We start from the raw sequence: 139329 nt of genomic DNA, 5'->3' as shown, positions 1-139329 counted from the left end.
TGATTGTGCAGGCAAACTTGTCGAAGAATTTTGTCCATATGTTTTTAGGAAATGACAAGTTTTTTTAAAGCTTTGCCTCTGCCACAGTGGAGTTTGAATCAAATTGTCAATATGCAATTGAAGTTCACATTTTCAGCTTTAATTTGGGACGGTTTACAAAAAGTTTTGCAGTGATTGTGAAGGAATTTAAAGCCATTTGGACAAACTATCCTTCCATCCATTCATTCTATTCCACTCGTCCTTATTAGGGTTACAGGAGGGCTGGAGCCTATCCCAGCTGCCATAAATTGAGAGGCGGGGTAAACCCTTGACAGGTCACTAACACAGAGAGACAGACAATTATTTGCATTCAAATTTACATCTACAGACCATTTAACCCAAAACCTCTAACTGCATGTGTGCGAACAGTGAGAGGAAGCTGGAGCACCCGGAGAGAACCCATGTAGACTCCACACAAAGATCAAACTTGGGAAGCTCTTCCAGTGAGGTTGCAAGTGCTAACCACTGCACCACAGCACTGCCTTAAAGAAACTAACATCATTTTAAATATAAGCACTAAATTTAACACTGGGATGGGATTTCCTTTGCAATTTGCAGCAACACAGCTCAGCTTATCACAGCATCCACACCAGGAATCTATTGGAGTTCAGACTTCTTTACTCGTGCTGCACTGCTACAGCCAATCTTAGGGTTCCCACATCTGCCAAATCCCACTTTAATTCTTGCTTACACTTTTTCTGTTACGGAGGCAAAATCACCTATCTTTTTTTTTTTTTTTTTTTTTTTTTGCCTGTCCCGTTTGGCTCTTTTGCCATCAGAATTATTGTCTAAAGGCGAAGAAAGATGCCCAACGGATTTTCTTTACCAAATGGACCATCCCAGCCTTGCCGTAATGGTCCATTTGATTCACCTTTTATTGTTTATTTTATTTTCACTTACTGAATACGGGACAGACTTGACTGGGGAAAAGAAGGGGAAAAAGAAAGAGGGAAAGAAAAACAGCTGAGAAGAGGGACGGGGGAGAAGGGCAAAAAACAAAAAACAACAGAATAAGCAGAGAAAAAAAATGCATATATCGATCACCTGGATCACCTGTTGAGAAAGAAAAAAGAAAACAAGCAGAAGAGAACAAGAGTAATAGAATAAACAACATCACAATGATATATGGGAATATGACAGTAAATACTAAATATTAAACATTATTGTGCAGCACGTAAGATCGACAGCACACAGTGTGCTTTGAGGTAGGAGCCAAAAAGGGTGTGGTTTGTGTGTGTGAGCTCCCGTGTGTACACCTGTGAGCATGGACGCGCTTGTTTTTTTAAAAGGTTCCTTCATGTAATGATCTGCTAGAGGGTGTGGGGGAGCCACAGCCCTGTCCTCCAGGGCATGAAGCAGGTATGGAGGAGATCAAAACTCCAGACATCCAGAGGCCCCCAGAACACAAGAGACCAAGGAAGACTAACAGAGGGGCAGCCGCGCCACTGTCCCAGAAAGAGCTGAGGAGAGTCCCAGATGAGGGGTCACTCAGCAGCCGCGGAGCAGAAGCCAGGGGGGGTTGCAGTGACGCGCCCGTGAGCTCCGCCGGCAGCCAGCTGTGCCTGAGTGACCGAGCCCCAGGCTGAGAGGCCGGGGGCACCCCACCTCCGAAGTGGCCCGAGCGAGCCCCAGGCTCCAGGCCCCGATAAGCAGCCGCCAAGGAGTGAGCAGGTGTGTACCTGGACGCCCATCCCCAGACACAAAGAACCACCAACGCACCGATGTCTGAGGGAGTCCGCCACCGGCAGAGGAAGTGGTGGTAGGGGGAGATAGGCCTCCAAACCTTGGAGGGCCTGAGATGTCCCCAGAGAGGTGGCGTCTGACACCCAACCTGACATATAGACACAGACATACAGGCACACACAGATACAAACATCCATTCCCACCCTCATGCTCTCATATGCACTTACTCCACACTCAACCAACGTGGAGACAGACATAAAGAGACGCTGTACACACGATCACACTCCCCAAGCGTACTCTATGAACCGGGTCTAGGTACCCTTGCCCCTGGAGGGGGGAACTGCACCCAGACCCAGGTGGTGTTACCCTTTTTCCCTGCGGTGGGGAGAAGCAGACCGCCCTGACTCCGCAAAATCACCTATCTAAGACTTAGGCAACTGCAAATAGAGCTGTTTATGTTCTACACAAAAGATGTTCAAGGTTGACACCTTCACTGGACTTACAATTTAGGTTAAAATTGTAAGTCCAGTGAAGTTTTTTTTTCGCATATATAAATATTATTTCATTAGGATATGAATATGACATGAGCTGCAGTTAGCGGGTAGAACTGTCCTCTGCTTTTTTGCTTCTATGAATGCATGTCAGAGCCTGTGCTTATTCACTTTTACTTGAGTAAAGAATTTGAAACCATCGTTGTTTTTTAACACAAGTATCTGTATTTCTGTTCTGTACTTTTTCCATCCGTGCTGATCAAATATTTTGCTGTCATTTCAGCAGATAAAAAGAAAATCTATTACACTTGGCTAGTTAAGACTGAAGAAATTCAAACAGTATGGGTTTGTGTCAGCACGCAGCAATTTTTGTGCAGTAAGCACCCATGACCTCATTTATTTCTTCTTTGTTAAAGGGATTATTGTTGCTCGGTTAAAAGACCTCTTTTTAAATATTAGATCATAAATACTTGCTGTGGTTGAGCCAAGATTAGCTGACACTGCTGACAGTTTTTTTTATCCTAAAAGCTGGCCTCTTCCTCTGCTAGAGAAAAGGCCTTCCAAAACTGCAGTGAACATGACATAGAAAAAGGAAACATGGCCTTTTTGTCATGAGAGTTCTGAATGAAGTCGATGTTAAACTTTAAAGGATTTGTACTGCGAATAGACAGTCTAATCACTTTCATATTAGCCATGCAAAACGAGAAAGAAAAGAAAAGAAACACTAATCCGATTAGCAGCAGAGAAACAGCCAAATTCCTGACCTTCTCTGACCAAAACCTAAGTTTGTCAGCAGCCACTTGCAAGTATTGATATGGTCTCAAATGGCAAAAAGAAGTGGGAAAAGGAAGAAAGAGTTTCCAGGCTCATGGGACAAAAGACCTGGATCCCTGCTTTAGCAGGTCGCTCACAACACCCTGTGAATGCATGTGCGTCAGAGCGTGCACTCTATAAAACCCCATTCAGCCTGCTCCTCTCGGCCATCTGAACGCAGCTGGTGAGCAGATATGTGGGGACAGAGAGGAGAGAGAGAGGGGTTGACAGCAGGGATAAAGGTAATTCAGGGTGATACAGACTGAATTTATATAGAGAAACAAAAAGGAGACGTGAGGCAGGGTTCAAGTGACATCTGGAAATGGATACAGCTGCGTTTGAGACTTCGGCTTCCTGTCTAGTGTTTATGAAAGCTGTATTAGCATTGTGCATATCATTTAGCCTTATCGCTTAAAGAAAAACATGTTCTTCTCATCCTCAGGGGGGAGTAGATGTTGGAGAGTTGTCTATTAATACACAACATGAAAACTATAATGCTTTTTTATATAATGTATTTTTCCATTCCTCGCTCTGTTTATGCACATGTCATTTTATTTGGAGGAGAGAGAGTGTAACTGACATGACTGTGGCCTAATCCCTCAACAACAGTTCTCAAAGATACTGCAGAGCAAGAGATTTGACCAACAGCAAGCATTTCCTTTAAGGTCCAACAAAAACCCAACAAGGAATTAATTTCATAATGACATCACAAAACACACATAAATAAAAGTGAGCAAGTGAGGTGCTGCCAGCTGTAACCAGCTGTTTTGTGTGTGTGGGGGGGAGGGGGGGAGGGGGGGGGGGCACTGCTGTTGAAAATTTACCAAAAAAAGTTTGAAAGAGATTATGAGTTCCTGCCTCTTAAGCTAAATGAATGAGATCACCGGAGAGGGGTGAAGGAGGGAGAGATGAGGGCGGCATTTATCAGAGAAATGAGATAATTTCGGGGATGATTCATCAATTAAAAAAACTGGTGCTGAAATCGTTGCTAAACCACTTTTCTCTTACAAAGACAGAAAAACATCACACCACCTCAGAAAAAAGCAGACATTTATGGTGTTATTAGAATTTACAGTACTACAATATGTTTGCTGGTTTTTTGTTTTTGGGGAGGGGTTTTGTACATCTTGTGTAAAGTGATTTACTGTTATCTGGTGAGAGTTTTAAACCTACCAAAGTGGTTCTTAAACATACAGCTTCGGCCACAAAAATTCAGATAAATATATAAATCCTTGAAGACATTTTTATTTTAGTGCAGCTTTTCTGGAAAGTAATTTTTCACGTTTTGTTGCTTTAGTTTTCCCTGAATGGTCATTAAACTCTTTTACATGTTTAACATGTTTAGCAGGTTTAATGTTTCACTGGCAGGATTTAGAGCTATTAAAATAAAAGCCTGTGCTTTAAAAACAAGCATTTTCCAACTGAAATATGGAAAATAGCCGTACATAAAAACGCACATCCTGGCTCTCAGTTTTCATACAGTATGTATTATACATTCATGGGTGTCTTGCCTGACAAGAACATAGTGAAAGTTTTCTAATATAAAAAGCATTTATGTCATTTTTGAAGATTTAAACACACATGGCCTTATGTGTTCAAATGCTCATTAACATACAATCACATGTCAGCAACTCAATTTATTTAGATGTTTAGACATGGCCAAGACCACCAACTAACTAAGTTTAAACCAAGCATCAGAACGGGGAAGAAAGGTGATTTAAGTCACTCTGAACATGGCGCGGTTGTTGGTGCAAGACTGGCTGGTATTTCAAAAAATGCTGATCTGCTGGGATTTTCTAAAATAATCATATCGATGGTTCACAGAGAACGGTCAAAAAAGAGAAAACATCCGGTGAACGGCAGTTCTGTGGGAGAAAATCCTATAGTTGATGCCAGTTGCCAAAGAGTGCTTCAAATAGAAAACGGCATCCATCCATTTTCTTCCCAATTTTAGGGTTTAAGGAGCCTATCCACTAACTAACCACTAATTACAACTAAGTTATGTAGAAGAGCATCTCTGAATGTATAACACGTCAAACCTTGATAGGCTACAGCGAGAGAAGACCACATCTAGTGACACTCCTGTCAGCTAAGAACAGGAAACTATGGCTACCTTTCAACCAGGCTCACACAAATTGGACAGTAGAGAATTGGAAAATCGTTGCCTGGTCTGATGAGTCTCATTTTCTGCTGCAGCATTTGATCGACAGGGTCAAAACTTGGTATAAAAAAATTCAAAGGATGAATCCATCCTGCCTTGTATCAACAGTTCAGGCTGGTGGTGGTGTTGTAATGATGTGGAGGATATTTTCTTATCACACTTTGGACCCCTTGAGTATTGCTACAGCCTACCTGAGTGTTGTTGGTGACCATGAACTGCAGGATAATGCACCATGTTACAAAGCTCAGAACATCTTAAAAAGAGTTTGGCTTTCTTGCACAAAACTTCCCTTTTCTTTAAATTATTTAGAGTTTCCAGTGGTAGCCACCAAAACAATTATTTGAAGCATACGAACAGATCAAGATCATAGTTTGGGCTAAAATAAAAAACACTGAATTGCTGAACAGATTTTAAAAGGAAGTCTTGAACCAGGTATCGGTTACATAGTATCCCATATCCGTTTAACTTTTTCCCCCTAGATAGTAAGTCAGATTAGCAGATGGCTTCTAAGACTGGTCTCAGATACAGAGCCTATTAGATAGCCTGTTAGGGCTGTGCACTTATGCATTATGGATCCAAGACATGGACCTTACTCAAAACTGACATGTGCAAACTGCAGGTAATCCAAAAAGTTGCCTTGGAAAAAATTTCGGGGTGTCCTTTCTAAACCACCTATGAAATAAGGTGGTATACTTGCAATGTGACAAGCAGTCACCTGCTGAAGATCAAATACAATGACTTTGATTGTTGGGTAACTTGTGCTGAATGAATGCAAATCGATGACCGTTCAAGATCCTATGGCGCAAAAGAAAAAATGGAGAAACCGCATCGAGGATAATATAAAACATCAACGAATGACCATTGAGGTGATACCGTAACCACTGATCACAGGAAACAGAAGGAAATCATAAACAACTCTGAGAATGCCCTCCTCTTCCAACTGCTAGGTAAAGGACAAAAAGATGCAACTAACATTTTGAATGCATAGCCTTGCTTTCTGTTTAAATCCCCCATTTCTCTTCTTTTGTTTCAAGTCATTAAGCAAAATTATTCTCAAAAGAAAAGTAAGACGAAGAATAAGAATAAAAGTAATAAAACTAACCTTAATATTTACTGCAGTATTCTTGACAGCAAAGCTCAACATCTGCAGTAAATATGGTTGCAGATATTTTCTTTACATGAAAACCTGTTCACATCCTCTGAGCAATTTCCACATTTTAATTTACTACAGGTCATTCCGTTTCTGCTTCCAAAGTTAAAATATACATCATTTACCAAAGAATTTCTCCTATGTGCCGCTTACTGACAGAATAATAAATTACACTATAATAGCTGATGTGAAAAGTCATAAAACGACAAGAGTAATTCCCCTCTTCTCCCAAAATTACAGCCTTCTACCTTCTTTCAGCACATGGTCACAATTTGTGCTGTCATCTGTCAGTATAACACACATCATTTATTGCTCCGGAGAAGTCTCTTCCTTTATTCCTTGCTATGATGGCAAACAAGACAGGTATCTGTGAACTAGAAGACTGAGGGCAAAAGAGGGGGGAAACACACTTTAACCACTGGTTTTACACTTTTGAAGCTCAGGAGCTACATTTTTCTAGTCCTATATTCTGCCAGTTGAGTAAACTGAACCTAAAATGAGTAGACCAAACACAAAGGACCACCTCAATTCTAAAACTTTGGGCTATTTTGGCAAGCCATTGTGCAAAAACACAAAGACATATCTGATGTTACAGAATGTTTTACTCATTCAGCGCCTCATCTGGATCCCATTAAATGATTGATGTGGCTCAACGTGAGTTCCGATGTTGTGCCACTTTGTGACGTTTGATCATTTAGTAAGCTTCACAGAGCTTCTGACAGAGGTACTATGGCATAGTCTGACCAGTGTTAGAATATTACTTTGACTAGGTTGCAGATCACGAGTTATCCTGTTAACATGATGAACAATGTTGCTATTTTAAATGACCCAAAGTAAATTGAAACGTTTGAATTTTGATTATGGTTAGAGATCGCAAGTTGTCCTGTCAACTTGTTGAGCAATGTTGCTATTTTAAATGATCCAAAATAACTTAAAATGCTTGAATTTTGATTATTTTGCCAAAGAATGTTTTAAATAGGGCAATAAAGAAGAAAGGTCCCGAATGGGCTGCAGATGCTTCCTCAGTTCTGGCACTCAGCACTTTCATCTTAATATATTTTTTACGGATGCGAAACAAGGTTTACACTTTAACTGTAATGTTAGAGCCCGTTCAGATTTTGGAAGTTAGGGAATGAATGAATTATAGCACTGAAAGGTTTTCTAGACTGACATCATGGCCACATGTCTGGAGTGGCAGGCAGGTCATAGGCACGGCAGCTCAGGTTGTATATAGGAATGGACATGGGGCTCTTTGTAAGTTGTCCAGTCGTTGATGATGTTGTTGGAAATATGCAAAAAGAAGGTAAGCCTGAATGGCAGAAAGACACAAAGCAACTGATTAAATGTTACAACTTTATAAAAACCTTTATAAAGAAGGAAAGAAGCACTCCGAGACCAGTATTTAACATGTAGTTTAAACAGTTTTTTTATATGTCCATTTTTGTTATCTTTCTCCTTTTTAATAATAATTTGCAAAGTTTGTAGTTCAGTAAAAATCAGATAAAGGTAGCATAGAGACTTTGTTTACTTTGATTACACAAACATGTAGTAGTAGGTAATGGAAAACAGGTACTGACCTTTTAATAACTGGACACAATTAACTTGATCTTATTATATAATATTATACTACACTATATATTTATAACTAACTAGGGAGCATTTTGTTTCGCTTGACAGTACTTTCTTTAAAGACTTAACATATTTTGGGAACAACTTGAACAAATGGCAGATGTGAAATATAAAAGTGAGGCCAGAGGCCCAAGGTGACGTGATATTTAGAATATCCATATATCATTGTTGATATACCTATACGTTGTCAATGCAAACAATAGCTGTAAGAAACCTAGTTTTAAATAGCTCTATAGAGCATTATATAGAACTCTGATCTTCAGAACAATGTATTGTCCTTGAAGGAGAGGTCAGAGGTCAAATGTGACATGATATTTTACATCTCTATATAGTGCTTTCTACATGTTGACAATACACGCCACACTTATAAAAATTATAGTTTCTAAATTATAAGGCTTTTGGTCGATTTTCGACCAATAAATGGTTAACCTTGAAAACCTTGGTGGATCTAAGCCAAATTGTAATGCATTGTAAGCATGACCCCAGTCTGCACCTCTATAACATTTTATCAGAATTCATTCAAAACTTTATCGTGGTATTGTGTTTTAACACAGAATGACATGCATACGAATGATACCCAAAACATAACCTCTGTAGCAGAGGGGATTATGTTTGGATGTAATTGTTAAGTAAAGATAAGCATTGTCATTAGTAGCTTTAATCGAATGATTAACTGTAACCAGCAATCACTGCAGAAAGCAAAATGCAGAAACCTGAAAAACTCCACAGTCCCGTGAGGGGCAGAGGATATGAGGTCAAAAGGAATTTCTATTTGATGTAGAAGAGCTTAATCTTCAAACATATTATAATTATTGTAATTTATTTTCATGTTATGCTCATTGAAGATGACTGCAAAACTTCCTTTCTGTTTGTGACTGATCTGTTTTGCAAAAGATACTAAATTACCCTGTGGCCACATGCTCCGCTGATTGATCAGATAGAAAGGCCTATCTCTGGTTACGATCATTACTGGGTTTTGAAAATGGACATTTGACCGTAACACAACTTTTCTCTTTTTCTATGGTGGCCATTTAGAAGTCGGCCATCTTGGATACAACTTTTGTTTTTTCAATAGGAAGAGGACCATGTGACACATCAAACTTATTGGTAATGTCAAAAGAAAAACAATGGTGTGCTTGGTTTCAACGTAACTTTATTCTTTCATGAGTTATTTATAAGTTTCTGACCACTTATAAAATGTGTTCAATGTGCTGCCCATTGTGTTGGATTGTCAATGCAACCCTCACACACTTCACAACACCGCCGGAGAAATGCCAGCACATGCATCCAGTACCCGTAGTTTCAGGTGCTGCACATCTCGTATCTTCACACCATAGACAATTGCCTTCAGATGACCCCAAAGATAAAAGTCAAAGGGGGTCAGATCGGGAGACCTTGGGGGCCATTCAACTGGCCCATGACGACCAATCCACTTTCCAGGAAACTGTTCATCTAGGAATGCTCAGACCTGGCACCCATAATGTGGTGGTGCACCATCTTGCTGGAAAAACTCAGGGACCATGCCAGCTTCAGTGCATACAGAGGGAAACACATCACCATGTAGCAATTTCAAATATCCAGTGGCCTTGAGGTTTCCATTGATGAAGAATGGAGCCACTATTGTTGTACCCCATGTACCACACCAAACCCTCACTTTTGTTGTTCCAACAGTCTTGGAGGGATCCATCCAATGTGGGTTAGTGTCAGACCAATAGCGGTGGTTTTGTTTGTTAACTTCACCATTCACATAAAAGTTTGCCTCATCACTGAACAAAATCTTCTGCGTGAACTGAGGGTCCTGTTCCAATTTTTGTTTTGCCCATTCTGCAAATTCTGTGCACCAATCTGGGTCATCCTCATTGAGATGCTGCAGTAGCTGGAGTTTGTAAGGGTTCATTTGTGAGTAGCTAATATCCGCCGAAGGGATGTTCGACTAATGCCACTCTCCAGTGACATGCGGCAAGCACTACGCTGTGGGCTCTTGCTGAATGAAGCTGATGTTTCTTCATTAGTGACAGTTTTCTTGCATCCACATTTTGGCAAATCCAACACTGAACCAGTTTCACGAAACTTAGCAAGCAGTTTGCTAACTGTAGCATGGGAGATGGGTGGTCTCGTAGGGTGTCTTGCATTGAAATCTGCTGCAATGACCCGGTTACTGCGTTCACCAGATATCAACACAATTTCGATCCACTCCTCACGTGTTAACTTCTTTGACATGTCAATGGCTGTGAACAAAGAGAAGCTTGTAAATAACTCGTGAAAGAATAAAGTTATGTTGAAACCAAGCACACCATTGTTTTTCTTGTGACATTACCAATAAGTTTGATGTGTCACATGGCCCTCTTCCTATTGAAAAAACAAAAGTTGTATCCAAGATGGCCGACTTCTAAATGGCCACCATGGTCACCACCCATGTTGAGGAGTTTGCCCCCTCACATATACTAATGTGCCACAAGCAGGACTTTAATATCACCAACCATTCCCATGTTATTACGGTGTATCCATATAAATGGCCCACCCTGTATATATATATATATATATATATATATATATATATATATACATATATAAAAAAAAAAACACCCAGCACGCCCCTGCAGGCGGTTTATCCTTCAAGCTCGGGTCCTCTACCAGAGGCCTGGGAGCTTGAGGGTCCTGCGCAGTATCTTAGCTGTTCCCAGGACTGCGCTCTTCTGGACAGGGATCTCCGATGTTGTTCCCGGGATCTGCTGGAGCCACTCGCCTATCTTGGGAGTCACCGCACCTAGTGCTCCAATTACCACGGGGACCACCATTACCTTCACCCTCCACATCCTCTCGAGCTCTTCTCTGAGCCCTTGGTATTTCTCCAGCTTCTCGTGTTCCTTCTTCCTGATATTGCTGTCATTCGGAACCGCTACATCGATCACTACGGCCGTCTTCTTCTGTTTGTCTACCACCACTATGTCCGGTTGGTTAGCCACCACCATTTTGTCCGTCTGTATCTGGAAGTCCCACAGGATCTTAGCTCAGTCATTCTCCACCACCCTTGGGGGCATCTCCCATTTTGACCTCGGGACTTCCAGGTTATACTCCGCACAGATGTTCCTGTACACTATGCCGGCCACTTGGTTATGGCGTTCCATGTATGCCTTGCCTGCTAGCATCTTGCACCCTGCTGTTATGTGCTGGACTGTCTCTGGGGCATCTTTACACAGCCTGCACCTGGGGTCTTGCCTGGTGTGATAGACCCCAGCCTCTATGGATCTTGTGCTCAGAGCTTGTTCTTGTGCTGCCATGATTAGTGCCTCTGTGCTGTCTTTCAGTCCAGCTTTGTCCAGCCACTGGTAGGATTTCTGGATATCAGCCACCTCCTCTATCTGCCGGTGGTACATACCGTGCAGGGGCCTGTCCTTCCATGATGGTTCCTCGTCTCCCTCCTCTTTCTTGGGTTTCTGCTGCCTGAGGTATTCACTGAGCACTCGGTCAGTTGGGGCCATCTTCCTAATGTATTCTTGGATGTTCGTTGTCTCATCCTGGACTGTGGTGCTGACACTCACCAGTCCCCGGCCCCCTTCCTTCCGCTTAGCGTACAGCCTCAGGGTGCTGGATTTGGGGTGAAACCCTCCATACATGGTAAGGAGCTTTCTTGTCTTTATGTCAGTGGCTTCTATCTCCTCCTTTGGCCAGCCTATTACCCCAGCAGGGTACCTGATCACGGGCAGGGCGTACGTGTTGATGGCCCGGATCTTGTTCTTACCATTCAGCTGACTCCTCAGGACTTGCCTGACCCTCTGCAGGTACTTGGTGGTTGCAGCTTTTCTAGCGGCCTCTTCATGGTTCCCATTCGCCTGTGGGATCCCCAAGTACTTGTAACTGTCCTCTATGTCTGCAATGTTGCCTTCTGGTAGTTCAATCCCCTCAGTTCTGACTACCTTCCCTCTCTTTGTTACCATCCGACTACACTTCTCCAGTCCAAACGACATTCCAATGTCATTTCTGTATAGCCTGGTAGTGTGGATCAGTGAATCGATGTCTCGTTCACTCTTGGCATACAGCTTGATGTCATCCATGTACAGGAGGTGGCTGACAACTGCTCCGTTCTGTAGTCGGTATCCGTAGCCAGTCTTGTTAATGATCTCACTGAGGGGGTTCAGGCCTATGCAGAACAGCAGTGGGGACAGAGCATCTCCTTGGTAGATCCCGCACTTGATGGTGACTTGTGCTATGGGCTTGGAGTTGGCCTCTAGTGTTGTACGCCACATCCCCATTGAGTTCCTGATGAAGGCTCTTAGGGTCCCATTGATCTTGTACAATTCTAGGCATTCCAGTATCCAGCTGTGGGGCATTGAGTCATAGGCCTTCTTGTAATCAATCCAGGCAGTGCACAGGTTGGTCAGTCTGGTCTTGCAGTCTCGGCTGATTGTTCTGTCTACCAGTAGCTGGTGTTTTGCGCCTCTGGTATTCTTGCCAATTCCTTTCTGTGTCCCGCTCATGTATTGACCCATGTGCCTGTTCATCTTAGCCAATATGATGCCTGACAGGAGCTTCCATGTAGTACTGAGGCAGGTTATTGGTCGGTAGTTGGAGGGGACCGGTCCCTTCTTGGGGTCCTTGGGGATCAGGACCGTCCGGCCTTCAGTTAGCCATTCCGGGTGTCTCTCGTTAACTAGCAGCTGGTTCATTTGTGCTGCCAGACGCTCGTGGAGTGCAGTCAGCTTCTTCAGCCAGTAGGCGTGAACCATGTCGGGCCCTGGTGCTGTCCAACTCTTCATACTGGAGACCCTTTCTTGGATATCTGCCACTGTGATGGTTACTGGACCCTGTTCAGGGAGGTCGCTGTGGTCAGCCCTCAGATCCTCTAGCCACTGAGCATTGCCGTTATGGGTTGCATCCTTCTCCCATATGCTCTTCCAGTATTGCTCCGTCTCCAGCCTTGGTGGTGCTGTTCTCTTATTGTTCCCTTGCCACTGAGAGTACACCTTTGCTGGTTCTGTGGAGAACAGCTGGTTTATTCTCCTGCCTTCTATCTCTCTGGTGTACCTCCTCAAGCGGCTGGCCAAGGCTGTGAGTCTTTGCTTGGCAGTTTCCAAGGCCTCAGGTATGGACAGCTTGCTGTATTTCTTAGGCACCTTATTTGTCGCACCTTTCTGCAACTCCGTTAGTTGGCTAACCTCCCTCCGTGCTACTTTGATCTTGCCCTCTAGCCTCCTTCTCCATGGAGGGTACTGCCCCTTGTCGCTGTTCAACTTGTAGCCAAGCATCTCACTGATCACTGTTGCCGTATTGTAGATCAGCTTGTTAGTGTCGGTAATCGTGGTTGTAGGTATTGTCCGTAGTGCTGCATTAACATCATCTAGCAGACCTTCTGAGGGAACTTCACGTAATCTTGGTAACCGGCTACGCGGGATCCAGGTTTCAAGCTTGGCCATGATCCTATTTTTCAGGTCAGTTCCTCTCGCACTCAACGATCCTTCTCCTATCGCACTTGGGGCTATGTACCCAATCTCGGGTGGGGGTGATGATATCTCCCCCCTGACCTGGCGTCCTGACTCCTCCTTGCCGTAGCATTTGTGTTGTACCTCGTCAATCTCTAGCTGTGAGAGCAGTCCCTTCTTTCGAATGTTGGAACACTGAGCTACTAGTTGTTTCGCCGTCATTGTGGATGTTGGGTATCGAAGAATCCATAGGTCCCTCATCCTATTCATGTAGCCCCTTCCGCCGGGGTTACTTGCATAGTAGCATTCCAACAACGCCCTGTTTTCGTCTCTTGCCCACCGATGCCTTCTTGTTCCAGTAGCCCACTTTTCGTCAGGGTGCCCTGGTTCCTCAACACCTGACGCGGACCTTGTTGATCCGGGCGACGTCCGAGCCGGCATGCCTTCATATTTATCTGTCTCGCTCATGTCTGCGGTAGGCTTGCTTAGCATAGGGGGTGTAGCCTTAGGACCCTTACTGGATACAGACGCCCCAGACAGGAATCAAACTTGCGATCCTCTGTTCCAAAGGCGTGTAGTCTAACCACTACGCTATCCAGCTGCTATATATATATATATATATATATATTTCCAGAGTTTCCAGATTTTCTCTTTTCACTTAAATTGGCATGGATTTTCACTGCAAACAACACATATTTGAATTTTTTTTATTTCATAAAAGTTACATCTGATGCTGAAACTGTCAAGATCTGCTGTCTGGAGTGTGGACTGCCTTAATCAAGACGCAAACACAAGAAACAGAAGTAACCATAAGATGAGCAAGTCAAAGTCAAGCCAAATAGTCCAGAGATGTCAGAAACAATGTCCAAAAGTACATTGTTTCTGACATGGAACGTAAAACCAATCAATGTAAAAGTACCGAAGACACTAGGAGTGGCAGGGAAACTAGAGGTAGGAAATATAAAGCAACCTAACAAAAAGGCAAAGGAAGAATGAGACAATATATGAACTGGGGGTTAGGGTTATGGGGTAGTGAGAATAGTATGGTAGTGACACAGAGGAGGACAAACGAAATGATGAGTTGGGGAAAGTGAAACTGAACAAAAGACACAGGGAACAGTCACTAAATTAAAACAGGAAGCAAGATACTAAAGACTAACCTGACACAAGGTAAAGCTGAAAGACAAGGAAATGAGACTGATGGAGGGAACACGAGAGGACAGGGCAAAAATATAAACCTAAAGTCATCAGTAACTTAACAGAGTTTTCAAATAAGAACACTAGAAAATATTCCATAGGGAACAAAATGCAAACATGAATCATACCAAAAGACATAAACTCAAAACCCCTGGGTCCAAGACCCCGGCCACCATGACAGAAACAAAGAGCATGGCAAACTGACTGCATGTAAATGTGTCTGAATTACGCGATGAACATACAATAGCATATTGCAATATTTGGAGACATTTGCAACATTTGTGAGTGTAGACAGTGTAAAATGTGGACATAGCTTCTGGGTCGTAAAAATGCATCAACCTGCATTCTATCTGAATGCCATTTATGGGTTTGGTCACTCAATTTGGGTCATACTGAAGAAAAAAATTAAGAAGTTTTATAAATCTTGGTCATGCTATGTTTCAAAACAACGTCTAACTGGTAAGTCTTTTGCCAATGAATGTGCAGTTTCACAGTCAGGCCCACCCTCTGATTTCACAGGCTTTTTGCTCATCTTGAGACATCAAAATGGAACTTCAGAAACCAGCGACTTACGTCACAGTAGCTAGCGCCATCTTTTATACTCTATGATTTTGATCAGGCGTTTAGCTATTTTCCATTGTTGAAAACAATGATCCTGCTTCACACAGACCTTCTCAAAGAAGCAGATTATTTTGTAACCTCAAGTTTGGTAATTTGACTGTTGCCAAAATGTGACTATGTTTAGATGAGAGGGTAGAGCTAGAGAAGAGCAAAGGGGAGTGGGGGTGAGGAGCTTAGCCTCTTTTATTTTCCATTTAACTCTAAATAGGACCATAATTTACAAAATTACTATCATGTTGTGCTTTAAACTGTGATCCAAGGCAAAAAACTTCAAGGTCGTCTAATTATCAGCTTTAATGCAATCAGACTTGGATAACATTTTTTAATACAGCTAAAGCTGCAATTCCTCTGTAATTAAAAGGAATTTCAGTATATTATATTTGAAATTACAACGTAGTTATATTTACCTACAAATATTTAAAGGTAGGCACACTAAAATAAGGTGGTAAAATACCTGAAGTTATGCAATACAGTGGTCTCTCGCTTTATCACGGTTCACCTTTCACGGCCAATTTTGCGATTTTTCTATTTTTTTTTTGTACAATTTTGCATGCTTTTATTTTTTTACAATGCATTGTGTTCTGTGTCCTGATTGGCTGTAGACCATTGTCAATCAATCTTGTGCCGTGTCTCCTGTACAGTACAGAATGCATTCAGCTTGTCAAATTTACATAAATCAAAATCACTAGCAGTGTGACTCTGAAGTGTTTTCTCCCCAACAAACACAACAATGTCGGTAAAACTTTTTGCACCATCAAAGGCAACTGCAGGTTTTTTCATTCTCTAATACTGGACTTATTTTTCTACGAAGGTTTGAACTTTGCGTTTAAACAAGAGAGAAAAGTATGAAAATGTTCGTGCCTGTCTGAGAAAAATGTATAAAATGTGTAGTGAGGGATTTTACAGCCTTAAAACATCTATAATAATTGTAAAAAATAAAGTTGGGTACTTCGCGGATTTCACCTATTGCGGGTTATTTTTACAACGTAACTCCCGCGATAAACGAGGGACCATTGTACTTAAAATTACTCATGCATTGCATAAATTATTTGCATATCATTTAAAATTACTACTTAAATTTACTCTCATCATAATGACTTCTTTGTTTTCTGTAACAAAAATATTTTCACATGTCTACATGTACAATGTCAAATAAAAGCCATCCATTTCATGACATGGGACTATGCCCTTAGTCACATATTAGAAAGTGTTACCCAGACTTCCTTTGGAGTCTCCCCCTGCTGGACAATAGATCAAATCCACTATCAAGGTGCGTTAGCTTCACTTTTTAGCCTAGCAGTTTGGCATTACAATGAGAGCTACTAGAATACAATTCTGAATCAGTGGAGTACTTCCATATGATATTTACCTAGTAAATGGCTGTAACCGGAAATCTATTCTAAATTTACATGTGATACGAAGAATTGTAACTATTGTTCCCGCAGAGAAACATTGCTTCATTCATTTAGTCAGCAACATCAGGAAAAATCGTGGGAATGAAGAAAACTTGCTGATCGTCCCATGTGGCTGTGAGGGCGGAATCTGAACAAACACAGAAACACTGGTCATTGTTAACCACATCAGACCGCAGATGAATCATCTGTGAAGAAGCTCAAAGGGGTGTCTGGATGGGTTGCATGTGCGTCTGCGTGTGTGTAGGCATGTGGGGATGTGGTTTCTGTAACCACATTTGCAATGGAAAGCTCTGTGTTCTTGTCATTTTGACTGAAGAATTGATTAGCATTTTGTGTGTCTGGCTATGTTTTTGTAAAGGTTGTTCTGACCTTTTATACATCCAATTAGAAAACAAAGAAACTCAGTATTTCTCACCTTTAAAACTTTTTAAGAGAGAATGCTTTAGGGGGCTAAGGTGAGAAAATTAATTCAAAAAAGCAGCCAGGTCTTTGAGCCACTGGCGTATCTGTGCAAGCAACCCTGTTTGTTTCTCAGCAACACCGACCTCTCTAATGAACCGTTCTGCCTGCTGTTTCTGCCAGAGGTCTCGTAATTATCCAATAATTCTTGAGGAACTGTTCTGGCTGATGTTGTAATGACCTGACTGAGTGTTTTTAACAAAGAATGCTTGAATATCAGCATGCACATGTTTCCAATTCAGACTGACAGCAGTTTATTTACATGTTTATTATGCTAAAAATGCTACTAATGATATCATCTCTTTTAGTATTATATATATATCATTTAGTGCGGTTTTGTAAAACTCGTGAAGAAAATGAAACACTTTTGAATGAAAGGACCGTTTCTGCTGTGAAAATCTGGGATGTTTATACATAAACTATTGTGTGTCATTCTGGGGGGAAAAAAAGATCTTAGCAGGCAAATTGAAGTCAGCCCTTTTCCCAAGGAAGCATTACTTTCTTCTCAGTGAGAGCCTAGCAAGTACTTTGTGTTTTCCTGTAGTACACTCACAGTGACACTGCTGCATTCATGTGGTTTTTTAAAACATGTTTCATCATTCTCACATCAGCACACTGAGCATGAGCAGCACTAAACACTGGGGACCAGCCTTACTCTGACCATAATACATTTGACTTTCAGCACCTCTGAAGCTCACTAATTACTTTAAAGACTAATTCAATGTGCTAAATTCCTCAATGATAAATGTTTTAAAATGTCAAACTATACAGTATATGACCGTGGGTTATGTATGGCACTATTTCTTGATTGTGTGTATTAACTTCCTGGAGTCTCCAAGAAAAGTAAAGTTTATTTTTTTAGCATTATTCAACAGCAAAGCAACTCAGTACTTTACTCAACTGGAAAAACTCATTTTAAGAGAATATACGGCATATACAAAAGCTAAAGAACAACAAAAAGAAAACAAGAAATGTGGAAAAGGGAAGCTTTAAGAGGCTTAAAATATATCTCAGAGATTCTCATCCACATTGGCATGAGATTTGTCAGCCGCACATCCATGATATGAATTTCCTGTTCCACCACATCCCAAAGGTGCTCCACTGGACTGAGAGCTGATGACTGTGAAGGCAATTTGAGGACGGTGAACTCACTGTAATGTTTAAGAAAACAGTTTGAGATTATCTGAGTTTGTGCAAGCGCTTGGGCGACAGTGGGAAGGAAAAACTCCCTTATAACAAGAAGGATCCTCCAGCACAGCCATGACTGTTTGGGTGGTGAGGGGAGGAAGAGAGAATAAAGACACGCTGTGGAAGAGACCCAGAGATTAATAGTAAATAATTATTAAATGTAGAGAGGTATATATATCTTTCATCGCTAGAGACATTAAAGAAACAGGCCTTAAATCATTTAGTGATGTAGGTTTTGTGGTCTTTGCAACTGGAGCAAAAATTGACTTTTTCCACACCTCTGGAACCTTCTGTTGCTGAAGTGATTAGAGAAAGGTGTAAGAAAAGATGCTGCATAATTGCTCAGCACATGTATTTAGCACCTGGCCACATATGTCATCAGTCCCTGGACTCTTATTAGTCTTGGTAAATTTAAAAAGATTGTTGATGTTTTCCTTTAAAAAGCAGCTGAACAGTTGTACAAAGTGACCAGTGAGTGTTATTTGTTAACTATTGTGCTATGTCAAGCTATAGTGCTAGTTGTAACTGGCTAAAATAAAGACACAGAGACAGTAATAATGTCTTCTCTTTTAATTACGACAATAAACCCAATAAGTGCTTTTCACTAAGTGACTAGCCCTTTTATGTTGCTTTTTAGGGCCAACTCTCTCATGTAGATACAAATTTTTTGCTGAATAAAGCACATGGGATTCAAAAGGATGCTAATCATATCTTTCCCAGCCACAATCACTCAACCATAACAGAAGTTTTGGTTGCTGGTCAGGAAAGGATCAACATATCTAGTGTAATTAAAATGAGCTATTAGTGGTACATAGTCTCTCATTAAATATTATGAGACAGATTTACTGTATGTAGGTAAAGTGTATGGTTAGTCAAGCAGCTGGCAATGAGCTTGAAAATATGAGCACGCACAAATAAAAGGCATGCACAAATAAGCATGCAAACATTCCTTGTGTGTGTTTGCACTTTATTCCTTTCTTCTTAAACTGTAACTGCAAGAACAACATAATGGCAGTCATCAAATTTACAATGTAAATGTGTTTGTGGGACATCTAAATAGTCTTTAGGACAACTGGAAAATAACTAGACAAAACAAAAACTACAAAGCGTGGTTGGTGGATAAACAAATTAAAGTCACTTTTTTAAAGACAAAGACAAAAACTCTAATGATGTCTGCTCAAACTTTTAAATTACATCACGACCACAGACAACAAAGACTTTCTTTAGAGTGACTCACAAAAGAAGCCAGCTTATGCTGATCTAAAAGGGAGATGCATTTTTGTATAAAAGCCCACTTCTTTTTAAATGTCTGTTAAAACATAGTTTCTGAGTCAGACTTAATAGTGAAATATACTAATACACTTAATGACTGTGCAGACACCATTATATCAAAATTGTATATGACAACTCTTTATTGACTCCATTGCTCCTTTGTATTTTTTCTTCAGTCGACTCATTTTTGTTTTTTTATTAGACTCTCACATCAGTCTCACTGTAGTGTAGGCTGGTTTTGTAGTTTATAGAGCTAGAGGTGTCATATGAGTGGATAATGTGGATGCAAAAATGCAGACTTAAAGACTGAGTGACTAAACAAAAGACAAATCTTTATTTAGATGAAGCTGAAAATCCAAAGGGTAAACAAAAAATGGATCCAAAAATCCTGCCAGGGAAACCACTCAGGCAACCAGTATGACGCAACAAGGAACTGAGACAAACTGGGGCCTTAAATAAACACATGATGTAAACAAAGGAAGTGGATACCAGAGCGTGACGAAACAAAGCTGAACTAATTAAACAAAAAAAGGAAATAAAACTGAAAATAAGGCACAAGAGACAAAGACTGCCAAAGTAAAACTGGAATGAACTAAAACATGAGAACACCTACCACAGAGAACAGTATAACAATAAATCTGCAGATGTGGTTCGTAAAGGACCCAGCCACACTCAAGCACGTCTTGGTTGGTTGTAGGACTAGCCTTACTCAGGGCAGATACACATGGAGACACAACTAGGTTCTCAGGTGTCTAGCCGAGAAAGTTGAGCGCAAAAGAAAATCCATCAACGCTCAACTTTCCACGAACCAAGAGGAGCGTCAGTTTTCATTAGTATTTGTCCAGGAGGGAGACAAGCCGAGGATGAGATCCTCAACCCTGGACCTGGGCCCGCTGAAGGTTGCCAGGGATTGGCAGATGCAAGTGGACTTGGACCAGAGGATAATTTTTCCCACAGAGATCGTAACAGCTACTCTGCGACCAGACCTTGTCCTTTGGTCTAACTCCCAAAAACTTGCGTATGTCATTGAGCTGGCGGTACCATGGGAGGAAGCAATTGAAGAGGCATTTGAGCCTTGGCAGCTGAGGCAGAGGACAGAGGCTGAAAGATCAAGGTGCGCCCGGTGGAAGTGGGGTGCAGGGGCTTTGTTGCCAAGACAACAGCCAAACTGCTTAGAGAGATTGGGATCAGAGGACAGGCACAACGGCAGGCTATAAGAGAACTGGCTAACACTGCTGAGAGGACCAGTCACTGGCTATGGCTAAAAAAGGGCTGACATCATTTGGGCAGCTAAGGCAGTCAGCTAACCGCGATACACATGCCAAGGATTGATCGACCCGTGGTGGGCCTGCCTCAGCAGTGGGCAGCCACTGGGCACCCGGGAAGCAGTGTGTTGGGACGGTACCTTGCTCAGGGGTACCCATTCAGTGGATTCGAACCTCAGACCTTCCAATCATAGGGCCACTTCTCTACCTACTGAGCTATCCCTGCTCCTGAATGAGGCTCCATAAATGTTAAAGAGGTAAGTATTTCTCAGTTGCATTGAATAAATAGAATAAACTGTAGAAAGACAAAGGTAGATAGCAAAATGAAATCTAAGAATAGGATGTAAACCAAAAACCCAACCATGAATGCTATAGATAACTAGTGCTATAGGTAACACTAGAAAACTTGAAACTAGGACCAAAAACTGAAACTGATAACTCCAGGTCAAAAAACCCAGCACCATGATACTAGGTAAATAATTGGTTGGACAAAGACACACTTTTCAAAGTTTTGCTTACACCACCACAGTCGATTTTACATGAAACAATAAATGGTTGATCGTAATGTAAGCTTTAAGCTTTATTTCAGCGGGTTTTACAAAAAAAATGCTTTAACTGTTTAGGAATTACAAGCATTTTTGCACATATTACCCAACTTCCTCAAGCTCAAAATCAACTGGACTAATTGACTGGCAGACCTGAAAGACCACAGAAGACAACTGAAGTGCATAATGGGAAAATTATTGCTATGGTTAAGAAAAACAACTTCACAAACAAGTCAAGAACACTCTGGAGGACAGAAGTGTATCACTGTTGAAATCTAAATCAAGAGATGCTTTCATGAATGGAAATACAGAGGGTTTACAATATGATGCGAACTGCTGGTTACGCTCAAGAAAAAGAAAGCCAGATTAGACTTTTCCAGAAAACATCTAAAATAGGCTGCACAGTTCTGAAATTGAGAAATAAATAAATCTTCGGAGAAATCAAGATGAACTTGTACCAGAATGATGTGGAAAAAAAGTATGGAGGAGGAGAGAGACGGCTCATGATCAGAAACATACTACATTATCTGCCAAACATGGTGGAGGCAATGTTTTGGCATGGGCATGTATGACGGCTAGTGGAACTGAGTCACTAATGTTTATTGATTATGTGACTGCTGACAGAAGTAGCAGGATGAGTACAGGGCTACTTTCTCTCTTCAGATTTAGCCGAATGTTGCAAAACGGATCACACAGCACTTCACAATGCAAATTGATAATAATCCAAAGCAAACTACAAAACCAACCCAAGAGTTTCTCAAGGCAAGAGAAAAAAAAATATTGGATTGTTCTTCAATGATCATGTCAATCACACGATTTTAACACAACAGTGCATGTTAAGACTGAAGATAAAACTTTGTCGTTTTGTTTTAACTCAATTAAAAAACAAAATATAAAGAGATTATTTTCACAAAGTACAGGGATTTAGAGGTTCTGGGTCCTTTTGACCCAGTATTTTTGGGTTTTGGGGACATTTTGTATTATGGTTTATGATTTTTAGGTTCACTGGGTAGTCCTGAGTTTATTTTGTACATTTAGGCTCCACTTGTGTCTTTGCCTTTTGTGTCCCCCTCTGTGTGTATGTGTTTAGGTGTGTTAGTCCTTGTGCCTTATTTCCCTCTCCTCTGCCTTTCCCCCACTCCTGTGTCACATTCCACCCTTTCCTGTTTTATTGTGAAAGTCTCGTGTTTCCATGTTCATTGTGCTTCCCCTGTGGCATCATGTTAATTCATGTCAGCTGTGTTCCCTGCATGTTCTGACTTCCCTCATTATCCTTCTGTGTATTTATGTCCGCGTTTCCCTTGGTCCTGTATTGTGATCTCCCTCGTGGTTGTGTGTTTATTGTGTGTTTCCCCGTGTGTTTTGCTCTTATAATTTGCCAGTATAGTTTCGTGTTATTTTCCTTCTACCTAATAAAGCTATGAGTTTTATGAGTTCTAAGTCCCGTCTCCACGAGTCTACATTTGGGTCCTTTCCTGCCTGCCGCACACAGCCGTTTCATGACAACATAACATTAAAGTTGTTAATTCTGTTTAAGAATTTAAATAGCATTAACACCCTTATATAGAGTTATATACCACAACTTGATGGACAGGGGGGTTACCTGTGTTTACTTTCTGCTGACAATATAGTTTGTTGTTACTTTATTAGTAGTATTTACATGTTTGAAATAAAACAGTCAGTCAGTCATAAATGCAGAGAGACCCACAGCCCCAGTGGCAATTCAAAGGAGGAAACACATCATTTGATGATATCCAGAGGACTTTGCATCTCAGTACTTTTAATATAAATATATATATATATATATATATATATATATATATATATATATATATATATATATATATATATATACAAATGCAAAAGTACAGGTCTATGTCCAACACACAGACATGGTTATGGATCTAACTATAGCCCTAGATACAGTGAATTATAGTTCCTCAAATATAAAGTTCAATTCTTGAGAAATTTGGAGATTTCTTTCTTCTGTTCTTCTCCTCTTTTAAACCAAACTCTCTCTCTCCCTTTAGAGGAAAGTATCTGAGTTCAACATAATTAGAGATTTAACATTACTCTGGCGCTCTTATCAAGCCAGAACAGTAAACACATAAACATCTAGCTCAGCAACTGACTCACTAAATTGCTGATGAAACTTTTTGTCATTTTTTAACACAAACAAACAAAAATGAACATTTAATACAGTTTAAGTTGTGCAAAATTTACTGAGCAGATTCAAACATGTAGAGAGAGCAACAGATTTTTTAAAAAGTCAGAGATTTACAAATGTTATTACTTTCTAACGTGAATAAAATATTCATGTTTTTGATTTCTATGCATCCATCCAGTAGCTACTAAGTGATTTTACAAAAACATAAACGGATCTCATAAGAGAAAACGGATGTGACAAAGTTATTAACATACACTATCTATAAATCTGTAAATTGTGTACACCAGTTTTTGAAGAAATCCAGTAGTTATTTAAGTAAAAACCGTAGCCTGGAATTAAAAATTCACCAAGAATCAACTCCTTGGATAGATACACAATTCACGGATCAACCTTACAACAGTCCACACAATCTTCCTTAAAGCCACACTAATCATGCTAAAGAAAAGTGTGGTCTGATAAATATAGGAGCCATTACCTTTTAGCAGCACATCAAGAAAAACAAACCCACATATCTGACTTATTCTGCTGAAATACAGGGTATTTATTTAGCTTAGACATGTCTGAGTGACTGAGTCTGAGTAAGTTGTTGACTTGAACACAGTCTTGAACAAGTTGGTACAAAGTCTGATGGTGGTTGTGGTTTCTAAATGTTATCAAAGGTCATGGGCATGTTAAATCCAGGCTATTGGCAGTAATTATCAAAGGGCACTCCAGCCTCTTCTAGTGACGTAAGACACTGACCTCAGTAAGGCTGCAGGCAGTGGGTCAGCCCCTTGGCAGTGGATCCACTTCAGATTAACATTAAGAGAACGTGACAGCGCTGAGAGACTTTGAGCTCGGTCGGGCAGAGGATTAACTACCTCTATACCTGCAGTGCCTACCTAGAGCTAGTGCGTCCCAATTCCATACTACGTACTAACATAAGCAGGGATAAAATATGTAATGCATTCACACTGGAAGAGGTACTAAAGGTATACTAATAGATTTGTAAGTCACAGCTCCAAATTGCAATTTCTGACAGTGGTAATCTAAACCCATTTCAGGTCAGCTTACTTATGAAGGAGTGTTAATCAGTGAAAGCTGTTGCATAAAGTCTTCTGTACCTTCTGTGGTCTATTAAACATTATATAACCTCTGGAGCTGTGAAACAAAGCTAACATTAGCTAACATGGAAACAAGCTAGACTTTAGCAACTGAATTAACATGCATGAAGAAGGGGTATTATTGTAAGAATAAATAACAATATTAAAAAGCTTTCTCTTGACTGTTTGTAATTTACATCTGTGAAATACATTATGTATTTGATGCTGATTGTGCACCAGACTGATAGAAAAAGTAAACATTTGCTTAAAGAAAGTTGCTGTTTTGGAATAAGGATCTTGCACGTCTACCAAAATAATAAGTTTTCACATATTTCAGTACTATGTGTGTGATATTTTAAGCTATCTAAGCCAGTCTGGGTTTTGAAGGGTTTTTTTCAACAGATAAAACTATCATTCCATTAAATATCACAGTGAATCATACTGTAGATGCACTCTGCTAACTGAGCTAGCTAGCCGGGGCTCGATTTAGCTGATGGCAGCGCAACCCTCTCGTCCGAATATGATTTAAACTACCCAATGCCATCATGGTGTTCATCTGTCACGTACAGCTTATGGTAAGTTTAGTTTGATGCAGTCTGTAAAGAAAAACACAGCATGATTCACAGCTTTAGTGCATGTTTTTGTGTCATTTCACCCCTAAACATAGTTAAATATGCACATTAATTAGTTGCTTTAAAACTGTGGAAGAAGAATATAGCATATATGGTACTTCTTATTTGTTCAATGATTTAGTGGTAGGTTTGCTGGAAAGAAAACTCAGAGTAGACAGCAGATCTCAAACAAACTTAAAGCCTGTTAGCCTGCCTGCCCATTAACCACATCCCCATTATGGGCTTATTGGCAGAGCTGGTCCTGAACCAGCTGTAAATATAATTAGTGACCATACTGTGCTGGAAGTGCCTCGTGTTGACTCTTGCTTTCCACCCCACAGTTGCAGGCCCTCTCTCTGCTGGCTTTGCTTCTTAAAACTGATCCAATAACTCCTGTTTTGAGTGGCAATACTTGTTTTTATGGATTTACATCACACCAGCCACCATGCACTATGACACATTTCGCTCTGCCCAGTCAAAATATCGGTAGACTTGGTGGCAATGAGGCAAAATCCTGGGAATCAGATTTCCTGTAGTAAGGCCAAGTCAGTGAACCACGTGTAACTGCTTCCAGCTAGCTTTAGTCTACAGAGAAAATATTTTTCCTCAAAATATTGTCATGTGTTACAGCTGTAGAGAAGAATACTGTTCACTTTGTGAACACACATTCATGAAATGTGACTGTATATATGCATACAAAGTAAGTGTAGTAGCTTTCACAGGATGTAATCGCGCTGTCAGTATAATGTAAAGACTTCAATAAGGCAGTGGGGTATGGCTGAAGCAATAAGTGGGGTTTCTTGCTGTATACTATTGAAACTTCCAGCAGTTCTTTAATCAAAAGAACAGGTCTAGATTTCATTAAGTAAATGAAATAGAAGGTTTCTTTTAAGATCACTGCACAGGTGTTCATTATTATAAGAAGTTGCAGTGCAGAGCCAAGTTTTCATCAAAGGCAAAAATGAAGGGAGCAAGCCAACCAGCCCGGCCCCCTCCCACAGAGCACCTTGAGACAACTCCTGTATTATGTCTGTGGTTTCTCACTCAGCAGTGACTGACAGGCTGTAGTATAGGTAACGAAAATATTATAACAGACCATATAGTGTGTTTTCACAATGCTATCAGGAGCAATGATCTTACAAGCTGCTCACATTGCTTGCAGGGAATCTGTTTAATTTATCTGGCTGCCAGTTTCCTAGATGTGATAGCAGCAACAGCCCACTGATATCTGTCTTTCAATAAGAACCGAGCATTTTCTGCATGTCTCCTGTCTCCGAGCGTGTGGAAGTTTCTCAGGGTTTTGCAATTACTGAGACACATTTTTAACAAGTCACTTTTAATGCAACATTTAAACTTTATGTTTTTAACGTGAACTTTACGTTCTGCTCCACAAAAGTAAGAACCGAATGTGATTTCATTAACTCTCTGGGTCTTATCCCGTAAGAGGATTGCTGAAGCAGTCAGTTCTACCTCTATACTTAAACTGGTCTGGTCTTAGAATCAGTGCTGGAGATAATTACAATACTTGGCATTTTAAATTATATGGGGTTGGTCCTCTCTAAATGAGACGTGTAATATATAAGTTTTTCTTTTCTTTTTTTTAATTCTAAATAACTCAGAAAAACCACATCTTACACATTCTAACCACATTCTATAGTGTAAGTATAAATAACATTTAACTTTCCTTAATGAAAGTAATTTAATAGAGGTTATTATAAATTCTAAATGACCCCACTTGTCACTCTAATAATAAAAACATTTTCTTTTTTTAATTATTGAGTCCTGCTTGTGTCTCTTTACAATGTTAACTGCGTCCTTAGCCTCTAAGAATAACTTTGTGTGGATGGCCAAGTGCTGCGCAAGTCAACATGAAGAAAAACAGAAGAGAAACTCTGTCTTTGAAAGATGATGATGAATGAAAATGGCTTGGGTTTCAGAGAAGGGAAACTGAGAAAGAAAGAAAGAAAGAAAGAAAGAAAGAAAGAAAGAAAGAAAGAAAGAAAGAAAGAAAGAAAGAAAAAGAAAAACAGGAGAAATGTTGTTCTATCATCGTCATCGATATGTTTCTGCATGTGGGTTCCCTTAAAGGCCAAATGAGGACAAGTGTGTGTGTGTGTGTGTGTGTGTGTGTGTGTGTGTGTGTGTGTGTGTGTGTGTGTGTGTGTGTGTGTGTGTGTGTGTGTGTGTGTGTGTGTGTGTGTGTGTGTGTGTGCACGCAGCTGTAGAGAACATATATAAGTGTGCAGCTCAATTCCTGTTTTTATGAGAAGCAGTAAAAAAAGCCCTGTTATCCCCAAAGTGGCACAAGCTGTGACCTAATGCCACATCTAGTGAGCCACTACACACAGAGAGGGATCAGCTACTGAATGAAGCCATTTAAATCTCAGCCTGATGGATATGCCGTCCTAAATTAAAACCATATGAAAGACTCTGATGGAAGATTATCCCGATCCAGATTATACAGAAACAGAGGAAGAAAACGATTCAATGCAATTAGATGTAATTGGAGAAACTGGAGCTAGGGTAGGAGAGCTAATTAAAGGAGCACGAACCTGCGTTGTTTATGGGAAACTGTTGCACTTTGCGCCATGTGAAAAGTTGCTGCACGTGTTTAACCTGAAACAAAAGCACTGGCCTATATGAAATGTGGTGATTTAATCCTGCTTAAGAATGCAGTGACCGCACACCTACAGAAAGAACACACACAGAAACCACTGAGAAAAGTAATATGCACATTCATCTATGAGCTAAATCTCCCTAGGCCTGTAATTTCCTGGCCGCACGTGCTGAAAAAGAGACTCAAAAATACATCTTGACTGAGTTACAGTCTTATTCCTATCTGCCCTCCTCGTCTCACACATTATCATAATTAACTCTGTCAACGTGAGGATGACATTGTGCTTACAGTTAGGGTCTTCCAGTTTTTACTTTTTTCCCAGCAAATAAACGCAAACAGCTACTTCATGCTGGCAGGTTTGACATCAACCTATCCCAGTTACAAGAGCCTCAAGGATGTGAAACTCCCCCTTTATTTAGAGAACGCTTTGGAAAAGCGGTATTCCCAAAAGACTTTTTTTAAAAGCCGCTCCAGAGGTATGTGGAAAATAGTTTATCCCAGGTTGCTGGCTGTGACTGTGCCCTACAGAAGGAAATTTCCCTTCCAGAGAGTTCGGTGGTTTGTGCACAGTGTGTTCCAGCATAAATCATAGACTAATATATCTCTGAGAGAGATGGCTGTGCTCTGGCATTTGCTCAGTTTGGAAACGGTGGAATATTTACCCTTTTGAAAATGGCACTGCCAGATGTTACATGAAATATGAAGCCCATAAAGTGCGATAAAAGCGTGTGAGATCAACAGATGGTAACTTTACAAGCTGCGAAAGCACAATATGATATACAGCTGGCCATGCGTGAAGTGAGATGACACTATAGAAAATAGGAAGAGTGAAAACAGGAAGTCTAGTCAGCATATATTCTCTTTAACCCCTACTACGTCACACACTCAGAACCTCAGAGCACTTCACTTCACTTTCTGAATAGGAAGTCTGCAACAGGATATGCTCCTCTGTATGATTATAACATTAGATTGTAATTATGGGATAAATTTACTTAAACGTTTATGGAGTATAAAATGTACATTTTTAAACCCCACAAAGCAAAGCAACCACAGTTTAGTTAGACTTAGCAGGACATTTGGGAATGTCAAATGATAATATTAAATGCATTAGCTTGCATTATTAAAAGCCTAACTTCCAAGTTGCCCTGATGTGCCTCCACACTGGTAGTCATTTCTGATTACGGTCGAGCCCAATTGCCTCCTTCACGTTGTGCATGTGCACAGAAAATGTCAGTGTCAACCAAACTGGAATGCAAATGTGTGTGCAGGATGGTATCTGTGTGCGTTTTCACAACTGAGGTTAAACCCACGGTAAACATCCTGACCTGTGAATTTCAAAAACTGCTTCCTGAATCTTGCGTTTTAATATCGTATGAAACACTTCATACGAGCTACATTGTAACACATACAATTAGCGTCCAGCATGTTGCACAACCTAAAAGATGAAAAAGAAGAAAAAAACAGCAGTTTGGCTGCAGATGCACTATCGATTGCAAATGCTAAAATGTCTAAAGGAAGGAAGAATATGAGCAACTTCCTATATTTCTTTCTTGCAACACTCAAAGAATAAGTATGCAAAAAAAAAAGGGTGGGGGGGCAACTTTGTCCTTTTTGCAATCACAAACACACACTGAAACTATTAGAAAGCACACAAAAACAGTTATTCATCTCATCCGAGGGAGCGTGGGGGAAGGCAGGCCTGCAAAGAATGTCAATTTTAGAAATTATAGATCTCCTGTTAACGAAGCAAATAACTGCAAGCACCATAATTACAGTGCAACTGGAGCCATGCAAATAAACCATCAAGGCAAATTTGAATAAATTGCACCAGAGGAAGCACACTGTTTCATGCATTGTTTAGACATAATCTACTGTTCAGTTTATTTTGTATATAGTTCAATCGATCAATGCCAAATTCAGACAGCAGTCAAAACTATTTAAATATTAAGGTGTCTATTAGTGACACAGCATCTTGCAGATGTAGACATGATTACCTTCACAGACCTGTGAATGTATATGCAGTTTTTATTTACAGGGTATCATACAGGACTTAACTGTACTGCAGCAATATCAAAACAAATGGACAGAGGACGTCAGTTTACAAGTTGTATTTGGAGAGAAAGGCATTAATCTGAGCCATTACACCTGTTCCTTGTAGCTTGGTTTAAACACAAACAGACACAGGATACGTTCACATCCTTCACTGTTCTGGATGCCTACAGCCTTTTGGTGGTTGGGCCAGGTTAGTGCAGTCCAGCTGGATCTGTCACCCTTCCTCACAGAAAAGCCTATAAATGGCTCTGGCACAGCAATAGAGCCTTTTCAAATGTACTGGATTCTCCAAAACAGCACAGCCTGACACACTAGTCAAAACTAATTTTCACTTGTAGGTTATGCTGTGACAACTAACCTAACAAACGCAGACAGTGACATATAGCCATAATAATTCGATGACTAATGTTGTGACTTGGCAATACATTTTTGATAAAGGAAATGGGAAATTTCGCTCCACCAAAATACAGAAACCAGCTTTCCTTCTGAGGAAACCCTCCTAAAGGAGTCTTGAGCCGGTGACAGTGAATTGAAAACTTAAAGATAGCCTAACAGCACCATCTAGTGGAGAAATCCGACAGGGACGCTTTTACGAGTAAGGCAACCTGCAGAGCCAAACCTCTAGGATGTATATAGTTGTTTTAGGCTGTGAATAGAAAGTTATTATCATTTATCTATTTTTATTAAGATATATGAATAGCAACGAAGCTAGTTTGCTTCTTAATTATCTAACTGTTTATATGTACGGTTAGTAAATGCCGAGGTTTATCACAAGTGCGACAACGCGAGCACGGCCACGAGGTGAGCTGCCATCGCCTGATGCGCGTGAGACGGTAGAGTCGATTCCCGCATGCGCAATGCGCTCTGGCTTCCCTGCTTCCAGGAGATTGGGAGAAGAAGATGCGGCTGAGCGGCCGGCACGGACCGACTGCTTAACGGGCAAACCTTAGTCATAGGTTTCCACTTGCCTTTTCTTTTGTTAGTTTCTTGCCAAATTTGCTGCTTGATGTCGAATTTGAACAGGAGCAGCGAATGAACTGATAAGCTGTAAGGGCAGAAGAAGAAGAGGGGGAGCGAAACAGTTACTGACAGGAGTTGGGCATCATATTGCCACCGGATGTCATTATACGCTTTTAAATATCGAGGACGTAAGTAAATGCATCTTTAAAAACTATTGCATGAGTTTTAAGTGTTATTGTAATGCGGTTTTGAGTATACTTTGTTCTTGTGAGTTTATTATACATGAAAATTAAACATTTGAGCTTTAATTTTGGAGTTACTTAGAGAGGGGACGAGCCTTTTGTACACCAGAAATAATGTATTTAACGCTGGCGGATGAAGAATCACATTTCTATGGCTTGCAAGCTACAAAGAACTATAGTATCAGCCCTCAGTGCCTTTCAGCTACCACCTGTTACCACCATCCGAATAAAGCTGACTGGAGTAAATCACTTGTTGGACCCCTTTTAAAATAAAAAGGGCGATGTGTTTATTCTTTTAAATCCCCATCATTGCAAAAATGACAGTATCACTGCTGTGCAGTGTGCAGGTTGTATTGTCTGTTTTCCTTTCTTTCTTTATTTTTATTTTTTGCGTATGTCATAGCACATATAGGCAGATAACCATCCGGCAGGCTGTCAAATGGTTGGGCATTTGTTCTTAGGCCTACATCTAAGCTCGTTGATCAATTGAATGTAAGCCTCTTGAGCGGTCAGGGCGAAACCTGCTGACACATGCGCCCCAGTCTTTTTGTTCTTGCACAGACCCGGTTAACCCTCTCTTATCTGATCTCCCTCCGCGGCCCTCTGCTGCTCAACTAAACCCTGGACCCTGGATTGGATGTGATGCATCCTGCAAATAAAGTTATCCTGATAAAGCTATGAGCAACTCTGTGCTCAACACTCAACACTTTCCTTCCACTGAGCGCTCACTGGTGGGCAGTAGTTACTGTACACTTAGCAATTAATTATTTAAAGGGCAGCTGATCTGACGCATAGGATTAATTATAGATTAATATAGAGACACCTGCTCCCAGCTCTCAAGTGGATAAAAAGGGTTTGTTATGTAATGCTGCCTTATCAATGGGGTGCAAATCGCCCTCTGCATTATTACTGTCTCATATGTGTGCGTTTTTTGTTTGTGTGCCCATTATTACTCAGTATCCTCCATCCATTTTCCTGTAGTTATCTGTAACTGATGGGAGTGCCCAGCAATCATAATAATCAACTTCCTGTGGAGGTTTGGGGTGAATAGGTGACTAATGTGCACTTTCAATGGAGAAAAAAGTGAAAAGAAAAAACTTCATCATGCATTTATCATAACATGCATTTAACATATTATTTGAGCTGTTGAAATGTTTGACTTTAGTCCAGACATCGTTTACCAATACAGTGTAAGTCTAGCTGATTTTGATATTCTGCTCTTCTCTCTCTCTCTCCACCACAGTGTAATCTAGACCAAAGGCAGAGCCATGGAGGTTGTAACGCATCTTGTGAATGACACTGTAGAGTTTTACAAATGGAGCCTTACTATAGCAGGTAAGCTAGGATCTCTTGCTTGGAAACAACACGCAATAGGAGCTTTCACTACATACGCACATCTGTGGGGTGGCAACATGGTTTGTTCAACAGTGGCTGCATAATCATAATAATGGATTATTATAACTTCACCAAAAGTGATCGATGTCTCTTGTTTTCATCATCATGCAGTCGTGTGTATGTGTAGATGTGCTTGCTGATGGTATATGGAGTGAACAGAAAACTGCAAAAGTAAACATACTTGATGCTTTGCAAGTGTGTTTACAGCTACGTGCGTGTATCAAGTGAAAGAGGAACTGCAAAACTAAACTTGTCAGCTTATTTTTGAGCCGGGAAGAGTATTTTCACCTTCAACTTACATCCTCTGTACTGTTTTTATAGAGCTAATAAATGAATGCCAAACTATAACTTCTGTAGCTTGTGTTCTTAGTAAAAAATAAATAATAAAATTAATAAAGATTATGAGGGTTTGTGGATCAACTTTACAACATATGTTTATTAATGCTTCAGTTGAATCTATCCTGATATTTACAGCTGTAACTTGTGTTTTTCTTCCCCACCCTTAAAATTAACTGTAACCCCTTTACCATCAGACAAGAGGGTTCAGCACTGGCCCATGATGTCCTCTCCCTTCCCTACTCTGGCTATCAGCTGCCTGTACTTGATCTTCCTGTGGGCAGGACCTAAATACATGCAAGATCGCCAGCCCTACACACTCAGGAAGACCCTCATAGTCTACAACTTCAGCATGGTGGTCCTCAACTTCTACATCGCCAAAGAGGTGAGTGCCATTGTAGCCTTTGAAGGACCAATCATAGCTTAAAGTGGAGGTACTAGATGCTTAAAAGAGCCACGATATGGTGCTTGGCAGATTCTGGGCAGAATCTAAATTGAAAATACATTTTTTGTCCATCAAACTTACAAACAAACATAAAAAAATACTTTACAAAGCACTATATATTTTGTATATACATGAAATATACCTTAGAGCTTATTAAAGGAAATGGATGTATGACACAGATTCTGCAGGTCTGTGAATTCAGTTTCCAGCTTTAAAGATTGTGGATCTAATCAAATGAACATTTTATTTCTTTCCCTAATAAAGAGAAAATATTTCAACTTAATCTTACTGTCAAATAACCATTATTTGCACAAGTCAGAAGCGGCTGCAGTATTTTGTGGCTACCTTTTTGATGTTAGCAATAATGCTCATATAACATGTTTGCAGTGAAGCCCACAGCATGAACATCTGTCACTGAATGCACCAAATAACAGCATTTCAGTCCGCTCAGAGTTTTCAAAACTCTTACCTGAGGGGGTTTAATGTAGCTTCCTTGATCACCCATTTTCTCTGGTAACTCCATTACGTGGATGGAACTGCCTTTACTCCCTACTAGAAGAACCTGGAGGGCAGCCAGTAAGATTAGTGTGGAAACCTTTGTATTGAATAAATAAAGACATTTTTAATTTGGTGCGTCATATATCCAGTCAACTAGAAGCATAAGACGTAGGAGAAATTCGATTTTTGGATATACATATTTTTTAACTGTCTATGTGACTTTAAATGAGTAGGCATCATATTTAGTGATTTACATTACCAAAGTCTTGTATTGCATACATGGCAATGCATCTGCAAAACATGTTCAATTCTACAAGAAAAGAAAGTGGGGAGATTCACGTGAATTATAGGAGCACATAGGCTCTTTCACTAATTTGATCTTTTTGAGTCAAATTTGTGTCTGCTTACATTCTTCATGTATTTTTGGATAAACTGAAGGTCCTATCTGCACAGAATCTCATGTTCAGTCCTGCTCTCTGTGTGCTGTTAATGTTTTAGCAGTGCTTACGTGAAAAAGGGTAATTGAACAGGAGTGACTTGCAGTAGTTGTCGGTCTCTCCAGATCACAGGCAGGATCTGTTGTTCTGCTCTCATCCTTGTTCCGACTTTGTGTCCTCTCATCAGCTCCTACTAGCCTCCAGAGCAGCCGGGTACAGCTACCTCTGTCAGCCTGTAAACTACTCGAATGATGTCAATGAAGTCAGGGTAGGTTCCCTCGCACGCACAGACATCTAAAAAGCAATCTGTGAACATCCTTCGCACACAGTTTACCTCTGCACTGGACATAGTTAGGGTAAAATAACATTAATATGACACTTTTTAGTATGACAATTTTTTTACTACTTTTACTAATCTTTTGTAAAGCAGTGGGGCTGCAGTATTGACACAGGAAAGAAGAGCCACATTTCTTGACTGTACATATATCACTATAAGCATGAAGGAGAGCGAGGGCTGAGAGATACTGTATATTTCTAATGATTTCAGCACAAAGAGGGTTTGGCTCAACACTCAGAGGGGCGGGACCAGTCAGTCTCACCACCCTTAAGCTCCGCCCCATCTCCACCTTTAGGCTTCACGCTTTCATGATGGCCTTAAGGATAAGAGATGCCAGAGCAAGATGGCTTAGAGAGCAACCTTGTGTGCTGTGTGTCACAAGGGGAGTAATTTGTACTGCGACAGAGTTGAATAGGATAACAGAGAGAGAGATTTTGACATGCTGTGTTAGTATAAAGGAGTTACTAAAAATATTTGATTTGCTGATCTCTCCAAAGATCCTCAGTTGCTACATTTTTCTGTCATCTAAAGATTTTCTATTAGTACAAAGGAAACTCAGGCAAAGAATCTGCTTCATTATTTGTGTACTAGGAAGAATACCACGCTAGAGATCACCACTAAAGAAATATTAATATATATTGTACCAATAACTATGTAAATATATAATTTACATAGTTTACAATAATGTTATTTTATGTGGGATTCTGATGTTGTCTACAGTTGCCATTGGCTTTGTTTACAGTGATCTTAACTCCATGTAATCATTATTTGCAGAACATTTGTTACCAGCAATGTTTCACTGAAGAAACCTTCAGAAAAGGAATCAGAAACAGGCTGTAAATAGTTAAATATGACCTACATAGGACCTTAACCTCCTCCGGAGGTCTTGTTTAGGATGCAAGGGATGTAACAGGTCTGTGTTGAGAAGAGTGAAATATAAGATGCAAAAAAGTCAGAGAAGTCAAATGTAACGTCCCATGCATTGTCTCAAAAGGTTTATTGACTTATGTGACGGATTCACCTCGGTGTGCTGTGATAATTCACCTTGCCTCATTTTATATCTTTAGATAGCCTCGGCTCTTTGGTGGTACTACATCTCCAAAGGAGTGGAGTTCCTGGACACTGTCTTTTTCATACTGAGGAAGAAGTTCAACCAAGTCAGCTTCCTCCACGTCTACCATCACTGCACCATGTTCATCCTCTGGTGGATTGGAATCAAATGGGTTCCCGGTGGACAATGTGAGTCAAAGAATCAGACTAGAGCTTGTCTTTGTACTTGGAGCTGGAAAATAGGCACATTACGGCTGTTTAGTAATAACACAGCCACCATCACCTCTGATATAAATGTAACTGTTTCCACAGCATTTTTTGGTGCAACCATCAACTCTTCCATCCACGTCCTCATGTACGGGTACTATGGCTTGGCTGCCTTGGGACCTCAGATGCAGAAGTACCTCTGGTGGAAGAAATACCTCACCATTATCCAGATGGTAAGTGGCACCTTTAGGGATGCATCATATATCAAATAACTTGACGTTATTGATTGCGAAAGTTTAGCCAACAGTTTTTTATGCTAACATGGTGTGATTGGTGTTTTTTGCCTCTCCGAATTACCTGAGCTAATTGTGAGGACAATGAAACACACTTTGGGTTTCACTTGCCTCAGAGTGATTATTAGTGACAATGGTTATCATCTAAAGATCCACTGATCTGCTAATATGTGAAGCCCCTAGATATAGTTTGCACCTTCATCCAGTTATAATAAAGTTTACGCAGAAACGCAGAGCTTATGAAGCTAATAATGAATTGCTATAAATGTGCTACAAATGAGCGCTTAATTAATTTTTTGCTTGTATTTAATTAACTATATCTGAATTTGTTGAACTCTTACAGACTTAATTAGACCTTTCCATCAGCAATGAGTCTTTTGAAGTCTGCCACATTTATGACTGAAAATTGGTTGACAGTGTATTCTTTATTCCACACATAGGGAATATTAATAAGATAGGATAAGACAAGATGACCTTTATTAGTCCCACGTGTGGGAAATTTGTTTTGTTACAGCAGTGGACAGTGCAAAGTTGCATAGAAAAATTAGAGAAAAAACACTGGAATAATATATCTATGAGATACTGTACACAATAATAAAATACTATATACAATCGAATAAAATAGAATACAAATGCTAGATACAATTGATTATAATACAACGATGCCAGAAAAGAGTATTGCACTTAGTGTTATTGCTATTGCACATGTGTGGATGTGTGTGTTTGATCAGTTGAAGTCTTTGTTGTGGAGTCTGACAGCAGTAGGGAGGAAAGACCTGCGAAATCTCTCCGTCCCACATCGTGGGTGCCACAGCCTGCCACTGAAGGAGGCAGGCAGGTTTTAATATAATGTTATATTAAAAAATCAACTTTTAAATCTGTAACTATATTTTCCTCTTAGATCTTCACATTTTAAAGATTAATACAATTGGGTATCATATCAGTATGAAACATTATTTAATTGTTATAAACTTTTAATATAGTGATAATAGGCTTTTAGGAAATGTTATTAGCATTGATTCTAGAGGTTCCATGGTGTAGTAGCGAACACATTAGTCTAGCACAAGGTGGATCCCTGGTTTGATACTGCGAAGAGATGCAATCTCAGGGGATCACAGGCTAGTCCCAGGTCCCAAGACTGGATAAATTGGAGGGTTGCATCAGGAAAAGCATCCGATGTAGAATTTGTGCCAAATCAGATATGCTGATTCATCCACCGTGGTGAACCACTGGGATTAAACTTGGGAACAGGAGTGAAGTCAGCCCTCTGAAACAGCTGTATGCATGAGAAACACAAATATGTAGGCTTTAGTGTTAAGAAGTTAATCTGACAGATCTTCGTTTGTTACTGATTTCTGCCTGTTTCAGTGATAGCTCTGATTTTAGTTGGTAGTTGTATATTCAAAAATTCAGACTGCTTCTTCTGTGTCTTTTTAATCTTTTTTTCTTACATACTCACCAGATCCAGTTCCACGTAACCATCGGCCACGCTGGCCACTCCCTCTACACCGGCTGTCCGTTCCCCTGCTGGATGCAGTGGGCTCTGATTGGCTACGCCGTCACCTTTATCATCCTCTTCGCCAACTTCTACTACCACGCTTATCGACGCAAGCCTGCCTTTTCTCGGAAAGGAGGGAAGCCCATAACAAACGGCTCCTCTGTGGTGGCTAACGGTCATAGCAAAGTGGAGGAAGAGGAGGAGGACGATGAGGAGGACAACGGAAAGAGGCAAAAGAAAGGAAGAGCGAAAAGGGAGTAAAGCAGGAAACGGGGCTTGCTTTGCGAAAAGCAGACAGTTATTTTATAGGCCAGAGAAAGAGGGAGGGGAGGGGAGGGATAAACAGAGTTCAAACCAGACGATCATCCCTGCAAATAAAGTGGATGGATGTGATTAGGGACCAACTTGATGAAGTGAATGGTTAGCAGTGTGTGTTCACTGGGTGTGTCTGTAAATGGTTCTGGTTTTGAGGGGACGAGAGTGTCGGTTGTCTCCATGACAGCTTTCTTTTGTAATTAAATCCAGATAAGAAAAGAAAATTGCTGTTCGTGTAGGCCCACCCCCCCGTTCCTCTGTCCAGCTCTGTTTTGGACCATAGTAGGACCAAAATATTAAAGGAACCGCATCCTGCTCAGCATCCACTTACTTTCAACCGGAATCCACCTCCAACTTTTGTACTCTGGATTCCAGTACTGTTTAAAAGCTTAATAGTGTTTAATAAGCTAAATTAATTTATTTTCTAGTGCTTTCAATGAGTATCAATTCATTTAAACTGTTAACAAGGGGAAAAAACATTCAAAACTCTGATCTTTCTTTTTTTTTCTTTTTTGGTTTGGGGGGTAATCATTGTTTACAAATACTTAGTTTACCTTAACATGGCTAGCAAAGAAACAAAAAAACATGTCTCTACATTATCTGCCATCAACTCTTTGCAGTCAGCTGCACCATCTACCAGACTTCAAATTTCACTGTCTTCTCTGATTTTATTTACCTGTGCTGCACTTACAGAGTGATACACTATTTTCTTTATGTGCTTTGTGGATTAAAAACCTGGTTTTAAATACTTTTGAGGGGGGCGGTGAAATTGTAGGTTTTTTTTTATAGAGTCACGCTAATTTATGATTATCTTTGTTATAATACACATTTCTGTGGGTCGTTCTTTCTTTTTGCTGTGCAATGTAGCTGAGGTGCAAGAATAAGAGATTGATGTACAGCTCAGTATTGTCTCACTGCCACGTAGAACGGACGGGGAAAGTCGTCTTGAGAAGAGCTTCGTCTTTTTTTTTTTAAGGAAAAGGATTGTCTTATTAAAACAGAAGTGACACAGCTTTCCCTGGCTGCACATATAACTGAAATAAAGACAATGTCAGCACCCCATAGGTTGCGTTTGTGTGTCTTTGTGCTAGTTTTGGCATTAGCGTCTGTGCATTCAGCTGCAAATAATCTGCTAAACTACCAGAAGCTAGTCTTCCCATCCTCCAACTTTCTCCCTTTGTCCTACTTACTTCATCTCTCCTATTTCCATCTGTACAATGGAAAGAGCTCTTATAGGTGAGTGTGTGTGACAGAGAGAGAGAGATAGGCAGAGGTAGGATGTATGTTTGGCCTGCTCAGACAGATCTGCCCTAATCTTTGGGGGCAAATTGGCTTTAGCTCCAAAAGAGCTTATTTCCACGTCACTCCATAGGTTACTCAGGAAAGCGGGTCACTGAAAGAGAAGCCTTCACTAATCTGCCACCAGGTTGCTACTGCAACTCTCAAACTGCGTGGATTAGTTCATATTTGGCCTTGAAAATAGTTTATTTACAATGTGAACCATGTGTATTTAACAACTTCAAGATATTTGAAAAGAAATAGTAAATTCATCAGCCTGAATTATAACTCTGTCATTCTTGTGACACTGCATGATCTTTCCACACACTCACATTAATTTTTTTCATCATCCTGTAACAAGCAAACTACAGCCCACTCTTCTTTCGCCACACCATGAGTCACTAATGGCATCTATTCAATTATTTAGCCCCTATCATTTTCCTCGTCCATGCCTTTTCCTGTGTCCCGCAGCCTCTGCTCATTCTCAGGCCGTCATTTGTGGCTGCATGTCTGGAAAGTCAATTGCAATTCTTTTGCATCATTTGTTGTATTTTTGCAAGTTCTCTTTATTTCCTCACATAATTTTCCCACATTCTTATCCCTCCTTCCTAGCATACATGCCCTACTCCTAAACTCCTACTTTCTTATAATGGTATACCTGTGGCTATTTTTATCTTTTTTTTTTCCACTGATGTCGTTAGCAAGGAGGTGGAAGGTTGTAGATGTGAATGATAGATTGGGTGAGATGATTGAGAGGAAGTAAATTTGTCCTCCTTGGGGACACAGAAGGATCTAAGCCAGCGACTAATAGGATTGCAGAATTGCCAAGGCTTTTCTATCAAAGGCATTTAGCACAGGACACTATAACCTGCATGCTTGCTGCTGTTGCTGCAGGAAGCAGAAAAAACATGTATGCACATGCATAAAATTGACCACTATTGCTACAGTTTGATGTGGAACTTACAACATATGCATTCATAAAAACACACTGCTGCTTCCTGAATGTCTTCTTTCCTTTTGTGGCACACACAAACCTTTACACAAAGACAATAGAAGTTGTAGCTGGGAGACCCAAGTGGGCCAGTTTGCTGGAAGGGTGAAGGGTCAGTTTTCCGGAGGGGGTTAAATCCTTGCAAACCTGACCTGGGTCTTACTCATCTCATTAGCAATTATATTACTAAGGAGCTCATTCTAGCTGAACAGAGAGTGGAAATAGTCAGCGTTTTACTGGCTCTCTCTCTCTATCTGTGAGGCAGATTACCCTCTGGGCTTCTGCATAGGCAGTTTTGTGTATGTAGAGCACCCTCTGTTGGGCCACGGTTATATTTCTTGATTATTTAGAGGTGAGAGGATGAGCCCAATGATACAAACCTGTTAAAAATGTAAATATAAACCAAATAAAATGCTGTGCAAGGAAGTTAAACTTCAATTCAGAACAGTTTAAAACCAGTGAGAGAGTAAAATGCACAGCCAGTGTGGTTAATTTTCAGCAATTCAGGAATTCAGCTCATGTTTGAGCATTTTCTCCTTGTTTCCTTCCCTTAAAAATGGCTTCTTGGCAGTCACACTTTCACTGAGACCATTTCTGATTAACCTTAAGTGAACAGTCAGGTCTTTACTGGATTGTTTCTTATTTCTTAAGTACATGACCTTCAGATATTGTTCATCTTCTGCTGTTATTTTTAGGCCTGCCACTTTTTCTTTTTAACTCCTGACTTTAATCAGTTTCTTGAAAATTTTCAAGCACAACTGCGCACCATGAAGAGATATAGCAAGTGTTTGCCAAATAGTTCTTTGGGAATCACTTTGTTGGTGCAAAAGTATAATTTTATGTCTGTTAAATGTGGTTATCATTGGCACTTTTCACAGATTCAGCTAAGCAAATGGGAACAACTTCTGTGTTTTTGCAATGGGCTGCTAGCAATAAGTGCCTAAAGATACAATTTTAGCTTTTTGGAGGCAAAATAAAAGGAAATTATGGGTTGACTGAGACTTTTACACAATACTGCAAGTAAAAAGGAGTAATAAATAACAGCAGGACTGGATGTGTCAGGAATCTGACAGTTCACCTTTGCAGCTGGACCCACTGGAGGATTACACCAGCCCTTTCAGCAAACTGGAGCCCCAGAAATCGATGCCTGTTTCAGTATCAGTGAAGTGGACTGTATTCAAACCAACCAAGAGTAGTCTATTTCTTACATTCTTGTTAACATTGTGCAACATATTGTAGTACAACAATATAATGCTCTGAATATGAGACAGAGGAAGAGAGTGGGATATGTCTATAAGCACGAGGCTGTCGGGAGAGGCTGTTTTACTTCCTGTTCTGACGTCCACCATAACGTTTACGCCCCCGTGCCCCTGCCCTGCAGTGCCTGGTGGTACCCCGTGTCAGCGTCTCCTCTCTCAGAGGTCCGCGGTAAGGATTCAGCCACTATGTAAAATTCTAAATAAATGTTAAAACGCATTTGTTTTATTATTTTTTTTAATACTTTTACAGAGTCGTGGCACCGCTCATGTGTTCCCCGCCCTCACTGGCTGTGCGTAAAGCTTTCGGGTCATATGCATATGGTTTGGGATGAGAGGATAGGGGCGCTGACAGCAGCGGCACAATAGCGACATCTAGTGGCTCACTGGAGGCAACTTTGAACTTTTAGAGTTTTTATGAATGTTTTGCTCATGTTTCAGTCAGGCTAAGATTTTCAGAAAATCCTTCTGTAGGGCTGCTTCGTTTTTCATCTATAAAAGCACGCAAATGCAGCGTGTGCGTGGAGTTTACTTGAGGTGGAAAAAATGAAGCCGACCGTGAGCGGCGCTGCAGATCCTTCTTCCACAGCACCGGCAGACAACAACGCAGGCAGGAGGAGGAGGCAGCACCGGGCTCCCTCGCCGGCTACAGCCCAGGAGGGGGCATTAAAGATTGTTCCCAGACACCCGGGCAGCTCCAGGCCTCCTGATCGTGCACGGAGAAGCGGGGATCTTGGGTTGAGGGACAGCCTGAGCACCGCAGACAGAAGGGAGAGGGAGCCCGAGAGCCGCGGAGGGGCAGCTGTTCACCCGGATGGTGCTGAAGCTGAGCTTGTCAGACCAAACAGGGCGGATGCTGTCGAGGAAGATCCGGCAGATTTCCCTGTACCGACTCTAGGCTCTGCCTTAACCCGCTTTAAAGGTGACTCCACACAGCCTTTGTTTTCCGGCAGAGCTTATTCGCTGAAAGAAAAGGAGAGGAAGCCAGCTGAGAGAAGCGGACACGGGAAGAGAACCGACGTGTCCGCGGCCTGTGGAGCGGGCCTCGGTTTGGGTCTGTGGAAAGGGCGATGCTTACAGGCTGAGCTGATTCACTTCCACCTGCAGAAGAGACTCAAGAGGAGGGGAGCCAAGATGCAAGCCAAAGCGGACAGCACTGGGACGTCGGAGACCGCCGTGGAAGAGCCGGAGCGGGCTGCAGAGGCGACAGAGGCGGGGTCCGTGACACAGCAGGACCAGGCCCTGGAGGAGGAGATGGAGAGGCTGCTGGAGGAAAACGAAGATCTCAAGGTTTGATAGACTTTAACAAAAACATTTTTTTAAATAAAATTAAAATACTTTAAAATACATAATCTCACCTAACCTGAATTGTAGGCCAATGCTAAAGAGGTGAAATCATATTAGAATGACACAATTCAGAAACGTCTTAATTGTCATGAAATGACAGATAGCATATGGGGTCGATTATGTTTGTAGGACAGGCTCTCTGTCTTCAGTGAAAACGCATTCGCTATTGTAACTGTATATCGATCCTGATGCTATTGATTAATACGGATCGATTATATCTTGTGTTTAGAAGGGACTACCCACAATGCCACAGCTGGAATTCATATGTTTGCAATGTTGCATTTATATATCCCTGAAATGAACTGTGGAGTAATAAAGATGATCAGACTCACATCTGGAAAATGATTTTTTTTCAGGTTGTATATTTTAACCTGAACCTGAAAATCTGTAATACGTCTGGAGCTACTAGTCAGACTCTGAACCAATAAAATCTCCTGTTTTCGAAGTATATACACCTCCTGCTGTCAGTGTGACACATGTAGCAATCACATCTTCTGTCTGCTATGATTCTGCTAGTGTGAGATTGAAGAAATGAGGGCTGAGATGGACGAGATGCGAGACACTTTCTATGAAGAAGACACTTGCCAGCTCCAGGAAATGAGGCGTGAGCTAGAGAGAGCCAATAAAAACTGCAGAATCCTGCAGTATCGTCTGCGGAAGGCTGAGAGGAAGAGGCTGCGCTACGCCCAGACAGGAGAGATCGATGAAGAGTTGCTCAGGAGTCTGGAGCAGGACCTAAAGGTAGGGGAGGGGAGGAGATGACTCTGTGTGTTAAGGTTAATATGTTATGTATGGGAGGTTTTAATGTAGGCTAATACGAACCATCACGTTAGTTCAATTATTATGCATTTTACAGCAGCAAAAATCAAGTATAACAGATTATTAGTTATTTCTCCAAAACAGCAGGTTCAGGTTATGATTATTACAGGTAGCAAAGGATGTGTCTGTGAGGCTCCACCATGAGCTGGAAAAAGTGGAGGAGAAACGCACTAAGACGGAGGAGGAGAACGAAAAGCTGAGACAGAAGCTCATAGAGGTGGAAGTGACCAAACAAGCCCTGCAGAATGAACTAGAAAAAACCAAAGAGGTGTGTAAACGCTTCCCCACATCCATCACCATACATCAGAGGAGCATTAAATGTAATGTGTCATAAATGTCCACATATATGAATATTAAATGATCGACCAGCAACTTCATTAGGTAATACCTGAGTTGAACTTCAGCAGGTCGCATTGATCATTCACCGAGTTACTCCCACGTGATTGGCTGAACAGATATTTGCTTTAATCAGCAGTTGAGTGGGTATACTTAACAAAGTGGCCAGTAAGTGTACGCATACAAGTATACTCATAAATACATTAAGAAGTCATAATTTAATTTCAATTGCAATGTCCTCTTATAGTCTCAAAAGAGAAGAGGAAGCAAGGACGTCCAGAAGAGTGACAAGAAAGCAGCACAGACTCCCACTGAGGTGAGATGCTGTTATGATTAAAAATAATTATTTTATTTTGTGTATATTTATACATTTTTGGCATAAATGCTTACCTTGCCTAAACTGATGCAGATAATTGTTAGGAGGTAGTTCTCTTAGGAAAATGTGCAGTCTCATGTGAACTGATGTGTGAATATTTAGTCCTGTATCAGCTATTTTTAAACATGCACTTCAGCCTGGAGACAGCCTGCCCATGTATTGAGCAGTCAGGCCAAAGAATAAACAGCTTTTACCCTGCAAACTCTCAGGGTCCAACCTGAGATTTTGCGTATGAGCTTCTGTGATATCCTGTTGTGTCAAATGTTTGGCTTTTCACTTCCAGCTACAAAGTTTTAGTGAAAGCTGAGGGTTTGCAGAGCTGGAGCAATTTTGTTAGACTTATTACATGCCAAGAATCCGCTGAGTCCGACGAGAGATAACCGTCTGGCTCAGAAAGACTGTGGCTAAAAAATCTGCTCTTCACTTTAATCTTAAGTCTTAGGTCTCAATGCAGAAACCAGCCTTCTTAACAATTTAACAAATTCAATGCACTTGAGTGTATACAGTTTGTGTTTTAGGAGGACAATGAGGACCTGAAGTGCCAACTAGCTTTCATCAAAGAGGAGGCTGTGCTTATGAGGAAGAAAACAGCCAAGATTGACAAGGAGAAGGACCGGCTAGAGCAAGAGCTGCAGAAATACCGCTCGTTCTATGGAGAACTTGACAGTACCCACCCAAAAGGGGAGGCTGGGGGGCCACCCACCACGCGTGAGTCAGAGCTGAAGCTACGCCTTCGGCTGGTGGAGGAGGAAGCCAACATCCTCGGGAGAAAGATAGTTGAGTTAGAGGTAAGAGCAGACTGTGTGAAATTTCTGAATGAAAGATCATGTGATTTTTGCACCCGTCTCCCTTTTTCCTTACAGGTTGAGAACCGTGGCTTGAGGGCTGAGCTTGATGACCTCCGTGGAGAAGGAGAGAGCGGTGGAGGCTCGGGTTGTGGAGCGACAGGTGGGCCGGGCGCAGGCCGAGGCCTGGGGGATGATCTGACAGAGCTCAGACAACAGCTACAGCTGGTGGAGGACGAGGCAGAGCTCCTGAGGAGAAACCTGGCTGATGCTGAGGAACAGAACAAGAGGGTGACAGCTGAGCTGAACAAGTTACGCTTTAAAGCTGGCACTCATGAAGGAGGTGCCAGGCATGGAGGAGGAGGAGGAGTTACAGGAGGAGCAGGCATTGATGGACCAAAGGCAGAAGCCCTCCAGGAGGAGCTGAAAGCTGCAAGACTGCAGATTAATGATCTAAGTGGCAAGGTAAGAAAGGCGTTAAACACTGACATAATATAAGATGCTGATCCATGTAATTCATTTAATGCTTTTATAATTAGTGTAAATATATGCATTTAGGTATTAATTAGTAACTCATTCCCAAGACTGAGAGTCCACAAACACAATTCCCTAACAGTCTGTGGTTCCAAATACGTGTGTTGCCATCGGGGAAGGTACTCTAAGAGTACCCTCTCATCTCTTCTTTCCTCTCTTTTTTAGCTTTCATTTATTGGCTACTATAAATATTGATGCTGATAGATCTGCAAACATTTAAAATCAGTCGATAGTATCAGCCTGCTTGGTAAATCAGTTGGGTTTTTGTTATGATCTGCAGCAGCAGATTTTGTGGAGCAGAGAGTGAGGACCTATTTGCAGACAATGTAAGCAGGAACAGAACTATAACAAAAGGCGAGCAGATTATTCGGGCTGATTGGCAAAACAGTACAAAATAAGGAAACTGAACTGAAATCTAAACTGGGAAAGACACTAGAACATGGGAAGCACTGGAAACATAAGCTGTGTCTCAATTTAGGGGCTACTTTAGCCGCGCTCCTAATCCATTGCCGCACATGAAAACTATTTTTATATTATTATAAAAATATTTGAAATACTAATTTAATTAATACAGTATTGCAAAGAGTAATAAAAATAATATTACAACAAACAAAGTAGCTGTCGCCATTGTTGGAAACTGGAATTGGCTGGGCCGCGCTATGAATTCTGGGATAGGTTGGGCCACGAAGGATAGTCCCGACCTATCCTTCAAATTCAGGGAAATGAACGACGCATTTGTCGGCCGCATTTGGAGCAGCCTTCGAATTGGGACAGCCTTCATTGCATTGCTGTGACGTAATTGGCCTTCAAATGCGGCCTCCGAAGGATGCAGCCCCTGAATTGAGACTCAGCCATAGAACCTGAGAGACACAGGGGAAGACAGACAGACACTCAGACAAAGGACTGAGACAATACGTACACTGAGAGGTGATCAGGGAAGTGGAAACACATGGGAACACAGCAGGAACAAATTAGACATAACGAGATAGGGAAAGCAAAACTGACACAATGAACATGAGACAAGGACTATCAAAATAAGACAGGAAGTAGCACGAACACAAAAACTCAAGAGACTCAAGACGTACAGAGAGATGTAGGGTGAGAGATACAGAGCGAGGGAAAGACAAGACAGTTTTACATGCACCTTTCACAGTTCTGCATAACTTTAAGTGGGTAAAATAACTGAACAGTTTTTACAACAGGGGAAAATTGCCCATAAAGTCCCAAATCATTTTTTGTACCAGGGTGTAACATGTTCGATCCTGCTGCAAAGCCTGGTATTTTAACATTGCAGCCTATGAGGATTGACTTGCTTTTGGAACCAGCCTGCAATTTATAGTTTTATCTGTCCACCCCAGAGGTCACTGCTTCGCCAAAACATCTTAAAACAGTTCATCTCTCTCCGCCTCTTCCCATCAGGTTATGCAGCTGCAGTATGAGAACCGAGTGCTCCTCTCCAACATGCAACGCTACGATCTGGCTTCTCATCTCTCCCTGCGGCCGAGCCCACGGGACAGCGATGCAGAGAGCGATGCCGGTGGCACGACGAGTGGTCGCCGAGAGAGCGACGAGGACTCCACCTCATCCCGCCTGCTCCCTCCTCACCGCAAACGCGAGGGTCCTGTTGGTGGGGAAAGTGACTCAGATGAGGTGAGAAACAATAACGGCAGCAGTCGCTGCTTGACGCCCACCCGGGGCCTCTACACCCCTACTGGGCCAGAGGGCGCCGCCTCCTCCGCCTTATCCCGCTTCCTGCCTGGTGGCCGGTGCACCCTGCGTGAGCGGCAGCAGATGATAGACATCCGCGTGGAAGCAGAGAGGCTCGTTCGCACCATTGATAGGCTCATCGCCGATACTGCGGCCATCATCTCGGAGGCGAGGGTCTACGTTTCAAATGGCGACTTAATGTTCGGGAGGTCCGGCGAGGAGGGTGGGGAAGAAGATGGGAGCAGAATCAGGGAACATGAGCTGCTATATCGCATTAACGCCCAGATGAAAGCCTTTCGTAAGGAACTGCAGGCCTTCATAGACAGACTGGAAGTGCCGAAGCTAGAGGACAGGGAGTCAGAGGAGCCGCTGTCGGTGAGAATAGAACTGAAATATCTCATGTGAGCACGTAAAATATCCTCGAGAGTTAACTGTATTTCTTCCTTTTTCTCTCTTTATCCATACTCCCGTGTTTCTTATCTGTCGGTTTGCCGCTCCTCCCTCTCCCAGATGTTCCAGCCAATCATTTTACTCATCCTCATACTCGTGTTATTCTCATCCCTCTCTTACGCCACCATCTTCAAGCTCGTCTTTCTTTTCACTCTTTTCTTTGTTCTGTGATGCACACCTCCCTTTAACACACGTCATCCTTTGGTTTGTTTTCCCTCCGTTGATTTTTTTTCTTTCCATCCCCGCATCATTTGTTGCCAAGGTAACCGACAGCACAGTAAAAGCTCAGCACTTACCGAGGTTGCACTCACATTGGAGGAAGTGTGGCCAGCTTCAGCACTGGAATCTGCATTATCATCACGCATCGCCATCTGCATAAGACGCTCGAGACGGTAAGTTACAGACAGGTTACACATTGCAGATAGCGAGTGGAACTCTAACATAATAATGCTTAATTTTAAGCCTTAGTGATGTTTAAATGGTTAAATTGCAAAAATAATAATAATAATAATTCACGCCCCTAAGTTTTCATAAATAGGAAAATTTGTCTTACAGAGAACAAAATTGTTTTCAACTGGACTGTAAAAATGTCTATTTCTGCTAAATGCAATTAAGCATTTTAATGAAGCAGACAGCGGGGATGTAGTTTCAGTCTCAGATGGCCATCTGAGGAGCTGCAACTCCTCGTAGGCTTCATTTGTAAGCACTGGAAGTGTCCACGGGGTTAAAAACAGCCACCTCAGAGACTTATTGTAGTACAAACTTGCAGCACGACAGACATCATCAAAGAGTCCAGTTATATAATATGTCCTGTGTGTGTGTTTGTGTGTGTGGACATTTTAAGATGTGTGCCTGTTTGAATCATAATAATAAATAGTCCAGTTTTTTTGTAGTTCATTCCTCACTGTGCGGGTAATAGCTGTGGATTTAAAGCCAACGGAGATATGTTGGCATATTTGTGCGGAACTTGTTTAAGCCAAAATGAAAGTTTGGTCATATAGGTTTTATTCTGACTGGATGCAATCTGAACCACTTAGTGCTACTTAGTACATTAGCTGTTGTAACAGGACTTGACGGCAGCGACATCGTCTTTAATTTGTAGAACAACACTTGCTGTGCCGCCCTGCTGTTGTTGTTGCCTCAAAGTAAAGTAAGGTGAAAGTTTGTTTCTGTCCCACCCCTGAATTCCTGAAGGGCTTAATTATTCATTTGGGAACACAACAGGTGGAAGACTAAGGCTGATTTCACACTGGAAGGAATTCTGATCATCACCATAAGAAGGGGTCAAGGACCCCAAAATTCCCAACAGGGTCTTGATTAGGGGTTGCTATTAGTAATTGATGGCGTGGCAGATGAACAGTAGCAACTGTCTTCAGATGTTCACCACAGCAGAATGAGTCACAGCTTTAGGTTACTCCAGGACATGGATGAGAGTGTGCATATTTTACTTCTTTGCACCATTTGAAGCATAAATAATGTGATACCTCTAGTGAGTGTGTGGCTTGATTGTTAGTTTGAAGTATTTTATATATGTATGTATATATATATATATATATATTAAAGCTTTAAATATTAAATTTAAAGATTTAATATTAAATATTAAATCTCTACAAATTAGATGTAAATGCTGTATTATTATTTTTATTATTGTTTGTGTGTTGTTGTTGTTGTGTTTTTGTGACTGTCTCCAATAAAGATATTACTCCGTGTGACACATTATTACTCACAGTGTCACACGCACTCATTTGGCATCCCTTGGAAAAATGATTTGCAAGCTGGGCACGGTCACAAGGCAAAATCTGCCCAAGCGTCCGAAAGCAGAGTAGCAACAGAGAAGCTGATTGGTCGAGAGACCGCAGCAGCTGAAATAGCTATGTAAACACTTTCCCCTCTCTCCGCGAGCCCCGGTAATTATAGCAGGGATGCTGGTGACGACAGTTTGTCCCATCGAGACTTCAAATGCTGGAATAAGTTTGACAATATGATATTTGACCTCCGCCCCACGTAAACACCCGGGAGCGGTATAAAGTGTGGGTACCCCGGCTGGAACAGAAGTTGTTTACCCTTTAGCTCAACGCTCCCCGAGGAGGAGGACAAGGGGATCCTTTAAATTCAACCCCTGAGGTTTTTTTTTTTTTTACGTAACACAGTGGAGGCAAAAGCGAGGGGGACGCAGCGGAGAGAGGGCAGTTGAAAATAATTGGCGAGCAGGAACGGTTGAAAGGACCGAAGAGACCAGGGACTAGACTGAGGAGTTACACCCGAGGGCAGATATAACTTTTACGTAGAGGTAGGTAAGAAAAGCTGTAAATTACTAAAGTGGGAAACTTTTTTATTTTATTTTATTTAGTTTTAATTATCAACATATACAAAATGAAAATTGAAAAAATAATAACATGATTTTTTTGTTTTCTTTAAAGATTTATTCTGAGTCATGTTCAGTTTAATCATTTTTCTTTTGGCTTAGTGTCGGGCATACTTTCTGTTCCCCTGTGCCTCTCCCCTGTCCACAGGACGTGCAGTCACTTTACTATGCATAGTTACAAGATTATTAATATCTCTACTCTTACATCACAGATGGGAGGGAAGTGGCTGGTAAATTCGGGCATTTTCTACCAGGATACTTGTAATATTGAGTGGCGGCATCATCAACAACAACAACATCAGAGAAGCCTTGCTGTCTCAGTTTACCACAGCAGTTAGGCTCTTGCTCTTGGCTGGTTTTAGGGAACTGGCTCGCCGTCTTGGATGCATCTGAGGTGTTCCGCAGTTTAATCTCCAGGAGGACGTTTTTAATGTTAAGCCCCACTTAAGAAGCACTGAGCTCAAGTAGGATTTTAAGTGGTTCTTTAAAGGTCAGATGCAGAAGAGATAATGATTTTTTAAACCTTCTTACTAATAGACTCTGTCACAGTTTTGCAATTTTTGTACATTTATGTTTTTTTTAAATTAGCAAATCTTATTGTAATGATTATCAGTATAAACATGATAGGTGGGTGTAGGATATAGGGTGGATAGAGCAAAATGCCTAACAGGTGACATCATGTGTGCACATGGGCACTCTGATTCATGCGTGAAATGTTTTTTCTTTGAAATGCCCGGTCAGGCTGGAGGTCAAACTGACCAAGAGTTGAAACAGATGGCTGTGGCACTGTCGTGTAATAGTTTTGTCTACACGTGCTGCATTGGTAGTTCTAACATGCCTGCAATTATTGGTGAAGAATTCCAAATGCAGCTGTAAATATCTGACCTTCCCGAGGATAGAAGTATTCAAGCCAAACCCAGATGAAAAAGCCTTGACTGAAAAAGTAGAAATGGGTTGATCAGCCTTTTGATTTCAGTGTCAGAAACAAAACCAGATTTTGGGCTACTTTATATAGAAATACATTGAAACACATTGAAATTAATCAACAACGCTTGTTGTCTGTCTTCTATTTCTTTGACTTTTTAGTGTTTCCAGGCCATTAATCCTTCTGCCCCTTGCTTGCAACCCTTTGGTGACCTTTGACCGAAAAGTGAAAAGGGGGGGGAAGTCATTTGAAAGAGTGTCTGGCTATTAAGCAGCCTGTCATGGCAGCTATAGATCTGGAGCGAGGGCTTGAGCACAGTGGTTGTGGCTGGGGGCAAGAGAGACCAGAGCTGATGGACAACTTCGACTCGGAGATGCAGGAGTGGGAGGACCAGCTGCAGGACATCCAGAGGAAAATCGAAGAGGTGAGACGTTACATAAACAATGCAGGACTTTTAAATGTACAGACTGTATATAAAATATGGCAGTGGCCACTGTGATGTCACCCGTTAGCTTGTGGACATGCATTTTGAAACCTCAGCTTTAGTATTGTGATCATCGCTGTATTGTTGTGGAGCCAAACTGACCTTTGGCGTCACTAACCATGCTTGCTAGCATTACCAAGGTGCATTAATGAATAATGAAAGGCAAATTTGGACATTTCATGTGACTGGTGGGTTGTACTGGGATCGTGTGCAGTTTTCTTGAAGGTGCATATCAGCTTTTGATAAAACATATTTATTTTTGCTCTACAGTTGTGCAGTTCAACATGGGTCTATGGCAGGGGTGTCAAACTCCAGGCCTCGAGGGCCGGTGTCCTGCAGGTTTTAGATCTCACCCAGGGTCAACACACCTGAATCAAATGATTAGTTCATTAACAGGCTTCTGGAGAACTTCAAGACATGTTGAGGAGGTAATTTAGCCATTTAAATCAGCTGTCTTGGATCAAGGACACATCTAAAACCTGCAGGACACCGGCCCTCGAGGCCTGGAGTTCGACACCTGTGGTCTATGGGGATTAACTTTTGGTCGCAGCCTCAAGTGGTCATTTGAGGAACTGCACCAATCTCAGGTTAAATTTAGCCAAAATTGATCCTTAATCACACATTGCATCAGCACAAACAGTCGATGTATCTACGCAGTGTTAACTGAATAGATACGTGCAGATTTCTACAGACTCTGGGTCAGTGGGTGTAAATTGTACTTACTAATACTACAACCTACTGGTGTGGAAGTGCAAAAGTAAAATTCAGTAGATTGATTTTGTGATAAATGATGGTCTCGATGTTTAATTTAAAGTGGAGTTATTTTGTTTTTGTTGTTGTTTTTTCTTCCCAGAAAGATGTATCAGTTATCTCTCAACATGACCACGTGTGGTACATGTTGTGTTTTCAGTGAGGAGCTTTTGTGGCCCCTAGAGTGTGTGTTAATTGGAGTAACATGTGTGTTTGTGCTCCATAATAAACTGTTGGCAGCACACAAACTGACACAACCTCTTGGCTTTGTTGGAGCAGTGATGCAGACAAATGTTAACAAGCTGATTAAACTGTGATGTGCTGACAGATATGCTGGACACACACACACACTGTCTGAAAAAGGATACCAAAGTATTGCACATTACAAAGATGCAAATTGAAACAGGTGCATGTGTGTAATGGTATTATGAGCTTGTCAGAAATCTAAGTTAGATTTTAAAGTAGTTTTGTAATCATTAATATCGCTGCTTTCCAGCTGTACAATGAAGTTCAGGCCCGCAGAGGAGCAAACGATATCGCCGCTGACAACCAGAAAAATGGCACCCCGTTGGAGTGTGGCCTGGGTCACCATGGCAATGGCCTTTTTGTGCCTGACCATCACAGAGAGAGCCACACTAGAGCTATAACTGTGCCACATCACTATAGTAACGGCTGCAGCTCCAGTGGGTACAGCTACCCTGTGTCTCATCAGAACGGCTACGGTTTCTGCCACGCCAACAGCGTCTCAGAGATTGGCGACCTGCTGCAGGATTATTTGGGGGCAGGGAAACAAATGGGCCGGAAGAACAATGGAGCTCGCCACGTGGTAAGTAGAGGAAATAAATTCTCTTATTTCCCTTCCATGTGCCTCATGTCGTTGGCATTTGCACGCCCGAAGGAACCCGATCAGTAAAAGTATAAGTAGGGCTTTGGTCAGGAGCATATTGATTACAGTTCCCTGTAAGTCTGCTTACACAGACAAGCTGCCAGATAGGGGCTAGTTTCACATTCTGTCCCTGTACCTGACAGCAGTGGAGAAGAAAGCCAACTTGCCAAGTGCAACATGAAAGTACAGTAGATAAGAATAGATTGAGCTATGCTATATCGAGTGGTGGGGTTCAGTTTTGGTAAAGATACAGTAAAGGGTACCTTGCCAATGATCTTCCAGCAAATATAACAGCACAGGGTGATACAGGGTTATTTTTATGTCACTTCTGATCTCTTTCAGCGCTTCAGTGACACAATCAAAGTGAGCCAGGACATCGCTGCATGCCAGGGTGAGATTGAAAGAGGATCTGGAGATAAAAGGTAAGAGGCTGTATGTGTTTTTCATCAACTCTTTATAGTCTGAGAGGATTTTTGTGCCTTGTTTTGAGTTATTTTCTCTGTGCCGAACCAGGCTTGGTAAAGAACAGTTTTTCGGCAGTTTCGAGGAGACTGAAAACAGAAAGAACAGAGTGTCTCACATGAGAAACTCCCCCTGCAGAGAGAGTTCCCCCAACAAAGAAAACTCAGCCAAGCCCCCTCTTGGACAAAGGGATGCTCCTGCGCAAGCACGCTCGCAACTCCAAGGGACTGCAGAATCTCCCGCTCTGGACAGGAAGTCCTTCAGTGCAGGTGTCATGGGTGACAGGAAATGCAGCAGCCCCTCTGTTCTCAGGAAGTTTGGAGCCATGCTGCAGGAGAATGAAGGTAAAATGCTGACAGAATCTGGAGTGGTTACCCATCGGGGGCAAGCTCCAGAAGGAAAGTGTCCCACTCCCAGCTGTCAGCGCAGAACTCTGGGAGCCGCTGCAGTCGCCGGCAGGTTGCCCACCCGCGTGCCTACCCAGAAGTGCCAAACGGATTCTGACGTGCTGACAGCAGAGATAGAGCCCAGCCAAGATCGGGGGTTAGCATTAGACCCTGGAAGGCAGAACTACAAGGATCAAAGAGGAGGGTACAGCAGTTCCAAAGGATCCCAGTCTGGTCCCCAGCAGTCTCAGAGGAGATCACAGGTGGCAGGGAGCCCAAAGATTAGACCCAGAGCTCACAGTGGGGCAGACAGAGATGGAGGACTGGCTCGAGAGAAATCAAGAAAGGCTACAGTGGAGCAAGCGGAGCCCAAAATGGAGCACAGGGTTTCAAGTGCTCCCTCTGTAATCCATAGGGGAATGTTATCAGGACAGGAGTCGACTCGTTATGGCCAGTTGAGGGATGAAGGACTCATTGAACTGCTGGACATGCTGGAGATCCAACACGAGTACAGCTCCAATCCCAGAACAGGATACAAACCCTACAGACAGGAGCCACAACAGGTAGGTAAATTTCTGCTTCTTTTTTTACTATAAATTTGATAAACCTGTAAAAAAAAAAAACTGTAGTACACCCTAACACGCGTACCACTGTGTTTGTAACCAGACAAACCAAGCTGAGTTGTCACCAGCCACGCCTAAGAAGAGCTTCTCTCGCCCTGCACGGCCGGCCAACCAGCGACCTCCTTCCAGATGGGCCAGCCGCACCCCTCCTGCCAGAATCACCGCCCCCTCAGGCCCAATCTACCGCCCACCAAGCCCACTCACTCACCCCCCTAGCCCCATGACCAGAACCCCAAGCCCTGCCATGAAGCACCGGCTTCTTATTTCTTACTCTCTTCCTACTGAGACCGTCATTATGTAATAGTTCCATTCGAACTGAGCTTGTTCCCTTCCTCTTTTTTTGTAAATAATTTCTATCAAACAAGAGCGCTTCGTTTTTGTTGTGAGATAAAACACATCCACTACATTCTCCAGTGCTGCTGTGGCTTTTAAATCCTTCTGTGCCTAAACTTTGCCAACACATCACCATATCGGCTTTGTTGTAATCCTGCATCGTATCTATAAACTTCTTTATTTTTTTTTGTATTGAATTTCAGGTGTTTTCTGTGTAACGTGACGAAGCATGCAGCCCTGTTTTGAGGGTGCATGCCCGTGTGTTTGATCCTTACGGCTGCTGTATTATCGACCGTTCTCCGTTCTTCCAGCGGCCACTCCTCTAACTGTCAACAACAGTGTGTTGTACTGTATCACATTGTCAAAATATATTTAAGATGTCGAAATAACAGCTGTGACAAATGACTATAATATGCCTTTAATGTCTTTTTTTCTTGGTAATAAATATGACAGTGCTTTGACATAAAGACTCGTCTCTCTCTGCGTTGAAGGACTGCATTGTCTCACTCCATTAATATTGGCTCATATTGCAGGACGTTGCCCGCTGATGCCTGCTGATATCCAATCACAGCATGCCAGTGAGATGGCAGCTCGTCCAGAGCTAGGCGGCTTTGCAACGTGACATAAGCTATTTGAAACAAGCTATGTGATTACTTCCAGCTTCCAGATTGGCATATGACACAGTTTTGATTTGTTGGGTTTAATCATGTTCTTAAAAAAAAAAAAAAAAGTGAAATGATGATGCTGTTAAGCACATAAACACCGTGCAGCGTCCGTTCAAGGGCAGTTACGTTACCTGCCGTTATCGGGATATTCAGCGTGCGGCACAGGCAGAGATGACGTCGCATGCTTTGTGTTTCTCACCTCATCATTCTCCCATCAACAACCTCTGGGGCACCTGACACCTGCTTTGGAGCAGAGGAAGGAAACACATTGACACACTCACAAGTTTACACACTGGCGCTGAAAGAACATTTGCATTGCATAAAAAAAGCATTCATATCACACAGTTTCTGCACCAACCAACATCATTTTTAGACGTATGCACATATGTTCGTGCCCTGCTATGCCTTTTGCCCCATTTTACAGGGTATTTGAAGTGTGAAATGTCATTTAAAAGCTGCATTGGTGCGTGGAAGACTCTTGGGCCTGTGTTTCATTTCATGCCTGTCACCCAACCTCTCAGTGCTATGTGGCACCTCAGACAGAAATAGCAAGCGTGACGTGTGTTTTGGTGCCAGAAATCTTATCCTGCTGTCTTTAGGAGTATAAATAAAGAGCAGGAAGGGGGTTTTGGCTCCTCTCTCTGTCTCCTTAGCTCTTTATCTTTTAGCTTATTTATCTCCTTTTCTGCCTCCTCAGGTAGAAATGCCTTTAGATTCTGGGTTTCAACTGCTCATCTGGGACATAATTTTGCCCCTCACTCATTTTCTTTTTTAAGTAATTTTATTTAGTGGTTTTTGGGTTCATTTGTGTGTGTCTGTGTGTATTTTGCTTTTTTAGGCACATTACAATAGTTCCCCTTATTATTCCTCTGTCTGGTATCAAAATTACATTTCTCTTCCTGTATCCCTGTTACAGCATTACTCATTGGTCTTCCCGCCTCTGCTTCCAGGTTCTTTGTGTGAGTAAATGACAGCCCGTCTTACAGGTTGGCGCCTCCACATGCTGCAAGATGCTGGCCATCTCTGCTACCCTCATCAGGCCCCCTACTAACTCGACCTCCCACCTGCATAAGCGAGCTTTTAAACAGGAAATCCGCACTAGAAAGTGTGAAAAAGCAGTGTTCTTTGCCATGTACGTCTTCTCCTTCTTCACCCTCCTAGTCCAGCCTGCTCCCCCTTTATCCCTGCCGCCCTGAATGAAAGACACTGCTATCAGACCGACACAGCATGGCAGAGCCTGGCACAACATGCTCTCCACCGGAAAGGCTATTCATGTGAGCAGAAGCAGACACATGCCAGTGGGGAGAAAGGAAGAGAACACAGGAGCAGACAGCTGAAGTGTCGCCTTGGCTTACTTGACGTCAGCAACCAAGTTAACATACCCAAGGGGGTTACGCCCACTAAAAGATACTTTTAGTTTTACATCATCACACCTCGGACAGCCTCTACTTTACGCAACTACTTTACGAGTTATGCAACTTTTATTATATGCTATAAAAGTGCAGTCCTGTCCAAACACATTCATTCATGACACATGTACAATGCTGAACTGCCCTTTTCAATGGTTTGCTATTGTGTACATGCGTGTGTGTGCTGAGATCCTGGGAGCAGCCCAGACAAGGCAGCACTTGTACCCCCTTAGAGAATCGAACCTGTGGCAGTGATTGCCAACATTTACATCTATCCTCACCTCTGTTAAGAGAAAACACGTGTATCAGTCTTTCAGACATTTATCCAGACTTGGACTGAGCGTAATCTTGGACTAAAAAGAAAAGGTAAAAGAAAAAAGGTTTTACAGACCAATTTACAACTGGTATAAATCAATGTCTGGAAAACTGAGTTTATTTTACAGGAGCAACTTATAGTTGTTTCATAGTTAATATTGCTTTATTCAAAAATAAATCCTGCTTGCTTTACAGCATATCACAGTCAGCCACGGTCATGTCATGATGCTCTTTAATGCAAGGTTGAAGACCATACAATAGAGAGAAAACATGAACAATCAGATGACCACATATGAGTAAATGCTTGGTGACAGTGGGAACAAAAAACTCCCTTTTAACAGGAAGAAACCTCCCGTAGCACCAGACTCAGGGAGGTGCAGCCATCTGCCACTACCAGTTGATGGTGAAGGTGTAATTAATAAAATTACAGATGTCTTCCTGATGGAACTGAGGCATCAATATTGTTAAAACACCTCTGTTTATCTTGCAGTCTCCAATCAGAACGTGGTTAAAATGATCTATGATATGCATAATTTGCACACACTCTCATTGCATTATATAGCTGGATTTCTCGTGTTAAAATTTAACAGACAAGAAATGTTTGCATGTCTCAAACAACAGGCATGTCTCTGTCCTCTCATTGGCATCCACCTGCCACTGCACACGTGAGCGCACAGCTGCAGAAACGAGCAGGGTTCGACTGACACCTGTTTTGTTCAGTCTTTTCAGACCTTTTGCGAAATGCTCTTTCAGAGATCTATGCGAACCTGAAATTTCTTGTCACACATTTGTAAATAAAGTTATCTTCTTGTCTCTCAAAGATATTGGGTGATAAGAATTCACACATTTTCAGCAGCTGCTGAACCTGCTCCTCTCGAATCCCTGTATCGGTAACACGTAAAAAATGGATTTCAAAGCTGCTGTACATCTCCCAGGAGTGTTGACAGCCTAAATTATGAATTTGAGGGTCAACTCTGTTAGGCCAGAGGTGTAATTTCAAATTCCACTGCTCCACGCTTCCATTTTGTGCTCCTTTTAACCATATGGCACAAAATGTCCCATTAGACTGGAGGTGGTGTCACAGTTTGTTCTGCTCTATCTTCGTCCACCTGTCCACACTGTCAGTGTGCCTGCATCTGTCCATTGAACCAGCCGTCTCAAATGCTAGATGATGAGTGCAGCAGTACAAGAGGTTGGACCATTAAGGACAGCCAGGGGGGAGCCTAAAGTGTTCTTGAAAATTCCAGAACCCTTCATTAAAATAGAATGGGGCCCAAATATCTCCCCTTTGAAAGATGACCCACGAGGGTCGTCTTTCAAAACAAGAGCGGGGCGCTCTCGTGGGATTAGCTGGTGTTGCTTGGCAGAGGTGACTATAGTGGTCCATTTATCGTGTGACAAATGACCAATTTTAATTTGGTGGTCAGCTGGGAGCGGCAACATGGCTGCAGGACTGGCCTGTGGCCCATTCATGTGCCCATGTTCGCGTCAGATAAATGTTCCTGGACATACACATCACCAAGGAATGTCATCTGTTTTGCAGGTACATGCACCTGGCTGCTGCTGTTGACTGCTGTAATGCATTGGTACAATGTTGTCATGGACTTTTTCCCCTGAAGAAAGATTCTCAACCAAGATTTTATGCTTCATGGCTCTGTCCATTGGCCCCTGATTTTGGTAAAATCGTTCTGTACCATTAGTGGAAAATGACACCAAAGCATGTTTCCAACCCTATGCTTGACTGTGGGGATGGTGATCTTTGGGTCATACTCAGCATTTCTAAAACCAAAGAGCCCAATTTTGATTCCATCTGATCACAGCACTTTCTTTCAAGCTCTTTCTGAATCATTTATTTGCTCACCTAAAAGCAGAGTGACCTTGCAGCCACTGGAAGATTCAGTCTATTGCAGTCTAGTGTATTATTAATGGCATTCTTGGTCACTGTGATCCCGAATGTCATTAGATCATTAACAAGCTACAGGGGAGTTTTAGAGTGTTCTGCCACCTTTCTCGTGATCATTCTCACCCCAGAAGGAACAATCTTGCATGGGAGATGAATTTATTTAAGTTTTATGAACTTTGTTAATGTGGATTTTTGGTTGATATTGTGTTTCTCTCCATTGAAATGAAACTTTTTTCATTTCATTTTTCATTTAATTTATTTAGAAAAGGGCAAACTTACAAATTCATTGGATGACCAAATAATTATTTCCCACACTGTATAAACTAGAGAGCAGCTAGATCTCTAAAGAACATTTCTTCCTGTGCAAAAGCTAATATCAGTACCTTAAACTGTCAGCTCAGTACTAACCTGTCTAGTTCTCCCTTTAGCCTTCATTTGGTAGCAAGTAGACACCAAATGGAAAATACAGTGTGCAATCACATTAAACTGTTTTTAGAAATGGAGAAGACTCATAATATAAACTTTACGATCTTCATAGTAATAATGTGATACGTCACTGTTATAAATGGTTCAGTAGCACTGGGCTTAGTGAGGCATGTTACTTGATAGGCTAATGGTGTTAGGTCGATGAGCGTTACAGTAGAAGTGAAGTCATTTTTGGCTCCTGCATGAGTGAGGTACCTTGTCTGTGAATCTCTGCATTATGGTTAGAAATACTGATGACCTACTGTGCATATATGCATAGACACATCATGCACAGCTGCAAGACAGAGGCCACATGCTAATGGTTCTTGTAACAGTCTAAACAGTGTACTAACATCTTTTATTCTCTTACAAAATAAACATTTTAATATTCAATAGAATTTGTATAAGAAAACCTGAGCCTGTATTTAATGGACTCAACCAATCCACCATGTTCAACAAAATAAGGTTAGAAACAATCCCCACAATAACAATGCTCCACTTTGGGCCTCAGGGTGGCGAGAGTGATGAGACTATTTGTGGATGTATTGGAGACAGGGTATGTATTTTATGTAGTGTGAAAAGTTAGGCTACAGAAGGCATTTGACCAGTATATGAGGTTCACGTGAGATCGTTAGAGGGCAGCTACGTGTCTGAAAACATATAGCAGGCTTGTCTCCCGTCTGTCTGCCTGCACTCAGCAATAGCCATATCATATAGTGCATGCCCAGACCAGAAGTAGCCATGGACTCTCATCATAGATGCAATGAGACTCACAGTCAGGTTTTAAAAAAAATAAATTCAGAAAGACATCTTTGTTTCTATGTCAACATCATGTCTGCTCTTCTTCATTTGTCCTTCATGCTATTTTCACGCTAATGTCACATCTCATCTTCCGCCCCAGCAGATGTTCCATCTAAACACAGTCTCTGTTTCTGTGTAAAAGCAAAAGAGCACAATGTAATATCCACGTTATTATTCATGTGCATCACATTAGTTGTTCAGTGATTATATTTATGATGTTTTGACTGTTGCACAACAACATATACAAAAATATATCAGTCAGAAAAGAATACACTGCTACAGTGGTGAGGTAATGCAAGTTTTTTTTAAGTACTTGACAGAGTTTAGCCTTCATGTGTAAATGAATGGAACACACACAAGACAAGTATCAGCTGTGTTCAGGTATAGATCTCCAAAAAATTGAAAGCTACTGAAATCAATATTTTCATAGAAACAATAGATCAAATTGCATGTAATGTAAATGCAACTGGTTGTGGTGACAAGCACCCATAGATATACTCCTGAGCTTGCGGAGCCTCTCGGTTCCAAGCAGGCGTTGTGTTTCAGTTATGTGGAAAACTGATTTACTGTATTGGTTTGGTTGTCGGCTACAGCTGGAAGGTATTTTTCAGAGAACAAGAAAATCATAAAACTCACCATAAACTACCTTCTCAGCAACACGTGATACTTTGGTGAATACTATTTTTTGCAATACACATAAAAGGGAAAAGAAAAGGAAATATACTGACCTCAGAAGGTGGTAAGGCCCAGTCTACCCATCAATCTGTCAATGTTACGCAGTATTTAAAGCTTTAATTTTGGGGGGTACATCTCTTGGCACCACAGGATTCAGGCACACTTTCTTGATATGCACTCAACTGTAGTGTTGTAGTGAGGCTCACTGCTATATTGATAACTGCACTGTTGCACTCAGGTCATTTCTTTCAGAAACTCTTTAGCTGGATCCCTGCACATTTTGCTGAACTGCACCTCCACAGCTTGAAGATTATTGGTGATGCAACTCCTGGCAAAAATTTGCAGTCACCACAATTGGAGGATGTTCAGTCAAGATAGCGATATTAAAAATTAGTACTTTAGCTCAGGTTGAGCGGTTTGTAGGAATGTTAGAGAGGCATCCTGAGATGGTTTGGACAGTGGATATACTGGGCAAAGGATGATGAAAAGATTCATGGATGCAGTGAAGGAGGACACGCAGAAGGTCGGTGTGACAGAATAGGAAGCTAGGAATGGGGTGACATGGAGGTAGATGATATGTGAACAACTATTATATATAATTATTTTAATTAATGGAATATTTCTGTCCAGATCCAAAGTTAAACCATTATCAACAAAACCAGAAAAACATCAAAGCCTGACATCCCTGGTTGACGTATGGGCTTTACTAATAAAAGCAATTTTCTCAATCAAACCGAGTCCAACTTTCTCAAAGAGCAGTTGATGGATAAACTTGGAGCCAGAATGGATGTTTTTGGGGTTTTTTAATCAGATTAAAATCTTCAGCCAATACGAATTTATGATTAACTTCTGAACATTCACAGGCCATGCTTCATTTTCATTGTTTTCTGGTTTTCATTTGATCACATTTCTTACAGTTCTGTCAAAACGCCAATGTTTCATGAAGTCAGAATGTCCAGCATTTGAATACAAAAATGTTTTTGTCATATTGGCTTTGTTTATTTCATAAAGTCAAACAGCTAAATGAACATCCTCTAAGTGTGGCGATTCCATATTTTTCTTGTATTTCTTTAGTGCTAAGCATTGCCAGAAACAGAATGGAGCCTGCCAACACATATGAATGGCAAGTCATTTGTATTCCAATCAGGGTATCCTCTATCTGGCTTATTTGCCATAAAGGCCCGTATGATGGTGGTTATCTATGAGCAGGTTTTCCTGTCTCTGCAGAGGACTCCTGAAGCCCTTTTAGAGTGACAGCTAGTTCTTGCTCACCTCCTGAAACAAAACACACCTTACATAGTCACTTATCATGGTCAGAAGTTTGTTTTGTTTAACTGTTAACATGACTAAAAACTACAAACTGAGTGTTAAGTTTTTACCCATTTACAACTCGATAAAGTATACAAAATTGTGTTTGAATGCTTTCTAAAACTGCTGAAAGAATGAAGATGTTCTTTTTTCAAAAACAAAACAAAATTGCATTCACTTATTTTCCAGGCTGCAGATGAAAATTATTTTACCCAGGAACAGAAACACGACATCTGGCCACCATCGCCACTGACTAAAGAGTGCACACAGCTTTGTGAAAGCTCTGAAAAGACACAGACAAAGTCTGGCCCACAGAGCCATGTTTCTAATTCAAGTCACAGTCCAACTGCACGCATCAAGCCTGCAGTTTTCTTCACTTGGCAAATGCTGCAGCTCAGCGGCTTTGGTGGGGTTTCAGAGCATCATATAAATAAATCCAAAGGGCAGAAGGGTCCGGAGCCCAGTGTTTAAGTCACAGCCTTTAGTGATGCATACAGACTAATGCGTCAAACCAAAGCAAATGTGAGCAAGACTTTGATGGAGATACAGTGGGAGTGCAGTGGTGTTAACTGTTAGTCTGTTTGTACCTTTTAAAGGCTGTGAATAAGTTGATGTTTTGGATTGGATCAGCTCCATTTTACTGAAAAATGTGCAGAGAACCCAGAATTTATACAAATAAATTTACATGTTGCTCATGGATTATAGAAAAGGCAGTAATGATTTTAAACACACAAACTGAATATTTCTGTCCACTTAAGATTCGTAATCATTTAAGAACAAATAAATGTTAAATAAAAACTCAAGTATTCACTTTGACACAAACTGCAGCTGAATTCAGCAACTTTCCAGTACAATGTATGCTTGAGTTAGTAATTCCAATGTTAAAAATGTTATTATTCACAATAGGCACAAAAATACTCTTAGTTGCATCACGGGCAAGGTTTCAACCACCCAGTCTGTATGGAGCTGCTTAAGGGTTTCAGAAATCTGAGCAACACCTCCATCTTGTGGACTCTTGAAACATTAAATCCAGGACACTCCTTGCAAGCAAGTCCATGGATCAGAGCTTCCAGTCATCCCACAATCCTCTAATGCACTGAATTACATATTCATCCATCATAAATGAAAATCAACACACCCCATTATGTGACTTTAAATCACAGATAAACAATTTTAATAACTTGACAAAAACACCACAAGGGAAACATTCAGACTTCAGTAAGACAGGTACAGCAAAAACTTAAAAGCTGAAGCAAGAACATGGGGAGGGAAGGCGTCGTGAGGGTGACAAAGCTTGTGAGGACAGTGTGAGCTCATTCAAGTACACGTCAATGCCAAAGCTTTGATAGTAGCCCTGTGACAAGAAATAGAAATCCAAATGTGTCTCTCTACATATATAACCCAACACTTTCCAGTGGTTCTGCCAATAGCTTTTCAACACCCAACAGTGCTCACAACAAAAAAAAAAAAAACACATCATTATTAAATAAGACTATCACACCAAACCAGGGGGGGAAATGGCCTCCCTCCTCTAATACACACGCGCGCGCACGCGCACGCGCACACACACACACACACACACACACACACACAATCTCAAATTTAAATAGCTAATAATTAGATCCTGATTAAGCTTTAAAAATAAAAAAACCTAATCATCACAGCAAGGAAGCAGTTTCAATCCTCTGTAACTTTTGCTACATTTTAGGCTTGATTTTTAAACCATCACTCTAAAAATGGAGAAAAGAGGAAAAAACATTTAGATATACATAAATCAGCCACATTAACAATGAGCTCATAAAATTGGTAAATAGAGAATCACTGAATTTCAAAAGGGCTGTATTACACTGTCACATCTTATGATAAGGCAGTGAGCTTATGGTAGTTTATAGACTGGATAGCTTTCTAAAGCACGTCACTTTTTTGTTTTAGGAACAAGCCTGCTGTTGCATAACCACTGAGCCATGAACTGCAAACTGTTTACGACTATAACAACGACCTTAAAAAAAAATTATATTCCTTTCTAAGGTTTTAGTTGTTTCTGCTCATGAGAGAGTACAACAAAGGTAACATGAAACATCAACCTATATCAGAGGTGTTATGATGATGTTAGCTATTACATTATCCCACACGTAGCAATTTCATATAATGTCTATGTAAAAATGTTAATTTGCTTCAGGTGACATGAACTGGGGAAAGTATGCAAGTCTGCAAGCTAAATTACTTGCATTACAACTTCAGTGGAAATTTTGCTAAGAGTCATAAAATGGATTCTCTAAACTCTCTCAAAACTGGAGGACCTGATTCCAGCTACTGCCTGTAATCCTTCTTCTCGCTTTTACTACTCTCTATATTTTCATGAATTTGGTCTGAACACAGCTCAACAGACACAGGGCCACCGACAGAATGAAGTTTACATTAAAGTGGAGGGAGAATTTTAATTATTCCAACAATAATTTCAGGATAATGTTTGGCACATCAGTCAACAGGTTAATCACCCAGTGACACAGGCAACAACACATTCAAAAGGTATTGCTCTATCCATGGGATCTTTTAAAGATGCATACTGGTTTTTAAACTTTTTTGCTGAACTGATGAGAGTTTGAGAACTTTTCAAATGTTCCAGTCACACTTCTGTCACAGTGCACTGCCCATCAGGACTACGTGAACGGAGACTGAGTGTAGAACTAGAAGGCCTGCCCCTTGGAGGGACTCTGGTTGGCTGGATCTCTCTTAGCGGCCTCTGCCTATGTCTTCTTCGTGCCACTGATTCTTCTCGATCTCTCTCGCACTTCTTCTCGTCCTCACTCTCACTGTTGCCAGATGCAGATTCATACATCTGAAGCTCGTCATCTCCTTCCACCTCTTCACCCTCAGGCTGGCTGATTAGAAGCTGAGAAAAAGATGCCTCCAGGGTCGAAGGTGACAGAGGACTGGTGAGATGATGACGCCCCAGGAGTGTTTGAGGTCTAACAGGGGGACAAGACACAATAACCGGAAAGGAAGACTGCGATTGGCCAGCAGAGTCCGATCCATGAGCTGAGCTGACACGCTCTGTTGCTGCCGGAGCAATGACAGGTAAAGCAGGAACAGGGGTAGGTTCAGGGTCTAACCTTAATCCCGCCACCCCCTTTTTAGGAATATCTAGAATGTCCCTCTTTATCTTGCGCCTGCGACCATGCTCATTTCTGCGGTACTGGACCATGTTTTCCAGATCAGCCACATAAAGAAACCCCGCAATCAGCATCTCTGTGCTCTTTCTGCCCTTGGCGAAGGCCTCCTCTAGCTCTCGGCTTGTCCTCTCATCGTACTGCCACCAACCGTTGCGTCCTTCATAGTACCATGCATAGTCTCCGCAGGATTCACCTCCTACTCCCCCGCTTCGGCTCAACCCAGAAGCCGCTGCCTTCAGTTCTTCAGGTGACAGGAGAACAGGCCGCTCCAGGAAGTCCTCAGGGATTTCCTGTCGGCAGAGAGCACAGCGCTTGCTATGCCAGGAGGCACCTTTCACGCACAGGAAGCAGAAGACATGGCAGCACGGGAGGCGTACAGGATGGACGCAGCTCTGCAGGCAGATGGCGCACTCCGGGGTAGTGCTGGTGGAGGCAGCATCCCCCACTTCCTCAATGAGCTTGGAAGGTCGCAGGGCGTTTGCTGAGAGGTCCACTTCTCCACAGCCTGCCATGCTGCAGGGAGAGAGTCACAGCACAGCAAATGGGACATGCATGCTACAAGCTAAACAGATTTAGTGACTCACTGACAAAAACATGGGAATGCAGCCCAAGTTAGCATACACTGCACTGCTCTGCTGACACTTCTGGGAACGCCCTCGTTCGCATATAGCACAAAACTGTTTTCAGGGCAAATATCCCCCTTTGAACATTACTTCCCAAATAACTGTAGCTTTGAAAGCCTAAATATTACAAACAACAGACAGGCCAGCATACTTCTCGTGACTTTATCGGTCTGCAAATAGAACAACAAAGGCCTCTCTGTTTGGCAGAGCTAATGTAGCCACCCAGCTAGGCTACTGTTGTGCTAACGTTAGCTTTTCAGCCCCAAGTTGTATAAACAGATATTAAACTACTTGTCATAATGTTAAACTCTGGCATTGCTTTTGTGGCTGTAACCAATCTACAGTCGAATAAGTTAAATCATTCATTCAGCCAAAGTTGGCCTGCTAGCTCCAGCAGTGCATGTAGCTAGCCTGCTAGCTGTCAGTGTGTCTCCGGGCTGCTAAAGTGGCCTATAAATACACTCACCTGAACTCGGGATACCTCGAGAAGCGTCCTCAGCTGAAGGCCAGGTTGAGATATTTCCACAGCTGCATTTATATTTGGTTATGAAGTTATGTATGACAGGAAACGACTGTGTTGCTACGTTAGTTGAGCTCTGTGCCCTGCCCAGCTAACTTCAGTACTGCTGGATGTGCTGCAAACACTTTCCAGCGGTGATACATATGTTGTGTAGATCTGGTGTGTGTGGCTGCACAAAGTAGGTAAAAAAGGAGTGTATTTCACAGTAAAAGGAGGGCTTCATTAAACCTGTTATGGTTTAGTATGTTGTACACCATAAAAAAGAACTAACTTTATTTAATTTTTTTAAATAACTGCGATTTACTTAAGAAAAACAAATAATAAACCGTAAAAAAACAAACATTTGTCCTACTCAGGTATAATATTTTCACTTTTAATTAGACATTGTAGTTACTGTGTGTTGTGCTTGGCGCAACCCTGTTACCAGAACTCTAAAAAACTGAACCCAGAGTTAAAAAACTATTGTTTGATAAATTCTTACTCATCAAGTTAAAGATATACATGGTCATACTGAATACTCATTCCCTATGGTGTTAACACCCAGCTCAAACACATTTTTAAAGAAATAATCAAAAAAGTAATTTGCATATATGCCTTTAAATTTGCATAATATTTGCTACAGCTTTTGTCTTAAAAATGTCTTTATTTAGGTTTACCAGGCAAAGAAAAAAAATCACACTAATGAAGCCTCAAAAAGTCATGTCTCAAATATAATGCACTTGGCATCAAGGGGTTAAAATATGTTGAAAAAAAAGTTAAAAATAAATATGTTTAGAAAAAGGTTTAATATGGTTCACATTTTGTCTGAGCCCAAATGTCATTTATACAACAAGTGCATGTTTTAATATTTTGTGCAGGGATTAGTTTCACATTTATCAGTGGCACAGAAAATGTCCTGCAGCAGTAGAATGGCAGTGATTCTATAACATTTTCATGCAGTTGCTACATCTGGTGATTATATTTGCTATATTATTTAGCAAATACAATCAAATTATCTGAACTTTATTATCTGTGTTAACAGTTCAGTAGGAAAGCGGTGAAATTTTTGCACAGGAATGAGAGATAGACACACAGGATGACAAAATTACAAACTGTAAATATAAACCAATCAGCAGCAACGTTAGGATTAAAACCACTGGCATAATAGAAGATCCTTAGGGTCATGTTTGAGTCTCTTTTGTTGTCAGGGAGATCCATGGCGGGTGGGAGTTGGTGTTGGTTTTGTGGCTTATCTCAGTGCATGGAGAACCTTGAAGTGTTTAAGGAATCCACAGCACTGGTGCATCTTTTTGTATGCATTAAACATTTTGCATTTCTCAGCCATTTTGAGCTTCTAACAAGCACAAACACAAAGTTTTCATCATTAAATGTGAAAGTATAATTTGCCCCATACTTGCCCCAGGCTCTTGTGTTGATTTTAGTCCCCAAAAGAGTAGTGTTCGAGTGAGGCATAAACTGAAGCACAGATGAACCTTGGAAATTAATAGCTAACATACAAGCATGTCCAGATGAAGATGTACACAAGCACTTTAATAAAGTTAGTCATATCCATCCACTTCAGTCATAACTGTCGGGCTGTATAGAAAAATCTGGCTTCTTTTAGATGAAAGAGTTTCTACTTGTTTTTAAATTAGAAGACATTAGTGCATAAATTCAACAACGGATGCTAAAGATGGAGCTGCAAGGCAGGAGGGGAAAATGTGCACACCTCATGTGCACATCTATGCAGAACATTTAAAAAGGAAATACATTGATGAACTTTCATGGTGCTATCACTTACTTTGTTTTTCTCTACCCTTTCCAGCTTTTGTTTGTTTGTTTATTTACTGTGTGTTATTTATGCTTTAAGGGCTGATTTATAGAACATTTCTATCCCAAAATTGTGGAAAAGTGATTAATTTCTTATTGTATCTTGTAATTGTTTGTTTACTTGCTTGCTTGCTTCTTTATTGGAAATGTATGCACATTTGTGCGTTTTTACACATAAGATACCTCATTTGTAGAGGTAAAAAGAATAGTTAAAATTAAAAGAAAAACAGAAAAACTGTAATATAAAAACAAACAAACAAACCAAACAGATTTTTTTTTGTGACAGGTGAACACACCTATCAGGACATACTTTTCTACATACATTTACAAATGTATGTATAAATATATATCTCCATATCTAGGGTAATATAACAAAGATAATAAAACATGATAAATTAACATGTCTTTTGCCTCATACATGAACAAAGTTGGTTATAATTAAGTTTATGTAAATGAGGCAAAATAAGTAGCCCCATATTTGGAGTATAAATCAGCCCATTCCAACTCATTTTTTCAAAAATGCTTAATTCCCACCCCTGACTCTTGGTTGTTGGGTGTTATGTAGATGACTTTGAACCCCCTCCCCCGCTACATCTGCTGTCAGGGTGCCGGTTGAGCAAACATGACACTCTTTTCATTAGTAACTTAGCAGATACTGTAAAAGAACAATCAGGCACTTTTACGACTTCAACCTTTTGGCTCACTATGAGGAACCCTGTAGTGACGTGGAACCAGTAGGATATCACTTCATCACACTAACACATGTAGTGTGAAGAAGTGAGGAATTTGAAGAATCATGGGATATAATGGGAGAACAAAACAGATTCGAGAGAGCTCATCTGCACACATACAGCTTTTTAAAACCTTATTTTGGGATCAAGTCAGCAAACTTAATCAGGTCTTATCAGGACTGACTGGTGATTATGTATATGCAGGTTTGATGAATCACTGGCCACTGAAATTTAACTACATTTAGGTAGGGAGTGATTTAATTTGGCTTCCAAATGAATGCCCAAATAACTGCCTGCAGGCATTTCAATGTGGACTTTCTAAAAGAATTTGATCCCAAATGTTTTCAGATAAGAATAACAATTATTTTCTATATTTTAAGTTGTCATACATAAATTAGGCAGTGTAAAATTCATGAATGTTTAATACAGAACAATGAAAGGACAGTGTTTACTTGCACGGAAATACAATTTAAAAAAAAAACTCAAAAAAGGAATTTCAGATCAAAACAAGACATTAAAAATATGAAAGAATATTGCCACTGCCTTCCAAAATAATCTTTATGATGCTCTTCACCGTCTTCATCATCCTCTCGCCTTTTTCAATACTTTCTGTAAAGAAAGAACGGAAATATTTTAGAGTGAGCTCAATTTGACACAACACTGAAATTTCTAACTTCTGTACAGTACGTTTAAAATATCTTTAATAATATGAAGAAGAAGTGCCAGCATACTGAGGGAATAAAATTATGTCTGTTTTATGTAGTTTCAATTACAATGATTAAAAGAAAAACTTCGTAATGTAACAAGATGATAGCTGTTATTATTTTACAGTAGCAGAAACTACCTAGCGTGGAGCAATTCTTTAAAAGTCTTTGAAATGTTAACATGTGATTTGATTGTGTGTGCAGAGAAATAATGTTTGTTTGTTTATTTTAATATTAAATAATGTGTATTTTCTGCTGTAAGGGCTGATTTATGTATATAAGTTATTCAATCAAGACCCCTCCAATAAGGGAAAAAAACGTAGTTTACTCTTTTACATTTAGTGCTTTACAGTTATATACAGTGATGGAAATATTGAAAATAATTCAATCTCTAATTTTAAGGTTGTTTAGTTAAACGGAGAGACAGAACCAAACGATTAATCGGGAATCAATAGATTAACTAATGATTTACTAATGAATAGTAAATCTCTAATCACTGGTTGGTTACATGATTGTGTTGTTAATGCAGTTATGTGAACATAAACCGACCTTGGAGACTGCCCTGACGTGCTGAGCTCTGATCGTCGCAGATTTCTCCTCAAACGCTTTGGCCTTCGCCTCTTCAGCCAGGCTGTTCAGGAACAGCAGTGTCAGCAGTTCGATCTGAGCACACAGGAGCAAAAACCAGCTGTTATTTAGCGTCGCTCATCTACCGGTCAGCTGCGGACAAAGCGATAGCCTACCATCGCCTCTGACGCCGGCCTCACGTTTATGTTGCCCTTCGCCTTCGTTTTAATTGTACTTTTCAGTCTGGGCGCTTTGTTCAACATGTCGATGAAGTTTCTCTGTGAAACAAGAAAGGAACACCCCACGAAAAACGTTTGTTTATGTTTTCTAATCTCCCGCTTTGTTGACTTCCGGTGTAGATTCTTCTTCGTGGTCTTATAAGCCGTTTGCCTCCTTGCTTGTTTCATCCGCGCCATCTAGAGTTTTGTACTCATTACTGCGCAAAGCAGTAAATGCTTTCTCACCTTGTATTAACATACCAAAACATAAATAAATAAATAGATAGATAAATAAATAAAAATGCAGAAGATTTAAGGCAAACATGACAAAATATTAGGGTTGAAACTTAGATAAAAGTAAAAGTAACATGCACATGCAGGAAATCTTATAATTTGATGTTCACCTGTCACAATTTTTTTACCTCTACAAATTAGGTATCTTCTGTGTAAAAGCGCACAAATGTGGATACATTCTGAATAAAGAATCGATCAAGCAAGCAAGCAAACAAACAATTAAAAGATATCATAAGAAATGAATCACTTTTCCACCAATTTTGGGATACAAATCAGCCCTTACAGCATAAGTAGCACATTATTTAACAGTAAATAAACAAACAAACAAAAGATGGAAAGGGTAAAGAAAAACAAACTAAGTGATAGCACTTTGAAGGTTCATCAATGTATTTCCTTTTTTAAAATGTTCTGCATAGATGTGCAGATGACATTATATAATATCCATAAATCTGCATAAACTCCTAAAACACAAACTGCAGGATTTTAAAGACCTGAATGTGTATTTTGAGGACAGGAGGAGAGGCAGTGCTTCCTGAATAAACAAGTGTGTCCTTCGACTCGGTATCTTTACGTTGTGTATGCTGCCATCCAGCGGCTGCTTTGCGCTATTACATCAGCAAACTCAGTCTTTCTGTATCCGGGTCGGCGGATCATGATGGCGGCCACCGCGGACAAAACAGCCGGCATGAGTAAAATGCTGCAGTTTATGAAACTTATCGGACAATTGAAAGTGAGTTATTATAGAAAGAGAACCAAGACACCTCTATGTTGTTATTGTAGATGTGTACATGTGATATGTTCCTGCAGCTTCGTGTGTTTTTTGCCACCAAACCTTTAGTGTACAGTATTTCCCCACAACGGAAAGCCAGAAAAATCTATCACCAGAAGCCAGAGATATATTATCTTTTAGGTCTGCTTACCCGCTTTACCTGCAAAAACAAACAAACAAAAAACTTAAAACTATTCCTACTTGCACTCACGACGAGTTATCAAACACAGTGAAGTCAGTATCTGCACACAGAGTGTCCCCCAAAAAACCCCTGATGAACCAGTTATGAGACAGATATCTGCATGTGTGTCACTGATGGCTGATATTACTCGCAGAGGGTGCCGCGGACCGGCTGGGTGTACAGGAATGTGAAGAAGCCGGAGAGTGTGTCCGACCACATGTACCGCATGGCCATGATGTCTCTGACCATCACTGACCCCACAGTGGACAGGGACAGGTGGGTCCCATACACCTGAAAATCAGTTTTTACACCATTATCTAAAAGGAAAGCTGAAAAACATATAAATGTTCCTCTTTTTATGTGCTCTGGGTCTCTTCCTGTTAAAAGGGACTTCTTCCTTTCCGACATGGCGACAGCTGTCGCCATGTACTTGCTCATAGGAGATCACAAGGAATTGCTCTTTCATATTGCAAGGTTTTTAGCTTGCAGTATAAAGGACCTTGACTGTTGTTGTGAACTCTTGTGTCTCCAGGTGCATAAAGCTGGCTCTGGTTCACGACATGGCAGAGTGCATTGTGGGAGACATCGCGCCATCAGATAACATCAGCAAAGCAGAGAAACACAGGAGAGAAGAGGCAAGCGACTTCATCATAAAGGAGGCAAATACTAAACTTGGCTGTAGTTGTAACTTCTCCTTGCCTTTCAGGAAGCGATGAAGCAACTAACGAGTCTTCTTCCGGAGGCTCTCAGACAGGAAATCTACACACTGTGGGAAGTACGTCTCTGCAAACATGGCATTTGTTGCTTCCTGGCCATGTGCTTTATAATCGGGATGCTTTGTCCTTGTGCAGGAATATGAAACTCAGAGCAGCGCAGAGGCCCGGCTGGTGAAACAGTTTGACCAGCTGGAGATGATCCTGCAGGCGCACGAGTATGAGGAGCTGGAGGGAACACCAGGAAGACTGCAGGAGTTCTTTGACTCCACAGCCGGTACGTCTCCAGCACGTCTATCGTAGCATTTACCCATTTTTCTACTCGCTCTGATCTTGCTGGGCTGTCTTTAGGTCGTTTCCACCACCCGGACGTTCTCCAGTTGGTCAGCTCTATGAACAAAGAGCGAGAAAGTCACATGACCAACACAGATGGCAGAAAGACGTCTGAGCCATCGCAGGCTGCTGATTCGGTGCCTGAAAAAGACCACACAACGTCACACGCTTCCTGACTGTAACACGCACACAGTGAACAGGACTTCTCAGGTAGACAGAGATGCTGGATTCAGACAAACAATCTGTACAGGGACGCACAAGCTGTAATATTGTTTTTGTTTTTTTTGTCTAAATCACACCAGTTCATTGTTTTAGTCATTGTTTTATATGTTTTCAGTTTACACACATTATTGCGTATTTTAAACCAAGACAAAGTTAAAGCAAAGACTGAAGATTTGAAGTAGCAAATGACTTTTAAGGAACCGCTACGTTTACATATTATCTAGTAACGCCATTTCTTGATCTTGTATTTGTGACAGCTTGTGTTTTTCAGTTATTTGATATACATGTACATCTTTAGTGTTTGATACTTGAATGTGAATCAGGTATGAATCTAAAAAAGATGCGCTCACACTTGGCTCCTGAAAGTAAACTTAGAGGCTTCAAAACCCAAGTTTGGCATCACATTTATAACTGTGGCGAGGGCTCTCATCTTAACTAATTTGGTGCTTTAAACTTTTCACCTGTGCTGGTGTGATTAGATCTGTGATTGGCTGAACAAATAAGGTGGTGGAGTAGGTCTGATATCAGTTATTGTCAAAGATTCCTTCAGACTGATCTCAGTCGTTCTGCATTTTTAAATTAGACAGAAATTATCTGCAAACCTTCCACAGTCTCTGAGACTGACTGGCGGATGCGACTGTTTGCAGACAGCTTGCCTCCTAAAAGCTGACGTGTGCAATCATCGTGCAATCAAGCAGTTGCGTGTATGCAACACCTTCAAGCTTTGAGCAAGCATTTAATCACCTCAAGCTGCAGCTGGTTTAAGAAAATGAAAAAATCAATACCAGACACTGATTTCTTTATAGATGGAAGGAGGTTGTGGTCTTATTTTTATTCATGACTGAGCTCTTGGCTTGCTCTGAATTAGAAGGTAGCTTTGTCGAGCTATGTGTGTCCAGTGATTTTCTTTTGAGCTGATTTAATATCAGTTTGCTCACCAAACGTTGTCTCGTTACGATTGTGCACAACAACACATGAATTGAGCTGTGGTTTGGGTAAGGCCTTGAAGGGGACTGGCGGCGGCTCCCGGGCCTGGCAGATCCTGGCAGAAGTGAAAGAATTGAAAAATGGCAGGTAGGATGGGGCATGAAAACAGCTTGCAGAACTGGGTGATCATATATAGATAAGAACAGGAAGTGGCGTGTTTAGAGACGTGGTCCTGGTTCTGAAATTCAGATACTTTAATGCAACAGTGTCGCTGCACCATTACATTGTAGTCCATAAATGATAGGTGTGTTTTAGAAACAATGCTGCAGATAAACGATTATTTTAGTATTCTGCAGGTATTAATGTTTGTTCTGTTTTCCTCATGCTTTTCCAGAGTGCTGTTGAAACTGTAGAGTGACATCAGGTTTGGTTCAAACAATCTTTATTATACATACTAAAGTCATAAAAACAGTTATTGATCATTCACATACAGTGTTATTGTACATGATGGTCACAGTTATGTCTTTTTGTGTTTATGCTGTAAAGACATTTATTACATAAAAGGTTTATTGAAATCAATTTTCCAAAGACAGAACAGAACGAGTTATTTTTAGTGAGTCTGTTTCTGTTTATGGATTTTATTGAATGTATTTCAAGGGCCAAGCATCTTCTCATGGGAGAGGACCAAAAACAAAAGTTTAACACATGGAAGAGAAAGTAAAAACTACAAAACACAAACGATTATTTACTGCAAATAATACAAAGACAAAGTAATGAGTTTGCCACACAGAGCAGATTTGAATAGTTGCAAAGATCATTCTCATCGTTTACGGCACCAACATTTTAGTTATAGTGACACTGAATTCAATTTTTCAGCGTTAAAATGTTCGTTAAAATCTGAGCTCATGTAGTTTCACTACATGCGTAACAGCATTCGCTGGATTAATGCGTCACATTTACAGCCAAGAATTGTGCTCCCGATGATACATCATGTCGCACTGATGCTTTTTCACATATACACCACTGCTTCCTGTAGTTGCTCTCACAGTTTGCATTTAGATATTCAAACAGACCCCAGCTGCAACTCCCAGCTGACTGCTGGCTGCGCCTCCCCAACCCCATGTGTATATCAGTACACTGAGTATATATCGTGAAATGCCGACGACAAAATGTTTTTAGATGCCACAGTGAAACCCGAGGAGCTAGATCTTCTGTAGTAGTGTAAAATCCTTTATACAAATGTCACCCAGGATGTTCAGGTTGATCGGTCACATTTTTACAGCATTAAGTAATAAAATTACTTAATTTTTTAAATCACAAACATATTTCTAGTAAAGATGTGAAACAGCAGTTTTCTGCTGTCCTAATAAAGAAAGGTAGCTGTTTTAAAACTCTCATACTGATGCGGTGTTGAACATCTACTGTCACTTTTTCCACTTGTCTTAAATTTACACATCTCACGGAGGAATCGGCCTTTTGTTTTGTGTCTGGGGAAACCCAGCTGTGATCTGACAGCCGAGTGAACTACATGAGCACAAATGTGCCAAATAGAAGAAGAAGAAAGTACCAGCTCGATATGCGGGGTTTAGGTTCAGTCTGTCTCCTGAAGTTGATGTGTAATCAGCTCAGACTCGTTTCATGTCGTGTTTCAGGTCATTTAAGGCCTATCTGCTAGCTGCTCCTCCCCAACCCCATCTCATCAACATCTGTGGTGTAACGTGGTTAGGAAACCTCTGGAGGACAGATGGCATTCATCAAATCCACTAAAAACCCTTCAACACTATAAATAGAAGGAAAACATTATAGGCTCCTTGCTCTCATTAGTCCCCGTATCATATGAGGTTTAGAGTTGATCTTTTAAAATAAAAGAAGACGACTGCAGCCTTAGGGGTCATTTTGGGTAAATGTAATTATTTAGGTTTTAAGACAATCTGTATTCTGCAAAAGCGCCTTGACACTAAGGATCAAAAGGTGTTGTGCACTGTTTCAGTCAGAGCTTTGAGTTAAAGTGCTGCGACACATCGGCAGCGGAGTTCCCGTTTAAGCCCTGGCTCGTGGTCCGGGTGGAGCCTTAACACTGCCTCTCAGAGCTGTCCATCAAGTTGTTGGTGGGCGTGTCCTGTGAGCTGGCGTGCGCTGCGGATGACAGGACGTCCTCAAAGCTGCCCCCACTCCCGGTGCCGCCAACCTTTGTCTGGGACAAGAAACAAAGGCACAAAAGTGTCACTGAAGCTGTCGTTCTTGTTCTGTGGTGCTACAGAGTCGACTCAAGGTGGCAGACTTTTACAAAGACTGAAGCTGTCGGGCATTTGCAGGGCGTGTACATGGAAACAGGAGTCATTTCACCAGCTTTTGTTCCAACTTTGCCGACCACCACAGCAGATTTCAAATCAAATAATCAACATGTAATTAAAGTACAGATATTCAACTTTGATTCAAAATGCCATTAACTGTTTAAGAATTTACATTTTCAGAGGCTCATAAAGTAACTGGACAAACTAACAAATTTGTATAACCCGTGAACATCACCACATCCTGGATAACTTTGAGATGCTCTGGTGGGCCTTTACACTTTGAAACTTCAGCTATTGTGTCTGCTTTGTTTGTCATTAAATAAGGGAACACGAGTCACCTGATTACAGAACCGCTTGTCAGTGAATTTTCCAGTTACTTTTCAGCCACTGTTTGTAATTCATGAACCGTTAATGCAGCTGTTTTGTAAAGCCTCTTGAATTAAAGCTGAAAGTCTGCACTTCAATCACAGCTTTATTGTTTGATTTAAAATCCTCTGTGATGGTGTACAGCGGAAAACATACAAAAATTGTGTCTTAGGCCAAGAAATCATGTACCAAACTGATCATTTACATCACATTTAAAGCATCCATACATGAATGAGTGAAAATGTGCTTTCAGTCAATTTGAAAACCAAAACTCTTAATGTAAACCTCTCTGGTGATCTAGTTGGGTAAAAACAGGGTCAGTTTCACAGCTTACTAACCCATAAATGTTGCTTCCTAGTACACTCCTCTGGACTCTTAGGACTTGTTTTGGTATCACTATAAATGTCAGTAATCAGTGGGTTCCCTGTCAGAGTGTAGGCTCATAATTACACACTAATTATAGTACTTTGTTTTATGCGTCAGTACTTAGAAGCTGCAACCTGACCAGCTTCTTTATGTGCAGCGTTCACATGAAATAGTTTTTAGTTTATCTTGAAAAACATTCAAAAGTGCCCCTAAATGCCTCGGATTAAGTGAGACTACTTTTAAGGCAAACACACTCTGTTTGAGGCTTTTCACATGTTATCACTTTATAATGCTAAATCTCTCTCTCACACACACACATGGTTACCTTGATAGTGGAAACTGTGTTCTCAACTTTCTCTTCAAAAGACCTGAAGCTGGGAGAGTTTCTGTGAAAAAGGGAGGGAAAGATTATTAAAAAATAAACCACATTTTGCTGTCTTATCACATGAGCACACAATTATTTGTGAAATCCTCTTCTGAAATAGAAGAAGCTACTTTTGGCAGCGCCCTTATTCAAAAAGGGGTCATGTTTGATTTGTAAAATATTCTGAAATAACACAATGGGGGTTTTTTGGTACTGCAACACAAAAAAGAAGTGAGCATGTGGAAAAAAACACACCAGGTATTTTTCCAGGTGTGTCAGGGTCAGAGTGCCTTTAACTAAATACAAAGCAGTGCAAGCGTTGCATTAACTCCTAAAGACTGCACAGGATTTTTTTGTGCTAATACACAAAAACTTCAAATTTTAAATGATCATCTCACATATAAACATCTCTCTCTCACTCACACACACACAAAGACACGCACAAAAGCACAGAGTGGTTACCTCATAGCGGGCATGCTCATAGAGTGTTTGATAGAGTAACTGTCCCCGGAGAGCGTGGTGAGAGAAGAGTTAATGATTAACACAGGTTACACGCACTCACCAAACCAGAAACAAAGCCAAGAGTCAGAGCAGTGCTTAGCTGTTCTGTCCTGATGCTGTGCATGTGCAGAGTGTGACAGAGGATTACGTACAGGAAAGCAGTTACATGTCAAAAGATATGCAAGCAAGGAATTAGCAGCAGCCACTCCAGAGTTTCTCGTGTATTTTCATTAATCTCTCTTCAATAGATTTATTAAATAAAGCTATTAATTTAAAACTGAAAAATCCAATGTGGTCCTAAATTTGTTTTTTATTAGCTTAGCTTTAGCACTCTCTGCACAGGGAAGTGCAGCCACTCATGTGACTCAGTCAGGAAGACAGTTTCTCTCCCCGAAAACAAAACTGATGTGATTCTGGGCTCAGACCAGAACCTGACTGAGTCCATACTGTGCTGTCCAGTTAGTGCTATCAGCTGATCTGACTGAGATCTACTCACTGCAACAGACTCCTTACTTTGATAAAATCTACTGTGTGGCTCCTTACCCTATGGAGTTGGATCTTAGGAAGCATGAAAAAAGACGGAAAAACATTTTAGGATACTTGGACAAGCCGATGTCAGCATTACAGTCACACTCTGTCAAATTCACTTTACCAAACATTAATATCAATACAAAACTATTTAACTACAAAAGGCAAACTACCACTACTACACTTATTTTAGGTAACACAAGTAACCAACTCTTTGAAACTTGACTCTTAAAACATGTGTAAACAATCTGTGTTAGAAGAAGAAAACAGAAGAAGAACAAGGGAAACTGTCACAGTGACTGGAAACCCAGCTGTGGAACTCGGTTGACAAACAACAGTGTAAATCATCTTTGTAACTGTGTTACAGACTGACTTGATTTGACAGTTTGTTTCTATTAATCTACCTGTAACGTGATTTTCTGTAGGTTGTGGGTTGCTTTTTTTGGCGTCATTGGTCAGTGTTAATTGCACAGCATTAACACATGTTATACCAGACAGGCAGCTCCTATTCATATTTGCATGAACATTTTGTGGCACATCCAGTATTTATAGTTCATTACTAAATGTTGCAAGTTAAACCTTTCAACATTTTTTTGTTAATGATCATGATAGATAGATAGATAGATAGATAGATAGATAGATAGATAGATAGATAGATAGATAGATAGATAGATAGATAGATAGATAGATAGATAGATAGATAGATATCCACAGCAAAAATATTCGAATAAGTTCATGCCCACACAAACCAAACCTGTGTAGAGTGTGAGAACATACCTCCGTGGGAACAGTAACTCTAGACCAAACATGCTGGAATATACCAAAGATAATAAGTTGTTGCTTTTCTGCAATTGATATCCTCAAAAAAGGATACATTAAATTACACAGGGAAGTACTGAAAGTATAGTATAATTTTAATTGTATAATTAGAATAGTATAAAAAGTATATAAGTACAGTATTGGTATAGAATAATTAAGTGTAATTGTGCTTCCACTTAAAGCCAAAGAAAGCCAAACTGTCTGCAGAAAAGACTTCTGATTGATTTCACCACTATTACATTATTAATATGAACTATTATTATTATGAAGCACTAGCAACATGGGCCTGGTGACATTGTGATGTCCTCACTGGGCTTTTGGTTCCTAACCTTCAAAAGCTTTTTTTGTTTTCACCTGCACATCCTGGAAATACTTTCTGCATCACCATTGCGCTGTCACGCAGTCATCTGTGCACATTTAACACAGGGACACATGCTTTCCTGCAAAACACCCCAACATTGTGTGTGTGTGTGTGTGTGTGTGTGTGTGTGTGTGTGTGTGTGTGTGTGTGTGTGTGTGTGTGTGTATCCGTCTCTCAAACAGAGCAATGCAGACTGTCAGCTCAACAACAACAGAAAGTGACCGAGGGAGACAGCTGCTGCCTCGAGCCCTTTGACTCAGAAAGCAGCTTAGTGCTTCTTACATAATCTGATGCTGCCTTGAACTGTTTAGACCAAGAGTCAAAACTCTGCTGTCTGAGACACAGAGATGGGTAGCACAGATAGAAAGTGTCACCGAGCTGGTTAAAAGTGGAGGCGCACGCGGGGCAGATGGGTTCAACCGGAATGCTTGTGTAAGTTACACAGATGAGCCGATAATGGAGCTTTAAGATGATCAAGTGCCTGCAACGGGCACATTTAAATGGTATCTTTTGTGAGCTACAAGCACACATGAACAACATTTAAAGACTGAATGGTGAAAAAGTTCAAAGACTAAAGCAATTAATGGGATCAATCCATGTGTTTAGACAAAGGAAGCCTGGTTTAATACAAGATGCTCTTGACCTGTCAGCAGAACTACTAGCACAGCTTTTATTAAGATAAAATCCACTTTTAGACAAACAATGACTGAAAACCTTCACAAACAAGGGCTTCGATTCATTAGCACATATTCCTCTGCAGAAGGACGACATTTAGCACACTATTTGGCGAACATGCTTCACTGAAGAGGCAAGATGACTTTAGACATTTGAAACAGTTTATCTAATCTATGTTTAAAACCGTTTGCAGATCGGGTGTCACAGAAGGCAACGCCATGTGTCCACAGAACAACCAAATTCATTGGGTGACTGTGGCCACACGGTTTGCATACAACTACTGTCACTGTTAAAGCTGTTTGGCAAGTGTGAAGCAGGAAATTCAATGAACATGTGACCATCAGTCTGTACCTCATATCTCCAATCTTCCTGGTGATGGTGCTGCCGAGCGTGCTGAAGGCTGCCGAGGTTCTCTGTCCCGCTGTGGAAAGCGTCTCTGATGTCTTCTTGTAGCTGCCAAAAACCCCCAAAACAAAACACACAAAGGTGCGTGCAGTGAAAGATAAAGACGCATACACAACACAGGCTTGTTCGGAGAAAACAAAAGCATGAACATGCTGTAATTAAAACTTGCACTACTGAGGTTTTACAGGAGCAAATGGAATAAGTCACAGTTCATGTTGGGTGATTCCTTTAGCTGATAATTCATATGTGCAATTATTTTTACAAAGCCTCACTTCAATCACTGGTAATAAAAATAACCATCTAGCTTATTTTGAAATTATTTGTTAGCGTTAAGTAAAAAGGCGAACACATCACTTTAAGGCCCTACTTTGCTTTTTTGTATTGTAGAAATTTGACATGAATTTATGTTGGGCCTGTTTGCTTCCAGATCGTCTATCACAGCTTCTCGCATGTCTGTGTTGCCCAGTTTCTCTAACACCACACATTGCTGTGGTCACCCTGGTTCATTATAGATGAGGATGGAGTCTGTGTGTAAGGTGATCTTCGGTGAAAAGTGTAACTGGATAAGAAAGCTGGCCTTCAGAGACTATCCTCTTGCTCTTCTTTGTCTCTTGCTGTCTGGATAAAAGCTCAGTGCTGACCATCTGATCAGAAAATTTGATTGTTTCTCTGGAGACAGAGACACTAAAAGATCTTACAGAAACAACATTTTGGAGATGAGAAGATGGCTCTTTAGCTTAGTATTCCCATCAAGAGACTTACCAAGTATCTTTGGAGCTAACTATTATCACCTGGTCTTGTACAGATAAATGAAAAATTAAAAGGAAAACCCAACACAATAGTATTTGGGTTCCTGCTAAGGTGTTAGGTTAATACATGCTGCCAGAACAGCTTCAGTCTGTCCTAGCATGTCTCTGAAGGTCTAGTGAAGGGATAAAAATAATTCTTATAGAAAACATTCCCGATCACAGTGATAAGGAACGCAGTGTAACAAGCACCGGATTCACATGAGATGTGGTGACTGGGCACGATTCACTACTTTTCATTTTATCCAACCATCTGGATGTTATCTTTGAAAAAAAAAACACTCCTTTTGAGATAGAAATGTAGGATCACTGGGTAAATTTGATCACTTTGCACTTAACTGCTAAACCATCATGTTTTTCCATCCGTTAACTATCCCTGCTTGTCCTACAAGCCTGAGTCGATCGCAGTGCCATGCATGCAGAGCATTACAGAACCACCAGATCTTCTTACTATGGAGGTCGAGGCTTTCTGTTTTCCTTTTAATTTGTCACCCTCTGAGATTTTTTGGAAAGAACAGAAAACCAGCACATTTCCCCAAACTCCAAACTATTCCTATTAATCTTTAAATAAGATCAACTCCTGCAGATCTGCATGAACATCAAAGCCCCGGTAAAATCAAACCTAAAACCTGCAGGGCTGCACGTTTTGTACCATTTCATTCACTATTAGGTTGGTAGATAGTTGTACACTTTTTAAAGCACACAGTTGAAATCAATATTTCTTTAAGGGAATTTTTTTTTCAGAAATACACCGACAACTTCTCTTTAAAAAAAAGAGAAGTACACAAACAATAAATGTTTCCTGTTACAGGTAGGGAAGTGACATTTAAAAGAAAATCATAGTACAGTACAATGACTTCCAGCTGCTAAAGGGAACATGTACTACTAATTGTGCACTGAGGACAACCATAGCCTTCAGCACTGGGTGATGTGTTTTGATCAGGTTTATGGTGTCTGTTACAGTGAGCACAACAAAGATAACAAATCACACACATGCTGTGCAGCCAGGAGCAGAAAATTATGTTTTTTTAATTAGCTTTTTGATATCTGGCACTCGTTTTGGATAGTCAATGCTGGCTGTTAAGAAGAGAGAAACCTGCTCTTTGTGTGATTACTTTGAGTGTGTCCTATGAAGGGCATCAGTGTTTACAGCTAACATAAAAGCCATTCTGCCGTGTACACTTCGAAACACACACCTTATTAAGCACACAAATTCTTTCTTTGTTTCTTAGCTGTGTGATGTAGCCTCTCTCTCTCACACACACACACTGTAACTTACGCTACTGAGCTCTGCATGTCGTGCCAGCCTCTGCTGAAGTTGGTTTTGAGCTCGCTCAGAGGAGTGATGCCCAGTTTCTGTTTGAGCTCCGCATGCTGCTTCTCTTTGGAAGACAAAACCTGCCTCAGTGTGCCGATCTCCTCTTCCAGCTGGACATGCACAGAAAGACACAGCTTCTAAAGTGACTTCATAGACCGAGATAAAAAAGTCATCATCCTAATGCTAAAGATATATTTGTGTTCTTGTGTGTGTTTACTTTAGCTAACTCTTGCTGAATCTCCTCCCTCTCTTCCTCCGTCATGGAGGCGCTCAGGTTGACGTCTGACACAAAGTCTTCATCAGCCTCTCTCAGTGGCTCCGAATCTAGAAAACCTGTGTGAAACACACACAAAGGCACCATAAATGCACTTTAGCGTGTCCATGTGTGACCTTAAAACTGACGACACCCTAATGACAAGGTGTGAATTCAACATTTCAAGGTGAAAATCTGGTCTCTGACCACCAGTAAATCTGTACTTGGCGCCGATTTATTTCCTGGTATTGTTACTTGTTTTGTTGCCATCGTGTATTTTTAAATGAGCCATGTCAGAGACAATCTGGCATCCATGCCTCATTCTGCCTTTTTCTGCTTCATTGTTTTTTTTGACTCTGCTTTTTCCACGTTTTCTGTGTCTGTCTCCATCTCTGATCGTGTCTCTGACAGTTATGTAATCTGAGGCTGCAGCCTGTAGTGCCCTAATCTGGCTTAACTGATGTGGATTATCGTGCTTAAACTCTGCTGACCAACACCACGGGCAAACACAAACACTAACGCACACTCAAACAAGATGGGTTGAGACTTCGGGGAGGAGAGCAAATTTTAAGTTGCAGTGATTGATTTTCAGTTTTGTAGCAAATGAAAAACATGCGCTTGGGGAAAAGCGTTGAATTGAGATTAAAGACATTATGTAAAACCTCCGCTTGCTTACAAGAGCAGCATCGCAGCCGTCTGCCCAACTTACGAGCTATAAGAAATGAAATATGATTAGACAGGACAGAACACACACATAATTCAGATACACAAACAGAATGAAACAACTACAGTAAATGACGCTTTCTGATTAGCAATGTTTATTTACCTTTTAATTCTATTGAAATAATAGTTGCAGAGAGGTGCAAACACCCAAAATAAAGCATGAGCTGAAGGTGAACTCGCTTAGACTATTTTAGTATGATCCGTCTTATACTGTTGCACCATTTGCTTTTATGATATTTGTAAAGGGCTTAACAGCAGCACACAGTACCAGGAAACAGCAGGAGGGCAGTGTACACACAACGCAAGAAAGGTAAATACACGCAAGTCGTGTGTCAATGAACACTTAAAGTTATCCCTTTAAATGCTGACTCAGACGCCATTTCGACAGGATGGAAGTAAAACGTTTTCACGTACCTGCGGTGAGGTGTCCCCTCTCTTGATGTGGCCGCATTATAAGACAGGTGAGGGGACAGTGAGGTTAGTAAAGACTAATGTACTGCACTGTGTCGCCACTCTCCACTGACTGTAGTGGCTACTTTAACATATCAGCAGTTCAGTTCTTTGAAAACTAAGGTTAAAGGGGACACAGCAGCAGCTCATGCAGCAAACTCACACACAAAAACAGCGTACAGCACGAAACTCAAGCACAGCTTGCAGCAGTTCAGTCCGTTGCAGGTCTTTCTACAGTAAAGAGCTTTTTCTGCTAACATTACACAGCAGGAGGACAATGAGATTTTAAACCCCTGCGGTTTCAATAGAAGCTTTTCATGTCTGTCTTAAGTGCACTCAGAAAGCAGTGTCCCTGTTTACACAGCCTTAAAAAGCCAGGCAGAGCCCCGGTTTAGATATTTTCTACCAGAGTTGGTAAAGCTTGGGAAACAAAACACTACACAACACAACACACCACACCACACCATCTCTGCTGAAGTTCGTCTGCAAGGTACAGATTATGTTTTCTTTTCAAAGTGCTTTTGAATATAAAGGTAAAAACCACTGCAAGGTAGCTATGAATGACCACATTTGAGTGCTGTTCTTTACTTGTTAGCTGATGATTTTTGCAATTTTTTGGCTAACCTTGATTTCCTTTTAGCTAACTTTTTTTTAAAGACCTAAGCTATGTCTGTCTGTCCAAAACCTTTGAGGTCCACCAAAATATTGCTTTAGCTAAGAAATACCCTGGTTAAGAGTAGTTATAAGGCATCTTATGCCTTTATTTGACAGTGAAATATAGATAAGAGTGAAAGGGGAATAACCTGCAGAAAGGTTAATGTTCATTGGGTAAAATCAAACAGACAGACATTGAAAACAAGATTCAGTGTAAGATCAGGTACTGACAATCTCAATTTCCCAGGTCTTCACACAGGTCTAGAGACCAGTTGGGGATCCTCAAACAAGCAGTGGTTGCAAAGGAAAAATGTGTATTCTCTGACTGGCTGGCAAGTGGTTGCTGGCAGTCGCTAGCAAGAAACTGGTTTCAAAGAAACGGTGCTACTGCAGTAGAGGTGATGATTGGTCGCCTTCAAAGTAAAAGTTTTGCGATAATACACAGCATTTGATTTCTCCGTGTCTAATTGCTGTCACACTTTTTCAAATGTTGCTGAAGCTCGGTGGTTTGTTAGCAAGTGTTTGCAGGCAAGTCTGTGTCTTCCATGCAAACTACAGTGGACGGTGACAACCTGCTAGTGACAAAAGCAATCACAAGCAAGTTTTAGCTGTGGGACGTTCTCCGCGACTGACTTCACCTGGCAACAGCAACCAGTTCAGAAAAACACGTTTCCCTAGCAACCAGAGGTTGCCAGGTGTCAAAAACTGGTCTCTAGGCCTGTGTGACTGACACTTTTTAATTAAACAGGAGCAGTGGGCCACTAGAAATGTGCAGGCAACATCTAACAACGAGAAGATTAAACTTTGTGAAAAGTTACAATGCTAATTTCATGTTGTTTTTATAATACAATATACAATATAAAAACTATGTTCTACAACAAAAAAAACTTTTGATTGAACACTTAACATATTGTAGACACTTGGTAACAGAAAGAAAATAAATTCCCCAAAAAATTGCAGGAATTTGGATTTATTAAATTTATCTGATTGGTTAATTGTTTGATTGCATTTTCCTTGTTGCTGCTGTTAGGCTGAGTGTGGTCTATATTTGAGACTAAATGCAAACTGTATTATATACAGTGGGGTCTGTGTGTTTGCTTTTTAATTATAACCGCTAGGGATACATCCCATGTGAAATTCTAGATGGCTATTATGTTAACGTGACACGAGTGATAAACAACAGTCACTGCCACCTCTGAGTGCATTCTCATTTGAGGACACCACAAAAATCATGTATCGGCAGATACAAATAATTCAATCGTTACTGAGATAAAAGACTGAATTTAGTTTTTAATAGCTTTGTCACAGATCAGATTGCCTGATGCTTACCATGTTGCTTGTGCCAACAGAAGCCCTAGGGGTAGCTGTAGGTTTAAATGTTCAGCCAAAGTGAACGACTGATCTAATCTACAGGCTCTATATCTACATCCCTTGTCACCTGTGCTGTCCAGCTGCATATCCCAAGCGGTGGACGTGGCCCAGGTGTCAGACACTGATGTGTGACCCCACCGGCTGTCCCCTGAGGGTGAAGTTTTACCCCATTCTGTCAGGTTTTCCCCATTTTGGACGACGGAGGTAAAACCATATGAGCTTTTCCTAAGGGACTCCTCATCAGAGGGGTAAAGCTTACCTTGATTCAAACCTGAGTAAAGTCACAGTTTAAAACATGTTCAGTACCTGAGGAAAACAGAATTTTTAATTTTGCAAGCAATTAGTTCTTATTTAATATTTTAGCTTAAGGAAGGGGAAAAAGGCAAAAGTGGGAAAGCTCACAGGCTGTGAAACTGCCTGTAAGCATACAGGAAGTTCCTGCAGACAGAACAGAGTGCTTACTGGTTTAAGGGAAACACAGGAATGTGAGTAATTTCATACTAAGGAAATCATCCTATCAGTCAGCAACATCTCATATAACTGCCAACGTTTTTTGCTAGTGGTTTTACGTATACAGTATATCCCTCAAATGGTTTGCACTGTAACAGAATTGCATTTTCTTCCAAAACTGATGAAAGACGTCGAAACTTCACCCAGCAGACACAATGTTAGCATTTACAAGGTTTCATAAAACCTATGGAGGCTTTTTAAAGGAGACAGCTGCATGTGGTGGAAGAAAACACAATTGGTGAGAGCTGAGAGTGTTAAATGAAACGGTAACGTTGTGTACCGCGATACCGAAACAATCCACCGAAGATGTTAAAATGCTCTGAAGGGCTGAGGTGGACCATAATTTTCTGTAGCTATGAGCAAAAACCTGTCATATTACACGTAGTATATCTTTTTCTGTTCTATTGCAGAAACATTTCGTGTGGTTTAAATGCATTCCCACATATACATTCATATTTCAGGTCTTTGAAAAAATAGATTATTTGTGATTTAACAGGTATCATGCACTCAAATCAGCCTGATCACTGCTGCTTTGGGTAAAGTTATATCAAATTCAATGAAAGGAATGACTTTCCCTTCAATTTAAGGAATAAAATTCCAGTCTTTTTGTCTTTTTACTTGTTGGTTTATTCACACAGACCAAACTCACTCATCTGACTGTTCATTAAATCAACACTGAATAACAGAAGGGCAATAAGTGCTCCAGTAATTCCTATAGACAGGCACCTTTAAACATTCTGCACCTTTACTGCTTCAGCATTGCTCAGAGCACCACTGCATGACGTGGTTTTATGCTTTTTGTGATTCAGGGTGGATTTACGGGTTTCTTTTGCTTTACTGGGAGAGTTGAGTCTTACCCTGCTCTCCCTCGTGTATGGCTGAATCAACCCATTCCTCTCCGGGGCCCATGCTGCCCCAGTCCACCACTGATCCACTCAGAACACTAGAGTACATCTCTGCAGCGGAGCAAGGCAGCAGGGTGAGGGGACACAAGAAATCCGGTTATACATGCAAACATGGAGACTTCTCCTCCCTGACAGCTGTAGTTAGGCCCAGCTCAGTGCAGGAACAGGAAACCTGACTTTTGACCCTATGTGCCACTGATATGAACTTCTCCGAGCTCTTTAAACATGATGTAGCTCCTTCTTATTATTTAGAGACCCAGACCAAGAAGAAATCAGTGCCACAGAGGGTTCACAACGGGATCTTGTATAACTTTGAAACAATCCAGAAAGAATATCTGAAGCTATTAGGCAATACAAGCTCCCTTCTTGCAGATGAAATCTCATTACACCACACTCCAGCACTACAGGAGGAAGTTGGCCAGGATAAGGCCAGTTTCACTTACAATATGTCCCTCTGGTTCCACATTTTGACAATGAGGCAAAGCTGACTGGCAAAAACAGTTTTTCCAGGGAAGAAAAAGATCACGTACTTGGGTGGAAAAACACTGAGCATACATTTTAATCTAAAAAGCATGTTTTATGGTAATAAAGAAGAATAATTTCCTCAGAGGTGGGTCTTATACAGCAACATGTGTGATTTTAGCTACTCAAAGCAGGTCATACCAGACTGTGAGGGTCTTTTAGCACTAACACTGATTTATGTCATAGGGTGCTCAGAAGAAAATTGTCTCCTTCTTTACTGTCCATTCTGTGTGTCTCCTCCCTCCCCCTGCTTTTTTGTGGGGGTGAAATACCTTTGGTCACAAGATTACCATTCGGCCCAGTGGTCATGTGGCTATGCTAAATCAGAGGCTTGGGGATGGTCATACGGCTGAAAAAATTAATTAAAGCTGGCAAACAGTAGATACTGCACATAACATTTACAGCAGTTAACACAAAAAAAATCCCTGTTCCAGACATTACAGCTGCTTGTACATGGGTAACCATGAAATATAACCAAAAGTATTGCTTTATAAAAAACAAATAAGTTGATTATAAAGTTCATATTCCCATATCAGAGTCTTTTCCCCCCTTTTTCCTCCCTCTCTAAGCCTTTCCGGCTTCCTGTTAGCTGTAACAGGTACCTATTTATAATCAGACTGCAAAAGAATGCAATTACCTACCTGAATAAGCAATCCTTTATATCCCACACAAGCAGAGCTACTGCTCGAGCTCCAGCTTTCATTTTCACAATTCATTTGGTCTGAGCAGTCAGTCAACGTTATTTATCTATAGCTTGGAGTCACTCTGTACTCTAAAAACAACACAGATTCTTTGCACTGCTGTAGAAAACGAAAGCAATGCGTCTTCTGTAAAGCCTTTTGCAGCAGTGATTTTATCTCCTGCAGTACCTGCAGCAGACCAAAGCGCAAAGGTAGTGGACAGGGGAAGGATGGAGGGGGGCTAAGCCAATTCCTGAGGTGAATAGAAAGCATTCTGGCTTTGCAGAACTTCCACAAATAGCCTGAAAGTCACCACATAGAGGGGGTAAACAGTAGCCAGCCCAGGATTTGGTCAGGAGTTTCCATGTCGTCTTACAGTGTGCGTGCGTGTGTGTGCATGAAGCTTCTTAACTGTTGCACTGCTTCTTAAAAACGCAGCACCCTCAACAAACAGTCTTTACACTGAAGGCGCCATGCAGCAACAGATGAAGCTGACATAAGCAGCAGCAGATGCTCCGCTTTATACACTTTTCCCCCCCCTCTTCTCCATTCCCACAGCGACGTCATAACAGTGGCGCGTGCAACACTCAAGTTCAACTCATTATCAGATCAACTGGAAACAAAAAGTAACGCTGCGGATTCAGTTATCCCGGTCTGAGAGGTAAGAAACGGCACTCACTCACCTTGCTGCCTGGTTTCCATGAGCGACGCACAGGTGAGCTTCACAACAAATAATAATAAAAAAAAACGCGCTCTGAGTCAACAAGGATCGGCCGCACGGGCAGCTGCACCGCTCCTCGGGTCAGTCCGTGTGTCAAGTTTCCTTGGATGTCACGCGCGCTGGGCCAGTTCCCGGGCGGAGCCTGCAGCGCGAGCCAATGAGCGTGCGCAGTTTTAATGTAGTTAATTTGCTCCGTGCACAGGAAGCTGCGCTCGGTGGACACAACGAAGATGCCACAGCGACAAAGGTCCAGAAAATAAATGTGTTTGTTGGAGGTGGAGAAATATTTTCATTTTCATTATTAAAAAACAAACAAACCGGAACATAAAAATACAAATAAAGAGATAAAAATAAGGTAAATATTTAAATGTAACCATCTTGGATGTTGTGAGCTACTAGTACATATAAAGTAGTGCATGTACTACACCTCTGCACTGTCTGTGCACTTATTATTTCACTCATGTCTAATTGTACATTTTTTAATCGATTTCATTTTGTGCTGTAATTTAATTATATTTATTCATGTAATTTTTTCTAATGTATTTTTATTCCCGTGTTTAACACTTTGGTCAGTGGTTTCTGTTTTTAAAGTACTTAAGTAAAGTAAATAAGGTTGGCTTTGCTCTTACTGGTGTGTTTGTACCACTCCTGACACGACTACTCACACTTCAGTTGAACACTAAATAAGCCACTTACACTTAATGTTATTACTTGTTTTTAAGCCATTAATGAATCTGCCATTTTTTTTTCAGAATTCATTACACCGCTGTTTTAGTGTCTACTTGTTCATAGGAAATAATGAGGTTTTGGCCTTAGACTGCCCATGGTTATGTTGGCTTCACCTCCTCTGGTGCACTTATGACCCCTGCTGACATAAAACTGCAGTCACAGCCGTGCTTACACGAATACACAGACTGTAGCCACTTAAACACCCTGTCAAACAGACCTCAGAAAGAGCTGCATAATTGAGAGAGGCCTCCACTTTATCTACGAACAAAGAAGCAGAGTGTTTCGGTGATGCGTTAATATAAAAAAGAATCAGGCAAACCGGGGCATTTTGGCATTTGACTTACTTTACTTTATTCTCCGTTAATAAAGCAAATGTTCAGGAGAAAACAGTGTTTGTGCCTGGCTAAGTGAGCAACAATAACAAATATTACTAGCAGATGTTTCAGCAGGTGGAAGAAGGTTTTCCTGGTGAAAACAAGGAACATACTCATCAAGCGTCTCTAACATTTCCTTGAATAGGAATACCCGTGGATAACTGTGTGGCGTGTACACATAAACCTGCTGCTGTTGTCGTTCCAACAACTTTGCATGTCTAGATAGGGAAAACCCAACCCGATGTTACTGATAGTACACCACCATATTGCAACATCACTTGTCCTGAGTCAAACTTATGCTGAAATGACACTGAAATCGTTTTTTTTTTTGGCGTGATTAACTCTTTCATCGAGACAGGGTTAGTCCCGTGTTGGCCTTAAATTATATTCATCTGATGAGTGCAATAGCCTCCTCGAATTAATCCAAAGAGCGAGTCGGAAACATGGTGACAGAGTAACTTGTGCAAAAAGGTACAAAGAGTATTTGGGATGTAGCGAAACCCACTGCATTGTGGCACTTATAAAATTTCAGAAGTTTAGTTTAATCTGAAGCTATAAAACATATTTTTAGCAGGAAAACACTGAGTCATCTGCATATCTTCTGTGTGGTATGGGTAAGACATCCATAAATATATATTCCTTCAACAGTAGTTTCAGACAAATTTATTTTACATCAAGAAGCCTGTTGTACTGCTCTATTAACTGTTCTAATAAATAACACATACAACAGCAGGCTGATAAGACTGCACCCTTGTCTGTAATATTTGCAGGACCCTGAATAAAAAGTTGGTAATCTGATCTATTGTTGATGTGAAGGCACCATTGCATATTTATGCCAATAAAACCGGGAATGTCATATAAACAAAACAAAGACCATGGGTGTCAACCAGCCAATGCTTCCCAGCAAGGGGAAAAAAATCATGACCTGAAACAACTCTAATGTCACTAAATGAATATACAGAGCAGCTTCTGGTTACAGCTTTAACCAAAGAGCTCCTGGCTATAGTAACACAACAACAGTAACAACAAAGATGGGATTTCTGCATGGCATTAGCACTGGGCAGAGTTATGCAACACAGATGTGTATAAAAGGGTAAAAACCTGATGTGACATGGAAAAGAACCATCCCATAAGACCTCAATTATCTGTATTTACAAAAAAACCCCAAAAACAAAAGGCAAATTTGCCATCTTTTTTTTTCTACGAGCTAACCATTAAAGAAAAATTTAAATTTAGGAAAATGCTAAAGGACAATAGTCTAAAGGACATATTCTCTGTCAATCATTTAATAACTTTAAAAAAAAAACAAAAAAAAACAAGCAGCAATTCAATACACCAGTGTAGCTGAAACGTGCCTGCATGAAATGCATGTGAGTAAATGTTAAAAGCATTCAGTTTGGCCCATTCATTGCACATCCGCCTCCATGCTGCTGATTTACTAATACATATTGTAATGTACAGGTTTAACCCGTGACCAGAGTGCAGACCGGACAGTGGCGGCTGCACCCAGACAGTTTGATCTTCTTTTGACACTACAGTGGTTTTACTTCCTGGAATTTAAACCAGGGTTTCTAATCCCTGAAGCTCCAGGCATCAGGAAGAGCTGCGACTCTAGAGTGCAGTTGAGGATATCTGTGGCACAGCTCAGGTAAGATGGGAGTCTCTGGGTTACAGTGAAGAGAAAAGCAAACTTCCTGAGAACAGATTCAAACCCAGAATCGTGACCCTGTTGTGGTTGTTCAGATCGGGTGTGTAACAATCTGTGTATGTATATTGCGCCTACAGCTGACACGTTGTATGTGTTAACTCCCAGATGTAGAAAAGAGATCAGGTCATGGGATAAATCCCAGTTAATGGCATTGCACTGCAAATCATCCAATCATCTGCTTCAGTGATGAAACGTGCTGTAATATTCGCTCCGACAGCAACTGCTACGGATGCACAGACACAAACTTTCCACCTGTACTGTAATCACCCGCCTCTCCACATCCACTCACAGCTGAGGTCAGAGTCCAGTCACACCTCACGGGGCAGCGGCACGGACAAAAGATGTTAAAGGACAATCACGAGGCATCAAAGGTATATATAAAAAAAAATGAAATAAAGCAAAAAACAAAAAGAGTGACAGGATAAGTGGAGAGAGCAGCTGGCTGACTGCTGCCAGGTGGCGACCTTTAAAGCTCTTAAAAATCTGTCGTTTCCTGGCAGCGCTCGCTGTGCGCACTCTCTCTCGTGCCAGTGCGAATGAATTCAGAGGTTTGCATCAAAACTGCTTTGTCACTATCCAAACTGTCAAGCAGGCAGACAGCTTCAAACAAACAAACAAACAAACAAAAAAAACCAAACACAAAACTGATCCACATACAGCTGACATCCAAATAAACTGGATGACCTTAAGAACAATAACACCCTGTTTAGCTCTTTGGTAAACCGCGGGCCTAACTCTACATTCTATTCTCTGTCTTTTCAGTCAGTTTCTGGTCTTCTGAGCACTTTCCAACTATCTACCGTACTTCTACAGCTTGTTTTGATCCCCATTTCTTGTGCACACTCCATTACACCTCATCGACACCCCTGCAAAAGTTCACGTCTAAAAGAACAATAAAAACAAAACAAATAACAAAGGGAAACGGTAAACCGTCTATCCCGCCATATTCAGCGCTTTGTTTTGGCACAGCAGCTCCTTTTTTTTTGATGATGCAGATACTGGCATACAGCATGTAGGCTCACTGGAAACAACATGCCATGCAGAGAGGGAGAGTGTAAACCAGCATCAGCTCAGACAGACAGACAGACAGAGAGGTGGGACAAAAAGACAGCAAGAGAGACGGGGACAGACAGGATGAAGGTTTGATGGAAAACCATAACAGAAAACAACAGAGGCTTGTTAGAACTCCAAAGGGCCTTCCAAAGTTTCACTTTCGTGTGTGTTAGTGTGTGTGCGGTCTTTAACACCAGACGTCACTCTTAAGGTTGGGTACACACCCAATCTTCAAACCTTCTAGCGAGAATTTGAGAGGCAGTCGCTGTTACCCAGAATAGTCAAGTATCATCCTTCCTTTGACATTATTGTCCACGCTGTCGGTTTGCCAGATACTCAAACTGCGATGGAAATTTTTCCAAATATCTGACCTACGCTGGGAAAAATTGAGGTCCAGCTTGCGTTGCATCGGTGAGAACTTGATATCAGTGCTTGTTTCAAATTCATTTCCATTTCTCACCCTTTTTTCCTGCAGCCAACAGCGGCAAAAACAACCTTTGCAAATGAATAAAAACGTATTTCCTTCTTTTTCATCCGCGAGGCTCTGCTATCACCGTGCAGCCGGCATTTCTGGCACCTTCATAATTACCGGTATCCGACACAATCAAAGCCTCGTGTCCACAGTATTCCTACATCTCAGCGTCAAACTAACCGCAGGTAGGAAAGCAAGGGCGCAAACCAAACTGCAGCTGTTTAAGCTGCGATTTATGGTTGTTCTCCTTTAAAATAATGAAATAAAAAGTGTGACATTCGTGGAAAATGTGCACTGATTTAAACTTCCTGCAGTGTATCCAAGAAAGTCCTCAGAAGTTCCTGCATTTAACATCCTCTATGTGACGAGCACTGTGCAAGACAGCAGCTGATCGGGGGGGGGGGGGGGGGGGTGCTCTTTTTTTTTTTTTTTAAACTTTTTTTTTTTTTAATTACTCTTCTGCGTAAATATCCAGCATTCATTTTGCAGTAGTCCCACTTGAGAGCAATAATCCAGATGTAAAGATGTGCATTCATGTAGTCCTCACGTTATAGATTTAGGTACATCATTCCACCTGAGGTCCTTCCTAACTGCCAGTGTTTAGTTTGTGTTGCTCATCTCAAGAGTTTTGTGATGACTCAGGCTGGGAGGTCTGTCCCTGAGGAGGTGCGGGTGTTGTCTTTCCAAACCGTGTATGTGTGTGTGTGTGTGTGTGTGTGTGTGTGTGTGTGTGTGTGTGTGTGTGAGGTCTGCGTGGAAAGAAGGACGAGCTTCAGATCCATCGTCCGGAGCCTCTGGTGCGCTGCTGCTTCTTCCTCTTCTTGCACACGTAATAAATCGGGAAAACAACCAACCCTACAAACAGAGAAGGCAGAAAGTGCAAGAGAGGTCAAACCGCTGTCTTATCTACAAGCATTAAATATTCTCTGTTGTGCAGCGCTGCAAACAAATGTGGAGCTGAAAGGCATCGGAGAGAGACGGCAGCACAACACTGATTCTATTAATGATGAACCCGCCAGCATGACTATCAGTCTGCAGAGGACCATCAGTCGGACTTACAGACGCAGGAAACAGATTAACAATAATTACACTAATAACTACAGGTCAGCTGAGGCATGAGCAGTTCACAGTGCAGTCTGATTAGTCTGTAGCTGGATGTTCCTACAAATGTACAGCACTGTGCAAGTCTTGAGCCCCTGACCTTCCTCATTTCTTTATATTTTGCAGGGAAAACTGGAGCAATGAATTAAAACCTGCAAACATACACGAAGCTTAAAGGGCTTTAAAGTCAATATTTGGCATGACCACCTTTGTTCTTCAACACAGACTGAACTCTCTTAGGCAGCTTTCTTTAAGTAGTCTTTAGGAATAGTTCTTCTAGAAGGACATTTAAAGCTCTTATGCTGATGTTGGCTGACGTTTGTTCCATGACTGATAGTGTTCCACTGTGTGCTTTTTATTTAAATCAGGATATGTTTTTACTGCATTGGCAGTGTGTTTGGGATCATTTTCATGCTGCAAAATGAAGATGAGGCTTCAGTGAAAAAAAATTCTGAAGGGGAGCTGCATCTCTCGGGTCCCTCTTGTCAGGTCTGTGTTGAATTTCTAGCTATTTCTTAAGTTACTGTTCATCCGCTGTAAATCTCGTCTCCCTCAAATCTTTAGGAGCACAACTTCCAGCTAAAATCTCTTTGGGAATCACTTTGCTGGTGCAAAAATATTATTTCATACCTGTGAAACTGCCTTATCTTTCTTATCTATAAAAAATAGGAACAAATGATATGTTTTTGCTATAACAAAGTGCAAATTTTAAAGATAAAACTGAAATTGGTCCATTGCTAGGTTGTCTCTTCTGTGTAGACACTGAACTCTAGTTCATCCTTTGTGTTAGCTATATTTTTAAGCTTCAGGTCAGGTACAGGGACTGGACTGAAAAAGAGTGAAGAAGCAGCCCAATGTCCTATGACAACCTTCAGAAAGCCCAGAGAACTGATGCTCAAAACCACCATAAAAAGTTACTAGAAAGCTTTGTTCATTGGAAGCCAAATACAAAGAAATTAGGGGTGACTAAACACTTGCACAGTCCTGTCCTTCCAGGAAGCAATAGTTACTCCATTATAGTGTTTCTCTGGATCAACAGCTTTGTCCTTTTTGAACAGAAAAAGTGAACTTTTACAGAAAATAAAAAGATGCCCATGACCGAAAACAGATGATAAGAGAGCTCCTTAGCAGCCTGGAGGAAAACAACAAGGCGAACCATCTCGCTGATAAGTGTTAAATGCTCTCACCGAAGCAGATTAGAGCTCACGTGTGTTTGTAATATGTTACCTATCACCAGCGCGAGAGCTCCGAGCACCACGACCAGCAGAATGACCACAGGAGCTATCAGCACCTTAGAGGCTGCAGAGAGACACAGGCAGAGGAAAAGATGATTGTCATTTTTTTTTCTCTTCATAAATTGCGACATTTGGTCATCGGTGAATAGCTGCGGGATGGAAGTTACTGTAACTACAAATTACTTCATCCGCAGTGTAATGTTCTTTATTAAATGCTACATCTTTGCCGCTAGCAGTGCATGGCACGAGAGCAGTTATGAGCGCTGTAATGGGCCAGTGGCTCGTGTTAAGCGACAAATTAGCTCCCGGTTCACGGGCACCCTGCTGACATAACGAGCTGAAGCTGTCGCTGAGAGCAGAGTGAAAGAGAGCTATCAGAGGGGATTGCATGTATTTGATAACCGTGAATGGATAATAAGAATGAACATCTGATATGTGATTCTAATCATGCTTCATCAGGAATCTCACGAATGAAGTACAGAGGTAGATGTGGATATGTTCACTTCTGTTGTTATTGGGTGGTGAATTCACATCAATCACTTAGAAACCAGAGAATCTGGTTTCTAAGTGCAGGAGCCCCAGGAAAGGCTTTTTCATTAAAGTGATGCAAGCAGTGGAGCTTTAGGGATGGCAAGTCTGCTTAATTCCGGCTGTTCCGCCACTCTGATCCAAACTGTAATAGCTTCAAACTGTTAAAAGTACAAATACCTCTATTCTTCTCTGTGTTTAATACTTCTTAGCAATCGCGCTAAAACACTAAGACAGGATGCTGAACGTGGTAAGGAGTATCCCTACTAATTCTTCCTGCTTCAGTGCAGCCCATAGACGGTTATAAAGCCTCAGTCTGAGCGTCTTCGCTGTGGTTTCAAGGCGCCGATCTGACTGTGAAGCTGACTTGTGATCAACAAGTCCTTAGCACATGAGGATAGCCTGGATCATCCTCCTTTCTGACTCTCAGAATGACCATAATTTACAAAATGGACTGCGTGTTTTGTTCAGTATGACCTGAAAGTAACAACTTAGACCATAAATAAAGGTGATGATGATGATGATAAAGTCAACAGGAGCGTGATGACCGAGGTCACAGAGAAACAGCAGGCGAGGGCTGTTTGTCCACACACTTCTTTACAGCCAAAGATCTTTGTGCAGCCACAGGAGTCGGCCCCTGCTGGCCATTAAAAAGACTGCAACTCAAAGGCACCTAACGCTAACCCTGATTGAATTTACAGGCTCAATCACTCATTTCAGGTCACACCAAAATAAAAATTAAGCGTATTTTGTAAATCTCGGTCATACTGTGTTTCAAAATGGAGACTTATCCGTGGAGGAAAACACACCTTCATTTTCTAACAAGAGGCCAAAAACAACTCCAGATTGGTTCAAACAACTATACTTTCAGTACAAGCATTTGTGCCACTTTGAAGACCCAAACTGTCACCCTCAGATGAGAGGGGATTGGTTAGGATGTTCAGGAACCATCAAGGCTCAACCCTGCCGTAAACAGGTAACTGTCCACAGTGAAGTTTTACATCACCAGGAACTGAGAGGATGCTTTCCAAAAGTTAAAAAATCAACACTTTCAAACTCGACTGAAATTTACAGCTACAAGGACAAGTGCCTTCTGGAGAAAAGTTTCATGATCAGACAAAACAAAGAGTGAGTTATTTTGCCTCAATTACAGGAGGTCTGATAGCAGGAGTAAAGCACGGTGGTAGTAGCAGCTGCACTGGCACTCCATACACTGCACAAAGCGCATGGGATAATAAAGAAGGAGGACTACCTCCAAATACTTCGACAGCTTGACATTTGAAACTTGGACACAACAGCTAAATGAAACCTTGTGCTGTACATATGAGGGAAAAGAAATCATTTCCAATAATATTCTTGAAACTTTCAGGGAATGTACTGGTTCTCTGTAATTTCAAAAGCACTGTCCAACTGTCCAAAGCATCAACACATTACTTGAAAGTAGAAAATTGGGGTACGGTGCAGTCAAGCACACATACGGTACTTCCCCTGAGTTTTCTGGATGTAAGGTGTCTGTTACTCGTCTTGCACACACTTGTGTAACGAGCAGAGGACATTGTCCTAGTCTGACACTACTGTTGTGTGACAAAGCCAGTGACCAGAGTTCACTCTCATCACAGCTTGAGCAAACAGCTCTGTTGTTTAAATCTGTGGCAGAACACACGGTAACTGCCATAACGGGCCACTCCTAGTTGTAGACATGCAGCTGTGTTAGCATAAAGCTCACTATAGCTGAAAAGAGCAAACATGCTATGAAAACATCTCTTTATCAATTACACGCAGCAACTTACCACAGACAGAGCCTCTAATTAGCCGTCTCAGATGAGGTTTATCGGGGAGATAGCGATACTTGCAGCCAAACACACTGAGGTTGGATGTGTGGTCCCCAAAAAATCTGCTGGCAAAATGAAGCGAAAGATGAAATCGGAGAGAAGAGATGGGCGGACAAAGCAGCCAGAATGAAGAAAGTGGAGCACAACACACCTCAGGTGTCTGTAGCGCTCTCCGCAGCGGTAACAGAAGTTGGTGTTGCACTGCACACAGGTCATGTGATCGCATCCCTCCGTACGCTGAATATGAATCTACAGACGAAGATTAAAACAAAGAGAGGTGATGTAACATTAACTGAATCTCAATAGTGCAGCTTATCCACTATCGCTTTAGTGCAATACCTGAAGTCTCGTTCGGTTTCGAGCTGTACACTATAAGCATCTAACAGCATCCGCAGTAGTACAGTACATCAGCAGTACGCATCAGGGAGCAGACTTTCTATAACCTCAGCAATAACTAGCTTTGAGCAGCTTCTTTTACTTGACACCAATCTGCTGTCTTCATCAAACATGAGCTCCTCTTCCTGCTTCCAGAGCCATGGAGCACCAGTGTGACAAACACAGATGGAAAGTGTTTACTGCTGTGAGCAAACAGTTCCCATATACCGGTAATTAGCTTAATTTATGTCTTCCTTTAGTCATCTGACAGTCAAATTAGATATTGCGTAGACCAACTTGGTCGTAATGAGACTGCACGATAAGACCAGGCTGGTATTATGGCTAGCAGGGAGATGCCAGTGAGTCTACCAGATATGGTTTTGTGCAGCACACATGGCCATCATTTTTCAGCGTGGACTGCCGCTGCCACACGTGCTTTTTTTTTTGCTTTTTTTTTTTTTACATCTGTGCATCCATCCTGTTCTCTACAGCGCTCCATCCATCATCTACAGCTGCTTCAATGCTTCTTAACCTTCATTGATTCATTCATCTACACCGATAACACCCTCCATCAGTCAAATCCCTTTCTGTTTACAGACACTGTGGCTGCTCTCAGGAGTCCTCTTCCCAAAATGTTGGAAACTAAAAGCTTGTGGCGTGTGTCGTTCATCAGTGTCTCACCTTGCACTTGGGGCATTTCTGGGCGTTTCTCTGTCCGTGCTCAATGACGCTCGCCCAGGTACGTAGCAGCTTGTCTCCTTTCCTGTAGTCGCGGCATTTGAGCCCGTCGTGCCAAGGTGCGTGGCATTTAAAGCACCACACAAACTGGCAATTGCTACACTGGATCTGCAGAGGAGACAGAAGACAGACATGTTTACCCACAAATAACCAACATGCTTAGCCTTAAAAATGGACAACTGCAGTTTGACCAATCACATTGAATGTGGTACTTTTGAGCAGAGGTGCAGATTTAGTACAGGCTATTAATCCTTAAACCAAAATGCATTATTTTAGTAGCCAGTTATTTATATTCATATATACACATGACCCTTAATGAAATCCCAGGTTTATCTATTTTCCAACCGATCTGATCTTTTAGTTCCTGTCTCCTAAAGCATGGAACTCCAGAAAGCCCCTTTTGATTGGTTCCCCCTCGCCTGGCTTCAGCAAACAGAACCTGCTGCTTTTAAGCTCCGCCTTCTCACCGAGGGCTCACCCAAACCCACACCTCCAGCTGTGTAATAGATGACTACAAGAGGAAAATATATGTCGAGCTGATGTCAGATAGGCACAGGCTGGAAACCAAGGCTTAGGTCTTACTTCCCACTGATTACCTTATTATTTTAAAACTCTGCCCAATTTCATAAGAGCATTTGACATTATAATACACAAATAAACACACATCACACAAAAGTATTATTTAAGACCTTTAGGTTTTTGAATTTGCCTGTTTTTTTCCCCAGGATTGTGAGGCATTTTATTCCTAAATATAAGAGTTTGCCAGTAGGGAGATGACAGGGAATGGGGGAAGAGAGATGGGAAACGATAAGCAGCAAATATCTCTGTGCAGATGTGAACTATGGATGTGGTTTCGGTTGAACAAATAAAATCATACATCAATAGGGGACCCTGGTCTTTGTTGCTCTTGACGTGAATAAAGGCTTGGGATCTGATTTGATCCACTCGCAGTTAACCAAAGCAATTACTTTTACCCCAGCTCTGCTTTTGTTGCCTAGTGCACACACCAGCGGCACGAGGCACTTCTTTTTAATCACACAGCTCACTGCGACTCGCTGCGAGCATCCCTTTTTACTGTACAACATTACGGCAACTGTCAACGCCGGCACGTCAACTTACTTTATACTTGTGCTCGGAGCGGTTGGGGGTGTGCGTCTTGAGAGAAGTGAACTGACTGCACTGGGGGCAGGGCTTTGTGCTCGAATCCAGCTGACTCAGCTCCAAGAAGTAACGATATTTTGCCACCTCCTCTTTGGTCAAATGGGAAATCACCAGTCCTTCCTCCAGGTTGCCACTACACTCCGTGATCGGACAGCTGATAAGAGCTTTCCCCACTCGCACCTGGGGAAAGAACACAGACAGATGACATGGCATCGTGGAAAAAGCTGCTTTTAATGCACGCAGAGGCTCAGAGGAGGGTGTTCTACTTTTAAATGTTACTGATAAACCTGTCAAAGGCTCCACAAAGAAATCGGTAAGCTTCATAAAACGTGTGTCACCACTCGGCGGTTTGTTATGGTGTGTTTCTCTGGCCCAAATCTACATGCTGAATATATTTACACCACTGATGAGAGATGGTAAATAATTCACCAAAGACCAGAAGGACTGAGGGGCAGAGGGAGGTCGTGCAGCCGCTGGAGGTTAATCTACGACAAAGCGTGTGCACGTGGGCACATTAGTGCAGCGTGAGTGCCTGGAACTTGGTAACTCTGAGTGGAACTGAACCACAGTCTGGTGATCCAGTAAAACACTAACTAACCATAAGGTCACGCACTCTGGAAGAAGTGCACTCTTTTATTTAGACTTCTCTTGAAGGTGTGTGAGGCTAAGGTAAACAAACCTGCTCACCAAAAGGTGAGCCGGATATTTTGACTGTCTGACTAAGCGATTTCAGGAGGCTGACATGTAATCCTGGAAATTTCACAATCTGTTATTATCATGAGTCATTAATTTAGCCTTTACAGTGCTACGTGCAAATGTCCGGCAAACACAAACTCATGTCATCTAACCCTGCCTATAATGCAGTATGTGATGCAGTAAATGTCACGGGCAGGATTAGAGACAACTCAAATCCCACTGGAAATATTGCCTCCTATTCTTTTACCATCTTTCGTTTCAAACTTTTTTCAATGTGCTTCCTCCCAGCTAGGGCTGATCTTCTCTAGTTCCATTCATCTTTCATTTCCTCATTTTTCGCTCTCTCTGTCTCCTCAACACATTAAATCCATCAAACCCTGCGAGACCTGTTATACTGACACATGATCAGGTCTTTTCTCCCTTTGTGTGTGTGTGTGAGAAATGGCAGGCCGAAAACAAAGCACAATAGCATCAACTTCTGATGGTGTCACACCCATATCACCCACCCCTCAAAAACCCAATATTGCATATAAAGTTAGCATATATCATCCAAAGCTATATTGATATTGTTGCCACAACAGCAGCGCAGGGATGACCAGCACAGACTGGTTTGACTGGTTATTTCTCACCTCCACGTGTCACAGAGTGTGGTCTGCTGAAAATACAGGTGACTTTGTTCTGTGGTTTTAATGTCTTGAGTGAAAACATAATCAAATATAACCAGAAACCTGATTTTACCACATAAGCAGTGAACCGTTCACCTACCTGAGCCAGTCCGAGCACGTAAACTGCCACGTGCTGCACGTATTTGAAAACTAGCTGACTGAGGCTGGGTTGTAAACTAACAGCATTGGGTTACATCCAGCTTTGAATAACAGATTCGTAAGAGCAGCAGATGATGTCAGCATGACGTGGACCAAAATGAGATCATGCTGCCTTAAAGTAAAACAACTGGTAGTAAGTGTTTAGGAATGTAGGAGGCTTTAAAAGGGACCTGTGTTTGGCAATCTGTGATTCAGTATTTGTATTCTGTACTCTACTGGGGTAGCTTTGCACGATTCACAGCCCTGTCCCCCTTCCCTCATACCCAACCAGTCAAGGCAGATGGCTGCTCCGTCCTTAGCCTAATTCTGCCAGAGGTTTCTTCCTGTTAAAAGGGAGTTTTTCCATCCCACTGTCACCAAGTGCTTGCTCAAAGGGGGCTATTTGCTTGTTGGGGTACTCTCTGTATTATTGTCAGGTCTCTACCTTACAATATAAACTCCCTTGACGTGGCTGTTGTTGTGAATTGGTGCTATAGAAATAAAGCTGAATCGAATTCACAGTAAAACAATTTGTCTCACAGGTTCAGCCAGCTTATCAACTGTATGAAAAAACTGTTTTAGCGCTCTCTTCCTGTTCCCTTTAAGCCGACTTTCAGCTGAGTGCCTGCCTCTGCTGAACTGAACATTTGAAGAGCAGATGGGTGGATGTGTCCCTGAGATGATTGATTAGGGATTTCCACTTTTGCTGACATCATACAGAGCACAGAGTACAAAATAATGTCTAGAACTTACTATTATGGGCAATGTGAAGCCTGAGGTTTTGGCTCATAGGGTTTTCCCATAGTTAATCTGACCTCATGAAACCTCTCATCACTATTTGTTTAATAACACTAAGCTAAAATTGAGAAGCAGTGTATGAAAAACTAAATAAGACCCATACTGCTTCTGTCATATGTCTAAGCGGGTAAGTAGCAGCCAGGTGCTGGTAATCAAATGAACCCCATTAATGGATCTTTAGGAAGTGCGAGCACCTCTATGAAAGCAGAGGTTCTGGCAGTTTGCTGGTCTGAAGCATTCAGCTGTGTCTTAACATGCATCAGTAATGATCTCAGAGGAGCGACTACTGCTGCCCGTTAGCCTGGAAAAGGTTATAAGGCCATTTCCAAACAATCTGGAACCCATCATCCCACACTGAGAAAGACTAAACATGTAAAATGTTGAAGAGATTTTTCCCAGGAGTGGATGATGCAGCGCATTCACCTCAACGTTTGACCCCCCAAAACAAAAACTAAAAAACAAGTTCAACTTCTCAGACTCTAAAGTGCCACATTTTTCAAAAACCCAACACAGCCTATCAGCACCTCATAACAACTGATGATGGAGGGGTGATGATTTGAGTCAACCATGAACTCCTCTGTACACCAAAGTATTCTAGAGTGAAATGTGAGAACATCAGTGCAACAGCTGAAGCTTGGCTCAAACTGGATCACCAACAAGACAATGATCTCAAGCAGAGCAGCAAATCTACAGCATGATGACCGAAAAAGAAAAGAATCAATGTGTTGCAATGGCCCAGCCAAAGTCCAGACCTCGACCTGATTGAAATGACCATTGTAAAGACCAACGGGCTGAAAGTTCCTCCACAATCATGTGAGACAAACAGAAAACAAACACTTCAACTTACTGCCGCTAAAGGTGACTCCACTGAATCACGTAGGATACTCAGCTTTTCACACTCTGCTTCTGCATTTTGGCTTAATTTTTGTTATATAAATGACGACACAGTGTAATATATCGTGTGCTGGTGTTCATTTAAGAACATGCTAATGTCCTGATACATATAACCTTGGAAATGAAAGCGATTACACTGCCTAGATTTCATTAGGTCTTTATTTAGCACAACAGGAAAGTTGCAGGTTTAATCCCTGTTATAACAACTGTCATAACAACACGGCTGGCAGCGGTTCAGTGCAACATCCATCCATCCTGCAAAGCCTGACCAAGATCCCAGGAGCAAAAACAAAAACACAGAAAAACAAAACAAAAAAAACCACCAATTCCCAAGTGTCTGTGACCACATCCATCTGACATACCGCTTCTACTGAGGGTAAGCGCCAAGCATGTGTGCTAAAAATTCCACCTCCACAGGATAATGTACATGACCCTTAAAAAAAAAAAAAAAAAAAAATTCACAGTGTGCTCATCAGAGAGCCGGCTTGGTTCTGTATTTGCATGAATGTTCATGCCCTGTTATCAAAGCAAGGCAACTGCAGATAAAAATGAGCCTCAATGACTGATAAAAAGTGTGTTATCTACACAGATTAAAGCCAGTCTTGGCAACAGTAGCAAGGAGATGAGAGTGCAGCTCCTCCCTGGGCTGCAAAAGCAACAGGGATTATGACTGAAAGATTGCTGACCAGAACAGTCTGATGAAGAAGCCACAAAAAGGCAGAAAATCCATCCTGAAACACTTTACCTCTGGTAGAAAGCATCGCGGGCTGGCAAATTGTAATTTTACTGTCAGTGCAGTGAACATGTACAATAAACGGTTATTTAATTTATCTGTTCAGTGGACTAGTCAGTGTTTCGGGGTCTGTGTTAGCAGTGGAGCTATTAAAGCAGAAAATAACTGCTAATACGCACAATTTTATATTTGCTTATTTATCACAGGTCACACAGTCATGGCAGCGCTGACCACTGTTACTGAACACTGCAGAGCTTCCTTACATCGTGCAGGCCTGGTAGGAAGCAGCAATGTGCCTTGTGCTGCAGTCTGATAGCTGTTTATACTGGAGAGTAATCAATCTATCAATTATTAATTCTCTTAATGGATCAGCATAAAGCAACAGAGACTCCACACTGATATTTATTATAGTGGAAGAACTCATTCGTCAACTATGACGTTGTTGCTTCTGTGTTGACTGCTGCAGCTGTTTTTATCCATCTTATTCCTCCAGATACCAAAAGGCATTCTGGGAATGTAGGAATCAACCCAGAAGGGGATGATCCCACACTTTGTGCCCCTTTGGGATGCAACTGGACATACTAATGCACATAAGAATAAAGGTCTTCTATCTGAAGGTGGGATCCTTCTTAAAGAGCCTGAGAGAAAGACGCTGAATAAGCCAAAGAGCTCTCACAAAGTCCTCTATTGTGAAAACCACCGCTGCCAGGTCCCAATTTTGGTGTGGCATGCGTCTGTGACCCAGATTCACCGAAAAAGTACTCATCACAAGACAAGAAGACCTGTAGATTCTCGCACTCACTCGTTAATTAACCCTTAACGTGGATCTTTTTGGACGCATGCGAAACACGTGGGGTTGGGGGTCACCACCTGGTATGCTCGAAAGCCAAGCCCGTGCTTCTAAATGTGGATAAAATGCCAAATATAGCCCCAGAAAAGGGTGACGGAGAAGACTGCAAAGTTACTGCTGCTCAAGGACACCTCGGCCAGCTGCTGCTGACCGACCCAGCGAGGCCTGCTTCTGGGACAGGCCCCTTTTGTTTTCACTGAGATACCCCCCCACTGATCCCTAACCCAACCAACCTGGGAGCTGACGTAGAGTTTCAGACACTCGTCACACACGGCCTTCCTGCAGCAGGGCAGGGGTGCGATGGTTTTCTCTTCCATGCACACCCGGCAACTCTGCATCGCACCCTCGGCGCCGGCCTGCTCCGCGGACAGCCGGTGGGACAAGTCCCCGAAAGGATCCACCAGGTCGTCCACTGTGTACGGTTGCGGCTCGAGACTCGAACCCGCATCCTGCCCAGTCTCCAAGTCCCGTTCTGACGCGTCTGGTGCGACCGTGTCATCGGAGCGGTCCGTGATTTCGGCGTCTTGTCTATGGCTGTCGTTGGCAATGCAGTAAACGGTGCAGTAGACGTGCTCTTTGGCACTGACAGACCCCTCCGGAGTGGCCGTGCTGCCGCTGTTGTCACACGTATGATGGTGCTGACCTGTAACGGTTAACAATTCAACTGCCCGAACACCCAAACTCGGTAACTCGCTCGAGGTTGGTTCGTTTTCCACCTCGGCTTCGCCCGTTTCTACGTCCGACTTTGTAGACCCGCTACAATCAGGTACATAATCTTGAGTGTCGTTAACGTTTCCTTCGTGGTTTTCAAGCTCGGCTCCGTACTGCATCCGACTGCCTCTGTTAAGACGGAAAGAGGGAGATTTTGAATCCCCGAAATTCTTCCTCAGGATGTCGACAGCGCTCGCCCTCCTCCTCGCTCTCCCTCCGCCGTTGCAGTTGTTGTTGTTGTTGCCCTCCGCATCCTTCCCCCCCGGGTCCCTGTCGCTTTCGTCCAGCGATAGCCGAGAGTTTGACCTGGTGACACGTCGGCTCAAATCTCCGAGCGTCCGCTCAACTTTACCGTCCGTGAGGGAAGTTTGTGTCGGCAGGTTGCGGGACAATTTCACCCTCCCCTCCTCGATGCCGCTGATGAAACTCGGCATTTTACAGGCGTCAGCTATCGGGCCGTCATTTTCCATTCCCGATTTAGCTCTCCCCATTTAGAGAGCGGCTCTCTCCCATGCGTACCGCCGCCTGCTCGTCTGTCTGCCTCTCACCCAACTCCCACTACCAAAACAAAACAAAGCAGTCAGGTCGCTGCTTCCGGGTGTCGTCGTAAGCGTGAAGGAGAGCAGCGATAGGCCGATGGAAAGCCTAGTGGTGGAGATCGGAGAGAGCCTAACTCCCCTTTAATCTATGCCACCAAATAAAAACAGTGCTCCCGGTACTAAGTGTGAGGAAGAGGAGCCAGAAGGGCTGGCCCACTGGTTATTTTGTTTTTTGTTTTTTTGTCCTAGGCCTCTGTACATGGGTGTCAAACATAACGCCAGGATCGGCCCACTAAAGACTCTAATCTGGCCCACTGGATGGTTTAGAACAGCGGTCCCCAACCCCCGGGCCTCGGACCGGTACCGGTCCGTGAGTCGTTTGGTACCGGGCCGCGAGAGTTGAGGCTCGGGTGTGAAATGTATGGCTTTCAGGGGGGTTTTTTTTATCGGTTTTTAGCGTTTACTGTGTTTCCCACTGATAAAGACCTCCTCCATTAACATCCACGAAGTAAAAAGTAATTAATAGATAAACATTTAAATGACAGAAAGTTCCTCTTTTTTTCACTAGTTGAAATAAATTATTTTTACTGTAAAAAGAAAAGACAGAAAAAAATCAGTTTTTCTCCCAATCCAGCCTACTGTACAGTTTTAGCAAATGTGAAGGAGTGCACAGATTTTGAACTTTTAACTGTATTTCATAGGTTTTACAGCTTTTCCTGATAAAGACTCGCCCATTGACATTCATACTACACCAAAGTACTTAACTAACAGATAAACAATTTCAAGACAGTAAAGTTCATGTGTTTCCATTACTACAGCGAGTCTACAGTTTAACAGAAACTTTATCTTTTATCATTACAGGACAACCTGTGCAATGAACTGCCATAACCTTTTTTGTAATTTTACACATTTATCATTCAGTTTCACTTAAGATTAAAGCGGCCCTCTTATGCGGCACATAGTATAAAACAAGTGACATCCCTGCCCTCGTAGGTTCTTCAACCTGTCCTTGTAACGACTGCAGCTCTGCAGCTGGATCTTATAATGTGCAGTTAAAATAATTAAATGAAAAAAATCCATCACATTTCTTTGACATTTCAGCATTAAATTAATATAAAATTACAGCCTTCTTTTATAACTATTGTTTGTAAATCTAAAGAAAATGTTCAGTTTAATAAGTTTTGCTTGTAAAAAATCTGAGCTATGATCACATTTAGCAAATACAATATTAAAACATTAAAAATCGTGAGCATTTATTGTCTGAACAATTTTCCATTTTGTCCCATTACGACAGAGAATTGGACCATAATTTAATTTATTTTTTCCTGCCACATTTCAGCTTTTCATAAATGTTCATAAATGTAAAAAGCCATTAGTCTGTATTTTTACAATAACTACTGAACAATCCAAACCATTGAAGCATATAATCATCATTCTGGTAATGTAAAAATATTAACAGTCCTTCTGACCAAGGTTTGTGTATCTTAATTCATAATAATGTGTTTTTGTAATACAAAAAAATACAGATAATGTCTGTATTTTCTTACTGTACCCCCCCCCCCCCCCCCAAGAGTCTAACAGGTCTTTGGGCAATTCATTTCTGGGAAATTTTATTGAAGGAGAACAAAAAACTTCAGATTGCTGTGTATCTGCTGTGGCAATGTCCTTGAGCAAGATACTGAATCTTTGTCAGCTTCGTTTACAAGAAACTGAATACATCACTTTGTACTGCTGTGCAAATCATTATAACAACTCAGAGAAGAAAGAATCGAGCAATAGCACTTGTTGTAGACCACTTACTCTTTGTTGCATCACACTCACAGTTCCCCTCTTTATAAAAATCCAGCTCTGGTTAAAATTCATCAGGAAAAGTGAAGAATGAAAGCAGTTTGAATGGACACATTTTTACTGCAGTAGAACTTTCAAATGAATCTAAGTAGGGTACCTGTAAAATGGGTTGTTAGCTTTGTTACAACTTCTCATTAATGCCACAGGGCTGGGGCCACACACTAATTAGTTTTCTTGTTCTGGTTGTGCCCAATTGGTTTTAATGGAGAATGCCAACAATGTTCAGAGAGGAAAAAAAATCTTTACAAGTGCACGTTTATTACATAAGGCCTCAAACCCAATCAGGAAGGTGCTGTTTTACACAAAACAGGTCAAAAAGTAACTAGTGTGCAGGGTATAAAATAGTTCAACTACTTGCATTCTTCAGCATTTCTTCAGCATTACAATTAACTGGCCTTGCTCACTCCGGGAATGTTTTCCCATATAAGTGGGTAGATGTGTCATTCCTTCCTTTAACATTGATATGTTGAAATGACTGTTGTAGTTTTTTGGAACAGGAACAACAGCTTCCCAGTTTTGACTGCATGTGGGAGTTAAACAGGCGTAGTTGTTGATGACAGGGTGCACTGAATATTTCAGAATCTGCTGATCAGCTGCAGTTTTCCGACATAAGCATTGCTAGGGTTTACAGATAATGGTTGGAAAAAGATAAACTATCAAGTAAGCAAAAGGTCTCTGGGTGAAAATGTCTTCTTGATGCCAAAGGTCTTAGGAGAATGGACAGACTGCTATGAGCTCACATGAAGGCAAAAATAACCTAATTATCAATCATTATAATCGGGGTAAGCAGAAGAGCATCTCTGAATGAGCAACACACTGAACCTTGAAGCAGCAGAAGACTAAACTGGGCCAGTTATGAATAGAATACTAATACTACAGTTCAAATTCATACAATAGACAAATGTCATTTGTCTATTAATAAATAATAAATCCACCCTACCTTGTGTTAATGGTTCAGATTGTTGTTGGTGGCGTAATGTTGTGAAGGATATTTTCCAACATACTTAGTACCAACTGAGCATCATTTAAAGGCCACGGCCTACCCAAGCACTGTTGCTGACCATGTCTGTACCTTTATGACTATAGTGCACCCATCTTCTCATGGCTGCTTCCAGCAGGATAACACACCATGTCACAAAGTTCAGCTAATCTCAAACTGGTTTCTTGAACATGACGATGTGTACTCCAATGGCCTCCACAGTCACCAGATCTCAATCCAATAGAGCACCTTTGGGATGTGGTGGAACGGGAGGTTGACATCCTGGATGTGCAGCTGATAAATCTGGAGCAACTGTGTGATGCTTGCATGTCAATATGAAGCAAAACTTTCTAGCACCTTGTTGAAGCTGTGCTACAACAAACGAAGGCAGTGCCAAAGGCTAAATTGGGTCCAACCCAGTCCCAGCAAAGTGTGAGCGTATACTTGATAAGAAACCCTGAAGTCCACAGAAATAGCCCGGTCTGTAAATGCTAAACTAATTTACATGCATAATATAGCTGGGATGAATAATCTGAGCTAATGTCTAAAAGGAATCAAAGAATAGAGGACACAGTACAGACATTCCTTCTCCACACTCTACTTTAATCCCAGCTGTCTAGTTTATGTACAGTCAGTCACCTGTGGGAAACCCATCATATGAAGAGAAGGCGCTAACATACATACATGGTACATTCTAGTCAGTGGTGAACTTCAACAAATCAACCCAGAGCCACAGAGAAAAGACTGGACGTCTCTGCTCCCACTTTCAGTAAGTGGCACATTTCCGTAACATTGTACTGTGAAAATAGTTGCTAAATATAAGATGATCATGTCTTATTGCATTTTCAAACACTCGTCTAACAGAAGATTATCTGTTTCAACAAACCAATTTCCCTCCAGAATGTATGCTTTTTTTAAATTAAAGCGCAAATTTCCACCTAAATCAATTATCTAAGAGAACTCAGCTAACTGGTATCTCATACCACACAGAGTATCTTGGAGCTTTTTTATTGCAGTGTCAAGAGTTTTACACTGGCTTGATTGAATGTTTATTTACACTGATCAACACAATAATGGCTTGGCTCAATTCTTCTACAAATTCTTTTTTCCTTTTATCACACAAAAGCTCTATTGACTGTTCCAAAGTCTAAATGGGCTCAACCAGCTCTCAAGATAAATAACAAACAGTGTAGCTGCTGTCTTCCTTTTTACTTTAAAAATGTATTATTACTGTTGTTATTGCTGTTTTTTCACCTTTAACAAGCTCTTCCTTTAGCTTAAAGTGGCACCTCGCTTTAGAGCAGAGCGTGTGTTTTTTTAATTGTCTTTTTGTTAGGTTCGGGGTTCAAGTCTGCATAGTTCACCATGACATAGAAAACAATGCACTGCAGTACACAGTCCCACATGTGGTCTCACACACACACACACACACACACACACACACACACACACACACACGGGTCACATTATATTTCTGAAATCCTTTCTCGCTTGTTAAATGTACCAAATTAGGACTTTCTAGATCACTGATTACACAGCGTGGTCAAAGACAAATTTATTAACAAATAAAATCCACTTTCAGTTCAAATAAAGTCATTTCATAATGCTGCGACTGACCAGCTCTTTCAATTAAGCTTCACAATAATGGAACATTTTCAGTTTCCCGATTTGAACTGTGCAAAACAAACCAAGCTGTCAGAAAGCCACATGTGCATGTGTTTGGTTGACAGTTCAAATACAAATGAATATTAGTTAATTTAATTATGTGTTGAATTGAAAGTGAATTTTAAGGCCTAACAGACCAGTTAATTAAACAATTACAGCCTATAGTGCAACTAATACTCTCCCTCCGCCTTGTCCTCTCTTTCCCGCTCTGATTTCAAATATACTATACAGTTAGAAGAAGTAAAACATAGTAGTCCCACTTATACACAACATCATACAGTATTAGTCAACTAGAAAAAACAGTAAACACAGCCACATGTGAATAAAAAACGTCTAGAAGGTCAAAGTTACATTTCATAGTTTTACATCGTAGTAGCTATTTTTCTCCCTTTACTCAGCAGACATTTCAGACTGTGTTATTTATAGAAAAAACCCCACAAAGTTCACATTTAGGACTCTTGGAGGAGCTTTTGAGGAGCATTCGACAAACCAAACAGTTCCCATTTTTAAGTAGCTAGTTAGTCACACGCAGCATGAGATTAAATATGCAACAGTTTGGGAAACACCTCATGCAAACACACAAAATGCTGTTTCTGTCCTCCGGAGCGACCGTCGGCGGAGCCCCTCAGGGCAGCGATTTGAAACGCCTGGAGTTTCATTACAAAACGGATATACTGCTGAAGATACTGGCCGAGGGGGTGCTTAAGGTGGATTTTGAGACGAATTTTGTTGAGGAAAACAGTCTGACCTTGTCCATCCTTCTTTCGTGAGAAGCCAGTGTTTTTCCTACCAGAAAAAAAAAAAAGAGTTTCTCAGTAAAAGAAAAAGGCCTCAAAACATTTGGTCCAGTGATTACAATACAAATGCAACATCAGTCACATTTCCAGGAGGAGTCAGTTGAATAAAAATAAAACATAAAATAAAAAAACCTGCTGGCTATCTGGAATGCCAATATAATTTTAATTTGTGATTTCTTTTATCAGTTTTCTTTCATGGAAACCCTGCAAAGTAAACTTGAGACCTACTATTATTGGTCCCAGTGTGCGGCTCTCTGAAACCGAGGTCTACAGAGGTCTATGTGATGGTACAGTTGGCACTTTAAGCATTAAAAGTGGAGCAATGAAGTGAAAGAGGAGAACTGCTAAATGTCTTTCTCTGTTTTTTTGTCCTCATCAGGCTGCTGGCGAGGGTGTGCAAGGATACGGCAAACCTTGCTTCCCCATTTGTTCCTTTCAATCTTTTATCATTCACCACAAAGGCGAAACATCAAATAATGCATCAAAGAATATCATTTAAAGGCTTCCCTGTTCTCCAGTGACGGTGACCACCATCTTTCGGGAAGGTTTCCTTCTCTAACATCCAGCTCCCTGAACTGACAGAAAAATGCCAATTCACGACACGACAGGCTGCTCTGACTGTGATTGTCATTTATATAAAGTGTTGCCTGCAGAAGATTTTGGCTGCTTTTGAATTATTATTAAAAAGAGCTGGATATTGCAAAAAAGGGTGATTTGCCATTCTTTCTTTAAAAAAACAAAAGAGTCTAATTAAGAAAAAGAGAATCGATTGTTCGGTGACAGATATGGGGTAGTCTACACAAGGACTGAGACGGATGGGAACCTGTCGCTCTCCTGTGACATTTTCTGTCTTTGTTGCCATCTCTGTATGTGTCTTGGGTGGAAGACGAAATATTTATACAGCAAGAGACACAGCTGTTTTTTTTTCCTTGTATGGCTGAAAACACCCCGACCTTTGGGATGCTGCAGCTAAGAAGTGTGGGTCATCTCTACCTGCTGCGTCAGTCAAGTGTTCAGTCTCTCAATTGTAAACATTAAGATTCACATTAGCAGTAAAAAAAAAAAAAAAAGTGAAGTGCTAAGATTTGTCCTAAGTTTGTGTGTGTGTGTGTGTTTGTGTGCATGCATGCGTTCACATGTACATTACTCAACGCCTGTCTGTGAATGCGTCTGCTTCCTGTACGCATGCACAGATGAGAGGACGGTAAAATCAACGCTGTTGGATAACATTCAACATTTTTTTGTCAGAGTAAAATGTGTCCTCCTGCCGTCTTGGCCATCACCGTTAGAAAACCAGATCCTGAAATTCACCGAAAATAAATAAATAAATAACTAAAACAAAATAAAAAAAACTTTGAAAGGTGTTTAACATTCCTTAATCGGTAGTCATGTTCGGAGATTCTTCGCTGGACTTTTCCAAGTGTTAATCAGTCAGGCACAAAGAGCAAAAAGTTCCAGAGAAGGTTAAACAGGCTCTGTTGTGTGCACGGGGATGGTTTTTAAACTCTTTGGTGAGGCGCAAGAGCTGTTAGATACCAACACACTTAACCAGCGCTCCTGAAACATGTTTTTTTTTTCTTTTGACAGCAGAAAATTGAACGAGTTCTCATTGGAAGCTCGCAGGAACACGTCGACTGTCGAGCGTGGCCTCTTTGCATCCCTTCGGTTTCCCTCGTAAAGCAGATGCCCAGCAGCACAAGGGAGAAGCAAGTCACTGGCTACTGACCGGGTCTGAGGAAGGAATGAAAAATGTCCTGCAGTTACCATGCTGAGCCACATGAGGCCAATGTTTCATCAGGAACTCCACTGAAAGACAGGCTAGTGGGACGCCATCTGACCAAGTGTTTGGGGAGATTTGTGAGCTGAATCGCAGAGAGTCATCTGTTCCCTGTCTACTTGTCTGTGTCTCTGTTGTTTATTAAAAGACAGTTGGGAGTAATAAAAACAGGATTTTAAGCAGGAATCGTTGGTAAGGCAGCACTCTTGGAGTCGCTTCTGGGCTTATTTTGACCTGTGGGGGGAAAAAAAGACAAGATGAAGAAAACCCAAAACAATGCCAATGATTTTATTTCTATTCTAACTGGTAAGTAGTTATTTTTAAGGTGCGATAAGACATGAAAACATAAAGTGTATGTGACACGGTCAAATCTTCCGTAAAAATGAGAACACTGAAGGTTAAGAGGTTTATGCTGAAATGCTAAGCAGTACATTGTGTTCAGTACGCTCCCTGACTTAGTCATTTACTCATGATAATGTTGCTGGATGAGAACATCATGAGCACTTGTCCCATGTGTTTTGTGAAAGATAACACTCGAGAGAGAGCCTGACAATCTCAAGGGTACACTGGCTCTGTGATACCCCACACCCCCTTTTTGTTGCCAAAACAATCATCTGACATTAATGCAATCATATTACATCATCTTTAATGCAGTGATGTCTAACTGTAAGAGTAAGACTAAGATTTGGTAGCCGTGTAACCTGTACTTTGAAAAAGTCTTGAGCCATCTGTTCTTGTCTTTTTTTTTTTTTTTTAGAGCGCTCTTGAGCAACAGCTCTCCAGATTTTTCTGAAAAAAGTTTTTCTTTGGGCAGTGGCTGCTTTTTCACTATTTCGTATCAGCCCATTTCTTTTACCTGACCATTTTCAGAGAAGTGTTTTTCTTCTGTTAGGCCCTTTAACACTGACCCTTGAAACATTCAAGTACAAAAAAACCTCCCCTCACTCAAGTGATAAACCAGTGGTGTATCTACACATAACAGACAACTTAGCTAAGAAACCATTTTAAAATGCATCTTGAGGCACTTTGTTACCAAAACACATTATTTGTTCCCATTTCTTCAGTTTCTAGTCTTTAGCTGAAAACATATTTTAGCACACTGTGCAGTGTTTTCAATCCATCCATCTTCTTCCACTTTTAGGGCGTTACAGGTTACACTCTTTACAGGTCGCCAATCTATTGCAGGGCTAACACAGAGAGACAGACATCCATTCACACTGACATGTGTACCCTGTCAATTTAGAATGACCAATGAATCTAACCCTCTGCATGTGGAGCTATGAGAGGAAGCTGGTGTGCTAGGACCAACTCGTGGGGAACATGCAAACTCCACACAGAACAGCCCTAGACAGCTGACGAATTCAAACTCAGGATCTTGCTGCTGTGCAGTGACGATACATGATGGTGAACCACGCCTTCAAGAGTTATTCCTGAAGACTAATTAAAAAAAAATAATACAAGAAAGATTGCCTGAGCGAAATCAGGCAATGTTTAAAAATAAGGTTATACCAAGGTTGCTAGAATTGTACAAACTCATGTACGTTTGCACACAATTCAGTAAATCACTCCAAGTTTTCCCTATTTTTCTAGCAAAACATAAAGAAATGGTGGATGGCTCAAGACTTGTAATTTCTCATTCTAAGGATAACAAATATTACAAAGCGTCGGATGTAGTGGTTTAAAGTATGCCACCACTGGACTCTAGAGCATTAGAGATGTGTTCTCTGGAGTCTCGACTCACACTTCTCTGTCTGGCAATCCCATGATGAGTCTGGGTTTGGCAGTTGCCAGGACAACAGTGCTTGTCTGACTGCATTGTGGCAAGTGTAAAATTGAATGGAGCGGTGATAATGGTGTTTGTTGTTCATGAGTCAGGTTCGGCCCCTTAGTTCCAGTGAAAGAAACTCTTAATGCTTCAGCATCCCAAGACTCTTGGACAATTTCATTCTCCCAACTTTGTGGGAGCAGTTTGGGGACAACCCCTTCCTGTTCCAACATAGTTGCTCACAAGTGCAAAGCAAGGTCCATAAAGACATGGATGAGCCAGTTTGGAGTGGAAGAACTTGACTGGCCTGCACAGAGTCCTGACCTCAACCCAAATACTTTTGGCAATACAGCGCACTGTACTCACAGCAGTCACTGCTGGTCTTATGCTACCTACCAGCAACCACGTAAAAATTGAATCCCCTCTTTCTAACAGAACGTGTTTTAAATATTACAAGTGAATGCTGTCAAAATAAAGCACTTTGAAATCAGATGATTCTTGGCGATACAGCCTATCATTCAAAACTATGCCACAATGCAATAGAGGTCAGCTGCGTTAGGAATGGGAACCAAGAACTGGTTCTTGTAAACAACTGGTTCCCAATTGTTAGTCTGCTTGCCTCGATTCCACTTATTGGTTCCACTTGTACTCGTTCTACAGTCGGCTGATTTCAGTTTGCGTGTCAGAGGAGCAAATTAGCGTCAAAGTCTGCAGCGTGGATATGGACACTACTTTTATTTCTATTACAGAAACGTATGAGAGCATGATAAAAAGAGCCGGAGCAAATGAAGTGCAAACTGCATCGAGAACAGAAAGAAGATGCATTACACTGCTAACACAACTTTGCCTCTTTGCAAGCACCTGTGCAGAGAACATGCTAACATTAAGCTAGCCAAGAACCCAGAATGATGTTAAAGCTGATAAGTGAATACTAACCCCAGCTCAGCTGTCAGACCCTGAACTTCAACACGTAGCAACCTGATGAGCAGTCAGACTTCTCAAAATGTCTTTGTGCTGGTTTTCATCTTTGCTTAGCGCTGTCAGTTTTGTGTTCATAACCAAATACTAAGAGAAAGATCGTATGTGTGTTCTCATTAGGACAGGGGTTTGTGTTGATGTATGGGGCTGTAGCCTAAAGAGACTTTGAGACAATGTGTTTCAGGTCATTTTACAGAGTAAAAAGCAATGTAACAAATTATTTTCTTCTAGGAGTTATTAAGTATCGTACTGCAATACCTCCAGCATGCACAAACATTTGACCACATAGCACTGCAATCAATTTGCATGAATGTAATGTCTTTGATATGCTGCTTAGCAATGGCAGAGCCAATGAGAACCCACTGAAAATCAATAAGAGAATGGATAAGGAATCAAATAGATAAGTGTTATTGATAATGGAATCAGAATTGCTCAATTCTTATCAATTTCCACCCCTAATTAGCGTGAGACAAAAAGATGAGGACTAAATAAAATGTGTAATAAATTCACTCCAAGAGTTTCAGCTCTGTATATTTTTTTCTATCATAAAACCACAAAAGTCATTTTTTTCTTTGTAAAAAGAAAGACATTTCTACAGAAGGCTGGAGGGGTGACTGTTGTGCGTGTGTGTGTGTGTAGGTGTGTGTTTGTGTGTTTTTCCTTTGGGATGGTACAGCTGATGCTTTTTTATTGGTCCCTTTGGCCAGAGCCAATAAACACCAAACTGAAGGGACAACAGCTGGAGAACAATGATAGCATATTGATGACGTTTGTGTCAGCATGTGTGCATATACTGTAAAGTACGTTTGTGTGTCCATATGTGTACAAGCACAACTACTGTCTGGATGTTTCTGCGTATGAGTTTGTGTGTACTCATGCTTCAGCTCTCGTGTGTATGTTTATGTGTGTTTGTGTTTCCAGCAATTATCTTGGGTGGGGAGGTGTGTGTGTGTGTGTGTGGAGGGTTTTTTGATGATTTATGACCCGTGTTATGGCTTCCACAGGGGAGATATAAAACTACAGAATGGTCCTTTATTGCCTTTCTTCTTTGTTTAGTCCTATGTTTCATCCATCACTCTCTGTTTCTCTTTTTAGCCACTCCTCTCTCTTTTTCTTTCTCTTCATCTACTAGCCTCTCACCCATCTCTCTCTCTCTCTCTCTCTCTCTCTCTCTCTCTCTCTCTCTCTCTCTCTCTCTAATTTGCTCTGGCTCTTTTCTAATAAAAACTGTTATTGATAACCTGCCCGCTGCACATCAGTGGAATCACCATTACTTTTCCTCGCTGTTTGTTACACTGGTGGACCTCTTTCCTGCGTTCGCTCGGCGCCTTCCCCACAACAAACCGAGACAGTGAGATTGATGCACGGTTGTCTGAGCCTGGACTCGTCTTGTGATCTCCTATTGGCTTCGCTGCCTAAGAGCAGCCGAGGATTTCGATGAAACTGCAATCCACAGTTTGAGTCTAGGGAAATTACCATATAAACTAGGATCTATCCTGCAAATACGCAAAAGAAAAACCTTGCAACAACAACAAAGGCCACTCCATGAGACAAAAATAATACTCTGGTAGGTGCTCGTTCCAGTCAGAGTGGAAAAGATGGTTAAGAGCTAATTATCAAAAACAGTGTAGTGGTTTTCACTACATGGCTCACCTTTATTTGTGAGGGGAGTGATAAAAGCACCACAGTGGTGATAACTGATGAGACCTGAGCTGGTAAATGATAAGCCCTTATGCTGATAGAGCAAGAACGTGCCTATATCCACCTCTGCAGAATGCATGATATCAAACCCAGATGAAAATGAGCCCCTAAACAGACTGTTGGAGTTGAATTTTAGAGGGTGAGAGCTTTTCGGGGTTTAAAAAAGTGAGGAATGACCATGGCACTGATGTTGTTGGTACAACATATGATAAAATTAACCTCAAAGCATTTTAGCCAGGCATCTGCAGAAGAGACAGAGTGTCCCCATACTTACATGTACATGGGTTGTAGTTGAAGGTGGGAGGTCTTCTGAGGCCCCTGGTAGCCATACGAGTCAAACCCTCCTATAAAATCAACTGCACAAAAAAACAAAAGCAATTAGAGAAAGCGTATGTCACCGTGGTTATCAAGTGGGAACATCCCACAACAGATGATTCATGCCTTTAAACCTACTCCACCTACAGAGGTCTCAGCAGTACATTTTGAACCAGAACCACCATCTCTGTTGCTTCTATTCCTGCTAATCAGGATTGTAAGCATGAAACGGCTTCAAGTAAAAATTCTGCAATGCAAATTTCCTATCTATTTTTAGGTGCAAGACTAAGACTTATGCAGCGATATATATTTATGCCTTGAGAATACGCTTAACTCCTAAATTATCTAGGATAGCTCCACAGATTCCTGAGCTGAGGAGCTGCCAGCAGGTGGTTGCTTTCCTCACACAGAGGCAAAAAGCCTGGACTTTTGAAGCGAGGGAGCCATGATATTTCTTTTACTTTGATGTTGCAGAGCTCATAAAATGATACTTCCCTGCCTTGATCAGCAGCATACATTCCTATTTATTCTGTGAGATTTCATAACTTCAAGTACAATGCAGAGTTTTGGCTGTCACTGCATAGAGCAAACGTAGCTGTGAATTTACCTTAAACCTGCAGAAAACAAGTCTAAATAACATTTTACAGCAAGTACCACATACAGTCAGGCATCTTTATTCCCAAAACAAGCCCTCATTATGGCAGATAGCTTTTATATGTCTATTACTAAGATAATAACATACATACATTGCATGTATGTATTGCATCGTGCATTAGATGAGAAGATTGATGTAAATCTTTATGCAACCCAATAAGCTTAGCTCTACAATTATCAGATAGATAATCAACATGTTAACTCTTGTTTAGTTAATCTATATTAAAAAAAATGTAAAAAAAAAAGAAAAGAAAAAAAAGGCAGTTTTTTTTAGCAACTTAGATTATTTGATTATGTACAGTTAGCCATCCTTTAATCACTAAAATATTATATTTTTAAAATCAAATAAAAAAGAGATAATGTGTTACTAAAATTGTAGATGTAGATGTTTTTGTTTGAGAAAAATTTCTCCTGTTTCAAAGATTTTGCTATGCTAACTCGCAGCTAGCTTTAGCCTCAACAGCTAAGCACTTGTTTAGTACTGAAATAATAAATATAATTTCTGTATTAAGTCGCACCTGTATTGCATGGAAGCCTGTAACTCAAAATTTCAAGAAAATCTATCGGTAACTTGAAATTGTGACTTTTTTTCAGTGGGTTAAGGCCCTACCAGGACCTCCCCTTGTGTGGGTGTGGCATTCTCTCTCAGCCTCCTCCTCCTTTGCTCCACCCCTTTGTCTTTCTCACTCTTCTCTCTCCCCAGGACACAGCTGGTGTTCATTGGCCTAGTTTACCACCTGGGCCCAGTCAGCAATCACCTCTCTGAGATTATATAGGCTGGGGAAGAACTGTGTGATGGTGGTGATTTTTCTGGTGTTTCTTCATTGTGTTCTAGATGTCGAAAGAGGTCCTACTGTGTGATTGTCCTGCCTGTGGCGTGGAGTTGTGGGAGCAGTGGGGAGAGTAGCTGCTTCATGTGAGTAGTGTGGACTTGTGGGCCTCAACAGCAGCAGAAGCAGCAGTAGTGGAACTTGCTGCTGCTAGTGATAGGGTGGGCTTGTGGGCCCCCGGAAGTGCCTGTTTGGTTGTTGTGTCCTTTGTTCTTGCGAGCTTTTTCTTTTTCTAGTGTTATTGGTAAAACGGCTTTGCCGTCTCTGTCAGTTCAAATTATTTGTAATAAAACTATATTATATACTGAACACCTCTGTCTGGTTTCCTTTTCATTCCATTCTGGACCCATTTGTTACGGGTCCCCACACTCACAACCCAAGACCTCTTCGTGGGGATGTAACACAGTGGTGGAAACAAAGTGTTGGATGGTTTTAATATTCGCTAGCTCTGAAGCTAGCGAATAATTTTCGATCAGCTTAACTAACTTCAGTAACCCTTCAAAACTTAGTTTTACATCTTTATTTTGCTTGTGACCGGCTGGATGTGGGAAGAAAGACAAGAGGCATAAAGATGTTAACTAGCCAGCTAACTTAGTGCAATCGTCTTGGCTCTATGAATCCTGATTTTCATGCCTCGAGATTTATTGCAATATCAGCTGCAAAAGACACTGATCATTATTGGACTTGAAAGAATTTAGACTGCTGCTTTAATGGTCAATGGCAACTCTGTTTGCTTTTGGAAGTTGAGGAACATTTCAATACGGAAATGGATAATGATGCTGGACTTAACAACCAGACTGTAATTGCTTTTATTAAAAAAAAAAAAAGTTGAAATATGCCTGTGCACATAACTAAATCTTCACGTTAAATTAAAAATAATCAATTAATATAGATCTTGCAACACTGAGACATTTAAAATTTTACTTTAAAGACAACCATACTCTACATTATCAGTAAAGAATATGAAAATCTAACACTGATTATTATTAAAAGCTATTTAGTATTTTAGGAATTTGGCATGACATACTTTTCTTGATTGTTTATTTCACTTAAAATCTTAATCTTTAGTCTTAATTAGTTGTAAAACAAGTTGTCCTTTATTTTTTCACATTGCTTGCATGAGAAATTTGAATATCAGCCTAACACACAACAGAAAAGCAGATGGAACAGTTTCTGGTGGTCATTCAGCTGATTGTGACTGTTCAGAAAGACAAGACAGAGCCTCTGTTGGTGCATGGAGCTTTCCTTCTTTGTGTGGATCCTTTTGTGGAGGAATGGCCTGGTGTAAACCGTAAGGGTTTCCTGCTGATTCATGCTGCAGTCAAATAGCCTCCGCAGAGTTTCTGCCATGCTCGACCCTTTGAACACTAGAGAAAATGGAGCCTCTGAGCTTGTCAGCGTGCTGCCTGTCAAGCTGTAGCTACCCAATTTAAAAATTCAGATTTGTTATTCATAAGGCTCAAGACTGTCCAGTAAGAGTGTAAGCACATAAGCAACTCTCTCAAAAAATGTTGCAAAACTTTATATTTCTTTACATTTATTACTGGTCAAACATTTCTATGATGACTGTTAAATAAAAAGTTGCTGTTGCTATGTTAAAGTGTTCATTCATAACTGCGTGTCGTTTGTGTGTACGAATGCGTTTGATAAAAATCTGTCTGGCACATTTGAGTAGCTCTGAGACAGATAACACTTACTATCTTGATTAATACACATGCGCACACACACACCTACACATATGCTCAGGCAAGCACAGAATAATTATCAAGGTAATGAGCTTTCTCAGCAACTCAAATTATTATTGGTCCTGAGTTTTCACTTCTTCACCCAAGGCTGATTTCCACCAAGCTCCCTTATTGTTTATTCACCCAGGATGGATCATTGTGTACCACTTTCCACAGCCAAAATTTGGGACTCACTGCTTAGCATCACTATCATTGTTTTTTATATATTAAATCTGATGGATTTATCAATGCTTTATCTGGAGTTCAAGCCTAGCTTTTCCAATTCAAAGTCAGATAATTATTGTTTCACCACAATGTACCTCCAAGGACTTGTGATTGACTAAAAAAAAGACACAGAGCTTGAATTACAATATCCTGAAAGGTTTTTATGGTTTTCAAAACATGTTGCCTATCCCTACTTTAACAGAGGGCTGAGACTTTAATTTGAATCCTGATTCTTTCTGATAGCATTTTCCCCTTGAGAAGTATTAAAATCTTCCATGCAGTTTATTATCTCTCATCTGTGTGCAGTTTGAAGGTTTTCCTCATGTCTGCAGGAATTTCCTCTGTGCCCTTGTTTGCTCCCACAGTCCAAAGACATGCAATTTCGATAGACTGAAAGCTCTAAATTGCCTGTTGGTGTGAACGTGAGTGCGAATGCATTTGTCAACATGCATTAACAATTTCATAGACTAGCAACCTGGCCAGACTCTACCTTGTGCCTCCTTCTCAGTGTACACTATAATAGGCTCCAGCTCCCATCACTTTTAATATCATAATTGATTTAGAAAATGGATGAATGTATGGGTCAGCTGTTAATATGTGGAGGTGAAATTTGCCCAGATTTGTTAAAGTCCCTCACAACATGGTTTCAAATTATAGCTTTTCTATCTACTGTGAAATGTTCATGAATAAATAAGTAATGAAAAGGGCCCCACTACACTCATCATGTGTTGATTGATGAGTTTTTTTCATTATGCTGTTAATGTCAACAGAGCCATTAAAGGAGAGGAAATATGGCACTCAACGAATCCTGTCTAGAAATATATAAAGGACTATTCTGTTACCCAAAGAATTCCCATCTTTGCTACCAAAAGGCCAATCAACAGCTAAATAATATTTAAAAAATTCAACGATACAATCACCATGCAGTTCAGACTCATAATGGTTCATGACCGTTTCAACAGTTTGGTAGAAGATATTATTCCTTACTATATAAAGTTATAGAGATATATCTTTCTCAGGTTACTGTGACATTATTTAGAATGCTCTCCATTCCTTAGTACTGATGTGGTGAGAGACTCAACTGTAAATGAAATTATAATGATGTTCAGGTAGTACATGTGTAATCAGCAGGGGAACAGAAGCTCAGAAAAAAACGTATTTTGGGGCAAAGACACCAAACTTTTTAAGAACTTTTAATAGGAATCTCTTTTGATTCTATCCATGCAGTTTTTATGTCTCATGTTTATCTATTTAGGGACTTTGTCTTGTTAACATGAAATAATTGTCCAAAAAAGTCCTGCCACTTGTCAGCCTTCTTGCTAATGCCTCTAGACAGTTATTCTGAACATCCTGTTTAGATAAATGGGAAGAGATCCTGCATGTATACAATGTATAGATAATTGGCGTTCTGCAAGGGCAAGCAAGGCAAGCAGGGCTTGGCCTGTGAAATCTCAAAAGAGGTATCAATTAAAGTGAAAGCAATCTCTCTTTTTGTATCTCAAACAGCATTTTGTCTTGAACTTTCCACCATCCTATAAATTACTGCCATTTTGTAGATGTTGCAGGCTATTAGGAGGCTTGCCTCCAACCATTATTGGCTAATGCCATGTAGACAGAGTACATAAGCCTGCCACAACATAGCAGAAACTACTGTGAAAATGTATGACAACAACACAACTGACTCTCAGGTTTCCTGGTTTGACTGTTGCTCTTTTGAGGTAAGGGTGGGATAATTACCATCCTTGCCACTACAGAATTTTCTCAGATTTCTATTCAAGAGTCTCTCGGTGACATCTTTCTCTTAGTCTCTGTTAGTGCATGAAAATACTGTGAACTCTGACATCTTTTAGCTGAGCCCTATCAGCTCAAACCAATGAAAAGTAAGAACAGGCACTAAAATGTGAAAAAATAAAGCTGTTGCACTTTGACAGAAACATGTGCTCAGACAGGACTACATAACTCATGGATGAGTAAATGTTATTTAAACTTTTTCCAGGGACTGGATTTGTTACCTTAAAAACTAAGAATGTTTGTTTTTGGCAACATTTCACGCCACTAAGCACAGTGATGGCAACACATTTCTCTCATCAAAGTCTGCTGCTTAGTTCTGTCAAACTCTCTCTCGGGGTGCAGCATCAGGAGGAATGTGCAGTATCGAAAGCCAACGGCCAAAATGCAGTTAACAAAAGGGCAAATACTAAATGTTGCACATCAATTATTTAGACATGGAGATGAAGGCAAAGTGGCATTTTAGGTTTACTGTCATCACTGAGCTTATTAAAATGCAGTATTAAAAAAACCTCCTCTCAAAAACAACCCCTGAAACTCAATTATTTTCCTTTAAAGTCTCATAAATGTAACATTACATTACTCTCAGCTGTTCTTAAATTTTTACACTATGATGATTTCACTTTTCGCTGTGACCTCGTTTAACATAGAGGTCGTCCTGTCCCAGTACTGATCCACACTTTTATAACAGACGGGATAAATTTGCCCCCTTCAATCTCGACTCCCAATCTGTTCAGGGCAGGAAGGAAAGCAGAAAAATGTGTCTAGTCTCGAGGCTTCAAACTATTTCCACTGATCTAGTCTGCATTTATTACCTATCAATATTTATGCGTTAACAAGCAGCCTCCATGGTTCACTGTTGAATAAGACATGCCACGGTATTGATCTTTGGGAAAAACGGCTGCGTCTACTTTAACGGAATAACTTAACTGATGGCCTCAGGTAAATGGGCTCATTCAAGTAAATGCACAAGGATGCACACTGCATTTTAAAAGCAACAAAAACTGAATTAACATGTTGATGTGCCACATTTTCATCTTCTGCGCCACATGCAAAGGCAACTATTTAGACTCACATCTTACATAAAACGCTTACTATATAGTAGTCAGTGTCACCTCTGGAAAACCAGCCCAATTCCAAATCAGCATGGTTGTATTAATGAATTGATGTATCGATAAAAGCCTCAATAAAGACAAATACTTTGTGAATTGACTGATGAACATCTTTTAGTTCCCTTTCTCTTCACACATTTTTCCCTCCATGACTGTTGCTTGGTGATGGTGGTTGAAAGTGGGAAGCATGAGGGAGAGACCTGCAGTATGAATGAAAAGCAACTTTGATCTAGCAGAAATGTGCTCAGCTATCTTCATCCTCCACACGTTCTCTCACGTCTCTTTCTCTGCATGTTGCTGTAAAATGAATGAGCCCGGCTGTTAAGTCTGTGGGCTACAAGTTTCACTGTGAATTTGTGTCGGTAAAGTAGTGGTAACGACCCTCAACGAGACAATGGCTCCATTCAAACCTTCTGCTTTTTTTTATTAAGAGAATAAACAAGATGGACAGGAGGAGTGTAGTGAGAGGGCGACAGATTGAATTTATTTTAGAAGCCTGACCCTTCAAAGCAACTTTACCCAGTATATTAGAAATCAACCACTGAACCTTGCCAAACAGAGTTTAGTCAGAGCTTAGCAACCGTAACCAGGAACAGCCGGTTTGTCAACCTTTGGATTTCTACACACGCTAAAAGCAGCCAGAGAAACAATTAAAATCCTCCGTTTAAATGGCTGCAGTTTTTGAAAAAATCTTTTCAAACGAACAAACAAAAAAATTCAGAACAGATTAAACCATTCGACAGAACAAAAAAACTGCAATTTTTTCTTTTTTCTCATTGTTCAAGGTTCAAGGTTCTTTATTTGTCATATGCATAGCACACAGTGAAATGTAGCCTGACACGCTCCTCGACATGTTCAAAAATGTGGGGGGGGGGGGGGGGGGGGGGGGGGGCTGTAGAGGAAGAACATTATATGTATATATTAGGGGTGCAACAATACACAAAATTCACGGTTCGGTTCGATACTTTGGTGTCACGGTTCGATATTTTTTCGATACAAAAACAATGTTCATGCCTTTTTAATTTGTCATTTATTAAAATTATAAATTTATATTTTAACTCAAAAGTACAGTTTTTAAGTTTTATGTTGCTGAGACAAAAGTAATTAAAAAAATAAATATATCTCAGGGTTCTCAAAATTTCAAAATCCCTGGTAGCCCTTCAGGCAGGGACTCTTCAGTTTTTGGTAGCCCAAAATAAATTTAAGTAGCCCAAATAAAAAAGAGAGCAATTTTTTGATTGATGTTTTGTTTCCTTTACAATATTATACTTTAGGAAACAAAACATTAATCAAAAAATTGTTGAAACACAAATCACAACATTGTATAAAAATTACAATCATCAACTCAAATACTTGGTTCTAATTGAACAGAAATTTCTATGAACTTGTAAGAACTGTGTAGGACATGAATCAGTCTGTGTCAGATCCTGAATTTGAAATTTCCACTGAAGTCACGGGTAAGAGACAAGTGGAACCAAGATCGAGGCCATTTGCTTTTTGAAGTTTGCAAAGACTGCTAAATTTTGCCAGTGGTAGTTCACTCTTTGCAACATAGTACACTGTTCTAAAGAGATTTTTCAGGTTTATTTTTAGTATGTTATTTGCAATTGGTGTTTGTTCTGGGAAAGATATTGCAGACTGAGCAATAATGCGTTTCTTGCATTTCTCATGCGTTCTAATGGGGGCCTTTCTTAAAATGACTGGTCCCAGTAACAAAGGCGCTTGTCGACTCAGAAATCGAGAGAAAACCAACAACACACCCGGCAGAACATTATGTTATTTACACGGGTGCACATAAGTGGTCCGCATGTGCGCATTCGCTGTCAAAATAAAAGACGCGCACCAGATAAGAAGTTGCAACGCGCGTTTGCGTCCATATAAAAGGCAGTGTTTTTGTCCGCTAGAGTGGGATTTTCACGGCACATTCCGCACCACATCTCTGTGCGTTCATCATTTGCAACCACTTTTCTGAGAATACGCGCTTCTTTTGTGGTTCGGACTCCTTCTGACATTTGTTTGGAGATGGAGGAACACCAAAGTAATTGCTTAAAGGAGCTTGCTTCTTCGACATCTTTAAGAGTTCTAAACAAATGTCTGTCCTCCTCCAGAAAATCTTATGTATGCAAACACGCATTGCAACTTCATATCTTGTGCGCGTTTGTTTTTTTTTGACAGCGAATGTGCACCTGCGGACCACTTATGTGCAGCCCTGGTTATTTAGCTCGTCATATTGCAGCCACAGAAATTATTTTGTCCATGAAACCATAAAGCTGCACTTTCTTTTTGCCTTGTAGTCTGATTTGTCCTAACTTTTCCGTTTTGTGGTAAGCTTTTCTTTGGCTGTCACTTCTTCACCCTGACCTGTCTTATTTGGCTCAGCAGAACTAAAATATCCTGCTGCTTTTACACACGCACTCAACCTCTGCGCGATCAACCTCTCATATGTTTAAGCTTGCTGCGGGAGATTTCACAGGTCATATTTGCATAGTAAGCTAACGATTGTTAAGACGATGTCAGAGGAATTGGTGCGCAAATTATCATCACTCACCAATCAGTGCTGTCGCTCTCTATACACAGTTCGCGCGATTGCAAAGTGAAAGCAAAAAAACAAGCGCAAATTCAAACGCGATTTCAATATGTCACATATTGACAGTGGCTCACCGATGCCAATGACATAATTACCCAGCTACATTTCCGAAAGAATGCAAAAGCATTGACATATTGTAGCGGGTCAGGGCTGTTCGGGGTTCTGTTTGTACAGTTATGTTTTGTGTATGTTGCCATGGTGACGGGGTGACGCCCTCTCGATGCGACAGTGTGTCCTTCCGGGGTCAGAGGGCGCCCTGTGTGTTGTTGTTGTTGCTGTGCGGTTGCCGCGCTGAGCAGTTAGCTAGCGGCAGTGTTCTTCTGCAGATGTCAATAAACGGCTGTGCTCCCTGGCTAGTGTAACAGTGTTTATGTGGTATTATTCCACTTGCCACAAATATCAGTGTAATGGGGAAACAGCGCCCCCCCTCTCGGTGTGGCTGGTTAGGTGAGGCTGGCTGCAGTAATCGCTGCCAGTCTGCCGTAGCCATACAAGAGGTGAGTTGTATTGTTCCGCACACGATATAGCTAAGTAGTACAGACACATAAAACATGTTTGATTAGCTGACGAGCACCGAGTGTAATAAGTGCTTAGCGGACACATGTCTAACATCAGTTTTATGTACTTTTCATTTGTTTATTATTGTGTAAAACTGTATGCTAAAGCGGAATGCTAATGAGATGTTCTGCCGTAGTGTGCTGTGCGGAGTGGTGTGTGGCGAGCCTGTGCACTGATAATACACCGTTGTTTCCATTCAGGTACATCATTTGTTGTTGCTGTTATTTTATTGTATATTAGAAATCGTAATATTGCTGCAGTAATCGCTGCCAGTCTGCCGTAGCCATACGAGAGTGTGCTGTGCGGAGTGGTGTGTGGCGAGCCTGTGCACTGATAATACACCGTTGTTTCCATTCAGGAAATAAAGTGGCAACGATCGATCAGAGACTCCTTGTCTTTTTAAAAACACTACACAACGCAGCGTCGAGGAGTCTGTTTGGGCCGAACTGTTGCAGCGGGATGAAGCAGAAACCGGTTACACTAGCTCACGGGAAGCAAGACCAAACGATACCTCCGTCTCCTCCTTGTCTGAGCTCGCCACATTGGTGTCAGAAGTGGGATGATGATGGAACCCCATGTTCTGACCCGAGTGACTTTTCCCCCGCCGGTCGTGACCGGCCGGTGCGCCAAAAGAAGGCACCTGGACATTTGCAGGACTTTGTGTCGGGTAATGGGGTCGTCGGGGACGACTGACCCCTTAGGTGGGGGCTATGTAGTGGGTCAGGGCTGTTCGGGATTCTGTTTGTACAGTTATGTTTTGTTTATGTTGCCATAGAGACGGGTGATGCCCTTTCGCTGCGACGGTGTGTCCTTCCGGGAGCAGTTAGCTAGCGGCAGTGTTCTTCTGCAGATGTCAATAAACGTCTGTGCTCCCTGGCTAGCTCACGGGAAGCAAGACCAAACGATACCGCCTCGCCACAATATTAAACATATCAGGTCCCCATAAGGAGAATCATGTGCTAACGGCTGTCTAAATGACTCGGGTAAAGTTTGTAGCATGCATGCTTGTTGTTTTTGTCTGCTTCCACTTGTCTTTGCACTAGGATGATGTCGGTGTAAATGTGCAGTCATATTCGTTGTGTTCCCACTAGTGCTGTCAGCGTTAATCTCGTTGAAATGACGTTAACGCCACAACAAGGCAAATCTCCGTTAACGAGCTACCCCTGATCGCTGTGCTGGGGCTAGACGGCCAACACACTAGTTCCCACCCATGTAATTGAGCATTGCGTGGCACATCCAACATACTGTTTTACTTTAGTCCATGACACGCTTACCTTCAGGGTCATATGTCACATGAAAACCAAAATAATTCCAAACGCCAGATCTGAATGAGAGTGGGGGAGGTTCAATTTGCCATGTTATAAGGAGAGCTTAACTTCTGTCTCGCTAGCTTGCCCTGCGCTCTTCCTTCTGATGATGCTGTCTGTGTTGAGCGCTCAGTGGATCTGCGCTAGACAGTGCAGCCTAGGCGGAGTAGTCAAACGCAGATTCACTGAGCGCTCAACACAGACAGCATCGTCAGAAGGAAAGTTGATAAAATAAATTACAAATTTTGTATTGTTCGATACATATGCGTACCGAACCGAAAGCACTGTATCAAACGGTTCAATATCGATACGAGTATCGTTGCACCCCTAGTATATGTGTGTGTGTGTGTGTGTGTGTGTGTGTGTGTGTGTGTGTGTGTGTGTAAATATATGTATATATATATATATATATATGTATATATATATATATATATATATATATGTGTGTGTGTGTGTGTGTGTGTGTGTGTGTGTAAATATATGTATATATATATATATATATATATAGATATATAGATATATAGATATATATTAGGGGTGCAACGATATTCGTATCGATATTGAACCGTTTGATACAGTGCTTTCGGTTCGGTACGCATATGTATCGAACAATACAACATTTTTAATTTATTTTATCAACTTTCCTTCTGACGATGCTGTCTGTGTTGAGCGCTCAGTGAATCTGCGTTCGACTACTCCGCCTAGGCTCGACAGTGCAGCCTAGGCGGAGTAGTTGAGCGCAGATCCACTGAGCGCTCAACACAGACAGCATAGTTAGAAGGAAGAGCGCAGGGCAAGCTAGCGAGACAGAAGTTAAGCTCTCCTTGCAACATGGACCTCCCCCACCCTCATTCAGATCTGGCGTTTGGAATTATTTTGGTTTTCATGTGACATATGACCCTGAAGGTAAGCGAGTCATGCACTAAAGTAAAACAGTATGTTGGATGTGCCATGCAATGCTCAATTACATGGGTGGGAACTAGTGTGTTAGCGCAGTTAGCTCGTTAACGTGTTGGCCGTCTAGCCCCATGCACGGGGCGATCGGCGGTAGCTCGTTAACGGAGATTTGCCGTGTTGTGGCGTTAAGGTCATTTCAACGAGATTAACCTGAAAGCACTAGTGGGAACACGACGAATATGACTGCACATTTACGCCGACATCATCCTAGTGCAAAGACAAGTGGAAGCAGACACAAAAAAGCAAGCATGCTACTAACTTTAGCCGAGTCATTTAGACAGCTGTTAGCACATGATTCTCCTTATGCTGCTGAGAATATAGCCCAGAAGAAGCGGATAGTATAGCTTTTATTTTGGAAAGAGCCATTTCTCTGTAATAAACTCTCTTTTCCAAAGATGAGTGATTCCTCAATCAGATACAGGGCTTGCAATATCGCTAGCCCGACGTCCCGGTGCTAGCGATTTTTTCAGTCGGGCTACCAAAATCTATCTCTACCCTGCCCGTCGGGCTATTGTAGGAAAAATATATGTCAATGCTTTTGCATTCTTTCAGAAATGTAGCTGGGTAATTATGTCATTGGCATCGGTGAGCCACTGTCAATATGTGACATATTGAAGTCGCGTTTGAATTTGCGCTCGTTTTTTTGCTTTCACTTTGCAATCGTGCGAACTGTGTATAGAGAGCGACAGCACTGATCTGTGAGTGATGATAATTTGTTCACCAATTCCTCTGACATCGTCTTATTAATCGTTAGCTTACTATGCAAACATGACAAGTGGAATCTCCCGCAGCAAGCTTAAACATGTGAGAGGTTGATCGCGCAGAGAATCGCTGAGCTTATGTGAGTGCGTGTGTAAAAGCATTTCAGTTCTGCTGAGCCAAATAAGAGAGGTCAGGGTGAAGAAGTGACAGCCAAAGAAAAGCTTACCACAAAACGGAGAAGTTATGACAAATCAGACTATAAGGCAAAAAGAAAGTGCAGCTTTATGGTTTCATGGACAAAAGAATTTCTGTGGCTGCGATATGACGAGCTAAATAACCAGGGCTGCACATAAGTGGTCCGCAGGTGCGCATTCGCTGTCAAAATAAAAAACAGCACAAGGGTTAGGGTTAAATTTAAAAACTGTACTTTTGAGTTAAAATATATATTTATAATTTGAATAAATGACAAATTAAAAATGCATGAACATTTTTTTGTATCGAAAAAATATCGAACCGTGACACCAAAGTATCGAACCGAACCGAACCATGAATTTTGTGTATCGTTGCACCCCATATATATATATATATATATATATATATATATATATATATATATATATATATATATATATATATATATACACACACACACACACACACACACACACACAACGTCATTGGTTGTAGACCCAGAGTTTTGAGTATCTGCTGACATTCAATTCTTTGATGATTTATTTGTGTGTATATATATATATATATATTTTTTTTCTTTTTTTTCTTTTTTTTTTTGATTGTCATGCTCCTTTGTATTTGTAGCCTTAAGTACTTTGTTTCAGATCCCATGTATTTACATTTGTTTTTTGGCTTGAGGCTATTCTGTATACTTGTTATTTTTCTAGCCCTTTTCCTTATATACTTCTGTGTCAAGTGTGTCTTAGGGTTTAGTCTCTGTGTATAATCACTTTCTTTTTTCATTTTGATACTCTCCTGACTTCTGTTTCTCAATTCTAGGTTAGTCTACTTCCTGTCTCATTATCTTTGATTAGTTTCACCTGTTTCTTGTTCCCCAGCTGTTTCCACTCAACTCCGTAACCTTCAGTGTGTTCCTGTGGCATTTCCCTGTCTTTCAATTAAACCTCGTCATGTCATTCTGTTTCCATACCTGCCTGTTTCACGGTGTTTTTCACTGTGCTGCCTGTATTTTATTGTTTTGTATCGTGGACTTTGTTTTACTTCTGTTTTGTGAAGATTTATGAATTTTACAAACAGTAAACTAAAAATACCTCAGGAGTTGGAATGTGGCTCAGTGCTCAAACCTGAGGATGTGTGCTTTGTGACAAATGGTACGACTGGTGTTTATAAACTCTGAGTGAGACAGCTCACCTGTCTGAAGCAGAGAATTAAATCTGATGGTAGAATCTCACTAATCCTGTCTCCATGTTAGAGATAATTAATAGTTTGAAATATTTAATAAAGTCACAGCTGCTGTGCAACTCGTGTAAATACTTGCAACTCCCTCTACTCATATGGATCCCGCAGATGCGATTCTGCAGGTATTTAATGAATGTTGAAAAGATTGATATTTCAGAAGTCGCATATTTTTATGTGAATCAATTATAACTTTTGTTTGTGGATCTCAATGTAACTCCCCATATGTAATCATTTATTCCTCGCACACACTTAAAAGAGATGAAAGTACTCATTTAAATAGAGGATTATGTAAGTTTCAAAAAACAAAAACATAATTTTGCTTTCAAGGTATTTTTCGTGTATGACCATGTGACTGCAGGTGTGTGACTGTGTACTTACAGCTATCCTCCTCTTCAGAAATAAGCTTGACCACGTAACAGGCGTAGATAAACCCCACCAACTAGAGACAAAGACAAAGGAAAAAAGACAAAAAACAGAGGAACATTACTCTTTTGTGCAACACAGAGAGAAAGCGGAAAACATGTGAGGGTGAACAAATAGTTGGAACAGACAGAGAAAACAGGTGTTGGTGGAAGTGGAGCGGAACAGCACTGTGGTATTTTGCTCCAAAATAGAGCGCTGTGTGTGTGTGTGTGCAAAAACATATTTTCAATGACAACCACAAGGTTATCCCAAATTTTCATGGTTTTAGAGCTCCACAGACACTGTTTTAATGCACATGCTGTGGGTAAACATGTGCCGTCTATTGCCTCGGTCACAAGCAATAACTCTAGCTTACAAAGTCAAGGCAGATAATGCTACATTTGTGATTATCATCAGAATGAAAACCTTACACCACCGCTGTGGGGCAGGGCTTTGTAAGCGTACAACCAGAGGTGAACCTCACAGTCTTCCATCTCATCATGTCATGTCCGTTTGAAGCCATTCACATACCTGGAAATAATGAGGGCCAAACAATCAAAAAAGGATGCTGCAGCTCTGTGCTGTGATTGTTACAGGGAGAAGCTTACATTAAACATGTGTGTATCTGTGTGGGTTATGTTTAGACTGTGGTACAGCAATCCACACCAGCAAAACACCTTTTGCTATCTGATCTGCTTTCCCATTGGCTGTCTGTTTCCTAGGAGACCGATAGGAGGTGGCCGATTGGAGCAAAGATGCAGGAAGGTGCAGTCGATGTAAGGTCAGGATTTTAGTGACCTTATTACCCCGCGATGACAGAGGAGGAGAAGAGGATGGAGGGAAGAGATAAAACGTGGGATGGGAGGAAAAATAGGTATACACGTGTGTTTGTATGAGGCATTAATTTAACCTATTACCCTGAATAAAGAGGACTTATTGCTGAAATATGGCTTTAAGTGTTGGGAAAATGACATTGACCTGGTTGGTATTCTATTGACTACATGGACGGATGCCAACACACACACACACACACACACACACACACAAGCGCATAAACACTCAGCTAGCTGCAAATGTGAGGAGCTACATTTGAGATTCAGTGTATATCTCAAGGTCCTGACCTCATTTACTCTAAATAATGTTCAGCTCCCAAAGCTCCCCTCCGTTTCTCACACTGACTATTCCTTCCAGCTTCTCTTCCTTTTTCTCTTGCCATTATACATCCCATTTCCTTCCACCTTGTACTCGCTCTCTCCTCTGCCTCACACAAGGAAATGAGTCAGGAATACAGTGTTTCGCTGCGCGGTAGATGAATTTACTTAAAGCTAAGCCACATACAGGAGGAGGAAACTGCTGCCGGTATCAGCGGGGGGATCAAAACTGATGAGAAAACAAATGTGCTTTGTGCAGCAGATATGCCATGAGAAATATCCACTGGTCAAAGATGCTGATAAGTTTACGTCCTACAACATCGCAGCTGTCGGTACTACTGACAGCATCATTTCAAAGATTAGGATGACCTCGACCTCAGGCTGCGTCTCCTGTCTGCCGCCAATCCAGCTTGAAATGATTTTTATATTAGTATTCACTTGAAGCAGACTTTTTGCATTGCAAAGTCAAAATGTTGCTTAAAAGACTATGAAGAGTTTAGGGAGTTTTCCACCAATGATCGGGAGCTTGTTCTGTCTTCTTCTGCAGGCTCATTGGCTCTGAAAATGACTTTTGGGTGCAGTTGTGTTAGCGCGACTGAACAGGGAGCGGAGAGCCATGCCCGCCCCGCGATAGGGAACATTCTGATCAGCTGTGACGGAGTACGTTTCTCTGCACATCAATATCCTGTTAATATTCGTGAAACTCAAGTATTCCGTTTTTGGTGTTTGCTGCATATAAACATAATATCCTGTTTACAATAAGTCTGATTATATCTCGTCCTGGAGTCAAGAAATCCAAATAAGATAGCTGGGGTTCACCAATATTAGCTATGGGGCTGTAAGCATGTGTGTTCCTTATCTTGTTTATTGCTGGAGTTCTGGGTGTGTCTATGTTTGATCCCTGCAGTTATATTTGGACTTTCCTGCTCATGAACCCTGGAAAATAGCATATTTGTTATTTTAGGTTTTGCAGGGCCAAACACTTCCAAACCACATTTTTAGTTTTGACTAAGATTTTGATTAAAAAGTGCCAATAGCAACCAACTAGAAACACATTGTCAGTGTAAGATACAACTCACAGACAATTACAAAACAGGTGTGTGTATAAATAAAAACTGAATGGCATGATTTGCAACTCTCATAAACACCTATGTTATTCACAAACAAGAATAGAAATCACATCAAATGTTTGAGCTGTGAAAATGTATCATTTTAAGGAAAAAAAGAGGTCATTTTAAACATGTCTCCAAAACATTGGGACAGGGCCATGTTTAGCAGTTTGTAGCATCACCTCTTTTTGACAGTCTGTAACCATCTGGGAACTGATAAGAGTAGTTGCTGGGCTTAGTGGATCGCAGGCCGACCAGTTCAGCACCCGCGATCCACTAAGAACATTATTCTGAAAGTGTTCAACAATTGAAAGACACAATTTTTTTGCAGATTGGTAAAACCTTGCCCATCTTTACTTCTCAGAAACTAGGCCTCTCTAAAATCAACTTTTTTTTTTATCGGGGATTGTAAAAAGAAAGAAATACGGTGTTTTAGCTTCTCCACAGTACATGCTTTCTGCCTTTTAGTGAGCTATACCCCCAGGTTTCTCAGACAGACTCTGGCTCCTTTTTTTCATTTTGTCTGTGGATTTAGGTTTCCTAGTTACTGAGCGATGTTCAGTGTGACGAGTGGAAATGGAAAAAGCACCACTTCAGCATCAACTCAGACAGGATCCCTGCCCCTGATCAGCCTGACAAGCAATAACTTGTACAAGCTCACCATTTCGCCGCACAGCACCGTGCACCTCACTCAGAGCAGAAGCCCTTTATTCTTATTAGGTTTTATGAGCACAAGGGCGCATGCAATCCCAGGAGGCAGGAGTTTGTCCCATTTCTTAAACATACCGTTTATCGAATGCCTGTTGCCATGGTAAACACTGCAAATGTAGTTAGTTATGCAACAGTAAGTCCGTAAAACCTAGTTGCATTATTCCAAGGTAGAGAAAAGTAATGGTATGGGTGATAAATTGTGAGATATGCATGTTCTTCCCGCTTCGATGTAGTTGACTGCAACATTTCTCCCCTTCAGAGCTTGAACAGAGTGTTCTGAACAAATGTTTGCAATGATAACGATGGCAAAGTGGCCTTCCTGCACTGCAGTTACACCTCCTAGTTTCACAGTGTCTGTGAGTGGCTGATACACATGCACGTGCATGTTTTCAATCTCAACTCTTCTTCTTGGTGTATTTGTTTTACGGCTCCCATTTGGCATTTATAACAGATTAGTCCATGTTAACAATGATTCAATTAATTTATTAAATGAAGTAAGAATGAAATGGGGTGTTGCGATGGTAAATGCCATTATCTGGCAAGGCCTGGACTCAGCTACCCACAGGTGTGATTGTTAAGTGTGAAGTTGTCAATACTACTAATCTGCAAATAAACCCAAAGTACAAAATAATAGGATGTAAGATTTACTAATGATATTTAATAAAGACGTGCAGTGAGCTCCACATGTATTTGTAGATTCCCATTCATGAGTTCCTCTTTTATGGAAAGAAGAGAAAGAAAAGTCATACAACATGAATATCAAGGCTTGCAGTTGGCAATTTCCAGCTAATTGCACCATTATTTGATACAGAAAAAAAAATCATGTCTTACCTAATTTTCTATTGACATCATCCTGGTAGTGGTTATAAGTACAAGTGCATAATAACAGTTTAAGAGCAGCTCGTAGCTCAAATGTTTAGAGCCATATCTGCATATCTCTGTTCCTTTTAAATGGCTAAATTGTTTGCAGTGAAGCCGCTTTTCTACGTATAAATCCTGAAATTTGAGATGTCAGAAATTAGCCAGAGAAGGAGTCAAAACACCCCTGATGGAGGATTTTGTCCACCATTCTATTCATGCTGTTCATAAGCAAAAACCTAAGCAAACACTTAGCTGTGTCTGTCAGATTATAAGTAGCAAGCTGTGCAAGTGTTATTAGTTGGTCTGTCTGCTTTACAATCTGCTAATTGGAGAAACTCCTGCTAGATTTTGGTTGTTATCACTTGAATAAACTAGCTCCATCTGTGATCATAGATGGTAGTGGATCACCCAAAGAACTTTCAACTTCCATCTGCACTTTTTCCGGGCTCTTGCTTAATAAATCTTGCACTAAGAGTCTACAGCTATATGAGAGGTTCTGTGAGCTGGGGTGAGAAATGATATGGAAAACCACAAATATCAACCTCTAGTGGCGCCAAAGGAAAAGTAAATGTCAGTGGCAGTGCATTGTCAGGATATCTGAACTTTTACCAGGTCTTTGTTTTTCTTTCAACAGGCCAAAATCCTCAGGAACATTGCCACATTGCTAAAATCACTTTCATTGCCGCTGTGTGCTACGCAGGCAAAGAAATCCCATTAGACAAAAGGAAGATAAGTGAATCATCATACTTTTCTACAATCATGATGCTCCAAATGTTCCCTTAGCAGTGATTCTGATAACACCTGGAAGTTTTGAACGGAGCGCAGGGAGAAATTAGTTGAATGTCAAGCAGCTGGTGTTCGGTAAGGATGGAAACTCTACGTTCTGCATGGCCTGAGAGCAATAATTCACTGATACCATCACGGGATGAGACCTGTTAGAAAAGCAAGGACAGATGCCATGGACGTGCATGCATAAGTCAGTTTCCCAGTGACGCAGTCAGTTCTACACCAGAAATGAAGAGGAGTTAACATTTTGCATGAAGCACAGTGCTTTTTAAGTAGATCTTAAACCAGCTGAGTAGATCCGCAGGTTAATACACGACCACCACCACCAATTACCCCTCCCATTCACTGTTGCTTTATTCTCATAACATTCACAGTGTTCATTCTGAATCTTAACGATAGAGCTGTTGTCTATTTGTCTGCTAATCTTGCCTTGTGTTGTGGATGTATTGCTCTTTGATGAGAAATGAATTCATCTCCAATGAGCAAATCCATTACAGCTGTCTGTGGAATTGTACTGAAGATAAATGTGACGAAGATGTCGCATCCATTGGATTAAATCTATTTACGTGCTGATGATGTCCTCTAAAACTTAAACAAATGCTGGGGGAGTTGAGGGTGTGGCGAGGGTGCGGCGTATTATATTTTGTCACCAAGAGAAGGAGTGAAAATTTACAGCTTTAATTAATACTTAATTTGTTTTAAACAAAACAAAAACCAAAAAAAAGAGACACCATCAAGAAAACAGAGATGTGGTTCATCAGGAGAAGGATGACAATATCATACATACAAGACCAAAAGAACACTGTGTCAGAAGACCACGTTGAAACAAGGAGGATTCTTTGGACACATTATGATAAGAGCAGGAATGCAATATAATGATGACGGAATGAAAGACTGGATGAAGAAAGCAAATGAGCTGCTGCACTGTGTGAGAGACGGGGCATCCTGGAGGACCATGTTCGCCAATACTATTCGGCAAGGCACCTAAAAAGACAAACAGACACGTAACCACCAACTGTGATTCTACACTCACCGTTTACTCCCTGGACAAGCTGCCATTTTGGTATTATTTCTGTCGGTCATGGGACTTTGTGCTGCCACTACAGCAGGGTGACATCATGGTGACAATGTAGGATCAAGTAAATTCGGTTCCAAGCAAACAGGCTGACTCTGGAACAATCCGTGCATGATGTCACACGAGAAACTTCTAAAAAATTTCATGCACAACACGGTGCATGGATAGCAACAAGGTCTTTTCTTAGTTTTTAGAAACCATCTAATTTTCACATTCACATTATTTGCCAGATTTCCTACTGGTATTTGGCTCTAGTAACTCTGTTTCTATTTCTGCATTATGTTTTCACAATTTCCAATATGTT

The 139329-nt window shown here is 41.2% G+C and overlaps 8 protein-coding genes across 19 annotated transcripts in view; 3 read left to right on the top strand and 5 right to left on the bottom strand.

Annotated features, from left to right (window-relative positions):
• Positions 1–30738: 30738 nt before the first annotated feature.
• On the top strand, positions 30739–38952 carry LOC309688949 (very long chain fatty acid elongase 4-like). The gene is made up of 7 exons (XM_082505040.1): positions 30739–31025; positions 32323–32414; positions 33008–33195; positions 34378–34458; positions 35595–35766; positions 35890–36017; positions 37540–38952. The coding sequence occupies exons 2-7, from the start codon at positions 32348–32350 to the stop codon at positions 37834–37836; spliced, it is 933 nt and encodes a 310-aa protein (XP_082361166.1). The 5' UTR covers positions 30739–31025; positions 32323–32347; the 3' UTR covers positions 37837–38952.
• A 2353-nt stretch (positions 38953–41305) lies between these two features.
• LOC309688751 (microtubule cross-linking factor 3-like) lies at positions 41306–51341 on the top strand. Of its 5 annotated transcripts, none has more exons than XR_014271157.1 (11): positions 41306–41580; positions 41669–42705; positions 43279–43503; positions 43691–43849; positions 44165–44233; positions 44812–45081; positions 45157–45543; positions 47032–47694; positions 48032–48161; positions 49920–50059; positions 51221–51341. XR_014271157.1 is itself a non-coding variant. In XM_082504690.1 (10 exons), the coding sequence occupies exons 2-9, from the start codon at positions 41962–41964 to the stop codon at positions 48146–48148; spliced, it is 2634 nt and encodes an 877-aa protein (XP_082360816.1). In that variant the 5' UTR covers positions 41306–41587; positions 41669–41961; the 3' UTR covers positions 48149–48161; positions 51221–51341. The 5 variants fall into 5 exon arrangements, 3 of the variants coding, with proteins under 3 accessions (XP_082360816.1, XP_082360817.1, XP_082360818.1); XR_014271158.1 differs by having other exon boundaries at positions 41306–41587; XM_082504690.1 differs by lacking the exon at positions 49920–50059 and having other exon boundaries at positions 41306–41587.
• Positions 51342–63666: 12325 nt separating this feature from the next.
• On the bottom strand, positions 63667–67030 carry LOC309689394 (E3 ubiquitin-protein ligase rnf146-like). Its single transcript, XM_082505779.1, has 2 exons — positions 66787–67030; positions 63667–66210 (listed from the first exon to the last, which is right to left on the bottom strand). Exon 2 carries the CDS (start codon positions 66207–66209, stop codon positions 65151–65153), a length of 1059 nt encoding a protein of 352 aa, XP_082361905.1. The 5' UTR covers position 66210; positions 66787–67030; the 3' UTR covers positions 63667–65150.
• Positions 67031–69784: 2754 nt separating this feature from the next.
• cenpw (centromere protein W) lies at positions 69785–71000 on the bottom strand. The gene is made up of 3 exons (XM_082504523.1): positions 70828–71000; positions 70634–70747; positions 69785–69989 (listed from the first exon to the last, which is right to left on the bottom strand). The coding sequence occupies exons 1-3, from the start codon at positions 70912–70914 to the stop codon at positions 69963–69965; spliced, it is 228 nt and encodes a 75-aa protein (XP_082360649.1). The 5' UTR covers positions 70915–71000; the 3' UTR covers positions 69785–69962.
• A 780-nt stretch (positions 71001–71780) lies between these two features.
• On the top strand, positions 71781–74794 carry hddc2 (HD domain containing 2). Its single transcript, XM_082505893.1, has 6 exons — positions 71781–71893; positions 72268–72389; positions 72646–72748; positions 72820–72888; positions 72965–73103; positions 73178–74794. The coding sequence occupies exons 1-6, from the start codon at positions 71816–71818 to the stop codon at positions 73333–73335; spliced, it is 669 nt and encodes a 222-aa protein (XP_082362019.1). The 5' UTR covers positions 71781–71815; the 3' UTR covers positions 73336–74794.
• tpd52l1 (tpd52 like 1) lies at positions 74734–90039 on the bottom strand. 6 transcript variants are annotated; one of them, XM_082505887.1, is made up of 11 exons: positions 89863–90039; positions 87930–88028; positions 86630–86833; positions 84502–84522; positions 83329–83444; positions 83073–83221; positions 80934–81035; positions 78743–78757; positions 78161–78199; positions 77660–77720; positions 74734–76502 (listed from the first exon to the last, which is right to left on the bottom strand). In XM_082505887.1, exons 1-11 carry the CDS (start codon positions 89879–89881, stop codon positions 76380–76382), a joined length of 948 nt encoding a protein of 315 aa, XP_082362013.1. In that variant the 5' UTR covers positions 89882–90039; the 3' UTR covers positions 74734–76379. The 6 variants fall into 6 exon arrangements, with proteins under 6 accessions (XP_082362013.1, XP_082362014.1, XP_082362015.1 ...); XM_082505888.1 differs by lacking the exon at positions 89863–90039 and adding an exon at positions 89141–89834; XM_082505889.1 differs by lacking the exon at positions 78161–78199.
• A 916-nt stretch (positions 90040–90955) lies between these two features.
• On the bottom strand, positions 90956–107643 carry rnf217 (ring finger protein 217). 2 transcript variants are annotated; one of them, XM_082506574.1, is made up of 7 exons: positions 106214–107643; positions 101165–101386; positions 99989–100153; positions 99084–99181; positions 98891–98997; positions 96565–96636; positions 90956–95091 (listed from the first exon to the last, which is right to left on the bottom strand). In XM_082506574.1, the coding sequence occupies exons 1-7, from the start codon at positions 107180–107182 to the stop codon at positions 95009–95011; spliced, it is 1716 nt and encodes a 571-aa protein (XP_082362700.1). In that variant the 5' UTR covers positions 107183–107643; the 3' UTR covers positions 90956–95008. The 2 variants fall into 2 exon arrangements, with proteins under 2 accessions (XP_082362700.1, XP_082362701.1); XM_082506575.1 differs by having other exon boundaries at positions 98891–98994; positions 106214–107640.
• Positions 107644–110167: 2524 nt separating this feature from the next.
• nkain2 (sodium/potassium transporting ATPase interacting 2) overlaps positions 110168–139329 on the bottom strand; it is a gene marked incomplete at its 3' end in the record, with an annotated part of 107134 nt that continues 77972 nt past the window's right edge. The window contains exons 5-7 of one of the 2 annotated variants that reach the window (XM_082504830.1): positions 133309–133369; positions 119015–119096; positions 110168–114530 (exon numbers count right to left, since the gene is read on the bottom strand). In XM_082504830.1, the coding sequence (XP_082360956.1) occupies positions 114521–114530; positions 119015–119096; positions 133309–133369 (153 nt within the window). Of the gene's footprint in view, positions 114531–119010; positions 119097–133308; positions 133370–139329 lie in introns of those variants that run through there. The other variant, XM_082504831.1, reaches the window with a different exon arrangement.

Source organism: Aulonocara stuartgranti (assembly GCF_965226115.1).
Source record: "Aulonocara stuartgranti genome assembly, chromosome: 15".
Classification (NCBI taxonomy): Eukaryota; Metazoa; Chordata; class Actinopteri; order Cichliformes; family Cichlidae; genus Aulonocara; species Aulonocara stuartgranti.
Note: the sequence above shows the minus strand (reverse complement) of the source record. Positions and strands in the feature narration are given on the sequence as shown.

What these genes read in the sequence shown, in the direction of transcription:
- LOC309688949 (XM_082505040.1), top strand. Translation starts at nt 32,348, where the DNA reads ATGGAGGTTGTAACGCATCTTGTGAATGACACTGTAGAGTTTTACAAA. An exon ending in ATGGAGCCTTACTATAGCAG is followed by an intron (nt 32,415 to 33,007) that starts GTAAGCTAGGAT and finishes CTTTACCATCAG; the next exon opens with ACAAGAGGGTTCAGCACTGG. An exon ending in ATGGGTTCCCGGTGGACAAT is followed by an intron (nt 35,767 to 35,889) that starts GTGAGTCAAAGA and finishes CTGTTTCCACAG; the next exon opens with CATTTTTTGGTGCAACCATC.
- LOC309688751 (XM_082504690.1), top strand. Translation starts at nt 41,962, where the DNA reads ATGAAGCCGACCGTGAGCGGCGCTGCAGATCCTTCTTCCACAGCACCG. An exon ending in AGGAAAACGAAGATCTCAAG is followed by an intron (nt 42,706 to 43,278) that starts GTTTGATAGACT and finishes TGATTCTGCTAG; the next exon opens with TGTGAGATTGAAGAAATGAG. An exon ending in AACTAGAAAAAACCAAAGAG is followed by an intron (nt 43,850 to 44,164) that starts GTGTGTAAACGC and finishes GTCCTCTTATAG; the next exon opens with TCTCAAAAGAGAAGAGGAAG.
- LOC309689394 (XM_082505779.1), bottom strand. Translation starts at nt 66,209, where the DNA reads ATGGCAGGCTGTGGAGAAGTGGACCTCTCAGCAAACGCCCTGCGACCT.
- cenpw (XM_082504523.1), bottom strand. Translation starts at nt 70,914, where the DNA reads ATGTTGAACAAAGCGCCCAGACTGAAAAGTACAATTAAAACGAAGGCG. An exon ending in GGCCGGCGTCAGAGGCGATG is followed by an intron (nt 70,748 to 70,827) that starts GTAGGCTATCGC and finishes CTGTGTGCTCAG; the next exon opens with ATCGAACTGCTGACACTGCT. An exon ending in ACGTCAGGGCAGTCTCCAAG is followed by an intron (nt 69,990 to 70,633) that starts GTCGGTTTATGT and finishes CTTTCTTTACAG; the next exon opens with AAAGTATTGAAAAAGGCGAG.
- hddc2 (XM_082505893.1), top strand. Translation starts at nt 71,816, where the DNA reads ATGATGGCGGCCACCGCGGACAAAACAGCCGGCATGAGTAAAATGCTG. An exon ending in CCCACAGTGGACAGGGACAG is followed by an intron (nt 72,390 to 72,645) that starts GTGGGTCCCATA and finishes TTGTGTCTCCAG; the next exon opens with GTGCATAAAGCTGGCTCTGG. An exon ending in AAATCTACACACTGTGGGAA is followed by an intron (nt 72,889 to 72,964) that starts GTACGTCTCTGC and finishes GTCCTTGTGCAG; the next exon opens with GAATATGAAACTCAGAGCAG.
- tpd52l1 (XM_082505887.1), bottom strand. An exon ending in TATGCAGCTGGACAGCACAG is followed by an intron (nt 84,523 to 86,629) that starts GTGACAAGGGAT and finishes GGCCACATCAAG; the next exon opens with AGAGGGGACACCTCACCGCA. An exon ending in TTCAGCAAGAGTTAGCTAAA is followed by an intron (nt 83,222 to 83,328) that starts GTAAACACACAC and finishes GTGCATGTCCAG; the next exon opens with CTGGAAGAGGAGATCGGCAC.
- rnf217 (XM_082506574.1), bottom strand. Translation starts at nt 107,182, where the DNA reads ATGGGGAGAGCTAAATCGGGAATGGAAAATGACGGCCCGATAGCTGAC. An exon ending in AACTCTACGTCAGCTCCCAG is followed by an intron (nt 101,387 to 106,213) that starts GTTGGTTGGGTT and finishes TTCTTTCCCCAG; the next exon opens with GTGCGAGTGGGGAAAGCTCT. An exon ending in AATTAGAGGCTCTGTCTGTG is followed by an intron (nt 96,637 to 98,890) that starts GTAAGTTGCTGC and finishes GTCTCTCTGCAG; the next exon opens with CCTCTAAGGTGCTGATAGCT.